Source organism: Furipterus horrens, unplaced genomic scaffold (genome assembly GCF_987537825.1).
Source record: "Furipterus horrens unplaced genomic scaffold, mFurHor1.1.pri manual_scaffold_2, whole genome shotgun sequence".
NCBI lineage: Eukaryota > Metazoa > Chordata > Mammalia > Chiroptera > Furipteridae > Furipterus > Furipterus horrens.
In genome coordinates, this window is record NW_028327172.1 from 187,664,995 (window position 1) to 187,777,692 (window position 112,698).

Here is a 112,698-nt window from a genome sequence, read left to right on the forward strand (position 1 = left end):
CTGAAAAAAACAAACAAAACCCCCCAGCACATTGTAAGAATGGCTTCAACACTGGCTTTCTGGCAGTAGGGTTTAGACAACCGGTATTGGGAGGAAACACACATCTATTAAACACAGAATGTAGTTGTTTTTACTGGTGAGTTCAAATCATCAACTGGCATTCACATCACAGGCAGCATCTTCTGTTTATGACAGTATCTGAAAAAGATTTTTGTTAAAAATGACTGAAACTTTAAAAGGTGTGGGAACTTAGCTAAGTTTTTATTACTTAAAAATTTTATTTGTGGCAGACCCTGTTAGTTGATGATCCAACATCCACTCCCCTTTTCTTCCACTAACAGAATTTATTAGGGAAGGCACTGTACTCAGTTGAGTATGTATGTATCCCCTCTCAGATGCTTTGTTACAGTTTTGGACAATGACATATAAGCAGAAATCTGCTGGGCCTTTAGGAAGCTTTTGCTTTTGTTTTTTAAGATTTTTATTTACTTTTTAGAGAGAGAGGAAGGGAGAAAGAAAGGAAGAGAAACATCAATGTGCAAGATACATCAAATGGTTGCCTCTTGCACGCCCCCAACTGGGGACCTGGCCTGCAAGCCAGGCACGTGCCCTGACTGGGAATCAAACCAGCTACCGTTTGGTTCACAGGCCGGTGCTCAATCCACTGAGCCACACAAGCCAGGGCACTTTTGCTTTCTTGATACAGGGGAGCAGGTGCCCCTGGCAGTGCCCCTTTCCCCTTATTCCTGTCTTGCAGAAAGATGTGATGGCTGTATCTGCAGCAGTCAAATGGAACCATGAGGCAACAAGAATGCAGACAAAATTCAACTCTAAAGATCGTGGGGCATAAAGTTAGAAAGAGCCTGGATCTTTGAAATTATTGTTGAATACTGAAATAACACCACCAATAACCTAATTTGGACTTCCTGAATATTTATATTTGTTACTTGAAGGCCAATATATAGTGACCAATTAATATGACTCCTAAATATTTTTCATATTAATAATTATTAATGTTCCTGAGACCCAGGTACTATTAACATAAGTGAATTTCACATTTTTGTTTAGTGTCTGAGAAAAGAACCCATTTTTAGCCTTTAATCAAAATAAAGTAGGCAGAAAAAAATTACAAAATGTGTGGTTCCATTTCTACAAAGTTCAAGAACAGGCAAAACTAAATTATGACATTAGAAGTCAGGATGGCTGCCTTGGAAGAGGAAGGTAGTAGTGCTTAGCAGGCGGCTTTTTGGAGCTGTGAAGCCTTGCTTACCTATATGGTGGTTACTCACGTAGTCACTTAGTGGTAAGTCAGTGAGCTGAACGTTCATTTTGCACACTTTTCTGTGCATATTTTATGAATCAATAAAAATTTTTTGAAAAATCGCTTCCTCCTGGGGGAAAATGACAATCTTAGCTTATATCGACCTGTGTGTTCAGGGGAATTTATAACAAGGATACTAAGGTGCTTCGTGGAATTCAAGGATGGAAATGATACTGGACCTTATGAACAATTCAGAAACTTCTCTTACTCAAATGTTTCCTCCAGAAAAATACGACCACTGACAAAAAGTAATCGTTTATATGACATGCACTGAGACATCTGCGGCGTGCCCCGTGGTTTTGTTTGCCCACGTACCGGCGATAGTGCCACTGTCATGAAAAATGGTCTTTGCTCCTTCCATCCATAAGGTTTCCAGAGGAGATACATGGGTTTTAACTCTAGTCACTTAGTCCAGTGATGGCACCTGACCTGTGCTGGGGAATCCTATTCTTAGAATGTCAGTTCTTGTGACCATAGCTGTTTTTGAATAGACACTCATGGGGCAGCATGCAGAAATGTCCATGTAACACCCTGTCAGGTGATTCTAAAGTTCGAGAACTCCAGGTTATTTTGATTATTTGTTTGGTTGTATCTTTCTTTAAAGATTTTATTTATTTTTAGAGAGGGGGAGGGAGGGAATAAGAGAGGGAGAGAAATGTCAATGTGCCAGAAACATCAACTGATTGCCTCTCACACACCCCCAGTTGGGGACCTGGCTTGCAACCCAGGCATGTGCCCTGATGGGGAATCAAACCAGCAATCTTCCGGTTCATAGTCCGGTGCTCAAGCCACTGAGCCACACCAGCCCGGGCTGCACCCATTATTTCTCCAAAGGCATTTTGTTTTAAAACTGAAATTCTATTCAAACAATATTGTCAATTCACAGTTTGGTAGACTGTGTGGTGCAGTTCAATAAAATATATAAAGAACTACAATAATACAGGTTTAGTAATGTTTTGGAATTAATATTTGTATATTTTTTCTGGAACTGATTTTTCAGCAGCAGAATCAATCTATAAATGATGACAATTGTGACATCATCAAAGTTAATTGCCCAATTCATTAAAAAAAAAAAAAAGACAATGTCCTCAAATTTAAGTGGTTGATTACCCAGGGAATTAAGTACGTCTCCTTCATTATAATTTACTTATATTTCTCTCATTTTCCATAATAAACTTAATTTTTATAGGAGAAACCAGTTAATGGTATAAAAATACAAACAATATACATGATTTTTTTTTTTGAAATCAAGGAATATCTGCAATCAGGAATTAACGATCTATGTCAAGCTTTCAATAGCAATTAGCACACGCCTCTGTTCAAAAGCAAAACCTGTCGGCACTGTAAGTGGAAAAATATGTTCTCATCTCACACAGAAAACTACCCTTCCACTCAATACTTTATAACCATGCTAGGTCAGCACTTAAATATTTATTTCTAGATTGCAGACTCTCCCCCGATGAAATGCAAGATCATTTTCACCTTTATATTTCTTAATATTTTCAATTTCTTAAAAGCAGTTTATCTCTATTACCTTCAAGATAATAAGAAATAATACTTGACTTTATACTTAAAAAGAAAATATTAAAGCTACCCCAGTGTAGATACAGAATTGCTTTGAAACCGGCATCACTGGGCATTGTTTTAACTGAGTTGTATTATGTAAGGTCCATTAGTGAAATCTGTCCTGTTTTCAGAATAGTAATGAGGGTCATTTCATTTAGTCGCCTCAGACTTGTGTTTAGGATCCCTCAAAATACAAAATACATCAGGGGTTGCTGACTTTGGCTTCATGCTCAGGTGAACACCCTGTTCGCTACCTCACCCCAAGTTAGTTTCTCTAGCATTTATGCCGCTTTTGTACCTCAAAGCTGGACTCTGTAATGGCAAATACTTCACAGGAACCTCCATATGGGTTTTCCTGTTGCACTGGTTCGTTACAGGCTTAAGTAAGCCTCTCATTCATTGATTTACAAGTATTCTGACATCTAATTTTAAATGGTTCTTAAACGGTTTTAGGGCTGACTTGGGAGAAAAATTCAAACATGAAGGGTCATTTCTCTATCCCTCATTATTGAGACTAATTGCAACATGAAAGACAGTAAAAACCTCCAAGAGGAATGTGGGGAACTAATTACACAGTGTACAATTCTTGATTTTTCCCCATTCATCCACGAGAGAAAAGATGCACGTGATCAACTAAATAAACATCCACATTTACCTTGAAAATGTATTCGTTTTCCCTGTTGGAAACTCTTATACAAGTGGCAGGGAGGGTGGGGGGGAATCTCACCATATCCAGAAATTAATAAAACACTTGAAAAACAAATATAAATTTAATAATAAACATTATGGTCAGGCTGTTTATTTAGGAGGCAACCACACATACAAGTTCGGCTATAGAAATGTTTGCCAATCAAACTTCATGTGATCTAAAAGGACCATGCGTAATGTCAAAAACTGATGCCTGTACATTCAATAGAAAGTTAATTTAAACATACACAGTCTAATCATTCTAGAGTAATACAAACATCTGGGGACACATGTATCTAATTTGCTTTCAAAAAAACTTTTTTATAAAAGTGATGTATTGAGATAATAATTTTAAAAAGTATCTGACAATTATGAATGGTCCCAGTTTTACAAAATGTGATTTCCAGGGAATGAAAACTGAAAAAAGTCAACTCTTCAGAGTGTTTTATATTACAAACAAGTTTTGTAGAAAAATGATCCAGCAAATGCTTGAGTTAAGAATATTTATATTTTCCAATTCTTTACACTTTTATTAACACACAAGAAAATAACATTCAAACACTGAGAAAATTAAATAACTTTGGAAGCAGAGCTCATATCTTTCTGCTTACATATAAGTGACAATTCTGGGCTGTTGGCACAAAAAAAATAACATTCATAAAACCCTTACTATTATATATCAAACATAAGTTAAAATCATAGGCACTAGTTTATCAAATCCACATTTCTCCTGTAAGACTAACCACAGTGAATCCTTGGATTTTCCCAAATAGAAAAATTGGCAATACACAAAGGCTTTTCTAGTAGAAAAACAATTTTTCTTTTTAGGAAACTAAAAGCCAATAGTCTGTGGTAGTACAACAGCAGGTAAAATAATACTTTTCCCAACTCATATCCAAATACATTTTTAACGAGTGATGAAATATTTTAATTAAAAAAAATAGACATTTTTTTTTCTGATGCAGCCTTTAAAAAACAAAGTTAAATAACCTGAATACTCCTTTTGAAACTGATAATCTAACTTAAAAGTGTAAATTAGGTTGTTTCATAATAGTTAAAATTCATCTTGTTAGATTGCAGCATATATATATATATATATATATATGTTTGTTTTTTGCATGTTGCACTGAAGACTGAGACTTGTTTTGTGTGTATGTGGTTTTTAAAGAGACAGTGGCTAGTTCTTTTACCAAGATTTTTATGTTGGATACCCCCCCACACACCTGAAGGAGATGTTATCTTCATCTTTTCTGAAAAGCAACATATTTTGGTTCATCATCATGTGGAATTCTGGTGCCATCCTTTCCTGAACTATCTCATTACCCTCAAATTCAAGGATAAAATGTCTTCCTTGCATTATACACCAAAATACACTTGCACCGGCAGTTTAACTGGATGACTCCCTGCTGGTCAGGCTCATAGACTCCCACAGTGTCTGTCACAGCAGAACGGGGGCCGTGGTTTTAGAAGGTCTGCCCTTCTCTCAACATGTTGACCTCAATGCTCTCCTGAATATCAAGCTTCCCATTCTCAATTTCTTTTGCCAACTACAGAATGTCTTTGATTAACAAGAAATAAACTTATGTTCAAATCTCTAAAATCCTCTAGGTGACTTGATTGCCAATATTTTAGAACTGTTTAAATTAAATATTTTTAAAAAAGACCTCCCATTGTGAAAAAATGAGAAGCCTGCTGTAGAGGAGGTTTTAATCTAGTAATAGCCTAAAACAAAACAAAACAAAACAAAAACCACACAATAACAATGAAGTAAGTGATTCCCAGGGTATACATACAGGCCATTACAGAGCAAGTATTTTAGGGTTAGAGTCACATGTACTGGGTTTCATTTGTTACCAAAAATGCAAAAATTGACGTAAGGCAGAATCAAAGTCAAAAGGGACAGTATTTTCAAAGGATGTTTTATACAGTTACTCAGTTTAAAGTGGATCAGCTTAGGTAGGATTCAGCAGGCAGTACTCTCCTACCACATAACAGACTGTTGTGTCATTTAATAGCAACAATACAACTGTCATTACCAGAGAGTTTTTAAGTTAAGTGCATAGAAGTTTTCCCCCTCTCTCTCACTGTATGGTTTTGTTCCAGGTTGTGTAAGCACTGAGGTGGTGTTATTTATATCAAGAATAAGGACACATACTACTCGCTCTTTCCCATCATGGAAACAGGCTAATAAAAACAAGATCTCTTAGTTCTGTAACAGATAACAGCATGTGAAGAAGTTGGCTTCAACAGCAAAGGCTATCTTTCCTGAGCCAGGAGCTATAAAGTTTAGAAAGATTGTACAACTGACATTAAGCCCTTTTGGCAATCAAAACAAACACGCAGAAGTCCGATGTGTCGATGCAACAGGGCGGATGCGCGCTGTGATGCTGTCTGGTGGTGCTGCTAGGTGAGCCACAGCCAAAACTTAAGAGTAAATAAAATGGCATTGTTTTCCCTAATGAATTTGCAAAAATAATGTATAGAATTCTCCCAAATTTAGGTATCATGTTTTAAATCTCTAGCCCCTATCCTCCTTCACCTCAGTCTAGTTTCTTGGAGTACCAGTGAAATACTAGTGAAACATTTTAGATAATTAATCAGAATATTAGTTCTCATTAACACAGATATTTATTGATACCATTTATACAGTAAATTCGGTTAAGCATGAAGATTTGGATAGCCTGAATTCACCGTTTTCTTGTGCACAAAGGTGCTCTCTCATTTACAAATGGGCATTTTCTCTTTGGCATCCATTAGGGTTTTTTTTGCCCAGATATTGGCCTCTGTCAAATATTTAAAAATCAACTTCGTTTCTGTTAAACAAAACTAAAAGTGATTCTACGGAGAGTGATTGTATGATTACCAAACACATCTGATATTAAATGTCATTAAAGTGCTGCTTGATCATCTCCGTCAGTTTGTGCTAATTAAGACAGAGAGGGCTGGGATTTTATAAATCCCAAGAGTCTTCTGTGAACAGTCTGCATATAAAAGTTGTCTGTTAGCCTGGTGAAGGGTACCCATGAAGCTGCGGACCTCTGCACTCTTCTCTGCTGGTCAGTAACAGCCATCTTTCCAACTGTCATCTTTCATGCTACCATAGGTTTTAGGAGCTGGCAAGGATCTGGAATAAAGCAATTTTACAAAGTGATTTGCAGGGCTTAAATCAAACACGACCACACTACTGCCCACACAGGGTAATTACTTTGCAGGGCCCCACAACCCAATGAAGGCTGTTCCAGAGAATACCGAGATCAAAGCTCTAAACATAACCACCCCACATTCAGCATTTCCACAACTTGCATGTTTTCCTGGACATCATGTGACCTCACTAACCTCTTTTCGTTAACACAGCTTGTAGAGTAAAAAAAGGAAAAGACTGTCTCATCTTTTCCAACCACATGGATTACCAACCTTATTAAATTTCAATATTCTTCTCTGAAAATAGAAGTAGCAACAGTACCTACATGTTTAATGTTACTGTAAAAATTAAATAAGATACATATAAGTTATTTATCAGAGTGCATAACAAAAAGCTATTGTACTTTACTACTGAATTCGGAAATGTAATGTTTATAGTAGAATAAAAAAGTATAGGCAGTTTAAATGCTTATGGGATAAATGTATTTTTTTTACATACAAATAAATATTTAACATTTAATTTTGACACCTAAATTTACTGATGGCAGTGATCACATTCTTGAAAGGTAGATAAAGATTACAGCTGCATAGTTACCAACCTGGTTGGGCTCAGAATTACCTGAGGATTAAACAAACAAACAAGAAACAGCATGCCCATATCAACTCTTTGGCAGTAAATTTTAGGCCTCTATGTTTATATAAATTCCACAGAACATTCTGAATCATAGCAAGGTTTGAAAATCACCCTCCTGGATTATACTCAGATTTGGTAGCTAGAAATTTTACCTTAAATCTCACTCTAGGGTCTAATATGCCTTTACTATTGTAGGAGGTCTCAGAGGTGCTTAATAATGTTAGTTACCTGGGTAAATTTAATCTTAACAAAAGTGGTATGATAACCTAAATGTCCCAAGTAAAGTTTTCTTTTAAAATAAACAAAAAATCCTTTATTCATATTGCACTAAGACTCTAGGGAGAACCCAATTAGGACATTCTATGTTCACTATCAAATGCAAAAATGAGTGTATTACTAGTCTACACACTTTCCTATGTTCAAGAATGTTGAAACAGAGCATTTGCTACTTACCTGCGAACAGGCTGTGCAAGTTTGCTGCGAGGCACTGGTATGCCCCCAGCAGAAGGGGCACTGGGTCTGGGCAAGCCACTTCTCATCACGGTTGTCCCTGCAGGTCTGGTTAGAGTAGTGCTGTTGATATTGCTGGGAGGATTTGCTGGGACTGTGTTCTGAGCCATAGGAGGCCCAGGTGAGGAGGTGGTTTGTGTGAGTTGTGTTGTTTCTTGGCTACCAGGAGACCCAGAGCCATGGTTACTAAATGCTTTTACTGGTTGCCGGAGAGCCAGAGGAGACGGTGCTGCAGGGGGGCGGAATTTGCCTGGAGAAGGTACTGCAGAACGGCAAAGAAAAATCAATGTTTTCAGTGGAAGCCAAGTGTAAGTGAAACCACTGCTTTATATAACACTCGATAACTGGGCATCAGTATACCTGTATTCACAAAAATTCACTCTATAGGAATGCAAGGAATAAAGAATATTTCTGGGCTAATAAAAAAAAAAGAAAGATAATCGTTAAGCCGTACATAATCAAGCCCTTACTCAAAAAAGGTTGATTACCAGAATGTTGACTAGACTTTAAAATACACTTTTCCCTTAAAGAAGCATATATAAACATGTATCAAGTAGTATCTAGTGGGTGTATCTCCAAGTCCTTTGTCAGCTACAATGTAACTTAAAAGTTAGAAACTAAACATTATTAAAAAAACAAAAACAAAAATCACTTCTATTGTTGTGCTTCACCAAGTAGGAAAGTTATATATCAATCTACTGGCATATCAGGAGTATATGAAGTCACATGATAAAGATGGCGTATTTTTCTGAAATGTCAATTCTATTAAGTGGTTTAGAACACTTCTATATTAAAACAAATACTGATACATGAAAGAATAAAATGTATATCTTGCATTAATTTTTAAGCCAAAATAAGTTCAAATAAATTTTATTTCTGTGGTGGACCCTTAGCATTGTAAGTTCAGATCTCCTAGAAAACACATTCATCCTGCCCTGTCTATTCTGTTTGGGTAAAAGATCTCTGAAAATATATCAGTTTTAGTTTCTTCAAATGCCCATGGATGGCCACTCATAATGTAAATAAAAAAATATTACCTTAACAGGCTTTACCTAGCAAACAACTCTGCGGTAGGGTCCCAGGCAAGTGGAGGAAGGAGAGAGAAGCGGATCTCAGGCAGGGAGAAGCCAGACTTTCCCTCTCATCCTCCATTACTTTGGGGAGAATATGAGTGAAGGGAAAGCTTGGGCCAGGGACCTGGTCCTAAAACTGTAGAACTGGAATATTCTACAAAACAGTGTCCTTCTCACTGCTGGTAAGCCAAGGGATACAAATAACAGCAAGGCCCGCGACAGCAGCAAGTAGGAGAAGAAAGAATGGATGAGTCTGGCCACTATTTTCATCTTGTGACAGAGAGGAAAAAGAGGGATCAGCCTTAGCCTCTGAACTCCAAAAGAGGGGAGATTCATCTCCTATCATCCTTTCAATAAGGTTATTCGTACACAGCCTCCTTCCTTCCTAGGTAACCTCTCCTGCCTTCTGTCTGATTAGAGCCCCAAATATCAGCACCTCTTTACTTAGGATGTACTAGGCCCCGGTAATTGACGTACTCAGATTACCTCTACCTAGCTTCCAAAACTGTAAAAATGCTTTCTCAATTTCATCTCTATAGTTCCACTCTTGCCTCCCTTGCCAGACCAGTCTCTACCCAAGTTACCTCACCCTCTCGTAGACCCCCACTGGGGGGACATTTAATTCCTCCAGGCAGTACCTAAGGGTGGGGCCTGGCCTTGCTCCTTCCAGCGCCAACTACAGAAAAGCCATCTTCAGTCCTTTTACCATAACCAGGAGTTGTTCCACCAGGATTTTGTTTTGGTGGGACACAGGCTTCAAACAGTAAAGTTCAGAGAAGGATCATGAGTTCCAAAAAGTAATTAGCAATAGTTTGGGGAGCTGGAGATAAGACAGAAATAAGGTTTGGTTAAGGGATGCAATAAGCCATCGAGACTGACAATCTAGTAGACGAAGGATGACCGAGGAGTCCCAGGCTTCCTTCTTATGATGACTGATATAAAGTGTATGGTGGAATTAGGTAGATTATATTGATGAGACTGAGCATTTCATTTCTACATGACAGCCTTATCAATATTAGAATATATATAATATTTTGAATATCTTACTTAAATCCTTCTTTAAAATAAGCGTTTTAAAAAGCATCTATCCCTCTGGAAAAACTTCTGACCACCATTTTAACTATTAATAGTTATGCAGGAGCCCTGACCGGTGTAATTCTGTTGGTTGGGTCACCAGTTTGATTCCCAGTCAGGGCACAAGCCTGGGTTGCTGGCCAACCCCTGGCCAGGGCATGTGTGAGAGGCAACTGATCAATGTTTTTTTCTCATATTGATGTTTCTCTCCTTTTCTCTGTTTCTAAGAATAAATAAAATCTTTAAAAATAAATTATGCTATGGAAATGGTTATCTCCTGGAATTAAAAAAAAAAAGAAAAAGTGAACCTGACTTCTTTCCACTTGGGAAAATGGGAATAGATGTACTTTTCCCTATTTCTCACACTAAGTATAATTTAAAACCTCATGCATTATGTATAAAACAAACATAAGAAGGCTCTGAAAGGCAGAGAGAAAAAAGACCACCTAGGGACCTTTCAACCTGTGGGATGATGTGGTAATGACTCGCCAATGTTTTCTTTTTGCCTCATATATCCCAGATTAGAGCCAAAGAAGCTGGCAACCTGAAAAAACTATTTGGTATGGCAGACCAAAAAAGCCTGCTGTCTCTAACCAAAGGACTAGGAAAGAAAATGTTTAGATTATAACTGTTCTACTCCAGCCAAACACCATAGAAAATAACTGGCCCTAACCCCACCCATACCAGCAAAGGCCAGTGGGAAGCCTAGACTTTTGTCCTGTAAGGCCTAACAAGGCACCACAAAAGCCTCTCCACAGAGAGGTCAGAGAGGGCTAGGGGAGACTTAGGACTTTCATGATTGCTTAGTGGGAACGAAACCACCCCTCCACAGTGTGAGTGGAGACAGGTGGGGAGCCAGAACTCCTTACCTTCGCCCAGCCAGTCCCTCCCACTTAGGTGTCAAGCAGAGCCTGAGTAGAGAATGTGAACGCCCTATCCCCATCCACTAAATGCTGAGTGGTCTCAGAGAAAGACATATAAAAAAGAAGGCTTAAATAAGATCCAGAATATCATAATACAAAAATGTCCAGATTTCAATGAACAAACAACTTATAATACCAAGAACCAGGAATATCTGAAACTAAATAAAAAGGTAATCAATACATGTTAACACCACGATGACAGATGTTAGAGTTGTCTGACAAAGATTTTAAAGTAGTCATCATACAACTGCTTACATGGCTAATTCTAACACTTGAAACAAAAACAGAAAGTCTTAGCAAAAAATAGAAGATATAAAGAAGCATGAAATGAAAAATGTAAAATGGAAAAATATCTTAACCAAAATAAAAGACCTAATAGATGGCCTCAACAGCAAAATGGAGAGGACAGAGGAAAGAATCACAAACTGAAAGACAGAACAAAAGAAATTACCCAATTTGAACAATAGCAAGAAAATGGACTGAAAACAAAACAAAAAGAACTTCAGGGACCTGTGGGACTATAACAAAAGACAACACTTGCATATTGTCAGAGTCCTGGAGGGAAAGGAGAAAGGGAGAGAGAACAAAAAGTATGCCACATGTGGCAAAGGACATAAACCTATAGACTCAAAAGCTTAGAAAACCCAGAAAAGATAAATTCAAGGAAATCCACATCATAGTAAAACTTCTTAAAGCTAAAGACAAGACTCAGAGAGAAATAACATCTAATGCATAGGGGAAAAGAATTTTAACCATAGTGGAGTTCTCATCATAACCCATAAAAGGTGAGAAGAAATTGGCACACTATTTTTCAAGACCTGAAAGAAAAGAAATGTCCACCCAGAATTCTAGACTCAGAGAAAATATCCTATAAGAATTAAGAGCACCCTGGCCAGTGTGGCTCAGTTGGTTGGAGCATCATCCTGTACACCAAAAGGTCATGGGTTTGATTCCCAGTTAGGGCACATGCCTAGGTTGTGAGTTCGATCCCTGGTCAGGATGTGTATGGGAGGCAACCAGTAGATGTTTTTCTCTCTCTCTCCCCTCTTCCTCTCTCTCTCTAAGTCAACAGACATATTCTTGAGCAAGGATTAAAAGAAAAAAAGAATTAAGGGAAAACCAAGACATTGTCAGGCAAAAGAAAATCAAGGGAATTTGTGGCCAGTAGACCCACTCCAGAAGAATGCCTAACAAAGTTCTCTCAACAGAAAGAAAATGGTTAAAAAAAGAAACCTTGGAATATCAGAAAGGAATGAAGAACAGGGTAAGCAAAAATAAAAGCAAACACAATTGGCTCTTCTCCTTGGGTTTTCAAAATTATATGCAAAGGTAGAAGAAAAAATTGTAACACTGATATAGTTGGAAATGTATGTAGGTAGAGAAAATATTTAAGACAATTATAAGTAGGGCAAGGTAAAGGGACATAAAGAAAGGTAAGATTTATACACTTGAACTGCTAAAATGATGACATCAGTAGACTGTTATGTATATATAAATATATAAGTTATGTACACATAGTGTAATGTAATGCAACCACTACAATAACTATGCAAATATACACACTCAAAAAAACTATAGATAAGTCAAAATGAATTCAAAAGAATGTTCAAATAACCCACAGGTAGTCAGGAATTTAAAAAATGGAGAAATAAAAAACAGAAAATACAAACAGAAAAAAACAGATAACATAATGGGCCTAAACATAACAGTAATTACATAAAATGTAAATGGTTTACGTACACCAATTATAGGACAGAGATTTGACAGAGTGCATTAAAAAACATGACCTAGGCTCTGGCTGATGTGGATTGAGCGTCGGCCTGTGAGCCAAGTGTCACTAGTTCGATTCCCAGTCAGGGCACATGACTAGGTTCCACATCAGGTCCCCAGTTGGGGGGTGCGAGTGAGAAGCAACCACACAGTGATGTTTCTCTCCCTCTCTTTCTCCTTTCCCCTCTCTCTAAAAATAAACAAACAAATAAATAATTAAAAAACAATATATCCACTAACTTCAGGGATAGGGTTAATTACAACTACTGAGGTTTTGTTTCTTCTTTGGATAACATTGTTTGTATTGCACTCAAAAGAATCAGTTTACATTTTTAACACATTTGTATTAAATTATTTTTAAGTATAATGTTTTATTAAACGAGCTTATTTTTTAATAATAAATGTCCATAATTTTTAACAATGCTGCTTGTTATCATTGTTTTGCCTATCACCATTTATGCAAACAAACATTACAAAGCTTGATATCTTCTTCCAAACTTTACAATAAATGGCTATCATAATCTAAAAAAAAAAAACAACAACAAAAAAACATAACCTAACTTTATGCTGTCTACAAGAAACTCACTTCAAATATAACAATATAGGGAAGTTGAAAGTAAAAAGATAAAAAAATAAATCATTCAAACAATACTAAAGAAAAACATTAGTGGCTATATTAATATCAGATAATTAAAAAGAAAATTATCTGGGACAAAATGAGATAATATATAATCATACAGGGTCAAACTACCAGCAAGACATTACAATCCTAAATGTGTATGTATGTAAAATACATGAAAGAAAAACTTACAGAACTGAAAGGAGAAATAAACAAATCCACAATTACAGTTGAGACTTCAATATCCCCCTTTCAACAACTGATAGAACTATACAGATAATCAACTAGGATACGGAAGAACTCAATATTACCATCAACCACAGGATCTAAAAATGGCATTTATAGAACAGTCCATTCAACAATAGCAGAATACACATTCTTTTCAAGTGCCTACAGAATATACACCAAGACAGGCTGTATCCTAGGCTATAAAGCCAAACTCAACAATTTAAAAAGAACTGAAAATATAAACAACACCTTCTCTGATCATAATACAATCCAATTACAAATTCATTAACTAAAAGATAAGAAAATCACCTGAAAAATAATTAATACTCTTCTCAGTGGAAATTATAAAATACATCAAACTGAATGAAAATTAAAATACAAAATATCAAAATCTGAGCTTAATTAGGAAGAAAAATAGTCAAGTTAATACATTCTTATTTCAAAAACTCAGAAAAAGTAGAGCAAAAATAAACAAGCAGAAGGAAATAATAAAGAACAGAAATAAATAAAACTGAATATATTGGGTTGGCCAAAAAGTCTGTTTAGTTTTTCCCGTAAAATAGAAGACACACTTTTCATTTTCACTGATAACTATTGATTTGGATATTTTAAGTATGTTGGCTGTCTCCTGCTAATGTCTTGATTTGATCCCTATCAACTTCAACTGGTCTACCTGGCTGTAGAGCATTATGCAGTGAGAATTCTCCACCACAAAACTTCACAAACCACTTTTGACAGGTTCCATCAGTCACAGCACCTTCTCCATGTACTGCACAAATCTTTCTTTGTGTTTCAGTTTTTTACACTTATTGAAATAATAAAGTGTAATATGCTGAAAATGTGTATTTTCTTCAATCTTCAATATTAAAATGGCTTCACAAAAATTCACTGATTTTGATTAAATTTTTTTAAATGCACGCTGATATGACAGCTGTCACAATACAATCTAACAAAATTGTTTCAAATGAAGTTAAAGACAACTAAGCGCTACTAGGGTCATCTTACAGAAAACCAACCAAACAACTTTTTGGCCAACATAATAGAAAAATAAAGAAAAACAAAACAAAATTACGAAACAGAGCTGGTTCTTTCAAAAGGGCAATAAAATTGACAAACCTGACAAAGAAAAAAAGAAAAAACAAATTACTAATATCAGTAATGAAGTAGGATATCACTACAGATGCTGAAGACATGAAAAGGACCATGAAGGAGTACTATGAACATTCCTACAGACATTAATTTGACATTTTAGATGAAATAAACCAATTCATCAAAATGCACAAACTACTATTCATCTGATGTGTAATAGGTAGTTGAATGGCCAAATAATTATTAAGAAAGTTTATTTTGTAATTAAAAGAAACCATCAGGCCTAAGCGGTTTCACTAGAAAACTGTCAAATGTTCAAAGAATTAACACCAATTCTACATACTCTCTAACCAGAAAAAAGAAGAGGAGGGAACATGTTTCATCTCATTTTATAAAGCTAGTATTATCCTGATATCAAAAGCAGAAAAAGACAATATCAAAAAAGAAAACTATAGACCAATAACCCTCATGAATATAGACATAAATATTAGGAAATAGAACTAAGCGATATATAAAAAATTATATACCATGATTATTTATTTAAGGATGCAAAGTTGATTCAATATCTGAAAATAAAGTAATGTAATCCACCACAAAATGGGCTTAAGAAAAATTACTTGATCATATTTATTGATGTAAAAAAAAATCTGACAATATTCAACACATTCATGATAAAAATTCTCAGAAAAATAGGAATGAGGGAAACTTCAATTCAACAGAGCAGCTACAAAACTAATCTACAAGGTAACATATACTCAATGATAAATGACTAAATGATTCCTTTCTAAGATTCAGAACAGGGCAATGATATATGCTCTCACCACTCTTATTCAACATACTGCTGGAAGTTCTAGATAGTAAGCAAGAAAAGGAAATAAAAGGCATATAGATTTTATAGAAAGAAACTGTTCCCATGATCGTAACATAGAAAATCCCAAGGAATCTAAAAATAAACAACTTCTAGAAATATTTAGTTCAATAAAGTCACAGGCTGGAAGATTAGCATGTAAAAATTGACTATATTTCTACGTAATAGCAATATATATGTACAAAAATAAAAATGTAATACTATTTGCATTGCTTTGATATTTGCTATTAGCAAATATCAAAGGTTAGGTGCAAAGATGAAATGAGTAATACGTGTGTTAATTCTTGGTAAATAAAAGGAGAAATATTTATTATAATTTATCACACAAATTGTAAAGCACAGCACCATCCACACCCTCCTCATCTAAGGAGATGGCGCCTTTCAGCCTGCTGTTGTGGAGTTCTCTGGAAAGGCAGTCAACAGTGTCTCTCAGGATGGTCTCCTAGGCCGCCCTTTAAACTGTTATCTGCTCTCAGCAAAACTTAGAACTCCCTGTAAAACTGACATATGATTGAGAATGCTAACCTTGGTGTCTAAGTGAAGTCATCTCTAAAATGCAAGAGTGGGTGAAATGAGTATATTTTTTAATATTCATTTTTCTTTAATAAGCATTTAATAAAAATCATTGTTTGTTTTCTAATTACAGTTTAGATAATTCAGCAGGCACTTAAAACAACTCTGAGATGGAGAGACCGAGTAAATTATATACTGTTTTTAGCTTGATATTCACTAAATGTAAAATGTTTTATAAATATATCCTCCACATATATAAAAATCAGACACACTAAGTGGTTGTTTTCACAGTGATATGTTCACCAAACTATAAATTGTGTAATTTAAAAAATATGTAAATAGCTAATAAATATATGTTTGCAATAAAAATATACACGCCAAACACAGGCCACCATGACTAATGGGGAGAAAAGTATTTTTTAAAATATATATTCCTTTCAATTACTTAACAAATAGAGAATAAGGGCAAAAATACTTTCTTGTCAACTATCCTGTACTATATTACATCATCCCAGTTAGTCAATGTCTATGCATCATCAATGATAACAAGTTGCTGACATAATGACTTAAAAATAAGTTCTGGTTACGAAAGACCACAGAGAGGAAGTAAATACGATTCCCTCATTACAAAGTTAAAAACCTATTAAAAGAGTTACTAGTGACTATTTATTCCAATCTTTATTCTGTACAGAGAAGGAAAATTGCCACAACCAGAGATCAACTGAGCAAGTAACCAGGGAAGTTAGGACTTGAACCCAGGTCTCCCAATTCCCAGATTAGTATTCTTTACTGGAAACCAAGAGAAACACCACTGGAAGTAGACAGAAATTAAAATGTTATTTTTACCATTTTAATTTTCAACTAGACTCACAAAGTTTATTTGTGAGGCTACTATCCTAGGCAGGTTTCATAAGATATGACACCAGGGCATAATAAATTTGTTAAAGCTGACAATCATAAAAAAAAACCCCAAAAAACCAAAAAAAGAAAAACAAAACAACTAACAAGGCATAGAAGCCTTTGATTTCTTCTTCCATTAAGTGTACCTGATTCACCATTATGTTTGTATGTAGTTACCAAGAGAAAATTTATTAAACATAAGAGGAAGAAGAATCCCCTGGGAATGGGCTTCACTAGTTTTTCTTCCATAATACAAAAAGGCTGATAGATATGAATACATAAACTACCAGAAAACTTCTGCAGAATTAGCAGCATTATTCACAATAGGCAAAAAATGAAAACTCAAGTGTCTACCAACTGATGGACAGACAAAATTTGGTATATCACACAATGGAGTATTATTTGTCAATAAAAAGGAACAAAGCTACTAGTCGGAGTCGGCAGCCGTCCGTCTCGAGAGACGATGGTGTAGCTTCTTAAGAGTCTATCTGCACCGCCGAGAATGGTTGTGCAGTCCGACTCGGGAGTGACACGGTATCTGTCTCCTCCCGTGTTGAATCGACATCTTGCGATGACGCTGGAGTGTCCTCTCCAGTGAAGCTGAAGCTACAGAGCCTGGGCAGGGTGATATGGAGGGTCTGCTGTTGCCCATGCAGCAGACCCCCCCTCTCTTCGCAGCTGAAGGATCCAAGGGAAAGACGGAGTCAATACAGCTTGGCTTCAGGTGCGCCGCAGGAGTTGCCGGTGTTGACTACAACGTCAAACCGCCTTAGGGACTCCGGCTCCGGATTTTCTGTCGGGGTTTACTCCCTTAGCCTTTCCCCTGAAGAGGTATGCCGCAAGGCAGCGGAGGTTTTTTGGAGTCAGAGTTTTCCTTCTCTGATGTGCCCTGACTGGAAGATTGAACCAGCGACACTTAGCTCGCAGGCTGACGCTCAATCCACTGAGCCAAACCAGCCAGGGCTGGTTACAATAATGGTAAACTTTGGAAACATTATGCTAAGGTAAAGAAGCCAGTCACAAAGATCATATTTTGTATGATTCCATTTATATGAAATACATAGTGACAGAAAGATTAGTGATTGCCAGGGGCCGAAATAAGTGGGGAATGGGAGAGACTATAAATGGGTACAGTAATTTTTATGGGGATGATGAAAATCTCTAACATCCAACAGTGGTAAATAGTTGCTAAACTCGGTAAATATACTAAAAACCACTGCCTTGTACACTTTAAAAGGATAAGTTTTAAAAGTGGAATAGGGGATGAAAAAGAATGAAAAATATCATTTGTGACAGCATAGATGGATCTAGGGGGTATTATGCTAACTGAAATAAGCCAGTCAGAGAAAGAAATACACCATATGATCTCACTTATAGGTGGAACCTACAGAACAAAATAAACGAACAAATAAAACTGAAAACATACTCATCTATAGGTACAGAGAACAGACTGATGGTTGCCAGAGGAAAGGAGGGCAGCTGGACTGGGTGAAAATGGTGAAGGGACTGAGAACTACATATTGGTAGACACAAAATAGTCATGGAGATAAAAAGGACAGCATAAGAAATATAGTCAACAATATTGTAATTACTATTATGATGCTAGGTGAGTATTGGAAATACTGGGAGGAACACTTTGTAATACGATTGTCTAACCACTATGCTGTACACCTGAAACTAATACAAAATAATATTGAATGTTAACTGTAATTGAAAATAAAAATAATAAAATAAAAGTAGGAGAGGAGAATAAAAGCAAGAAATCTCAAAATAAGCAGCCACATTTTTAAACAGTCCCCCAAAACAACAGAAGAGGGAGCACTAGAACTATAAATTAGAAAATCTTAAATCAAACTTTCTTTAAAGGTCTGGAAACACAAATTTTGAGAAAGATGAGCAACAGAAAAGGATGGAGGCCAAATAGCACATAATGTTATTATAAGAAAAAAGGAGAGAGAGAAACAAAATAACATTTTAGTGAAGGAGATCATCAAGAAGACGTAACTGTCAGTTGACTTGTGAGCTGGACCTGGGCACATGGAAGACCCTCACCCCACCCTGGTCCTTGGAGTGTGAATTCGTCTGGCCTTCCCTGCTCCCAGAACCTGCTCCAAGGATAGAGGCTTGAAACAGAAATGTGGGTATATGACTGAACCTAGTGAAGGCCCCATGTAAACTTTTAAGATCTTACTTTTGTTGCAGCCACTGGAGACCAGCTTCGTATGTAAATTCCCTTGCTTATCAAACCTACACCTACCAATCTGGAGTGGTCTGCCTCTTTCTTCAGTCTCTCCGTGTTCCACATAAGGGGTACAATTTCAGATTATGTCTGGAAAGGTCACAAGGAGGTTGTGAACCAAACATACTTCTATTAATGATGGAACCTTGCCAGAAGTCAAGTCCACCATGCACAAACACTAAAAATGGTGAAACTTCAAATCTAATATTTCAAATTCTAAAAACATTTAAGAAAATTATACAGTAGATAAAAACATTATAAATCAGGATGGAAAACACTAAAAAATGAGGTAAAGGAACACAGAAAAGTGACAGAAAATGAATCATTTCAAAATATAGTCTAAGGCAGAAGGAACATGAGCCACCATCGTAATGGATTTACTTCAACAGAAACAGACAATGAAAAGAAACTTTTACAGAACAGGAATAAAGTAAGAAAGATAAAAAGGATTAAAGAGAAGGCAACAGAAACAAGATACAGAAGCTGGGACTCCTGTGTCCAACAAGAAGGAGTTCCCACAAAAAAGAAAACCATAGCAGAACAACAGTAAAAACAATAATTCAAAAGAACTTGTATGAAATTTAAAAATATGTGTAACTCCATACTAAAGGACATATCACATATCTGGGGAAATCAACTCAGAATGGCCAACACCAAAACATATTCTCATAAATTAGTAAGCATTAAAGGAAAAGAAAACATCCTTGGACATCCAAATAAAAAGGCCAAACGACTGTAACAGAAACAATTCTTTACTCTTGACAAAAATGGAGTAATATTTTAAGACACTCAAGGAAAGAAAATGTGAGCCAAATATTTCATATCTAGATAATGACTTTCAAAAATAAAAACAGCAGACAAGCTGTCATCAACATGCAAAAATGGAGAAAATGGATACTGTTCTCAAAACTCCTTCTTGGGGAATCTACTAGAGAGTAAACTTCAATCATGGAATACGACTAGTGAGACAGTAGCATAAATACTGGTGGTAAGCATCAAATATATATTTAAATATAGAGCTAAACCCTATGTTCACAGAGCGTTATTTACAATAGCCAAGATCTGGAAACAACCTAAGTGTCCATCAGTTGATGAGTGGATTAAAAAGCTGTGGTATATTTACACGATGGAATACTACTCAGCAGTAACAGAGAAGGAACTCTTACCTTATCTGACAACATGGATGGAACTGGAGAATATTATGCTCAGTGAAATAAGCCAGTGAAAAACAAATACCGTATGATCTCATGTATATATGGAATCTAATAAACAAAATAAATTAATGAGCAAAATAGAATCAGAGGCTTAGAAACATGGAACAGACTGACAGCTGTCAGAGGGGAGAGGGGAGTGGAGACTGGATGAAAGGTGAAGGCAGTAGCCACAGAACATATACACATGACCCATGGGCAAGGACAACAGTGTGGAAACTGCCCCAGGGAGTGGGAAGGGCAGTGGCTGGGTGGAGGAGAAAAAGGAGGAAAAATTGGGACAACTATAATAGCATAAACAATAAAATATAATTAAAAAAAGAAACCTGTAAGCTAAAACATTAAAAAAGTACAGCTAAGACTAAATGAGTCATATAAAGATAAGTATGTAATAGCTATTTAATCAGACAATGTAGATAGAGTATAACATGTAAAACAGAAGGAGCTAGCATATGTAAAAATTTTATAAACTGTTTTCAGTAATCATGTTCTCTCTGGTTATTATGCTAATGTTATCCCTAAAAGATTTTGTATGTAATATGGGATAAAACAAACTATTACATGTTATTTGAATATTCTGTTACTAAGAGACAGAATTCCCAGAGCAGGATAAAGGAGATAAAGATGTATGTTAAAAAAGGTTAAGTAATTACCCTCAAGCCCTTGAATATGAACCGGCAGTATCAGCATGAACTCACCAAGACATTCAATCTTAAAAAATAAACAAATACAAATCTGTACACATATTTCCTAGCTCTAGTAACTTAAAAGACCTAGAAACAATGACCAGCTCAGTAGCAAGAAGCATAGCTAAAAACTCAAATTATGGCTTTGAAATACCATTTACTACCAAAAAAGCCAGGACTTTTTTTGAGAAATGACTAAGTCTAGGTCTATGGCAAAAAAAAATGTACAAGACAAGTATATTTTGTCATATCAGTTAGCAAGAATTTATCAAAGACTACTAGGGTTGTGTCAAAAGACTGGAAAGCAACTTGAAGCTTTCATCAAAGTTGAAAAAATATCCAAATGGACTGAAACACATACAAAAAGTTTAAACCTATAGTGATATAGTTCACAATGACAAATATTTAAGAAAAACATCTGTTGGGACTTCCGGTCAAGATGGAGGCCTAGACTGACATGCTCCATCTCCTTCCACAACTAAGAAGGAATACAACTACCGCAAAACCAGAAACAACGAGAAGTTGCAGAAAATAAATGGAAGTCCGTTGTATGAAGTTATAAAGAAGGGGTGCTCATCCAGACAGGTAGGAGAGGCGAAGCTGGGGCAGAGAGGTGCTGGTGGCGGCAGCAGCAGCGACAGCAGTGGGACGGCAGTAAGCACAGACACCAGTATTTAAAGGGAGGTGAAAAGAGCCTAGGAATCACCCCTGGCTGCAGACCAGACCCATGAGCTTGCAATTCCAATGCCAGGGAAGGCAGACCCCCATTGCCTTGGACTGTGAGGCCCAGAGGGGGTGGGGACGGAGGAGGAGGCTCCCAGTCTCTCAGCAGAGAGTGAATGGCAGGAATCCATCTTGGATCCCCACCCCCACAGAAAACACCACAGCATGGTGAGAAGGGTCTCCCGGTTGTGATGAGTGCATGGGGCTCTGCCCCCTATAGCGTAGGAGGTGTGACAACCCTGCCCAGGAAGCAAAGGTAAAAACAAAACTGTCAGGATGGCACAGATCATGATAGAGATCCTGGTGACTTAGCTGACCAGCCAGCAAATATCTAATCTAACGAAGCAGCAGACAGGAAATATTTCTGAGGCACAGTTCAGAGCTTTGGTTATAAGAATGCTTACAGACCTAACAGCAGATCTTAAACAAGATGGGGAAGGAATGAAGGCTAGTCCTGCTGAAATGAACAAAAACACATATGAAACTAGTGGTGAGGGAAAGAAAACCAGGGATCAAATCAACAAATTGGAACATAGGGAAGAAACAGTCAACCAGTGCAGAAAGAGGAAACGAAAAGTGAGGAAAATGAGGAGAGGCTCAGAAACCTATGGGACAGCTATAAGCGGGCCAATGTCTGAACCATAGGGTTGCCAGAAGGTGAAGAAGAAGAAGAACCAGAAATTGAAAAATTATATGAAAAAATAATGAAGCAGAACTTCCCCGACTTGGGGAAGGAAACAGACTTAGAGGTCCAGGAAGCACAGAGAGTTCCAAAAAACTGGACCTGGGGAGAACCACACCAAGACACATTATAATCAAAATGTCAAAAATTAAGGATCAAGAGAGAATCTTAAAAGCAGCAAGAGAGAAGAACAGAATTACATACAAAGGGGTCCCAATAAGACTATCAGCTGATTTCTCAAAAGAAACTCTGCAGGCAAGAAGGGACTGGCAAGAAATATTCAAAGTAATGAAAAGCAAAAATCACAATTACTCTATCCAGCGAAGCTGTCATTCAGAATAGAAGGGCAGAGAAAGTGCTTCCAGGACAAAGTAAAACTGAAGGAGTTCATTAGATCCAAACCACTGTTATATGAAATGTTAAAGGGACTTGTTTAGGAGAAGGAGGATCAAAACTATGAACATTAAAATGAAAACTGCATCATAACAACCAACAACAGAAGCTAGGGAATTGAAACAAAGGCAGACTAAGTAGGCAATGAGAGTGGGAAAAGAATTAGAAGCATGGGGAACATTTGGGGGGGAGGTCAGTGGGGAGGGGTAAGGGAGGGAGATGGTACAGGAATTAAGAAGCATAGTAGGAGGGAGTGGAGTAGACAGAAAGATGTTGAGAAGAACTATATGCACAACCAATGTGCATGGACTAAGTGGGGGGAACAACTGGAGGGAGGGGGATCACTGGGTGGAAGGGAACAAAGGGAAAGATATTGAGACAACTGTAACAGCATAATCACTAAAGCATATTAAAAATAATAATAAGAGAAAAAAATGAAAAACATCTGTCACCTTTGGAGGATGATAGCTTGCCAATGTTTTACTTTATAAATTAGTAAATAAAGGGAAAGAACAAGCATTTGTTCTGAATTTGACCCAATTCTGCAATACCATATCCCTCCCTCTTCTCCTGTTTGGCTTTTCAAGGCTTCAGTTACCCGTGATCCTAAAATTTAGATGGCAAATTCCAGAAATAACATTAAAGGGAAATTCCAGAAATAAACAGTTTTTAAGTTTTAAGATGCATGCTGCCATGGGCAGCATGATGAAATCTCACACTGTCCTGCTCTGTCCCACCCGGGACATGAATCATCCCTTTGTCCAGTGTATCCATGCTGTATACGCTACCCACTTGTTATTTACTTAGTAGTCGTTTCAGTTATCAGATCAGTTATCAGAGAGAGAGAGAGAGAGAGAGAGAGAGAGAGAGACTACATTCACCTAACTTTTATTAAAGTATATTGTTATAATTATTCTATTTTATTAGCTGTTAATCGCTTACTGTGACTAATTTATAAATTAATCTTTATCATTGAGATATATATATAGGAAAAACCACACAGTAGTGTATATATAGGGTTTGGTTATATCCACAGTTATCAAGACCCACTGTGGGTCTTGAACCATATCCTTCAGAGGTAAAAGGGGAATACTGTACCTAATAAAGTATGGCAATAGGTATTAAGCATCAATGACTGCTAACATCACAAAAAAACATGCAATCCTATTTTATGCACCTTTAGCTGAAGCAGTAGCACCTATGAAGTAGTCTTGCCAAAAATAATAAAACTTTATCTAATTAAGGACCTAAATCCAACTATAAATTTATAAGAAACACATATAAAGGAACTTCCTAAATGACACCATGGAAAAGATGTCATCAAAATCCAGGGTTGTGAGAACACCTACAAGACAAATGACGTGTGATTTCTTCGAACAAACAATAAGGGGGAGTTAAGACTTTAAGTCTTGGATTTCTGGTCAAGATGGAGGCATAGGCACTCACGCTATGCCTCCTTGCACAACCATAAGAAGGATCACAACTAACCTCAAAACAAAAAAACACTCAGAACTCCCAGAAAAATCAAACCGTATGGGTGTCTGACAACCAAAGACTTAAAGAAGCCATATTCATTCAGATGGGTAGGAGGGGCAGAGATGGGGAGTAGGGTGGAGGGGACACAGTGTGGCATATTGGAATGAGTGGCCCCATATTCACACATGGTGGATAAAAATTGAGAGGGATACCTTCAAAGTGAGCATCCCAGCCCCAGGCCAGACAGCGCAGCACAGGGTTTCCAGCACTGGGAAAAATAAAGCCTCATAACTTTTAGCTGTAAAAAACAGTAGGATATGGGGTGGCAGAAGGAACTGCCAGTTTCTCAGAAGAGTCCGTTTAAAGGGCCCACATGGTCCTACCCATTCTGGAAATCACCACAGGGCAATAGCTAGAAGGCCACCAGTCGCATACGGGATGTGGGTAAAGAGACTGGAAAGGGGGTGAGTGCCAGGCAAGCCTCCAGAAGCCAGGCAGTGGCACTGTCCCTTCTCTGACTCCTCCTCCACATACAGATCCACAAAGAGGTAAAGCAGGTTGCCCTGCCCTGGCGAATACCTAAGGCTCCACCTCATACAACTTAACAGGTACACTAAGCAGGGAGTCAAAGCAGCTCTACCTAGTACACAGAAACAAACACAGGGAGGCTGCCAAATTGAGGAGACGAAGAAATATGGCCCAAATCAAAGAACAGAACAAAACCCCAGAAAAAGAACTAAATGAAATGGAGATAAGCAACTTATCAGATGCAGAGTTCAAAACACTGATGATAAGGAGGCTCAGAGAACTCACTGAGTATGCCAAAAAGATAAGGGAAGAAATGAAGGCTACACAAAGTGAAACAAAGAAAAATATACAGAGAACCAACAGTGAAGGGAAGGAAGCTGGGGTTCAAATCAACAATCTGGAACATAAGGAAGAAATAAACAAACTTTTGACCAGAACAGAATGAAGAAACAAGAATTCAAAAAAATGGGGAGAGTATAAGACGACTCTGAGACATCTCCAAAAGTGCCAACGTCTGAATCAGAGGGATGCGAGAAGGAGAAGAAGAGCAAAAACTTGGAAACTTATTTGAAAAAATAATGGAAGAAAAGTCCCTAAATTTGGTAAAAGAAATACACATACAAGTCCAGGAAGCACAGAGAGTCCCAACAAGTTGGACCCAAAGAGGACCACACCACATCATAATTAAAATGCCAAAGGTTAAATATAAAGAGAGAATCTTAAAAGCAGCAAGAGAAAAGCAGAGAGTTACCTATAAAGGAGTTCCCATAGACTATCCGCTGATTTCTCAAAAGAAACTTTGCAGGTAAGAAGGGACTGGCAAGAAGTATTTAAAGTAATGAAGAGCAACCTACAACCAAGATTACTCTATCCAGCAAAGCTATCATTTAGAATAGAAGGGCAGATAAAATGTTTCCCAGACAAGGTAAAGCTAAAGGAGTTCATCATCATCACTGAGCCATTATTATATGAAATGTTAAAGGGGTTTATTTAAGAAAAAGAAAAACAAAACTATGAACATTAAAATGACAACAAACTCACAACTATCAGCAAGTGAATCTAATTAAAAAACAAAACAAAACAAAACGAAAAAACTAAGCAAACAACTAGACGAGAAACAGAATCACAAAGGGTTATCAGCTGGCAGGGATGGGGCGACAATGGAGGAAAAGGTACAGGGATTAAGAAGCATAATGGGAAGGTACAAAATGAATGGGAATGTTAAGAATAACATAGGAAAGGAGAAGCCAAAGAACTTATATGCATGACCCATGAACATTAACTAAGGGGGGGGGGGGTGGACTGCTGGAGCGAAGAGGGATACTGAGTGGAGAAGGAAAAAGAGGGAGAAATTGGGACAACTGTAACAGCATAATCAATAAAATATAATAAAAAAAAGACATTTAGATTAAAAAAAAAAACTGTGGTACATTTACACAATGGAATACTATGCAGCGGAAAGAAAAAAGGAACTTCTGCCATTTCCAACAACATGGAGGGAACTAGAGAGAATTATGCTTAGCGAAATAAGCCAGGCAATAAGCCAGGCAATGAAAGACAAACACCATATGATATCACCTAATATAGGAAACTAATGAACAACACAAGCAAACGTGCAAAATTGAACCAGAAGCAAGTAAACAAGGAACAGACTGTTACCAGGGGAGAGGTGAGAGGGAGAGGAGGGGATAAGTAGGGGAAGGGTTTAGTAAAGGAACTAGAATTAAAAAAAAAAAAAAAAAAAAAGACATTTAGCCTTAACTATAAATTAAGAGAACTTAAAAATACATATATCAGAAGCGGTGAAACTTGAGTTTTAGTTTCACTACTTGGATGGTAAAAATCATATAAAGAAGTGAGGAAGTAACTGCTATAAAAATTCAGAAGAATGTCTACTCTTGAGAGAGGAGTTTAAGAGAGGACTCTGGAAGCAGACAGGAGGTTTGAAGTAGTAAGTCCAATCTCTTGATATGGCTGATGGTTACAAGGGGGTTGCCTTATAAGAGTTCATTAAGCTTTCAATGTGTTATATGGTGTTCTGATTTTGTGTTATATTTTAAAATAAAGAAGTTTTAAAAAAGATTTATAAATTATAAATCCCTTTAAATTTATTAATCCTTAAATTCTCAGATAAATGCACTAGAGTGTGTGAAAGACCACATGTCAAAAAGTTCTACAATCTCAAGATGGGGAAAGAAATACTTTAACAAGGTTAATGTATAAGCTGAGGGAACACCAGAGCGGGTATAAAGGGCTGTAGTTTTACTCTTGTAAAAAATGTTCCCTTTAATGATAGTAGTATTTTGCATTAACGATAAACTTGGGGGTTAAGGAGAAATCAAAATATAATGAAGTTAACTGCAATTGGGTGATCTTTAAAGACTTTATAGCTCATAACTAATATTCTAAAAAGCAGTCTAGTATTTAGTAGGAAAATCCAGGCACAAATTTCAGAGAGGAGAAAATTTCGATTTAGGACTTGCCCAGCAAAGAAAATTGATACAGATCATTAAGATTTAAAGAGGGGGAAAAAAAAGATCTTGGAAAACCATAAAAGCCTTATCAAGCCTGCAATATAAATGTAAATCAATTTTATTGAATTATCATTCCAAAAATACCATAAAATGGTTTACCAGGAATCTGTTTGTTTGGAGGGAGCCCGAACAACAGTCTCCACCTTGAATGTCTCAAAATATAATGAATTAAAGCAGTAATAGGTAATTATCATCAATAGCTTCTCCTTCGTTGCCTCTTCCTTCTAAATAAAAGTATGTTTCTACATGTTAATTTGTCCTGATCTCTGCATTCACTTTTTCTAACTAGTCTTTATTTTCCTCCCATGACTTAGTGAGGTCTCTATCCTGTTTACCTCCACTTCAGAGTTCCCAACAACTGGGAATAAATATCTTTTCATCAAAGTAGTTTAAGAAGTCACCTCTATGAAACCTTAAAAACACACAATAGTTTTTTTTCCATCAAAGAGAAGGATGAGATGAAAAAAATAAAAAACCTTGCAAGAAGAAAACACAAGGGGAATGTGCCCAGCCTTTCATGAATCAGTGTCCTAATTTTGTTCATTCAACAAATGTTCGACATGCCAGACAACACAGTTCTGACTTCTCTTCCCATCTTCAAACTCCCGCTACTACTAAATGTGAATAAAATCAAACTGACTATATTTCTAATTGTTAAGGGAACTATTTTCTTCCTCATTCCATAATCCTGTGAGCCCTTAATATAAGTACACCAGCTTTCTAGAATATGTCTTATCTTCAGAATGGGACAATTGATTTTCGGGATAATTTACTATCTAGTTCATGTTTCTTTACACAGGTTTAACATGCCAAAAGTATCTATGAACACATGGCATCTGATTCCTGTCTGTCTCCCATCGTACAAAAACAGAATCCCACAGTCCAATGAAGACCCCTCTCTCTTTCAAAGTCTAGATGTGAGGGGACATTAGAAAACCTATTTTGGTCCTGGATCCAAGGGGTATTATCCAATTCAGCTTTAAGCTAATTCAGTAATTAAGTGAACATTTTAAATCCTATCACATACCTGTGTACATTTTTCAATTGGTTCAGAACTTGCAGTGTAAAATGATTATCCCCAAGACACAATACCAAGCAGAAAATACGAGAGTCTGGATTAAGTTAAATAAGAAATTAAACAAAATGAAACAAAACAGAACAACAAAAACAAACACACACATACAAACTTCTCTCCCTTTACTAAATCAACTAGACAGCTAGAGTACTAGGAATTAGGAAAATCTTCATGTAAAAAATTACAAATATTTAAACCTACCTGATCCCAAAACACACTATGAAGCAGCTTACAGAGGCATACAACAAATAAAAATATATATAAACTTAAAATCCTCTACTTTTTATTGTTGTATAGGAATCTCTTGCTCTGTTTTAGACACCATAATCCTTTCATGTCCATCTGCTTTCACACATCTACCACACTTAGAAGTACTAAAAAAAGAAGAAAGAAACAAACAAACAAAAAGAAAAAAGGCTAAGGTCCTCAAATAATTTCTATAAGGATACTCCCTGTAATAATCCCTAATAAGTCACATTCTTCTCCATCAAAAGAACTAATTTCTGACAGTGGTACCAAAAGACATCTGAACTGGAAGTCTGTGATCAACCTGATATTCAAAACACATTCACATATTTTAATTTACTTGACTATTCTCTTTCCTTCGGAGTCTATTATCTAAAACTATTTTCTTAAATTATACTTAATACACCAAATCATTGCTAAAACTTTTCATCAATGAACTTGATAAAATAATCTACTTCGTACTTTTGTAACCACATTAACAAAATCTTTTTTCCAACAAAGCAAATCTCAAACCTCCTCTTTCCAAATAATGCCCTTTAGTGCTTTAACCTCCTTATATAACTTTGCTATGTATTGAGTTCTAAAGCTATCAGGAGATCTACACGTCCTGGACAGGAGAAATATTTTTCCTCATTGCCTATATTTGTTCTGTCCCATTTTCTCTGAGGCTTCTATTCATTCTTATTATTGCTGGTCTATCCAATTCCATGCTCTTTCTCTCAATCCTCCTTCTTTCTAACCACTCATACATCCAATCTCTTGGAACCAGTATGATAGAGCTTTTGTGTCCAACCTTCATATATTTCTTCAACTCTCAGTTTTTATAAAAGCTACTACTCCATAAATACTCCAAATATTATTAATGAGCCACAACAACTTGTTATTTAACGTCGATGGACTTATAATGTGAAATAATGTGAAAGCATTCCCATTTCATCCTACAGAAAGGTAAATCCAAAAATCAAAGTCAGAAGAAAAAACATTACATACATAATGTCTGTCATTTGGTTCATTTTAAAGCATTTATTAGTTCATTTAACATGATGTTTAAACAATAAACTTCAGTTTTAAGTTAAGAAAAAAGATAAGTTCTCTAATATTAAATGCTATGTATCATTTACTCTGTTCAGAATAGCATCCCAATACATACCTCTGAAGAAAATGAGTTTCTTCTGGATTTATCCATATAACAGAGAATGAATCAACATTATTTTATTATTATTTTAAAAAGACTAAAATGTGCCCTATAGGCAGCAATGACTCAGTATGCCAAAAGGTATAAGAGTTAACTAAACTGACCATTTACTGAAATTTTAAACTTAGTTAAGAGGCTGTAGTTACCTCTTTTTGTAGATGAAGTTTGAAGCAACTGTTTGGCTTTGAGGGAAGTACGAGGCAAATTTTTCAGCCTTTGCGAAGCTGTTGAAAAATAAGGAACTGTAATATTTGCCTGGAAGAACAAGATCAAGGCTATAGCTTCTGTAAACTTGACTATTTTAATACAGACTTATCAAGAAAGAGAAACTATAAGGTGAAAATATATTAGACTCCTAGAAGCACAGTGATGCTTTTAGTGCATTAAGTTGGAAAGGAAAGGGGATGAAAATCTTAGTACAAAGTGTGCATACTTTCAGAAATAGTTTCTTATAGATGAGAAAATCTACAATATGTAAACCAATCAAAATATCAAAGAAAAAACAAACCACCAGCAAACATGCCAGAGATGCAAAGAGAAAGCTAATTAAGTAAAAGTGGTGAACACAAGCACACAGTATAGAATGAAATAAATGTAGTACTTGTTCAATGCAAAAAAGCAGACTTTGGCAAAGCGGTTATTGTTAGATGAACTGTCCTATCGTGAAACAGTAATCCCCATACTCAAAAAGAAGAAAACTCAGAACCAGGCAGATCCTCAAGTGGTCACAATTTAGTGCCTTTTTATGTTCAACATCATCTTGTTGTGGAATACAACTAATCTGTAATTCAGCCTTGGGGTAGTGAAATGCGTATGGGGTGGGAGGGGCGTGTGTGTGAGGGGAGTTGAGGGCTTTGGAGGAGTCAGGGCACCTGCTTTTTAAGGTAATCGATGAGGAGTTCTAAACTTTCTTCAAAACTCCTAATCTATTAATTGCAACAAAACTCTCAAAACTGGCATGTTAGCAGAAGCTTACTATGGTTCCACCCTGGCTGCTGTGGCTCAGTGGATTGAGCGTCGGCCTGAGAACCAAGTGTTGCTGGTTCGATTCCCAGTCAGGGCACATGACTAGGTTGCATGTCAGGTCCCCAGCTGGGGGCATGTGAGACACAACCACACAGTGATGTTTCCCTCCCTCTCTTTTTCCTTTCCCCTCTCTCTCAATCAATCAATCAATCAATAAAGCTTACTATGGTTCCAATGAGCTGATAAGTTCCAGACCTACCAGTGCAAGCACTTATTTAAGTGGTTTTAAAATTTCACTCAATTTGAAAGTCAGACTTTATATACTTCTAGGAGAAAGAGATTCCACAACTATAAATCTGGCCAGAGTATAAACAATTACTGGATTGAGAAAGGGAAACAATATATTATCAAAGAGAATTAAGAATTTCTCTTTTGCTCTATTGCTTAACCCTATCTATACTTTCTGGTAGTAAACATTTTTACAAAGTAACAACTATATTTGATTTCAAATTTCACAGCACTCCACACATTACGGTAGCTAAATAATATTTTATGCCAACTTAAATATTGCCAGGCAGAGTAGCAGAAAATTCTCCAAACCTAAAAAAACAAAACAATTTTGTAATACTTTTCCTCATATCAACCCCACAGAAATACAGGATGCTATCATCATTAAATATTCTTCATTTACATATTTATTCATACAGGCTTTCGACCATTTATACCTTCATTCATTTACTCATTCATTTATTGTTTCTTTCATTCTTTCAAATAGTTATCTACTTTATTCCTGATACTATTTTAGGTACAATGGATTTAGCAGCTAACTAGAGACAAAGTTCCTACTTTCATGGAAAGGAGAAACAGATAATAAACAAAGAATAAAAAATATATATGGCCTGCCAGATGGTGATAGTTGCTATGGAAAAAATTAAGTAGGCAGGAAAGGGGGACTGGGGTAGGAGACTTAAGCTGCAATTATAAATAGAGTGATCAGGAAAGATTTCCCTACATGACATTTGTGCAAGATCTGAAGAAAGAGAGGAAGTGAGTCATGTAGGTATCTGGGGAAAGCATTCTAGACAGAAGGAAAAGCAACGGTAAATGCCTGAGAGGTAGGAGGACACCTAATATGTTGGAAGAAGAGGAATTAGGCCACTGTGACTGCAGTGGAGTAAATGAGGGCAAAAGGTAACCAACTGTATGTTATGCTGGCAATCCACAATATCTATTAACCATTAATTTTTTAAAAATGAGGGCTTAATATCAAGTATCAGCTCTAATCAACAGTCCTGGAAAGGTCCTATTTAAAATAAGTAACTATGATTGCAACAGATGATTTTTATCCCTCAGGTTTCATGGGTGATGTCACAGTGGCTTCTATACACAGTGAAAACTGACCAATGTAATTTGAAGAATCAGACTGCAAATAGAATCAGGCAATATACTCTAAATTTGCCTGATAAAGACAGAATGAAATGAACAGTTTTTCGGAGGATACCACATGGTTACATGTTATCCAAATAAGAACAAAAACTATATTTTTATCTAAATTATCAATCCTAATTTGATCAGTTTTCTAAATACAAAATCATTTTTAAATGTCAAAGTATAGTAGTTAAACTGAAAGTCTCCAGATCTTTCTAATAAAATTCAATGTGTTAGTTGCTTTAAAATATTTATGGTTTCCCTGGTTCCTCTTTTAATATTTATATAATTTCAAAATAGCAAGTCCCACCGTGAGAAGCAAAGATGGTACATTATTCTCTCATGTTACCATTATTTAGGCTAATGTTTTCCCCTACAAACCAACTCCAAAAAAATCTCTGTATTTTTGTTAAACATGTAACACCAATTTCCAAGTCATTCTAGCTCACAGTTTTCTTCAAGTTCCATTTATTCACCCCTGTAGTTCTATAGATCAGTTCCTTCCTTTACGTCCCCATTGTCTCCTAAATACCTCCTTCAGACCATCATCACCCTATTTTTGGCCTAGACCAGTGTCTTTTTTGCATCTTCCTATATCCAATCCTTTCATTTTATTCATGTACATCAAGCAGGAGTGGTTAAAAATGCTGCCCTATACCACACCACCCCTAACTGCAGGCAGTAAGTGTGTACGCTGTTTATAAGAAAATTCAGAAACAAAAATAAAACAAGCTTGTTTTTTCAATCATCATGCTCCAGCAATAATAAAGCCAGTCATAAAATGGTCCTCCCTAAAGAAAATATTGTAATTTATTGATCTAAGTTACAAACAATTGCTGCAGGTGCACTTGAGTTTTAATAATACATATGTAGCTTTAAATTAGCACATTTTACTATTTATTCTTTAATGGACAATGATTTCATATGAAAGGTGGTAATTAGGAGAACCCCCAGTTATATAGTCTCCCCAGACACAGGTGGATTCAGCTACATGTTCCCTTCAAAAGTAAGCCCATAGCAATTTGAAATCAAGCTCACTTCAGTAGAATATGTGTCCAACCCTTGTGGTACAATAATATATTCTTATATTTAAATAGATTTGAAATAAACAATGATGGTACAGTGATTATACAATCAATGAAACAGAATGTAAGCTACTCCAATTCCATCCATGTATGTGATTTTGAGTGTATATTTAAAATTTTTCAACAGTGAAGACATTTAAAAATCATTAGACTTGATTCACAAAGGAATAGACAAACAGTATGTCAATTTCTGGAATTTAGTGTAAAATGGGATTTTATGAATCTCTGCCAAACTTATGTTGAAGATCTTCCCTATTTGTATAGTAGTTGCTCATTAAAAAATACAAACCTTTCAGAATCAAAAACTAAAGCCTGTTCTTCAATCAATATGAGTGAAGATAAACTGATAAAACCTGGGTATAGTGTGTATTACAAAGATCAATTCTGAAGAAATTATGACAAATTTCAAAAGCTAAAGCTGTAATATTCACTACTGTGATAAATCAGTATGTAAAAATATTTTTCCATTAAAAATGATTAACATAATTAAAAATATTATCCCATTATCTTTCTGGAGGTTCTGTATATTGATTTTATTATTTTTTCCTGACACAGTTATAAAACAAAGTTCAATAAAAGAATACTTTCACTGTCTATATTTTTCCTAGCTATTATTATGATAACTCTTCCCATTTAATTATCGTAATTTTGTCATATGGGGAGCTGTTAAAAATAATCTTCTCCAGGTGCCAAATACTAAGTAAGCATAAGCCACTACAAATGAATGTTAATTACTGCTAGGTAAAATGACCCTTGTCCCCACACACCCAATACAGTTTGACTGCTTAGAGTCATCCTTCAATCCCCTCTCCCTCTCCACCTCCAATCTTTTCAGTGTTACCAAGTCACGAATCTGTTTCATTTTAAAAAATTCATCTAGATTGTATCACTGCCTGCATCACTACCTTTGTTCAGATAGATCATTTTTTGCCCAGATTATGCAATTGCCTTCTAAATGGTTTCTAGTCTCTCAACTTTAATCCATTTTCTACATTGTTATCAGATTGAATTTTCTGAAAAATAACCTTGATTAAAAGCCTACCATAGTTCACTTACAGAATAAAATCTAAACTTCTTAATATGAAATTTAAAACTCCCACAATCTGTCCCCTACCTACATCTCTCATCCTTATGACTTTATTATTGATCTCACTGTTGGGAAAACTGAACTTCCTTTCTTCATGTAGCAGTTCATAAAATCCTCCTCAACTGGTTGAGATCATCTTTCAGTATCTTTCCTGAAAACTGCTTGCACTGCTGAATTTAATGCCTCTCTGTTCCCACAGAAGTTCCTGTCTATTACTCCCTGCTACTGAAGGGCTTGGCTGTCTCATTCACATTTATATTTTCAGTGCCTGGAATATAACATACACCCAAAATAAACATCTGCTGGATAATTAAGGAACATGTAAGTGACTGACAACCGTATAAACTAAGCGTTCAAGATCCTCTATAATCGAGGTCTAATTCACTGGTTCTCAAACTTAAATATGCTCCAGAATCAGCGGAGAGACATTTCTAAAAAAATAGATTCTGGTCCCCATCCCAGATGAATTCAATCAAATTTTCCAGAAGCAAGGGCCAGAAAAACTACATTTATAAAATCGCTTCAAGATTAGATAATTGACCCAACGTCCCTGCACTGCTCACGCTTAAACAGAAGTTGTATAAATACTTCATTCATTCTTATATTAATTCATTACACACATTTATCATGGCTTATTTATTTCAATTTATGTTTTATAATTATGTAAAATTCAAGTATAATCTTCTAGTGTTTTGGTTCCAAGTATATCTGGGCAAAAATTTCTTCCCCATAGACCTCTAGCTATTGGTCAAGCTGACAAATGATTCTATCTACCTTTTTTCTCGGGGTTTACTCTATATCCTATAAAAAAGTATTCTTCAATCTGGCTAAATGCTAAGCCATGGATAAATATTACACTGAATTAGTTTGCTCTTTTCTGGCAATTCACGCTCCAACAAAGTCATCCAAGAATGTTTTCCAAGATGCCTACTCATTTGTACTTAGGTCAGCATGATGTAATCCAAACACTGACTGGGAGGAAATCAGGAGACTCAGGGATGAGGGAGTAATTTGGCTTGATTTTGCCACTTTTCTAGTTATATGATGTTGTACATATAATTTATATGGATCTCTGCTTCCTCTCTATAAAAATAAGAAATGGGTTGTTCTTATGTTCAAATGAGACAATACATGTGAAAGGAAACATTTTAAGATACTAACCAAAGTTTAAGGATTATTACTTTTTTTAAACCAGAGGACTGTCTTGGATTTTTCTCCCTTTTCTTTCCTTACTTATGAACAAATAATTCCTATATTTTTCTGAAAACTAAACTTTCTACTAACTCAGACTCTAGTAGTCTTAGAAAGTAATAAGGCACTAGTCTTTTGAAAAACTCTGTTCCCGAAAAATATTCCTTGCTTTAGGTGGAGAACCAAGAAAATGACACGTATCCATGACCTCTGCAATGCTCTGGTTTTCTTAAACTTTTTAAGTTACTCACATTTTCTAAATATATAAGTAAAAAATTAATAACAACTATAGAAATAAAAGTACACAAGAACTCTCATGATATTCATATTTGAATGCCAGCATCCACAATAATGCAGCTGCAGAAAGTATGCATATAAAAATAGTGATTGGCAGAATAACAAGGCAAAAGAAGTGGTCCCTTAGGTGGAAGTAACAGCAACCTTGCAAAGTTAGGTTCATGCAGATCAGCAAGTAAGAGCCAAAGCTTTACCACTTAAGAGCTGGAAAAACAAGTACTTAAAAGAAAACAAAATGTAACATCTATTATACTAACTATACAAAAAATAAAAATATACTAATTCATGTGTAAACTGTATAAAACTTGCTATTATATTTGTACATAATCATATATCAAAATAAAAAGGCTATTATCAAAACTAACAAATACACACTAACAAAAAGAACACATATACACATTTTTATGTATCAAAGATATGTAAAATATTAAGAAATATAGATAGCAATTTTTTAAAAAAGGTGGTACCCTACTTTCTCTTCTGCCAGTAAATTATTCAAATATTGAAATATATCATTATGAAACTGCATACATATTTAAACACTTTAAAGTAAATTAGATTATATCTCATTATGCATCCCTATATTTTTTTCCTTAATTACCAACTGTTGGGGAAAAAAAGGAAAACTAATTCACCCAGAGTAAAAATTCCTAGGGAATTAGCAGGTAGAGACAGAGAGTATTTACCATAAAGTTTAAGATATGGTCAATATATTTTTCTATTATTAAAATTTTTTCTTATCATCCTTTTATTTTTTCTTCTATTTTTGAGAGAATTATTTTTCATTCCATACAGCTTTGAGATGCTAGAATAGTTCAAATAATGAGTATGCATGAGGGCACAGGAGACAACCCTGAGTGAAGAGCTGGTACTGACAATGGGCTGAGGCAGAGGAGATGGATCTTCCTGGTTTTATCACAGAGCTGGGAAGCTGTTTGAAGGTGTATTGTGTCAAGTTTTGAGAAAGTCAAAACTTAACAATTCAAAGAAAGTATAAAAAGCACCTTTGAAAGTCAAGTACACCTGATGTTTTGGATTATTTTTGTATAGGGTATAAAAGTGAGTTTTATTACTTAATCTTCTTAATGATATAAAATTTTCTGTTTTATTAACACTGTGGATTGCTTTTTATTTCCGGCAAATATACCAAGGAGAGAAAAAAAAAAACCAAAAAACCAGAAACAGCGTTTCTGAAGTGTCAAATTAACTTAATTTGCAAGTTGAGGCATAAAACCTATCACCATTGTAGGGATAACTTAAGAGTTAAAATTGTACCTTAACTTTCACTTTTAAACTTTTTGTGAATTCCTGTTCCCTTTACCATTTCATATGAGTGTCATAGTGGCACTTTTAATTACACAGTCCACAGACCTAGAATACTAAGTTTAAAATTTAATTTGGTACAAACACCTGTTTTTGTATACAATCAGCCAAATAAATGAGGTATACAAATCTCTGGGTAACAATTTTCCACGGTGCCTTACATTTTAGTTTATCTTAGAACAAAACAGAAATAGTATTTCTGGATAATTTTTATGTCCTAGTACTAAACCATGGATGTGACAACTCTCAAGGTGGACTTGGGCCCCTGAGCAGAATTAACGTGGGTTTGAATCCTCACTTGCCACTTTTAAAGCTGTAAGATCATAGATAAATTATTTAATCATTCAAAGCTTCAGCTTCTTAATTGGTATGTGTTAATAACTATACCCACTTCAAAAACTAGTCTGAGAATTAAATAAGGTTATGCATGTACAGTACAGTACAATGAAGTTTCTGTAATATAAATACCATATGCAATTGAAAATTAAGCAATATTTTCACAAGTCACTTGGTTTCAAATGTATTTTTTTCTGGCCTGTTGATTTTGAGCCACCAAGTAAAAGCAGCTTAACACAAAGTACACAAAAAGTCAGCTAAACACAACAGAACCAAGGAAGAGTACAAGGGCATTAAAAAGAATTGAATGCTTTCAAAGTCATAAGTGAAGCAAGCTATAAGTGAAAAGACAATCAATAATGTCATGTTTGTATCTTCTTCCTTACAGCTTTGAGGAAATGAAGTATCCACTGACAGTAATATGCTGCAAAGGAACTGAATGAATCAGGCAACAGGACTGACACGAGCTGAAGGATATAAGGCATAAGTATTGGGCATTTCTAAGAATGTAAAAATAACTGACAGTTTGCTTAAAATTGCCTTGACTACTATACGAGCTATACGCAATACTTTTTGCAAAGTGTTTCGTTCTTTTTTAAATCACCTTGTACGTTAAGTACACAGTGCCCCTCTACTCCCACATCACTTCTTGGCTAGTTTGGCCACTCTTTCTTACAAGTTCTTTCTGCACGATTCTCTTTGATCTTTGTTTATGTTGCATGTATCTCCTTAATTCAACAGTCTCAACCCTTCCTATCCATCAAGTCACCTTCAACTATTTTTAAAAATGAAGTTTATATTTGTTGGAGTATTTACTTTATTAAGAATTTAAATGCTTTTAACTGTGTTAGTATTTTTATAGGATCATTATTGTCTTTATTAATTATCTATTAAGAAAGCTGCTTGGGTTTTAAGTGGTCTTTTATAGAACTACCCCTCCAAATCCTGTCATTTATAATGTGCAGTAGTGCAGAATGTGAGGTTTTTAAGGAATGTATATTAATATATTAAATAGCTAGACTGCTTATTTTAAAATATGGAGACAGTTTCATACAGATATAAGTACTGATATAACTGGATATCTTATAGGGACAACTTTTAAATTATAATATAGCTATGATTACATTATAGCAAGTAATAATAACTATATTTTACTAAATAGTTTAATATAGCTATTCAGCACAAAATTAGTATCTATAACATGAAAGATACTTACTGGCTGAAGCCTGAGGTTGCATACGAGGTATTCCTCCATTTGGCACTTGAAAATTTGAGTCACTTCTGCTGCTTTTCACTGAGTCAACTTGTATAGTAGATGTTCGGGACAGGTTTGGAAGACTGCGTCTTAGTTTTTCTATGACAATAGAATTTTAATTAAAACATTTTTTTTTTCAGAGAGAGAAAATATTAATAGGCATTCAAAAATCAGATTATTTAACCATTCTGTATATTTTAGAAGAGGTAATAGGAAGTATATCTCTTATAATAATACACAACTCAAACCAGATTCTATAAGTGAGTAGAATAAAAGAAACTTTAAAACAAACTAGAAATTATTTAAATAAAAATCTATATACAGATCACTTCATGATTAGAACGAAGCAAAGCTAACATAATCAAGTAAAATTAAATTTCTCCTTTAGTTTTGTATTGATTCACTATTAATAAAATTGTAAACTAAATTCTTGATCTACTTATCTGAAATATAAAACCTTGGTAAAAATCGTTACTTTCATACTGAAATATGGAGCAAAAATTTTTTCCAGAATCATTCTGATTACCTTCATTTTTCACACTGCTTGTCTGTAAATCCGTGGGATGGCCTTGCAGTGAAAGGCGAGGTTGCTGTAAGCGGCTAATCATAGGCTGTGGGGACACCCTACTATATTCTATTCCCCGAGCAGGAGATCGTGAACGAGGTGAGTTTCTGGGTGACTGCTTAGGTGACGGTCGAGGTGAATTGCGTGGTGATGGTGAAAACCTGTTAACAGCAGGGTATACTGCATGATGCATATTGTCATCTTCATCATCTAAACTCTGTGCATCAAGTTCCTGATCACTAAAAGTACCCCGTCTCGTAGAATTGCAAGATGAACCAGAACTGCGCCGAGATGTGGTGGCTGCATATTCTTGCCGAAGACCTGATAATGAATGTGTAATTTTATTTCTTTATATTTTGAAACATACAAATATTTTTAAGGTTTAAAAACAAAAGATTATCATTAAGAAACTCAAATATGGTATAAAGTAAAGAAAAATTCTCCACTTGAATCATCTTAGACATCCTCCCATAAGGATGCATAAACCACATCTAAAAGGTTATTTTTAAAATGAATGAAATTTTATAAATCTTAGCCCAATTTCAACATATCTTCTTGAATCTGAAATCTATATTACAAGTAGAACTATAAATTTAAAAATATTTCTACTCCTAAGAACAGTAACCCAAATTTGAGGTTAACATTAAAGGAAGCAATTATTGGCCAGCCAATAAAGAATACACAGTGAATAAATAAACTCCCTAGGTACCATATCCTTGGGTTAATCTTACTCAAGAAGTTGATGAAGGAAACTTCCATCCCACCCTTAGGAATTCAGTATTTGGGCATAAATGAAATTTCAATTGCTTCATAACCCAAGAGACTTCAGTAAAATAAGCTGAAATTCTAAGCCATCAAGTAAAAATTTTCCCTTATGTATCCTGACACTTCCAGAAACACCCAAGCAACTTTAGAAGCCCTTTAAATAATATAAAAACTTCTAGAATAAAAACAATTGCTGATACATATTAAATGAGAAAAAAATTACAATTCAGAAAAGGTTTTTAGATATTTTAGATAGAATTTAGATATTTTGAACAGGTCTTAACTATTAGCAGTCTAGTCTAAAATATTTATTAGGATGGTATTCAAATTTTTAAGTTACATATTCATACAGCAGTTCCTCCTTATCCACAGTTCCACATTTTGTGGTTTCAGTTAATCATGGCCAACCATGGTCTGAAAATATTAAATGAAAAATCCCAGAAATAAACAATTCATAAGCTTTAAATTGTATGCAGTATGAAGTAGCATAATGAAATCTCACACCATCCCTCCCCAGTCCTGCCTGGGATGTGACTCACCCCTTTGTCCACTGTATATGCTGTATATACAGTACAAGAAGCTATTCTGAGAAAGATCACATTCACATGACTTTTATTATAGTATATTGCTATAACTGCTCTATTGTATTGTTAATTTCTTACTGTGCCTAATTTATAAATTAAATTTTATCATAGGTAGGTATATATAGGAAAAAACATAGCATGTATACAGTATCGGGCATCCACTGGGGGTCTTGGGAAATATTCACCGCTAAAAGCAGGACTGGGGGGCTACTGTACAAAGAAAGTGCTATCAGTATGATTCTCCAAAGTAGCGCATGAGAAGCACACCAGGGTTATCTATAAAACTGAACATTTCCAGGGCCCACCTAGCCCTTCAGTCAGGTCTGGGGACCACTAGAGTAACCAACAAGTTACTTAGTATCTTATAATAGCAAACATGGCACTGAAGTTACCCAGCAAAAGACAACAAAGTAGTGAAAAGAGTTGTTTCAGAAAAGAAAAATCCCAATCCCAATGCAGGCTCTCCACTAACAAGGGGAGCCTAAAGAAGTCACAATTACTACGAGATTGTGTGCTTCTCATCCTAAAAATGAAGAAGCTTAACCAGGCAACAGTTCAAATCTGAAATTCTACATTTCTATTACCAAAAATACTGGAGAAACAATGTTGTAAAAAAGAAAATCATTTTCTTAAAAAATATGGTGTTTTCAAGGAGAAATCACACAAATTTTTGGTATCTTTTTAAAATTCACCAGGAAAATCAATATTTGTGTATGTAGATGACTTAGAAAGGATTATTAAAGTAAGGCTAAAATTTATTTCACTTGTTACTACAGCACAATATGAAGCTATAGCAAATGCTTGCATTTCTAAGAAAATACTAGGGTCCAAAAAGTCAGGGTTCAAAAAGGAATTGGTGAGTTTACCCTAAGTTTGAGTTAGGCACCATTCTTTATTCTTTTCACATCCATGACAATAACTAGCCCCTCACCAGCTGACAATAACACAAACTGAGTGAGGCATTATACAAAATTACAGAAGAAGAGAGTACCAAGTTATTAGTTTCTAGGGCTGAAGATAAATAAAACAAGCATCAAGTCTTCCTATCTTTCTAAGGGAAGTTGCGTGAAAATGGGAAATGAGCCAGCAGAATAAGAAATAGTCTGCAGTTTCCTATTGTTATAACTTGATAAAGCTTACAACATATTTACATAAAAGAAAGGGTGTAAAACAAAGTTTTTGAACTCAATTATAGCAATGCTCTATTACCCTTAGCCTGCTATCACTGTGAAATGTGTGCTTCAGTGAGGATTTTTTTATTATAAAGGTTAAAGGTATAACCTTTATAATAATGATATTATAAAGGTTAAAGGTATAACCTTTATAATAATGATATTATAACAGAGATATTGCTTATTTCACACTTAAGCCCATGGTATCCACAATAAAATGTATAGGAAAGAATAATACTATAGCCACCATCTTACATTCAGATGAGAGCAAGGCATCCATGAATCCTTGAAATAGTATGAAAAACTTTGTGCTTATATACACATTTTGGGAATGATGGGGGACATAATTTTTATTGGATTTCTAAGGATGTCCATGACCTAAAAAAAATTGCAAAAACCACTTTGCAAAGAAACACCACATTTCATTCAATTTAAAGTCACAAAGCCAATGTTCGCATAAAGGTCCTTTTTATGTTCTACACCATTTGTCCTAAGGGACTAAAAAGTGGTGTGGGGGCTGCGAAAAAATCTTATTGTGTTCCTCATAGTATATAAAGAGACAATAGAGCATATTTGCGGTATTAAAATTTCATGAGGAGGGAGGTGGGAAAAAAAAGGGAAAATTATCTAAAAGGGCACCTTAGGAGGGCAATAATGAAAAACAAGTTGAGAAACACTGGTCTACACTAATAAAACCCAGAGTCATAGGGTAATAACTACACCAGTGAATTCCAGTGCAGAGAAACATGCAGGGTATGATCACCTGTCGTGGAAGCAGAGCAAAACTTGCCTGTCTTAGCCCCACATAGCAAACTGTTCTACATAAAATGGACCCTTGAAACAAGTTAATGAACAAACAAGTCCATATGTTGAATAAGCCTCTAAAATTTCAACATTTCTACTCTTACTACACTATTACTTTTCAATACTTTAAGATATATTTAATACCCACAACAAAATTACACTGAATGAAAGTTCTCAACTTGAACAATTAAAATACTTACTTTCTTCCTGCATCCGAGCTAAAATCTGCACATCAGTTACATCATTTAGCTTATAATTGGATCCAATAGAATCTTCATCTAATTCTGAAGCACTTAGCTCACTGTCTATAGAGGACTGAGGACTGAGTGGAGGATTTCTGTCTGATGAACTTTTCAAATTACCTTAAAAAAGAAAAAAATTCAAACTTTGGTAAAACAAAAATTGAATAAACATCTGTTGCAGTTAACTTGGTATTATATATTTTGATTCAGTTCATTATTATTTTGCTTTGTCTGCTTATAAAATCCCCAAATGTTGAATAAAAATTGACATTATTAAGAATAAAGAGGACTATGAAGATTCCTATATTATTGAATAAACACAAAACATTTTCATTTAACTCTAACTTATCTATCTTCTTACAAAACAGTTAAGCTTTCAACACAGTTCCCAGTAAGTAGTTTTCAATAATACACGTTAGACTTTAACTTTTACAAGATAGCCAATGATACTGCTTTATAAACAGATGAAGTTATGATGTGGTGTTTTCTCCTCCCAAATTCATAGTCATTAGCAAAAACCATCATCTTTTTCCCCGAATAAAAGCAACTACTTTTCCTAAACTAGAATACTATAATTTGGGGAAAATCAGGATTCCTTAGAAAGTTAGAAACAAACCAAAAAAAGAACACTAGTTTGTTTCTCCTCCATATTGCCATGTTTACAAAATTCCTTTGCTAAACCAGTAATGGTGATCCAAGGAATTCTCGGAAATTTAGGAGTGAAACACAAAAACGAGGTGAAGTAAATGACTAGATAAAATAAAAGTATTTTTCATTCTAAACCAAAAGGGGGATGGAAGACCGGCCAGAGGAATAAGGGATATGCATATCCAAAAGAGTCTAACTTGTTTCTAAGGAAATGCTTTCATGAGATCAACTTCTAGTGGAGAATAAAATCACAACAGGTCACTACTATTCCTAATACAAATTTATTTGAAACACTTGTTTTCCAGAATTCTCCACTGTAAGTTCCAACATGAAGGCACATAAGAGCAAGAATATGAAATAGTTAATGTTCACATTATCAAGAAGATAATAGGAATAGGAAAGTCAGGCTCAAATAGTGCCTGAATAAAAATCTTTTATATTAAACAAATACAGCAGATTAAACTTTTTAGGATGACAGTAATGGGTGAAGTTTGTAGCAAGTTAACAACCTATGTACAAAGCCAAAGACAGGGTCAATAAAGTCAACAGTCTAGGGAGCACTCACGTCAAAAATGTGAGATAGTTAACAACAGTTCTATTTTTAAGGAAGTTATAATAATTAGCCATAACAATAGTAGCATTAGGAGTAACTGAATGAGTGAATTCTAACAAACAGTAAGCCAGAGAGTAACATCTCAGTCACAGAACCAAAATGAAACATTCTTTCCCTAATTTACAGCAATATCTCTCTCCCATTTCATTTAGGACTTCAAAAACTCTCAGCACATTCACATAAAGCCTTATACTGTTATTTAAGTGCAGTATCAATATTAAAATCCTATTAAAAAGTTTTTATCTCTGTAGCTTTTACAACAAAGCAAGCTACTGAAAGTATCTACTGGTTAAAATAATCAAGCTTGAGATCCTATTTAATGAAGCCAGCTTTAAAAACTTTTAAGCACATGCTAAAGAAAACTTCATGGACGTAAACTGGCTTATCTGTATCCCTATGGTATAGTATCTGGTGCCAAGTAGCTCCTCAATGATATTTTCTCTAATCAGTTGAAAGTTTCACAAACAAAATAACTTGAACTACTAATGGATAAGGTATTTTCTGAGGTAGGGCAGTAAGTTAAAAACCATTCTTTAATTACTCCATTTCATTTTCTCCTTACCCGAATTTCCAGGAAGTATTAGCTGTTTGACTATCGGAGGTCGCACTGGGGTTGAGGACGGAGAATTGAAACCACTGCTATATGGGCTACTTGTATTTGGACTGTAAGGACTTGTGCAACTCATGGAGTTGAAAGGGTTATTATATAAGTTTTGCCTCTTGAGAGCTGCATTAATGAGAAGGGGAAATCAAATTTAATATATTTTATTACAAAATTTTTCCTATTAGGAAATTCGTTAAGTCATTATTTCAATACAGAAATATTCTAATAGTAGTGGGGGAACATATACCACATTAATAATTCCAACAAAATATTTTCATTAACTTAAATTGTTATGCAAGTAAAAGAGTAGTCACACCAAAAAACAAAATAATATCATAGAAAGACTGTCTCCTCAACAAATTATTAACCATTAAGTGAATTTACTTGTATCTTACTGGAAAGTTTATTCCACCTGAATCAACCCCGAATGACCTTTTAAAATAAAATGAATGTAAAAGCATATTTGTATTTTCTCATTTTTCTATCACAAACTGTATTGCATTTTAAAAAACTATGAAATAATGAGTTTTTAAAAATAACATTTTCAAAGTCTGAATTTTTGAAAAAGAAAGCAATATTAACTAATGGGTGAGGTTAATGTCAAAACATGAGAGAATTCTCTTTTTTTTCAAAGACCCTCCCCACACCGTTTCCTGGCCTAAAAAGACTATTTCTGCCAACAAAAAGAGTAAAAACTTTGTGCTATGCATATAAAATAGAAACAGTATAAAAACATGGCTAAGATATCAAGTAAAATTATATACAAAATAAAATACTTAAAATAGTATTTCTTTCTTCTACTTTAGTCTAAAATCCAGTTTATTCAATATTTCTGACCATCAGCAAAGCACTGTGTAGAAACAGAGATAAATGTGACATGCTGCTTTTTCTCAAGAGGCTTATAGCCAAGGAGTGCAGGCAGAAAGAAACAATAATTTCAAGACAAAATGAAATTAGTATTATAAAAGTGCAAAGGTTTGTGAAAATTAATAAGAGTAAGTTATCACCAACAGAGAAAGTAGATAAAGCTTTTTGGAAGGAGAGGAACTGCAGCAGTCTTGAGAATAAATAATAATTTGATATGAGACTGAACGTGGGGAAAGTATGTGCTTTCATCTGTCTGTGTTTATAAGCTGAACAGAAGCTGTGTCTTGAAAATGCACAGTATGTTCAGGGCATAAGAGTGAGTAAGCCAGAGAGGTAAAGCACGTGCTGAGGGACAAAACAGGAAACCAGCAGGGACCAGGTTATGGAAGGTCTGGAACACTACGCTCAGGAGTCTGAACTTGAACCAATAGCAATGATAATGCCATGCTCCCTCCCACATACCCACACAGGCCTCCCATGGAGCCTCTGAACATGCTGTTCTCTACCTGGAGCACCCTAATACTCTTTCAGTTCTCCTTAGCCCATTACATTTTTCTGAGTCTTTAGGACTCAGGGCAACACCACTTTCTGAGGTAAAATTCCTATTTCTCAAAGCACTGCATACTGTTCCTTTATTACAGCTCATCAGTTACAGATCATCAGTTAAAGTAATTACTTGTATTTACATTTCCCCTCCTAGATGATACACTCCATGAAAGTAGATACAGTGTTTTTCTCATGATGTATCCTCCACGCTTTTCCCAAAGCCAGCTACTATCAGGTTCCCAATAAATATTAACTGAATGTACACATGAATGAATAAGATTAATGTGAATACAGATGATACTGAATACTAACTATATGGATGAACAAAATCATTGAAACACAGAAGTGGGGCTAAAGAGAGACCTGGAGAATCCTAAACTTAAAAGATGGCCAGATGGGTAGGAGCAGGAGGAACACAAAGTTGAATGGGTACAGTGTTTTAGTACAGGACAACGAAAAGCTCTGGAGATGGGCAGAGGTGATGGCTGCCCAGCAATGTGAGTGCACTTCACACCACTGAACAGTATATTTAAAAATGGCTGAAGTGGACTATTCTATGTTACGTAAATTTTACTACACGCACACACACACACACACACACACACACACACACGCAGAAGAAAGAATACTCCAAGACTGAAAAGAAAACAGCAGGGAGGGTAGGAGAAGGGAAAAAGGATAATGCACCAGCATAAAAAGTGAAAGAACATCATAGGAACAAGTGGTAGTGCGCTGAGAGAAGCCGAGTGTGATGGAACAGAAACCATTCTGTCAAGCTTTCTTTGTCTCATTAAAAAAATACATTTAAAAAACAATCTTTCCTCCAACTTGGGAAGAGGGGTTCAGGACTATAGGTTCAAACCTGAAATAGTCAAGTTATTTTTCCTTTAAATATACATTATATTCATAGCCACAGGTATAAATAATATACAGCTGTAGCTATAAATATAATGTGCATATATGGCTATAAAATCTAGACATTGTTTAACAGATCTAGTACTTCATTACATCTACTTTTGGTTCAAGAGTAACAGCTTCTCTTACACATTCTCACTATCTTTAATACCCTTTATAATAAAGCAAAAAGCCACTCACTCAAACTGCTATTTCTGAAATACAACAACTTTGGTTTTCTCTTCTAAGTCCAAGTTGCTAATTGCCAATTGCTAATATTTCCCATTTCTTAGGATATTTTAAACCAGGAATTGGTGAACTATACCCCTGTGAGCCAAATCCAGCCCATAACCTGTTTTTGTAAATTAAGTTTTATTGGAACACTGCCATGCTTGTTCATTTATGTATTATCAATGGCTGCTTCTGTGCAATAAGGCAAAGTTGAGTGTTGAGTAACTGCAACAGACACCTCGTAACCCACAAAGCCTCACTATTTACTATCTGGCCCTTCACAAAAAAAGTCTGCCAACCCGTTTTATATGTTTATTTATCTATTTATTGTCTGCTTCCTCTATTAGAATATAAGATCTAGGAAGTAAGGGACTTTTTGATCTATTCTATCCATTGCCATGGCCTCAGAGTTAAGAACAATGCCCACCCAGCACACAGCAAGTTATGAACATATACTTTTGAATTACGAAAAATTTTAATTAAATTGTACTTAAAATGTACTTACATTATTTCTAAGGTAAGATAGAGTACTGGAAAACTTTTTCTAAAAATGTTTTAAATAAAAGTCTAAATAATATCTTTTAACTGAAATGCCAAAAACTTTCCAGTTGTTTCCAATTGTGAAATACTAGCTTGTCTACTAGTCTGTCTATATATTTCTAAAAACCTCTTATGAATGTAATTTAAATCAAGCTCCAGGATATAATTCTAAAAACATTTGCTATCCAGACAAAAAACATTTAAAAAAGTACATAAAGGCTATTGCTTTTTACAAAGGGATTCTCTAAACAGGGGAAAAGACTTTAGTGTCAAAATAGGCTCAGAAGCTCTGTAATCATATCCTAGATGTTATTTTCATATACTAACCATTACTCCTTTACAACCAACCAACAGCAATTCACTTTACGCCCATTTACCTGTTTACTTTCCCTTTGCCTCCCATTACCATTTTCAGCTTACAGTCTAACAAGAGCACATTATTTTGATAGTAACACCAAAAATAAGTGATACAAAGCAAGGAATTAAAAAATCTATTTAGGATTAGTAATCATATATCAATCCTTTATTACAAGAGTATTCCAAAGAAGAGTGACATTCTTGAGAGACTTCCTACATTTCTACCCACACAGGCATGCTACATTAAATGCCATAGGCACATTCTTCCAGCTTTCTCAATACTATAAACAAAAGAGCATAAAGGCAATTTAAACTTGAAATGCCAAGTTAAAAGGGGGAAAAAAACAAAGCATGACAAGGAAGGGAAATGAATACAATTACTAAGCACCTACAATGAGTCAGAAAAACATGTTAGGCTCTTTCATAAACATCACTATTTAACCCTTAAAACAAAATTATAAGGTTTTTTATTCATTCTTATGAGAAAACTTAAGTAATGCACAGAGTCACACAGTACCTAAGTGCTAGAGAGAGAACAAGGTCTTTTGGGTTCTCAACCTGTATCTTTCTACCACATCAGAATTTCCTCAAGGGCAGGGAGATAATTTTAGATAACACCAGACAATTATTTTTTAAATAGTTATTGGTCTTAACTTGTATTAGGAAAAACAAAAAACAAAACTATCACATAAAACCCAATATTTCTTGAATATTATTCTTCAGAATAAAAGAATAAAAATGAGGAGATTAAAAAAAGTGAAGTAAATAAAAGAACAAGGTTATGTGCACATGGCAAAAACTCATGAGGCATGTACAACAAGATTTGAAAAACATTACCAAGCAAAGAACTGCCTTCCTAAAAAAATGCTTCAACATATATTTGTGGTATTTTTTTTAAAGAAAGCAAAGAGATGAATTTACAGGTAAAAGTACAGACATACCTGACATAGTTTGATCAAGTTTGTGGATAAGAGATTTTTTAGCACACTCAACATCAGGACTTGGGTAGTCCAACACTTGTCTGCACCAAACTAACGGGCTAACTGATTTTTGCATTGGTGTAAGTTTTTTCTTTGGTGATGAATACAACCTAGAAGAAAAACAAAAACGAAAGGGTAATAATCATTATTAAGCACAAGGTTAAAAGTCAGGGATCCGTTTGAATAGATTTAAATGGAGGAGGGGAGTAAAAATAACGGACTATGTTTTAAATCACCCACATTTACTTTGTGTACAGGAAGAAAATGACATTATAACCATCAATATAAACCCATAGTAAATGAACCTAAATGAGGTCAACTGCCCAATCCAAAAATGTGTCATATTTTTCTCTTTTACTCTCTTCACAAAAAACTATGGGAAACAACTATCTTTAAACTAGTTTATTCTGTTTTCAATAGCACTTAACTTCCTAATACAACCATGTCATTTAGACCTGTGTAGGAGGCAGAATGGAAAAGGTAAATATTTTGCTTGCTATTTCCCAGTTCTCTTCCTACCACAAACCACACAAAAACCTACCATTAGTAATTCATTTCTTCTAGTTAAGCAGTACCCATACTGTAGACTTCTTTCAAACAATAATACTTCAGAAAAAAAGCAACACTTTAAGTCCTTAGTAACTGAATATGAATGGATTTATGAAATTACATCAATCTAAGGAAAGAGGGGGCAATATTTTACAAATAAGTGCCTCGGTAAGGTATACGAAAAGAAAAAGGAGAGCAGAAGAGAGGGGCAGGGTGTACTTAAATTTCCTATTTTGTAATTGTTTCTCAAATTAGTCCCTATTTTTTCAATTGGTATTGATTTATTTCAAAAGTGACTCCATATGAAAAATGTGAAGTTACTTGAATTCTAACCAGAGTGGCTTTAACTCAACACATTTTTGAAGTGGAATTAACAAAATTATGCTTTAATATATCTATATACTTAAATGTCTCAATAAAGCAAGGAATTAGTAATTGTACATTTTACATTAATTGAGTCAGAGCAATAAAATGAAGTGTATTCTGGAATAATACAGTACTGGAACTGAAAAAACACTTTACAAAGGCAGCATATACATTTTCTATCCCTTTGCTCTTCTCCCCTATCTATAACTTAAGTCCGTCATTCACTTCTATTATTTAACTCTGATCAAGATCATCAACACTAATAGAGGAAAACGATCATTTGTCTAGTCCATAATCCATATTCATCTGGACAAAAATAATAAGATAGAATTCTGATTTATGAAATAACTAACAATTTTAAATGAAAATGAAATCAATGGGTTTCATTCTATTACTTCCAACTTAAATACTGCAAATGTCTCTTAACAAATCTCTGCCTCAGCATCCTGGTTTTCACTGTGATAATATCATACACTGATATGATAATTGGCACAAAATTATTTTTCAATCAGGGAACCTTTTGATCATGATTTCAAAGTACTTCTGAACCTGCCAGAGGACACATGAGCTGGGCTGTAGCATGCAAGACCAACGTGTTTCAGTCCCTGAATTTTAAACAGAAAATCTCAAATAAAAATATTTGCAGTAACAATACATGTCACCCCTCTGCTCATTTCTTACAAACACAAAACTTCTTCAAAATAACCATTTGGCCCTGGCCAGTGGCTCGGCTGGTTGGAGCATCATTCTGTACACCAAAAGGACATAGCTTGGATCCCTGGTCAGGGTGCATATGTGAGGCAACCATTGATGTTTCTCTCTCTCTCCCTACCCTGCCCCTCTCTAACATCAATCAACATATTGTTGGGTGAGGATTAAAAAAAAAAAAAAAAAAAAACCATTTTGCCTACTATAAACCTTTTTTTTCCATCTGACACTTTTGAATTTCTTTAATAATATATGGTTTAATCAAGAGGGATGTATTTCTGATTGACACAGCCAGTTTATTGATGGTTAATGCAACTTGCAACAGGTTGAGATTTGTCAAGTTTTTACTTGCCAAAAAAATTTGAAACCTATTACTTCATTACCCTATTTTTGCTACAATTAAGTCATAGAGGTCCAGCAGGGAGTTGAGCCTCCACCCCTACCCAGCATCAAGGAGGTCAAAGGAGGCGATGCAAAGTGGGCCACCTTGTCTCCCTTTTTCCCACCCCTAATGTATCAGCAGGATACAGTAGGGATCTGAACACCCACCCCCATCCAGGCCCACGCACTACACATAAATAAGGTGACTGACTGACTACTGAAAAAGAAAAAATATAATTATGAGTCTCGCAATGTAACGCCCAGAATGTTCAGAATGTGAATTGAAAATCACTCATTATAGCAAGAACACAAGGAGGGACAAAGAACAGAAACAATTGAGTCAAGTTGAAAATGAAAAGCAAAAATAAATGAATTAATGAATGAATGGATATGGCAGACATAAATCAAATAACAGCAAGACAACTAGAGAGATGGAGTTTAAAATAAATATTACTAGAGACAAAAAGAAACATCAATAAATCAGAAAGATCTAACAATTAAATACAAACATACCTAATAACAGTGTTACAGCCGCTCGGTGATTTACAAGCTAGGAAACCCCAGCCCAGCTCCTTCCCATAGCCCCTACCTCCCCTTCTAAATTCTTGTGACTTATAAATTTATAACTCTTGTAAAGTTATGTCTTACAGCATATCTAGCCTTTTGCCAAGATAATGGGTTTACAGAGAATTCGACCGTGATTAAAAGCTGCAGCTACAGCCAGAGATAACCTTATGGCCCCTGTGAACTGCCAGACGCTCCTGCAGCACTGCCCAGCCCCCTGCTTCCCAAGGCTGCTACCCGCCAAAGAAGAAACAGAGTCCCTATAAAACCCTATCCCCGCTCTATTCGGGGTCAGCGCCATTTTGGAGACTTGGTCTCGGCCGGGCCGCCGGCAATAAACCTCTTGCTTACTCTATACACGGCCTCAGTGTTCAGTCTCACCTGTGTAGCCGCAACAGTAAAATTGAAAGGAAAATGAGACAATTCAGAAAATTTGTTTGGGTTATCAATAGTCCCCCCTCAACTGAAAAAAGAACTGGAGAATTAATAATGATATAGAAGACTTGAACAACATTATCAATCAATGTTACTTAACCAATACTTATGGTGTACTTTAACCAACAATAACAGAATACGCATTCTTTTTGAGTGTAAGTGGAACAGTTTCCAGGATAGAACATCTAGACCATAAAAGTTTTACTGAATTTGAAAGAACTGAAATTCATTAATGTTGGTTCTCTGACCACAATGGAATTAGATTAGAAACCGAAATTTCATAAATCCCAAATATCTGGAAATTAAAAAACATCCTCATAAATACCCACGGGTCAAAGAACACATCACAAGGGAAGTTAGAAAATATCTTGACCTGAACACAAAACTAACATTCTGATAAATAAGTGATGAAACTAATGAAGTGCTTAGAGGAAAATGTATCATTTAAAACACTTATCAGGAAAGAAAAGAGGTCTCAAATCAACAATCTAAGCATTAAAAAAATAAAATAAGAGCAAATTAAGCCCAAGACAGTAAGAAGGAAGGGAATTATAATTATTGGTAGAAAACTTAAATAGAAAAATAGAAGAAAAAAACCCAAAGTTTGCTTTTTAAAATAATCAAATATTAACAAATCTTTTTATTTACCTAAAAAATGAGAGAAACCATAAATTACCAAAATCAGAAATAATAATCAGTGTGAACATTGCTACAAACATTACCAATACCTAAAGAATTTTATTATAAGGGAGTAATACTATAAGGAAGCATTATGGACAACTTTATGCCAACAAACCACATATTTAGGTTAGACAAATTCCCAGAAAGATACAAGTTACAAATGCAACTCAAGAATAAACAGAGAATCTGAAGATATTTATAAAAAGAAATTAATTAGTAAATAAAATCTTCCTGGAAAAAAAAAGCCCAGGCCCAGACGCCTTCAGTTATTAATTTTATCAATACCAAGGAAAAACTAATGCTAATTCTACACAAACTCTGTTAGAAAAATAAATCTAATGGTGAAAGACTGAATGCTTTTCCTAAGACTGGGAATAAAGTTAAGAATATCTACTCTCATTCCTATTCAGTGCTGTACTGGATATACAGTCTCATTCCTATTCAATGCTGTACTGGAGTGTCTAGCCAGAGCAATAAGGCAAGAAAAAGAAATTAAAGGCATCTTTATTGGAAAGAAGGAAGTAAAATTGTCTTTATTCACAGACAACATAATCCTGTATACAGAAAATCCTCTGTAGGAACCTACTCCAAAACCCCCAAATAAAAAATCCAACTCAAATAAATGTGTTTAGCAAGGTCACAGGATATAAGATCAATAGGCAAAACAAATCAACTGTATTTCTATATATTATCAATTAACAATTGATAATGTAACAATTTCATTCAGAACAGCATCAAAAAGAATAAAATACTTAGGAATAAATTTAACAAAGTGCGAGAGCTTTATTCTGAAAATGATGAAACGTTGCTGAGAGAAATTACAGACAACAAATAAATGGAGATGTACCATGTTCATAGATCTGAAGACTCACTATTGTCAAGTTGTAAATCCTTCCAAATTGATCTATCTACAAAATCAACGTGATTCCTAAAAATAAATCTCAGCAGGCATTTTCATAGAAGTTGACAAGGTAATCTTAAATCTCATAGGAAAATATAAAGAGCAAAGCATGGTTAAAACAATTCTTAAAAAGAAAAAAAAATTTTTAATTAAAAAAATTTTTGGTCTTGTTCTCTTCCAATCCATTCTATACATTGCAGCCAAATTGTTTTCTAAAATAGAAATCTGACTTTATAATACTCCCTGGCTAAAAATTCTGTGCCAGTTTCCTTTTTCCCTTAGGATAGTCTCCAAAAAAAGGGGGCTCCCACAGTCCTTACACACAAGCAATGAAAAAAACTGTTTCAGTACTTTTTTTTTTTTTTAAATAAAAAGCTTTACTTCACACCCTTTTCCAACACCCATATCTAAATAACATCCATATGGTACTAATTCTATTCCAGGAAAGAGCTTTCACTTCTAGGTCATTTGTACATACTGTTCTCCTTGCCTGAAACAAATTTCATTCCACCTCTTGCTTACCTCACTCTACCCTGTCCAACTTCAGCCAGTCCATTTCTACTTTCAACTGAGTCTCAGCTTACATGTCACTTATTCAGGGGAACCTCCCTTGAACATCTTTGCAGCCACTTAGATATATCCTATCAAAAAGGAAATTCCACCTCCCTCATTCCAATTTAAAAGACTTAATTTATATTTTCTTTTTTTTTGTTCTGTTTGAATTTTTGCACTGTTATTTATAAGCTGGAAGAGACATTTAAAAAATGTGCTAGAGGTAATAAAAATGCTACAATATGGATGAACCTCAAAAACATTATGTTAAGTAAAAGCCAGCCACAAAAGACCACACACACTATATAATTTCACTTATATGCAATGTCTAGAACAGGCAAATCTATGAGACAGAAAGTACAATAGATTGGTGGTTGCCTAAGGATGGGAGAGCGGGTGGAAAAGAGGAATAGGAATTGACTGCTAATGGGTACAAATTTTCTTTTGGAGATGTTGAAAATATTCCAAAATAGGATTATGGCGATGGTTGTACTATTATATTCTACTAATATAATAAAAAATCACTGAATACTGAAAATCATAGTACACTTTAAACAGGTGAATTTTTTGATATGTACTGTATTTATATTTCAATAAAGTGATTTAAAATAGCTTTTCAGGATACTGCTTTTCCCCTCAGAAGAGCAATTTTCAACTCTTTTAATCTCATAGCACATATGAACTAATTAATAAAATCCTGTGGCACTCCAAAAAAGATATTTTTTGCCGACCTGAGAAACAAATAGGTATAATTTTATTCATTCACACCAGACAGCTATTGTGGTATTGGCTGTTGTCATTTTTTATTTGACAATCTAAGGGAAAAAAGGTGAGTGCCTCTGACTAAATAGTCAGGTACTGCAGGTTTTAAAAATTCCTGTGGCACACTGGTTGAAAATCACTGCTATGGAACAATCATTACAAAGGAATTCAACACCACTAAATATAATTTATGCATTGTTAAATACTTAAATAACTAGTAAAAATGCAATTAAGAATATGAATATAATAAAACCGACAATTAAAAAATCATATGTTGCCCATATGTCACACACCTGTATTGTATGACTGGTGATAAATACAACTAAGAATATAACTTTATTACTTTTTAAAAGTATAACAACTTTAAGTAATACAGAAAGGTATAAACATATGGTGTGATAATAACAGCTTTTCTCCTACCACCTCTATCCCCCTGAAGTTATTTACTGTTTGGAGTATGTCTCTCCTGACTTTTCTAGGCATATACACATAGTAGATATAAATCAATAATGGATTTAGGAAGGGAGACTGGAGATACTTTGGTGAATTTACGGTAACTATAGTAATCACTTTTCATATTGTAGTCATCTAAAGCTAAGAACAACAAAAATTTAACTTTTCTTAAGGATAAAATAAGTTATATTAAAATTTTTATTGAAATAGATTTCTTTAGATTGGTGTACAACTGTTATGGATAGAAGAAAATCAAATTGTAACACCTCAAAATCATCCTTCTCTATATACTGAGTAGGCATATTCAAGGCAAAAGAACAGAGCCTCTGTCTTCATAAAGTTGGATATGTAACCTTGGCATTTAGAGATAATCAAATGTACCTGGATGAACGCTGAATAAAACAACCATAATCGCAATGTTTAAAAATATGTACAAAAAAGATAAAACAAACCAAAGTAAGATCAAAGTAGCCATTTTGAGATTGTAATTTTGTTTCTATTTTTATAACTGTATTTTTTTTAACACTTTCATTAATAAGAGTATCTTTGGCTTTACCCACAACTAATTATAATTGAATAATTCTGAACTATTACGATACATTGCTTAATAATGATTTAACAAGCTTTCTTAGTCAATGTGGCAATAATAATAAATATTATTATTTATATTTTATCAAGTGCTTATTACATGCCAGGCATGGTTTCAGTATTTTAATTATACTAACTCTTCCAACCTTCACAATGAATCAACCTATGAGATGGGTACTATTATAATGTACTATTTACAGATGAGTTCAGAGACACAGCAAGATAAATGTCTTGTCCAAGGTAGCACAGCTATGAAGAGACAAAACAAGAATTGCTCCAGAACCTGTGCTCTTAACTATTATTGCATAATACCATTAAAAAAAAAAATGCCAAAGATCCTTAGGTTAAAGAGTTCAATATAGTACCATTCTAACAGCCTATTGCTATTCCCTGCTCTCCTTTGCTAAGCCCTACCAACCGTTAAATGTAAGTTGTAATCAATCCTATTATTCCAACACAAAAATCATATTTCAACTGAAGAAAAATATCTTCAGTCCATATATATATATATATAAAGTCTTCTTGAAAATTTAGATTGATCATAATGCCATTTATTATTACACAGGGGAACAATTTTTAACATAATTCCCGTTGAGTTAGATTTTCCAGCGGTTTTAGACTTAAATAGGCATGCTGATTTCAAAACTGCAGTTAGTTTTCTTCTATCACATCAAGTTTTTTCTGTACAGCGTATCTTAATGCAATCAGGCTAGATAGAGCCTGGATCAAGGGAAGCACTAGTGCTCTCCTATTGGCTGAGAGCAAACCACCCTCAAGTGGGGAGGGGTGGGGGACGACCTTGGAGACCATAAGACAGGTTCATATTTGTCTAGGCTGTTCAGTTACACATGAGACAGTGTGGTGAGAGGTTGTGTGCCACTCTATATAGTGAATCGTATTCCAAAGTGTAGTCCGAGTTCTTGTCTGAATACAAGGAGTTAGCAGAATTTTTTTATTTACATATGTACTTATTTCCTTTCCTTCAGATCATGTCTGCCTCTGCTATTTCTCATCATAAGTGCCTAAACAACCCTAACTCGTTTCGTTATATCTGTGGCAGTTTCACCATTCCCAAAGGACTAACATCAGTGCATTTGTCAGGCAAGCCCTATTTTGCATATTTTAAAGTAAAACTTCATAATTAAGATAAGTCTTAGACCCCTCACAAGGTGTGCAAGCAGTGTGTTGAGTTTACAGATGTGGGCGAAGGGAACATGTGATGAATTGCCATTTGGTATACCGATGGTTTGGTGAGAGCCCAGAGATCATTCAAGTGACTGTTACTTTTGTATAGTGAAAACATCAGGATATAACAAGAAAAGTAAATGTAAAATAGAGTATCCTAGTCTACCATCAGCTATATGCCCAGTGCCTCATTCAGCTGAACTCCCAGGGCCAGTTTTCATTGAACTGCCCTCTTTCAAAAAACAGGAGTATGGTGAAAAACTAAGTGACAGCAACGATGAAGATTTTGAAATTGAAGATGACTATGCATGAGTTGAATGATTTGGCATGAGATTTGGGACTATCCAAAAAGGCTTCAGAACTCCTAGCATCAAGACTGCACGAGAAAATCTTGCTTGAAAAAGGAGTGAAGGCATCCTACTTTCGATCAAGAGAAAGTGCAGTTCTGCAGTACTTTCAAAGTGACAGTGGCTCTGTGTCGTCGTCGTCGGCAGCCGTCCGTCTCGAGAGACGATGGTGTAGCTTCTTAAGAGTCTATCTGCACCGCCGAGAATGGCTGTGCAGTCCGACTCGGGAGTGACACGGTATCTGTCTCCTCCCATGTTGAATCGACATCTTGCGATGACGCTGGAGTGTCCTCTCCAGTGAAGCTGAAGCTACAGAGCCTGGGCAGGGTGATATGGAGGGTCTGCTGTTGCCCATGCAGCAGACCCCCCTTCTCTTCACAGCTGAAGATCCAAGGGAAAGACGGAGTCAATACAGCTTGGCTTCAGGTGCGCCGCAGGAGTTGCCGGTGTTGACTACAACATCAAACCACCTTAGGGACTCCGGCTCCGGATTTTCTGTCGGGGTTTACTCCCTTAGCCTTTCCCCTGAAGAGGTATGCCGCAAGGCAGCGGAGGTTTTTTGGAGTCAGAGTTTTCCTTCTCTGATGTGCCCTGACTGGAAGATCGAACCAGCGACACTTAGCTCGCAGGCCGACGCTCAATCCACTGAGCCAAACCAGCCAGGGTCAGTGTATTGCCATAATATACATGGTTTAATGGAGGAATTGGAAATTCCAATCTATAATGCAACTGAATGGCTAGTGTTCATCGATAGCTCAAAGCAGAGCTTGAAGTGTGTCCTCCTCCACAATGGCAATTTATTTGGTGCAGTATCAACTGGCCATTCAGTTTGATTTCGTGAAGAATATGAAGACATAAAGAGAGTCATTGATCTGTTGCAATATCACAAGCACATTTGGATCATCTGTGTTGACCTTAAAATGGTCTGCTTCCTTCTTGGTCAGCAACATGGATTCACCAAATATCCCTGTTTTCTGTGTATGTGGGACAGCAGAGCTCGTGACAAGCATTGAGTGGAGTCAAACTGGCCTCCAAAATCTGACCACAAACCTGGTGATCAAACATTCTACATGAGCCACTTGTTGACAGAAAGAACATTATATTCCCACCTCTGCACATAGAACTGGGTCTCATGAAGCCATTCGTTAAAGCTTTGCCAACTGAAGGAAACTGTTTCAAGTATCTCATTTTGGCATTTCCTAGCCTGTTGTTTGAAAAGATAAAATACCTTAATATGTCTGGTAGCAGAACTTTACTACTTGTACACAATTTGACTTACAGTAATAATATATAGCCTTTATATGAATAAAATTATTCTAAATAAACAGAATATTCAGGTAATTTTTTCTTTATTTTCCTTTGTATGTACATTTTGTATGATTTTGGGGACAAAGGGAGGGTATCCTGTACCTTAAAAAGTTGTCGTGCTTGAGAAAAACTGGGGTCGTTTTTGGATTCAGATGCCAAAAGTTAGTCAAAAACAAGTGTCAGATCTAATTCAAAGGAAATTCTGTTCCCCAGTGTTGTATTTGACCCACTAGCTGACCTAAAGCTAGTTACAGCATGTTATACTGTATTTATATGAAGAAACATAAAATACCCTTCTGGTTTTTAGAGGACTAACATCCGTGTTACCAATAATAACGGTAATTATTAGTAAGGCAAATTCATCCGTAAAGTCTTAGAGCAGAACTGAAGGGACATTAGCTGCAGGGCAGGATATATACCTAAACAGCAGGTATGACGGCAGAACACAGCATGGTGAACCCAAAAGTAGGGCAGAGCAAGGAGAGCAGACAGAAGAAAAGCTTTAAAGTACATAATAAAACCAAAACTTTTAGATAGTGACACTATGCTTCCATTTTCATTTCATGATTCTTTTGACTCTCATTCCAGTATGGCATTGGCTTTTTAATTTTAAGAAAATCAAAACAATTTTGATATTCCCTAAGATGTCACAGAACTGAGGCTGGAAACTACTTCTTTAAAGACAAACTTCTAGCATTGAGGACTAGCCATATACTGCTGGGAAATAATAGTTATGGCGAGACCAACTGAGAGGGCAGTAATCAGAAATTAAGTTCCTTTTTTGAGAAAAGACCCCAGGAAAACTGCAGTTTCAAACTATAGCAGACTCTGCAAATTGTCACAATATTTGCAATGCAAGAGACATATCGTTTGAGCCACAATCTCATACAAAGATAGCAACTACTACTGATTCAATTTTTTAGTCCACAGAAAACATACATGGGTATATGTATATATACACAGATACGTTACATACATAAAGATGTGTGTGTAATCTACACTGATTCTTTTAGAGCTTGTTAATAACTAACTCCTTTATCTTAGAAATACATTAAACAGGATCTTATCCTGTAGTGTAGAAGCTGTGGTATGGCGAAAAGTTCTAACTTTCAGTAAATAGTATATTCTTCAAATCCCAGATAATAATAATGCATACTTTAATGACTTCTAATTGTCAAGTAAAGTTAGGTTTTAAAAATTAATATTTATTTTGAATTTTTGAGAAGGTTTCTGCAAAAGTGTTATCTGAGAAGATATGAGCATAAAGTTAAAATCCACAAAACATTGGTAACAAAGGTTTAGTAATACAATCTTTTATCCACTATGTGAAAATATGACCCAAATAAGAATAAAAGAAAATCTAAATACATGTATTTAGATACAAATATATTTAAACATATATATTTAAATGTATGTATTTAACCTCAACAATAGGTTAGCCTAGAATATTAGGTAACTTAAGTGCTAAAGATAATTTGTCAATATTTTTTTGTTAAATGCCAGAGTAGGAAGACAGAATGGTATTCTATACCCTGCTTATGGAGTTAATGTTAATATTAAGACCCATCCAGACATTCTCTTCTCTTTCAAGTTATAGAGAAAGAAAGATAAGAGTGGGTACGTGTGAGGATTCCTGAAGCATACTGTATGCTGAGATGATCAGAAAGCATAAAACACATTTGAGGAGGGATAGTATTGTTAGAAGGCATTGTCCTGGAGAGAAAACCCAATATACAGTAGTCCCCCTCTATATCGCGGTTCATTTATCACGGCCTCATTATATTGCGGGATTTTTAAAAATACTATACTTAATTATTTATCGTGGATTTTTCACTATATCGTGGCATTTTGTGGTACTGTATATGTATGTTGTTAAAGTTATATAGGTTTAAGAGTGTAGAATATATTTAAGAACATAAATAGTGTTTATAAAAGTGTGCAAAAGGTTAATAAGGGAGTGGGAAAGGATAATAAGGGACTGGGAACGGTATATAAGTGTGTGGGAAGGGTTTATAAAGCCTTAAAATATATATAAATACTAAAATAAATAAAAGGTTCCCACTTCGCAGATTTTCATCTATCGCGGGGGGTCTAGAATGTAATACCTGCGATAAGTGAGGGAATACTGTAGTCCTAACCCCTGGCTGGTTTGGCTCAGTGGATTGAGCGTTGGCCTGCGAGCTAAGTGTCGCTGGTTCGATCTTCCAGTCAGGGCACATCAGAGAAGGAAAACTCTGACTCCAAAATACCTCCGCTGCCTTGCGGCATACCTCTTCAGGGGAAAGGCTAAGGGAGTAAACCCCGACAGAAAATCCGGAGCCGGAGTCCCTAAGGCGGTTTGATGTTGTAGTCAACACCGGCAACTCCTGCGGCGCACCTGAAGCCAAGCTGTATTGACTCCGTCTTTCCCTTGGACCCTTCAGCTGCGAAGAGAGGGGGGGTCTGCTGCATGGGCAACAGCAGACCCTCCATATCACCCTGCCCAGGCTCTGTAGCTTCAGCTTCACTGGAGAGGACACTCCAGCGTCATCGCAAGATGTCGATTCAACACGGGAGGAGACAGATACCGTGTCACTCCCGAGTCGGACTGCACAGCCATTCTCGGCGGTGCAGATAGACTCTTAAGAAGCTACACCATCGTCTCTCGAGACGGACGGCTGCCGACGACGACGACTGTAGTCCTAAAGAGTTTGTAGTTATGTGTATAGTTACAAATAATATAACTATTTTTTATGTGGGACTCTTGGGTATCTCAACAGCAGAAATAAGAATATTTTATTTTATTATCATTATTTTATTTTTGGTTTTTCAATTACAGTTGTCCCATTTTTATCCCATTGCTCTCCTGCACCCAGCCCACCCAGGAATAAGAATATTTTATATCGTCCTGACCGGCATGGCTTAGTTGGTTAGGTGTTGTCCTATTAAGCAAAATGCCCCAGGTTTGACTCTTGGTCAGGGAACATGCCTGGGTTGGGGGTTCGGGAAACGGTCAGAGTGCATATGAGAGGCAACTGAGCGATTTTTCTCTCTCACATAGATGTTTCTCATCTTCTCACTCCCTTTTCCCTCTAAATATAAGTAAATAAAATCTTTTAAAAAAACAGAATATCTTGATGGACTTCCGGCCAAGATGGAGACATAGACAGACACGCTGCATCTCCCTCCACAACTAAGAAGGAATACAATTACCTGAAAACTAGAAACAACCGAAGTTCCAGAAAATCAAGCTGCATGGAAGTTCAGCGAACAAAGATATAAAGAAGAAATACGCATCCAGACAGGAACAACAGCTCTACCTAAGACACAGAAGCAAACACACACAGGAGACTTCTGGCCAAGATGGAGACCTAGACTGACACGCTCCATCTCCCTCCACAACTAAGAAGGAATACAACTATTACAAAACCAGAAATAACCAGAAGTTCCAGAAAATAAATAGAAGTCCAGCGTATGAAGTTATAAAGAAATGGTGCTCATCCAGATGGGTATGAGGGGTGAAGCCAGGGCGGAGAGGTCAAGCTGTGCTGGCAGCGGCGGGACAATGGTAAGCACAGACACCTGTATTTAAGGGGAGGTAAGAAGCGCCTGGGGAGCACCCCCAGGTGCAGACCAGACCCGTCAGCTTGTGATTTCAACGATGGGGAAGGCAGACCCCCATTGCCTCGGTCAGAGGGCGTGGGGACAGAGGAGGAGGCTCCCAGTTGCTCAGCAGAGAGTGAACAGCAGGAATCCATCTTGGATCCCCACCCCCACAGAAAACACCACAGCATGGTGAGAAGGGTCGCCTGGTTGTGAGGAGTGCACAGAGCTCCGCCCCCTATAGTGTAGGTTTGACAGTCCTGCCCAGGAAGCAAAGGTAAACACAAAACTGTCAGGATGGCAAAGATCATGATAGAGGTCCCGGTGACGCAGCTGACCAGACAGCAAATATCTAATCTAACGAAGCAGTAGACAGGAAATCTTTCTGAGACAGGGTTCAGAGCTTTGGTTATAAGAATGCTTACAGACCTAACAGCAGATCTTAAACAAGATGGGGAAGGAATAAAGGCTAGTCCTGCTGAAATGAACAAAAACACATATGAAACTAGTGGTGAGGGAAAGAAAACCAGGGATCAAATCAACAAATCGAAACATAGGGAAGGAACAAAGTCAACCAGTGCAGAAAGAGGAAACGAAAAGTGAGGAAAATGAGGAGAGGTTCAGAAACCTATGGGACAGCTATAAGCAGGCCAACATCTGAATCATAGGGTTGCCCAAAGGTGAAGAAGAACTAGAAATTGAAAAATTATGTGAGAATATAATGAAGCAGAACTTCCCTAACTTGGGGAAGGAAACAGTCTTACAAGTCAAGGAAGCACAGAGAGTGCCAAATAAACTGGACCCAGGGAGAACCACACCAAGACACATTATAATCAAAATGTCAAAAATTAAGCATGAAGAATCTTAAAAGCAGCAAGAGAGAAGAGAATTATGCACAAAGGGGACCCAATAAGACTATCAGCTGATTTCTCAAAAGAAACTCTGCAGGCAAGAAGGGACTGGCAAGAAATATTCAAAGTAATGAAAAGCAAAAACCTACAACCATGATTACTCTATCCAGCGAAGCTGTCATTCAGAATAGAAGGGCAGAGAAAGTGCTTCCAGGACAAAGTAAAGCTGAAGGGGTTCATCAGATCCAAACCACTGTTATATGAACTATTAAAGGGACTTGTTTAGTAGAAGGAGGATCAAAACTATGAACATTAAAATGAGAATTGTATCACAACAACCAACAACAGAAGCCAGGGAATCAAAACAAAGGCAAACTAAATAGGCAATGAGAGTGGGAAAAGAATTATAGGCACCGGGAACATTTTGGGGGGAGGTCAGCAGGGAGAGGGTAGGGGGGAAAGGGAGGGAGATGGTACAGGAATTAAGAAGCGTAGTAGGAGGGAGTGGGGTAGACAGGAAGGTATTGAGAAGAACTATATGCACAACCAATGGGCATGGATTAAGGGGGGGTGGACCACTGGCGGGAGTGGGGTCAATGGGTGGAGGGCAACAAAGGGAAAAGAAATTAGGACAATTGTAACAGTATAATCAATAAAGCATAATAAAAAAAAAAGGAATATCTTGCATATATTTTATGCCCCACCTCTCCCCCAAAGAAAACTACCTGGCACGTAGTAGAAAAGGAATCTGATATTGCAGCATGAAGGATTCACAAAAGAGCTGTGCATTTCTACCTGAAAAATTATAACCATGGAAATTCTAGTTATTCTCTATTGTACCACTTGGTTAACCCAGTTTTAAGATCAGAACTAAATTTTCCTGTTTTAATTTATATCTATTCTATCTTATTTGTTCCTTTCAAAATACCCTTAAGAACTAACCAGGATGTCACTTAAGTGACAGTAATGAAACTATTCCTGTATAAGAGGCAAAATTTAACCTATTCTCCAGTTCCTCAAACTTTCTTCTCTTTCCCACCAGTTTTTTTATATCACTTATTAAAGTTTAATTACACTTCAATGCAAATACACATTGTAAGTGTAAAAACTGAGCTTTCACTTCAAACATTTTCTATACCATATGATACAAGTAGATATTTGTTCCTACTATTTTATTCTATGTTTATAATTTTAAATCTGAAGTCTTTGTTTAATCATCAACTGTCATTTTTTTGGACACACGTGGTTTTCTAATAGTTCCAGACATAATCTTTCTCCTGGGTATTGGTCATAGAGCTCTAATTGCTTACTACATATAATTCCCCAAAATTGAATATCCTCAAAATAACTTAAAATAGTGTCATTATTTTTCTAGTCAACAAATGAAAATTCTTATGCTAGCCTGGACTGTTTTCTGTCCACATATTCAATCAAAACATCCTACCAATTCATGAGTGTCCTTCAAATCATCCCTTCCTTTTCATTTCCACTCCACTCCAGTCTGGACTCTCATTTCATCCAATAAACTCAACTGTTTTCCCCCTACCAGACTTTTCATCTTTCTATTTTATTTTCTACCCCCTACCACTTTGCTCTCTAAATAAAACACAGGTCAGCATAACATGTCTCACAGCTCAAAAACTCTGCCACTGGATATAGTCCCAGTTTAACTTCCAAGATCTCATGCTATTCGATCCAAAAAGACATCCTCTGATCTCTCCCAAGTACTCCAGCACAAAACCCTTTTGTCCAGCCAAAATGATCAAATAAATATCCACTTTATGCGTCACGGACAGTTTAACTACAGATGTCTTTGTTCATAGTTGTTTTTACGCGAGGGGCGGGGGCGGGGGAGAAATTCATTTACATTTTACTTGTCTAATCCAAGTCTTACTTCAAGACCAATTCAAGACCTACCTTTTGCATAAGGCTTTCCAAATGCCAGTTATGACTACTCCTCACCATCATAACATAGTGCTCCACTTATTGTATTGTGTTGGCCAAAAAGTTCATTTAGCTTTTTCCATATGGTAGTGCTTATGTCTTTAACTTTTTCAAAACAATTTTTAGATTGTATTGTGACAGCTGTCATATCAGCATGCATTTTTTAAAAAAACTTATCAAAGTTGGTGAATTTTTGTGCAGTCATCTTAATATTGAAGATAGAAGAAAATAACACATTTTCAACGTATTATGCATTATTATTTCAAGAAAGGTAAAAATGCGCGCCCTGGCTGCTGTGGCTCAGTGGATTGAGCATCGGCCTGCGAGCCAAGTGTTGCTGGTTCGATTCCCAGTCAGGTCACATGACTAGGTTGCATGTCAGGTCTCCAGTTGGGGCGCGAGTGAGAGGCAACCACACAGTGATGTTTCTCTCCCTCTCTCCTTTCCCCTCTAAAAAATAAAATAAAATAAACAAATAAATAAATTAAAAAAAAAAAAAAAGAAAGGTAAAAACGCAACTGAAAGGCAAAAAAAAGATTTGTGCGGTGTATGGAGAAGGTGCTGTGACTGGTCGAATGTGTCAAAAGTAGTTTGCCAAGTTTCTTGGTACTACTGATATTCTGGTCAAATAAGTTGTTCTGTGGGGCTGTCTTATTCTTTGGAAGATGTTTAGCAGCACTCCCAGCCTCTACTCACTAGAAGCCAATAGCGGGAGAAATCCAACATACTCAAAATATCCAAATCAATGATATTATTGGTGAGAATGAAAAATGTGTCTTTTATCTTACACAAAAAACTAAATGGATTTTTTGGCCAACCCGTTAGGTATTTACTAAGTGTTTGATTACTCCGAGGGTGACCATTCATCCCAGTTTGCCCAGGAAGTCCTAACTTAATAAGCCTGTTGTTTTGGCATCCCAGCACTCCTTTGAATCATAACCACTTTATTTTTTCCTAATTTTCAGAACATTACAATTTTATGATTTAGAAATGTATATGGAGCAAAGTTACATGAATATGATACTTATTCCTGCAATACAGCACTAAGTAGTTCTGGTTAAGTTTGACACCTTACTGTAAGTATGCTTTAAGGCAATACTTGGGGTGATTTAGCCCCAGGGAACATCTAGCAATGTATAGACATTTTTGTTTGGCCAGGGATAAGGCTAGACATCCTTTGTTGTAGGATAGCCCCTACAATAAAGAATTATCTGGCCCAAAATGTCAATATCCTCTTATAAGAAAGTTAATAAGATAAAAACAATATTTTTAAAAATGTGAATGTTTTATAAGAACTAAACAAACCTGATCTTTAATCATTTAGCTTGATATGATGGTTTTCATGCAATCAATTATAAGCAGCTGGGATGAAATGGAAAGAAGATTGCTATGGACTCAATACTTTGGTCTGAATTCCAGTTTTGCCACATGCTTCAGAGTACAAAAGGTTTGTAAAGCTCAGGAATTCGGTTTTCTAACCCATAAAGGTAACTGAGCCTTCTGTTCCCCCCTACATACTATTGCCACACTAACCTTTCCAAAACACTGTTTTGTTAAGAATATTGGAACACTCAAAAAATCTCCTAGATTTCACAGGTCATCCACAGTATGGTTTCCAATGCAATGATTCATCTTTATTTCTCGCTTGTTCCCCAGCAAACTTCACTTAAGTATCTTCATAGACTTTCTCTTTACCTTACTCAAATTCAGTTTTTCCTAAGCTTTCTGATTCTGATAGTAGAGCAAGAAATACCCTTCCATATGTACCTAAATCTTAAGTATCAACTGTCACATTCAAGTCCACATAAACTCTTCTTTTATGAACTCTCATAGTTGGTTTTAGAGGACCAAATTCTGTGCTTATTCTGTCTCCAATCTAAACTCAAAGAACCTTCAAAGCTTACAGGCTTAGTATAAAGCTCTACTTAGTCATTTAAAGAAATATATACATAGCAGCTACCGCTGGCCAGGCATGGAGCTAGACAGGAATTCAAAGATGAATTACAGCAAAACTAGATTATTTATACCTCACATAGATAGGGCTGGTTGTTAGCTTCTCTCATTCATAGGCTACCATGGAGTCCTACCATTGAGATTGATAGTACCTGTTCATCAAATGCCAAACCTCTAAATTCAGGTTTCTAGGAATCATAGTTTTGGGGTTTTTTTTTTTTTTTTTTAAATCATCACCTTAGGACATGCTTATTGATTTTAGCGACAGTGGAAGGGAGGGAGAGAAAGAAGGAGAGAAACATCAATATGAAAGAGAAACATCAATCAGATGCCTCTTGTACATGTCTCGACCAGGGACCAAATATGCAACCTAAGCATGTGCCCTGACTGGGAATTGAACTTGCAATCCTTTGGCCTATGAGATGACACTCCAAGTGAGCCACACTGGCCAGAGCAGATTCATAAGGTCTTTAAAATTTTGTTTCTTAACACTCTCCAGATCCGCCCTAGCTAAGAACAACCAAAATAGCAAATAAAAATTTCACTATGACAAGTCATTGCAAGACTCATTATCTCCTCTCTTAGAGGGTAAATTAGTGGCTCCATTCAAAAGATATTCATATCTTAAAATTACTAAATTAAAGTACTCTTTCTATATCTACTAAATAGTTATTAAGACATACAATGTGATCTCATTATAATGATACAATACAGTACTAATTAGGCATGAAATGCTTACTTAAAAACCACCTCACTGCCCTGGCTGGTGTGGTGGCTCAGCGGACTGAGTGCTGGCCTGTGAACGAAAAGGCTGCCAGTTTGATTCACTCAGGGCATATGCCTCGGTTGCAGGCCAGGTCCCCAGCTTCGGGAGTGCAAGAGATAACCAATCAATGTATCTCTCGCACATCAATGTTTCTCTCCCTCTTTCCCTCTCTCTAAAATAAATAAGTAAAATCTTAAAAAAAAAAAAAAAAAAAAAAAAACCGCCTCATTAACTTGATAGCATCTATTAAATTGCATTCTCCAAGCTTATCAGACTCACAGGTCACTTACAGACTTGGCCTGGCCAACCCCTGCTCCTTATTCAAACCTTTCAAACAAAATCACCATAATAGCCACACATGGTTGGGTAACTTTTTTACTATCTCGAGGGAGATAATCAGAAGCTCTTGAAAGAAATAATGGGAAGGCAGTGTGTGGGAGGGGCTTCCTTCTAGTAAACTATAGAAGTGGGGGATAGTTTAAGCCATCTCATGACTTCCAAACCTCTAATTTTTAACTAGACATTACCTTATCTTTACAAACATTTTCACAAATTTCATGTCAGATATTATGGCACTGCATTATCTTGCTTCTATTATTTCTTTCATTCAAGCAGATACAATCACATTTTCTTCTCTTTTCTATAGTTTTTTAACACTCTTAGGAAATTTCAATTTTATTCCAGAATTTGAGCTTTTTCCCAGATCAAAGCAACTCTACAGTTTATATTTTTTGAACCACACCTAGTTTAAAGACCTAATTTAAAAGACTGACTTTTAAATAAGCTAGTTTGTTCCAAAGATGTCAATTTCCTCCATAATTTAGATTCCCAAAGATCCCAGAGAATGTGATTTTGAGTAAATGAAACTGACAAAATAAAAACTTATATTATTGAAAGCCTTAAAACATACATACTTTTACAAGTTCATTACTACAAGAAAACAGTCCATTACTGTAACTCAATTCATTTAATATACCACTTACTTAATTCTGCTATTATCTCCTTTTTAAAAATTAACCTAATTTAGAGTATAGGTATATTCCTAGCAGAGGGGTAAGGAGGCAAGGGTCTGGGTACGTGGCAGGAGAAGGGAAAAAGCCCTTTTGGAGTACCAGGGCGTCAGCACCAGCTTCTCTGGGTAGCCTGAAATAGGGATTTGCATACAGTGTAGCCTCCAAAGATGGGACTGAGTTTTTGAGCTGCCACATCAGTAACCCAAAAGGCTCATGGGATGTAAGCTATAGGGCTTTCAGGTTGTTTATCTGATGTTCTTGGAAAATAAAGAAGTTTCAGGGTTCTCCCCACAAAAGTAGGCTACATACTTTATTTAGGTAAATCTGATAAACTCAATAATATTTATACTTGTGGAAGTTCATTTTTAAAATACAAAGTTAAAAATGCACAATAGATCATAAGATCATACACATCAGCTGACTTGGGCACCAGTTCTATCAAAAACACATGTCTAAATTTCTTCACCTGTGATATATATATAACCTTACTACCACTAAGTAACAAGAAAAACATCAACAGCTTTTTAATGTATCATGTTTTATTAAGATCTCCATCTATGTGAACACATGGTAACAAAACTGATTTAAATCTCATCAACAGAATGTTTTAAGTCATAAAAGTAATTTGTATTCACAACAGAAAATTTAGAAATCACAAGATATAAATAAGTTTAAAACAAGGTACATCTATTATCTTACCACAGAAAGAGACATCACTATTTTGATGAATTTAGAAGTGATTTTTAACATCAGACACTGTATTTTCTTTTTTAATTCATCATGGGAGAGTAGATTCCATACTGCCATTATATAGAATATGTGCAAGGTTCCTTAACTGTAATTGGCATAAGGGTTGTACAAGTCATGCAAGAAATTTGGTCTCGTTATTTTACAGTTTCACCTCATTTCAACCTAATAGCATTGATAATCAGATTGATTAAATTTAATGCAATGTAACTAAACCTTACTACAAACAAGATACCATGAGCCTATTTAGAAACATAAAAATGAATATGATACTATTCCTCTGCTTAAATTGCTCACAACCTAGACTGACCAAAGTATAAGGTTGTTGTGTTACATAACTAAAAAAGGATAAATAGTGACAGGTAACACTGAAGAAGAAATAAACCAAGTGGGAAATTTAGAATTTCACAAAGGAGAGAAAAAAGGTGCTCTATGCAGAATGAACCTCAAAAACTAACATACATGAATATTCCTGAAGTTCTCTGGCAACAGCAAACAAATCTAGGAAAAAAGTGAATTGGGAGTGGACTGCTCAGTACTTTAAATATCTTGCTAACTCATTTTTATTCTCTAGACAAAAAAAATGACTTTTTCAAACACATCCTCAAGAGAAAAAGAACCTACCATTACTGAGGATACTCAGAGAAACATGCCAGAAATTTAGAAGAAAAACATCCATGATGCTTTCATTATTCAAGATTTCTGCCACATTTGTCTCCCAAATAGATGACAATATTTTAATCACAGTAAGAGTTTAAAAAAGAACAATTAGAAGTAACCTAATTCAACTTTTTATCTCTTTGTAACATCCCTTGCCAAAGAACCATTCAGCAGTCTTTACTACTAAAAGTTACTTATAACACATTTTAAAGGCAGTTCATACTATCTTGGAACAATTCTATTACAAAATTCTTTCTTACATTAAATAAAAATTTGCCTGCTTCTAATTTATATCTATTGTTCTAGTAATAATTTCCAGGGTTATATAGAATTAGTTTTAATATTATTTTACCAACTATGTGGCCCTTCTTGGCCAAATTCCATTTTTTAACAACTCAAAAAACCTTAATTATGATGTTTCTCAGTGTTTCCAACACTGCGCTACTCAGACACAGGGGCTCCAAATATTTGTTCCATTAGCGAAAAAAATTAAAACCATGTTAGAATCACCGGAAAACTACTGCCAAGAAAGGCATAAAACTCTCCTCTAGATGTAACTTCTGATTTACTTAAAACACATACACACACACACACACACCATGTTACTTTAGAGTAACACCTCCTTGGTACAGAACAGTCTAGAATAAAAACCTCAAGATATTAATCAGTGAATGACTGCTGTTCATAAGTGATAATAATTATATAAATTAACCTGCTTTATTAACCTAGGTTTATCATATTAAACTGCAGGCAAATTTTACCAATGGCCCCCTACAAAAAGCATACATAAAACAAAGAGGTCATGTAATAAAGTCCATTCTCAGTGAAGTGAAAGGCTATTGAGTGATAAAACACAGTGAATAAAAATCACATACCTATATATTTTTAGGTTGGGGACATTTATCAATAAAATTTACTGATGATAAATCAGTCTGAGTTTAAGTATCTTCATAAACTTAAGAGAAAATTGACTTAAAGGAAAATGGACTTAACATAATATGAGGAAATTCTGAAATCTCTAATCTCAAAAACGGTTAAGAAATAATTACCTGCCTTGGCCATCTTGGATATCAAACAGCTTAAAGACAAAAGGCATGACCACCTGATCTCAGTCTATTTCTAACTTCCTTTTCTGTAATTCTGTGTTCTGCAAGTTTTTAGGGGCCCTACAAAGAGCCTGGCAACTCATATCAATTTTCCCTAACATCTCTATTCTCAATCTGTTGTCTCCACTACAGATATAGGGGTTGTAAGGAATAATGGATCTCTTAAAGATAAGAAAAAGGAAAAAAACAATAAAGCCACAAACTTCTGGATAACAAGACTAATTTTAACTAACAAACACTGCTTAGGTAATACAATTTGTACAAATACGTAAGCAATATTAAAACTCTCATCTACAACAGTGTAACAGAATAAATAATCTAAAACTCATTTAGAAAAGTATTTCACACATATACCTCCTTTAGGCCTACATGTAAATTCCTTTCCAACTAGCACAATTCACAATAGGATAGAAAAAACAAGTCTTGAAGAGATGGAGAAATCAGTTCCTAACCCTACCTCTCAACAATGGATGTTTTAAATAGCAATGTAGAGATTTTAATGTATTACATCATTTGTTCGTTCTTTTATATGAGGTTTTTGAAAAATTCTAATAAAAACTATAAAAAGGATCCTTTCTTTGAGATCCAGGACTCTTTCCTTCCCCAGTAAAGGTATATTTGTTTTAGATAAATTCAATGAAGAAAATGTGGATTTCTGAAAAATTAGATTGATATTACCTTGTTTTACAAAAATGTGGCAGTTTAAGACTATAAGTACATGGATCAAAGTACAGAGAATGTTAAATTATTTTAAGTGTACAAACAAGTGTGGACCCTGAGAAGATGCAAATGATTAGAACCCTGAGAAGGAATTTATCTACTAAGGTTATCTCCCTATGGTTAACCGAGACCCCGAACTTTATGAATAAGAGTCAAGCAGCCATTTGCTGACAGTGACTCCTCACACACTCTGTGTAATGGGAAGAACTACCAGTTAGCTGGTGACAGCGTTTCGGGAGGCAATGCTATGTGAAAAAGCGAAGATTGCTGCATGCTGACGTCCTGCAAGATACGTCTGGAACAAGTGCTGAAAGTGATTTGTTTACGGCTAGTAGGGAGTGGTGTGATAAGTTTAAGAAAAGAAGTGGCATTCCTAGTGTAGTGAGGCACGGAGAGGCTGCCAGTGCTAACAAAGCAGGTGCTGATAACTTATGACAGAATTTCAAGAATACGTAGAGGCTGAGGGATTTGTTCTGCAGGAAGTGTTTAATTGTGATGACAGAGGCCTCTTCTGCAAGAAAATGCCAAAGAGAACATACATCACACAGGAGGAGAAGCCATTTCTAGGACACAAGCTGATGTTACTACTGTGTGGAAATGCAAGTGGGAACTTTAAACTGAACCCTCTATTGGTTTACCATTCTGAAAACCTGGGAGTTTTCAAGCAAAATAATGTCATGACAAGTTGATTGCGATGTGGGGGGCTACCGGCAAAGCTTGGGTAACCAGGCAATCTTTTATTGAGTGGATTCATGAAGTGTTTGCCCCAAGTGTGAAGAAATTCCTCTGGGAAAAACAACTGCCAGTCAGGGCACTTCTCCTAACGGACAAGGCTCCTGCCCTCCCTCCAGGTGTGGAGGCCGAGCTGGTGGAGGAGCACTGATTCATTGTGGTCAGGTTCTTGCCACCTACAGCCCATCCCATGGACCAGCAGGTCATTTCTAATTTTAAAAAACTCTACACAAGGGCACTGTTTCAGAGGTGTTTTGAAGTGACCTCTGAAACTAACTGAACATCCAGGGAGTTCTGGAAGGAACATTTTACTACCCTCACTTGCTTCAGGCACACAGACAAACAAAGCATGGGGGAAGTGTCTTCCAGGACCACGCAGCCAGCCTGGAAGAAGTTGTGGCCTGAGTCTGGGGCTGAGACTTCGAGGGCTTTGAGGATGAGCCTGTGCCTGCTGCGGAGGATTGTGTGTCTCTGGGCAAGTCCTTGGGCTTGGAAGTGGATGGCGGTGATGTGGAGGAGTAGGTGGAGGACCACCACACCGAGCTGACCCCACGAGGAACTTGAAGTCCTTCAGAGGGGGCAGCCACAGACAGCAGCTGAGGGGCTCTCTTCAGAGGAGGCGGAGGGGAAGGAGGATATTCCTACTTCACTAATCAAGGAAATGCTTGGGGAAGGGGGAGAAATGCAAAGTTCTATTGAGAAATATAACCCTGACAAAGAAGTAGCAAACCTTGCATTAAACTGGTTCAATGACAATGCAGTGTTTTACTTCAGGCGAGTGTTAAAACACAGGCAAAACCAACATCACTGGATATGTTTTTAGTGAAACAGAGGCCCAGAGAGCCTGAAGCAAGTTCTACTGGAGCTAAGAGGCAAAAGAGAGAAAGAATCCCCAAAGAACTGCTACCTGACTTTTACGGAAGGGGACTTCCCTTCCAAATAGTAACATCCTTCCATCCCTCCTCTCCATATTCCGTCATCAATATCTCTCAACATTAAAGGTAAGTTCCAGTGTGTGCGTAAACTTTATTTTTATTGTACATGTCATTTCTTTTTTGTTAAATTTTCATTTACATTTCATGTCCTTTTTGTTTTTAAAGCATTTATTTATAGATTAAACAGTACATTAGATGCATATTGTATATAAGAAGGGTTAAAAAAAGGAATCATTTGGGGATCTAGAATGGATTAATTCAATTTATATTATTTCTAATGGGGAAAAAATGATTCGGTTTGAACAAATCATTTCTTCAACAGCCTTCTGGAGCAAATTAAGTTTGAGAACCAAGGTGCATTTGATCCAGCAATTTCACTTCTGGGCATATACCCAAAAGTGAAAGCAAGGACTTGTGTACAGATATTTGTATGCCCATGTTCACAGTGGCATTATTCACAAGGGACAGAAGCAATCCAAGTGTCCATCAACGAATGAATGGATAAAGAAAATGTGACAGATACAGACACACAGACACACACACACACACAATGGAATATATTATTCAGTCTTTAAAAAGGAAACCTTGTCATATGCTACAACATGGATGAAACTTGAGGACATTATGCTAAGTGAGTCACAGAAATACAAATACTACATGATTCCACTTATGAGGTACCTAGAGTAGTCAAACTCAGAAACAAAGCAGAATTGTGGTTGCCAGGAGCTGGGGGTGGGGCCAGTAGGGGAGGTAAGGAGTTGGTGTTCTGTGAGGATAACATTTCAGTTTGCAGGATGGAAGGGTTCTGGGGATCTGTTGTACTACAATATGAATGCGGCTGACAACATGAACTACACACTTGGGAGGCTGAATTTTATGAAGTTTTTTTGTCATAAAAAACAAATTCCATATTTTAATATAAACATATACATCATATAAGCTTAGGTGTGGGAACAGAAAGATTTAAGAATAAAATTGAACTCTTACCTCACATTATATTAAAAAATCAAAATGGATCAAAGCAAATTTTGGCAAGCATTTGAAAAATAAAAGTGCTGTTTTCTCTTGCCCATTGAGGAGTATGGAAAAAAAAAAATGAAAAGAAGGAAGGAAAGGAATTCTGAGGCATGCTGCAACATAATGAATCTTGAAGACATTGTAGTAAAAAAACCAGTCACAAAGCACAAATATTGTTTGATTCCACATATCTGAGTTACCTGAAGTAGTCAAATAAGACACAAAAAGTAGAATGGCAGTTGTCACAGAGTGGGGAGGGCGGGGTAGGTATTGTTCAACGGTGTGCAGTTTTAATTTTGGAATCGAAGTTCTGGAGGTGTACGGCTGCACAGCAATATGAATGGGCTTAATGTCACTGAACTGTATGTACACTTAAAAATGGTTAACATGGTAAATTTGATATTATGTATATGATACTTTGCCTTGATAAAATAGATCAAAGACCTAAATGTAAGAGCTAAAGCTATAAACCTCTTAGAAAAAAACACAGGAGTGAATCTCATGAACTAGGATTAGGAGTGAATCTCATGAACTAGGATTAGGCAGAGGTTTCTTAGATATGACACTGAAAGCACAAGCAACAAAAGAAAAAATAGGTAAACTGGACTTCATAATATCAAAAACTTTATGCTTCCAAGCACCTCTTCAAGAAATTGGAAAAAAAAAAAAAAGGCACAACATACACAATAGGACAAAATATTTGTAAATCATCACTCTCACAAGGGCTTAGTATTCAGAATACACAATGAACTCTTACAACCTAAAATAAAGAAACTTAGTTAGAAAATGGGCAAATGGCTTATGCTAACATTTCTCTAAAGAAGACATACAAATGGTCAGTAAGTACATTAAAAGATGCTAGACATCATTAGTCATTAGGCAAATGGAATCACAGTGAGATACCAGCAGATGGGTATACAACAAAAAAGATATACAATAACAAGTGCTGGTGAGGATATGCAGGAATTGGAACACCTGTACAATGTGTTGCTGGTGAGAGGTAAAATGGCATAGCCATTGTGGAAAATAGTTTGGCAGTTTCTCAAAAAGTTAAACATAGAGTGACCATTTTATCTAGTATTTCCACTTACAGGTATGTACACAAGAAAAATGAAAACATATCCATATAAAATCTTATAAATATTCATAGCAGCATTTTTTATAATAGTCCAAAGGTGGAAACAACCCAAATGCCCAACAACTGATGAATGGATAAACAAAATGGGTTAATATTATTCAGACATAAATGGCAATAAAAAAAGAATGTTATGATACACACTATAATATGGATGATCGTTGAAAACATTATACTAAATCAGCAATTTTCAACTGATGTGCTCCAAGAACATTTTTTAATTAAAAAAATTTATTTATTTTTTTAGAGAGAGGAGAAGGGAGGAAGAAGAGAGGGAAACATTGATGTGAGAGAGAAACATCAACTGGTGGCCTCTCACACTGGTGGCCTCTCACACTCACCCCAACTGGGGACCAAAACCACAACTGAGGCATGTACCCTGCCCAGGAATCGAACAGGCGACTTTCCACATTGAGGAAGGACGCCCAATCAACTGAGCCACACCAGTCAGGGCACTGCAAGAATTTTTAAAACATGCAATACCTCTCTGACCAGTTAGCTCAGTTGGTTATTGTCGTCCCTACACATCAAGGTTGTGGGTTTGATTCTCCGTCAGGGCACATACAAGAGTCAACCAATGAATGCATATATAAGTGGAGTAACAAATCCCTGTTCCTCTCTGCGTCTCTCGGTCTCTGTCTCTAATCTGTCTCTCTCCCCCTCCCTTCCTCTCTCTCTCTCTCTCTCTAAAATCAACACATTAAAAAAAATTGGAATAAAACAAGCAATAGCCGACTAGTCAGGGGCACTGACCTCTTTTCCCTTACACTGTCAAATAAAAAAATGACAACAGTCAGGACAGCAACAGCCATCCGGTGTGAATGAGTCAAAATTATGCCTATTTTTTGCTCATATTGGCAAAAAATATTATTTGTGTGTGCCACAGAATTTTAGTAATTAGTTTATGTGTGTCATGAAGTGAAAAAGGTTGAAAATCACTGCACTAAATGAAACAAGCCAGATAGAAAAGCCACATATATGATTTTATTTATCTGAGATGAGCAGAAGAGGCAATTCCATTGACACAGAAAGTAGATAAGTAGAGCTGGGGTCTGGGGGAAAGTGACTGATAACGAGATGGAGTTTTTGTGAGAATGATGAAAATGTTTTGAATCAGAGTGGTATAACAGTTGCACAACTTTATGAATATACTAAAAACCTGTAAATTACACTTTAAATATGTAAATGTTATTGTGTGTGAATTTTATCTCAACAAATAAAAACTTGAGAAAAAAATTACATTAAGAGTATTAGTACAAAAAGACTGGAGCAAAATATGCAATGATACTAACTGACAAAGAGTTGGCAGAAATATTCTTTAGCTTCTGCTTTTCTGCCAATAGTTTGTTCAAATAGACAGACCAAATAAACATTCTTCAAAGGCAACTGAAGTTAAATTGAGGCAAGGTGATAGATAGTAAGACTGGAAAAGGTTTAGGCCTACCCTTTTAAATAATGGAACTAAAATACTATCAATCTGGAATATCACTACAGGATACAGAGGTTACTGACACTACAAGCTCATATTAAGAGTAAGTAACAGAATTTAAAACTGTTAATGAAATACGTGGTTTCAAAATAACAGCATTTAGCTCAAGCAATTATATCCACCACACACTGTCTGGCCAAGTATCACCTAACATGCTGAGTGCAGTTCTGGGGAGAAGGCATTAAGAGGATCATCACAATAGTCCTCAAATGTTTTAAGGAGTCAATCATGTGGAAGAGGGATTATACTTGGAAAAAGCAAAAAATAGTGGGAACAGCACAGGCTTTAATGTCATAAAGACCTGGTTTCAAATCCCGAGTCTTAATCATTCACTGTGTTTCACTTGATGATGCTTAAAAGAGAGATTAAATTTCCTTACCTAGATAATGATACCTACCTCATAAATGGATAAAAATTAAATGCAATTAAGTGCAAAAATGTTTATAAGCTACCTGGCATAGCCTGACACACTGTGATACACAATGACGTTAGCTCCTTTCTCTAAATTTTTCATAGTTGTTCTAGAATAGTGTTTTTCAAACTTAAGAATTACAATCCATTAATGGGTCACAAAATAAGCTTAGTTGCTTGTAACCAGCATTTTTTCCCAAAGAAACAGAACAGAAAATATTAGAGGGTACCACCTGTACTCAAAGTAACTGTAGCTGTATTAAACTTTTGTTCATATTCATATACATGTGTGTACTAGCCTATGATGTAAAATGTATTTCTTGTCACGAAGCTGGAGCAAAGAAAAAAAAAAAGGTTGTAAAAGCACTACTCTAGAGCGCTGTTTTCTAAGTATGTTCTATAGATACCAGCTCTTTAGGAGCTCAGGTAAGTTTAGGAAACCATAACATTTACAGATTTACTATATTCAACTCACATTAGCATATCAAAAAGTCCAGCCTGAAAAAAACCTGTTTATTTTTGTTGAACTTTGATTATTTCATATATATTTGACCTCAGACCCACCACCATTTTTTCACACAGTATCTACTGATACATTCAGAACTGGCATTACATGGCATACACTTGGAGGAAAAACATTCACTTACATGAAAAAGAAGGTACAATGGGTGTGTTACAGAAAGTAGATTTCTAGCTTACTAAGAAAAAACACTTGACTCTTTGAATCTTCCTCCCCGTGCCACTAATACCCCCGCCTTCAACTTATACTCCAAACACATAACCCAAAGCTCTTTAAATATATTTATCAAGCATTCAATTCACACAATTTTTTTCAGAAAGTATAGGATACCCACACTATCAAGAAATGTAGCCAGGATCAAAGCAGTAGCAGGAACCACCCAGTTGAAAGAAACTTTTAGCATAGTATTTAAGGTTTGCTTTACCTCAATAGACCCTATACTCAGAAACCAAAGCTGCAAGACTTAATCAGCTTCTGCAAGTGGAGTCAATGTGTTCTAATAATACATAATCTAAAATGGGCTGATGAGTGCAGCTAATCTTCATTATTAGAGCATCACTATCATCACTTGGAAGAGGCATGTGATGATATTTAGATGATTCTGGGTTTTCTTAAAGTACATACATACCCAAGATTCCTTTGGGAGGATGTGATTTCACACTAATATGAAAAAACTGTCAACATCATAGTCAATTCTAATAATATTTCTTATCACTTGACAATAAAATAAAGGCTTGACATCATCTATTCAAGAGTACCTCTGTGATTCAACCCTTCCAAATTAGGCGTTCCAAGTATCTCTGACTCTGCTCAAGCAGTTGTCAGAGCATAAAATTCCCTTCCCACTCTCCCTCCCTCTAATGCCCTCTCTCATCCTTAAAGTTTGCCTCGGCTACTTAGGACTATTATTTTCTTCTCAACTTCTGAGCACTCTCTGAGCTTTTTGTTTCTATCACTCTTTTTGGCAATTCACTGCATATGCCGAGGTTATTTAACTGCATAAAACTTGGATCCCAAACAGCCTGTAACTGCCTGAATGAAAAGGTATCTATCAACTTTTAAGAATCTTTAGTTTCCCACAACATCTAAGATCTTGAAACTTTTCCTTGATTTAAATAACTAGGCTTAAGAGTAAGAGCAGCTAGTCTTGGAGAGTTGACTATATGTCAGACCTAGAGCTAAAGGGAAACACGGATTATTTCAATCTTCACAATTCCTTAGAGTTAAGAACTATTATTTTCTCCATCAAACAGAGGAAGAACATGAGGCTCACCGTAACTTGCCCAAGGTCATACAACCAGTAAGCGGCAGAGCCAGGGCCTGAATCCAGGCAAAGCTCTTAACCACCTCAGCACCCTGTCAAGTTCCAGTCCTGCGATACCAGAGTCCATGAAGGACTTCCATTTCACTAACTTATGTTTCCATTAAAACAAAGAGTAGAAACGTTTTAGCCCAAAAGTAAAACTCTGTAACAGGGTACATGAAGAGAAAGAATTTCCCAGAGACAGCTTTATGCGGCTACAATAAAATATGAGGGAAACTCCCTCCCATGTCCTTTCTATTTATGGAAGTGATATTACGGTGTGGGTCACAATTTTATCAAGAAGTTGGCTTACGAAAACACAGCGCTGGCTTTCCAAGAGCCCTATTTAAAAATGGAAAGACGGATGGGATAACTGTCCAGCTCCAGACCCAGTTCTTGTTTAAGAAATAAGAGCCAGGGCTCGTGTTCCACGCTGGCCTCGTACACAAAGCAGCACCGCGCTCTGCCCTCTTCACACAAAGCGAGCTTTACCCCGCTACCCAAGGGGAATGCGGGTTCACACGGCCCCCCCGTCGCCGCCAGAAACGTGCCCACCTCCCACGCGTCCAGAATACCGACGACTGCACGGACCGAGTCCACTAGGGTCCGCTCCCTGCTCCCGGTGACACCGCATCAAGCAGACCCCTCCCCGACCCACAAAATGCCCAGGACACCACCCCAAACCCAGTAGGTATTTCATGTCACACAAAGCAGGGTCCCTTCCTACAAGCAGATTCCCACCTCCGACTCCTCCCACGACGAGCAGCCCTTCCCAGGCTGTGCCAGTCCCGAGCCCCCGACGGGATCCCAACGCCGGAGGGTCCACCACCCAGAGGAGAACTAGCTGCTGAACCCTTTCCTCTCGCACGCCTCGAACCCCGCGTCCAGCTGACCTTTCCCCAGCCAAAGCGAGAAAGCCACGAGTGCCCGTCGGGGCGCGGAGCCAGCTCCACAAAGCGAGGTGTCCCGCCAAGTGCCCTACCCGGGGGACCCTCGGAGGACGCTCTCCGCCCCCGGGTTCGTCCCCGCCCAGCCCCGGCCCGGCGCCCCGCGCTCACCAGCTCTCCTCCTCCTCCTCCCAGCCTGACAGGCGCTCCAGCTCCTCGGGCCGCAGCGGCTCCACCTCGTCCAGCAAGCCGCCCTCGCCTGCAGCCAGCAGGGAGGTGGCGTCCCGCAGCTCCTCGCTACTCGTCCGCCTGGGGCCCGACCCGGCCCCTCCGCTCGCCTTGACGCTGAGGCCCAAGGGGAAGCCCCGAGGGGACACCGAGCCGGAGGAGGGAGTGGACGCGCCTCCTCGAACCGGGCTGCCGGGCCCGAGGGAGCCGGCGCTCTGCACGGCCCCCGAGCGACTCCTCAGCTGTTCGTTCTGCTTCTCCAGCTTCTTGACTAGCTCCTGCAGCTTCCGCACCTCCTGGTCCGCGTTCACGTTGGAGTTAACGTCCTCCATCCCGGCCCCGCCGCCTCTGCCGCCCGCCACCCGCTCGGACACACAGCCACCGGGAAAGCGCCGGAGCAAAGGCGTCGCCGCCGTTGCCGCTCACTCTAGCCGAGGCGCCGGCATAGAGCAGGGCCAGGCCCCACCGCCAGCGTCCCCCCCAGCTCGGGTTCCTAAGTGCCGCTGGCCCCAGCCGACCCGCCTCATCTGCGCCGGCTCCAGGATTGGGGGAGGCGGCGCCAATATCCGGCCGCGGCCGCCATCTTCCCTCCGTCCCTCCGCCCCCCGCAGGCCGGCCCCGTCGGTGACCTCAGAGCGTCGAGGATGGACTCGGCCCGGGCGGGCGCTGTAAGAACCCGGTGGCGAGCTCGCGGTGGGGCGGTGACAGGGCGGGGATAGTGGGAGGGGCTTGTACCGGAAGGGGCGTGTCCGTGCCTTCGGCGGAGGTGGGTCGCTGCTGGGCTGGCTTGGAAGGGGCGTTCCCACCGCAGACAGGCAAGAGGGTAGGTAATCGACTCGCTCACTTCCGCCTATTGGTCCCGGCTTGGGGGTGTGTAGTGTATTCTCTACCCCCAAACGCCAGCGTGTGGGACCCGCTAGCGGATCCTGTCTTCCCTTCTTGCTGGTTCTCGGGTGGGCACTCAGCCGGGCCCCAAAGAAACAGTTTACTTTGTCTGTTTGTTCAGCAAATATTTATTCGATGCCTACTTGAAATAGGAGATTGTCTAACAGGAGCCTCGCAGACCATCTGTAACCCATCTCTGAAAACGAGAACACAGAATCCCAAAAGATTAAGAGAGATCTGAGGTCCAAATAATAACCGTAAATTGTTGAGTGCTTACTACGGGCCGGATTGTGCTAAGCAATTTAAAGGCATTATCTCGCCGAATAAAAAATAGTTTTCTCGACTTAAAAGAGGGGTATAGAAAACCGCTCCCCTCTGCTTGCCTTTGTCCGTGTGTAGATGCATCATCTGCTCTTTCGATCACTTTTGTTCCGAAAAACTTTGACATTGTCTTGACTTTTTAAAAAGTTGTGTATTAAAAGTACTTAATAATCATGTTAACGTATACCGATGAATGATGAGAGATATATGAATGTAAAAATTTGCCTTCAATGGCACCCGTTTGTAATGTGCACTACAGGCAGCAAAACAAAACGAAAAACCATTCCTTGTTTTGATCACTTTTATTCCTCTTCATATGTCAATTGTGTACTGCTTGGCTTGTGTTTGCAGATTTCCTCTAATTGCCTCCTCCACCCTTAGCTAATAATAATCCAGTCCCATTACACCTGGGTGTGGCCATGGTTTACTTGCGTCCCTTTAGCCTTTTTGTGCTGTATTTTCCTTGCCTGGAATATTTTACCTGCCAAATCTGATTTCTTAAAACCCATGTTCACCCATCCAGGAAACCTTTTCCTGACAATTCCACAAACATCTAGTTGTTCTGTTTACTCTAGCATTAGCTGATCAGTAGTTTTCAACAGCTATCTGCAGTTTTTAAAAATTTGCTTTTTTTTAAAAGAAATCTTTTTTTGTTTATTTTTGTCTGTATATTTGATGAAAAGGGACCATTCATTTTTGTTTTCCATGTCTAGTGTATTGTCTGAAACAGTGGATATTCAATACCAAGTTTATTGGAAGTTAGGTGGAATGTGAATTCTGACAGGTAAAGGACCAGATTAATGTTTATTCGTAGCAAAAAAAAAATGGCATTGAGTATTTTGAAAGTTTCCTGACTATAGAGTATTTCCCAGCTATGCACACCCAAAGGATGTCTTTGCTAGTACACAATCATTGTGAATTAATATACATCGTCTGTATAATGCACATCTAAATATCATTGCTGTCTCAGACTCATCTGAACTAGTTGCGGTGTTGAACATTGTGACTATTTCACATATAGCACTTTTTGCTTGCACTTAATTGTTTGTGAAATAGATTCCAAGTGGGCTGTTCCTGTACTGAGAACACTTCAGACATATTCCTTGAAAGGAATAGTTCTCATGACATTATGAGGTTAAACACTGATATTCCACGAGATAAGGAGAGTTTGGTGTGATGTGGAGAGATGCATTGAAAACCAGAAAGCCTGGTGGCAGATTCTAGCTGTACCACAAATAAGATGCTTGATCTAATCTCTGGTCCTTAAGCAGATCATGCTGGCTCTATATTCAAATATGTCTGAATACTTTCCAGCACCTCCACTACTACAACTCTAGTTCAATTTGCCTTTTCTTGTCTAGATTACTATGGCACTGTCTTAATGGGCTTTTCCACTCTGCTGCTTACAATCTGTGATGTACAGAGCAACCAGATGATCCTTTGTGGAAGTTAGAGCAGGTCACTTTCCTGCTAGGAATCTTCCATTTCCTTCCCAACAGACTTAAAATCCAGTCCTTTCCTTAGCCTGTAAGACTGGGTACTTAGCAACTTCTGCAAGTATCACATTGACTACCACTCTTTGCCTCCATCATTCTATTCCAGCCACACTAGCCTTCTTGATGTTCTTCAAACATGCCAAACATGTTTCTACTTTAGGAACTTTGAACTCTTGGTGTTCCCTCTGTCTAGCACCTATTCTTCCTTTACATTGTCCCATTACTGACTCTTCATTCTGGTCTCAGCTCAAATATCACCTGAATTCATTATCCTTGTTATTCCTATCCTCATAAAATAGTATCTCTGTCATTCCCCATTCATTTTTCTTCAGACACATTGTATATTTCTTCCTTCGTTTATCTCCTATCTGTTTAGTAGAATGTTACCTGTGTGAGAACAGGGCTCACTGCTGTATCCCTGGTGCCTAGAACAGTGCCTACTATGTGGTACGTGCTTAATAAATGTTGAATATATGGGTGAAGCCTCCTAAAAGAGAATTTCAGATATATGTGTTTGTTGTGCCTCAAATCCTTACGGTGGGAATTCCTAATAATGTTGAATTTTTTAAAAGTATATCTCCCTTTTCCAGAAGAGCAACATGTCACACTATAAATGTCATCCTGAAAACTAGGTCACTCTCCACTTCTGAATGCCAACAGCCCTTAAGAATTGCTGAGAAGAGAAACCCTCAGGTTCTCACTAAAGTATGAGGAAAAGAATATTTCCATTCTGTCCTAAACTGTGAGAATCGTTCTCTTTCAGGTTAATACAATACTGTCTTTTCTAGTGGCTCAAATGTTAGAGCATTTTTTTTTTTTTAAGTCACTCTAAAAGCTACTCTAAAGCTGGTATGTTAGGTGTCTTTATGATGCACATAGCCCAACTCACTTTTCAGATGTTGTCTTTTATGATAAGCTTGCCTTGTTGCTGAATGAGGGACTTGCTTCTCTTCTAGGCAGGTGTGGCCCTTTCCATAACTTGCTCCTACCTGTAAGTTAGCTCTTGGTGAAACTCATGAGCAAATGGAAAATATTACAAACCACTAAAGTATTTAGAGTGAAAAAACTATTACTCAATGGCTTAAAGGTATTTAGTAATCCTAAAATCTTAAGTCAAGATGTGTGTGCGCATGTGTATGTGTTTAGAAATTAATAGGCACTTACAGAAATATTTGCCTTTATTTTTAAAAATTGTCAAATTCTTTGAGAAAAACTCTACTATCCAATACAACCATTTTATCTTCACAGGCACACATGTGGCTAGTCATTTCCTCTGTGTCCTCTCTTTTCCTCATCAGCATCACTCCCTGATGTACCTCCCTCTGGTTTTCAAGGGGCCTCTTCTTCACTGCCATGACTCATGCAATTTTTAAAAGGTATTCCAGGAACTTTACAGGCTAGGTACATAAGAGATTCGGAATTGAAATCTTGGGGGCAAAAAGAAGGGCCAAGTATTTGGACTTAGAATTTTTCCAGTCAGCATTGATTAGATCTTGAAGTTATGGGATGCCTCAAAAGTGCCCACAATAGCAGGTATCACTTCCTTAGGGAGGCTTCTGACCAGAGGGCAGCTCCCTATGACATTGTTGGGGGCATGTAATATATTGATGCAGGGTTGGGGTGGTCCATGATTGGGGCAGAGGTGAACTGGTTCTTGAACTCTTCGGAGGCTGCTGTCTCAGCCCCAGATGAAGCAATACCTTACCTCCCACACTTTCTGTGGTTGCAAGTGGAAAGATAAGATTGTTAACTAACATTTGTTATTTCCTCCTTTCTTTAAGTACTTTATCAGTAGGACAGTGAAGTTGAAAGACTCCCTTAAGACTCACTTCTGAATATCCATGATGTTCTAGAGAACCTACCATTTTACTAGAGGAGAAAACTTTTAAAGAATCATCCAGTTCTCCATGTTGATAAGTCAAGTCCAGTAATCTGATCTAGGATTTAAAATTTATTATTCCAAGTATTGACTTAGAGATGCTATAGAGATAGTAGACTATAAATACAGGTTTGTATTAAGCTAATGTAAGCTGTCATTGAGATATTTGTATAATTATTCTACCCAGGAAGTTTGTAAGAAATTCCATTCCTGAGTCTTTGGGATACTCCTAGAATATTATGCAGACTGAAAGGCTCATCAGCTGTTCAATTTGCCCAAGCACGTTTAGCAAGTTGCTTTCTTATTCATCATCATTATATAAACATAGTTATATGTAGTCTGAGAGTTTAATACTGTAAATATCCAGGTCTCTCTGAATTGGCCCAATACTAGTAGTAGCTAATAATTAGTGACTACTTTAATGACATGTAATAATTCATTTTAAACTCAAAATAGTCATTTGAGTTAGCTTCTTTTAGTATCATCATCTCCATTCTACAAATGAGGAAGCTGAGACAGAGAGGTTAAATAATTGCCAAGATCCCATAGCCAGGAAGCAGTAGAGCTAAATTTGAATCCGGGTGGTCTGACTTCAGAATCTGCACTCATTCCCAACAGTGGATGACCAAGAGGAGCTCTCCCTTGTTTTTCTTAAAAAGACTGGATACCTCAGTCCACTACCATCTGGGATGGGGGGTGAGGGAGCAAGGGTTATCGCTGTTGTAATATCCAATAACACAAACCTCTGGCTCTAAGAGCAACTTGGCCAGTTCTGAAGTTTCAGAACATCTGGGTCCCAACATATTGAAAAAATTTGTTCCTTAGAGAGGGAGACAATTCTATCTCTTTCTCAAAAGACTTCCTACTAGCCATTTGCTTGACAGTACTTTAGGTACTTGAGATGTAGGTGGGTGAGACCTGAAGACCCCCAGCCAGCAGTTATCTAAGAAACTTCAGTGTCTGAGCTTCTCATGGGAAAGGCTGGCAGACAAGTCTGGCATGTAGGGGTTTTATGGGCAGAAGTCAGTGGAGTGAGGCTCAGCCAGGGCAGTAGTACCACAGAAATCAACAAAGCCTGAAGATTTTAAAATAAGAGTCAGAATATAGTGGCAAGAGTCCCAAGTCTCTCTACGTCAGAGAAAAAAAATTGAATGATTCTTCAATTAGGGAAAACGAGAAGCAGATATCTAAAGACAAAGCATAGAGCCAGGTGGACAGATGAGAGCAAGGAGCAGTGGGTTCAATAGTAGAGGAGGAAATGATTTTTGGCAAATACTAAAACTAAGTGGTTGCAGACAGTTGCCTTTTTTTACCCTTTGTAGCAGGTTTTGTAGGAGGAACAATTGCATTTAAAGGGCCAGTGATGCTGTTGCCTGGCGGGGTTGTGAGTTTCTAGCCTTGTAACAAGTTGGTAACCAGATATGCTGGACTGGGCCCAATCTGCAAAGTTCCCTGATGCCCAGGAGTTCACCATTGTGTCTGTCTGTAAACAGATTCCATCTCCCCAAAGGTCCTGGAAACCAGATAGCTCTCATCTCACATCTGCAGTCTAGTCTAGAGAAATGAGGGTAGGGTGTTGGGCAGTGCAGGGACGAGATGAATAGCAGGGCATGGCACAGGTGTTCCCCATTATCAGTGGGTGTGCTTTACTTCAGATAGGGCACCTGCACATGAAGTGGTGGCTCACAGTTCAAACAGAATGCTCTGTCTCTTGGCATGGTTGTTTACTGGCACTATTGGAGAACTTGTTCCCTCTTTTCTACTATCACCTTTCTCCCAGATTGTCTGAGCTTTCCCTCTTGCCTGTTTTGCAGCCTGGGGCAGTGGATTGGGAGGTGTGGCTGGGTATTTAGGCAATTTTCAATCATAAACAGGTATCAGCAGTTCTGTTGAAGCATCGTCGGAGTCCTTGAATATTGGATCCAAATTATGGTGTGATATCATTTATAAACAGTGTTTGAGTAAACCACCAAAATTTTGTCAGGCATTGGCAGCAGGTCAGATCATGCTGTTGACTGTGATCATCCTTGGCAGGAAGAGGGTGTGTGTACTATGGGGGAGCAGGGGAATGTCCTGCTTTCAGAGATGGGATTGCAGGCTGCGTGGAAGGCAATGAATTTCTCCAACCTCTCCAACAGGCAGGATAAAAAAGATGCTTTTCTATTTCTCCATGTCGGATGGCTTCAGAGCTACATCATAATGTTGCACAAGGTCATCTCCAAGAGTAGACAAACTCCTCCTATATTTAGTCAGAAGGCTAGCAAAGGCCACCACCTACACACAGAAGCTGATGTCCTCCCTGATCACAAACATTGCATAGTTGTCAGACCTTCCACATGGCTGTGGCCATGGGCTCGATGAGATCTTAGACTTGGGCACGAACATTCTGTCATCCCTTGAAGGGCCGCCCAGCAGTGACGTCAGCAAGGATTAGTACCTTGGGGAGAGAATATGGGCAGGAGCTATGAGAGAGGAGCCAAAATGGTATGCTGAAGGGCCCCAGGCTCATTTTTATTGGCTCAGTCTAGTTTAAAGGCATGAAGTGTAGACATTCCTTTCACTGGCCTCTGAACAAATGATAAACATCACTTCTTTTTGAAATACTGTCTTATAATTTTTTACATTCCACCTTTTAGTTCACCTACAATTTATTCTAGTATGTGAGGTGAAACTCTAAATGGATACTTTTATATGGGACACTGTCATGTGCTGGATTAACCTACCTTATTTATTCATTCGGTCATTGTTATTAGTTCAAGGTACACTGTTAGGAGCCAGAGATGATAAAGGTCATAAGGAATGTGCTTCTTGTTCTGCGGTAGCTTATTGACCATTTGAGAAGAGATGTACACAAATAACTATATATCCAAAGATGCCATGTGAGTAATATGGAGAAAAGAGAATGTAAGGTTTTTTTCTCCTCTGTTTTTTTTTTTTTTTCCTTATTGTTTTGTTTTTGTTTTTAGCACAAGAGAATCCATGAACTAGAAATAAATTTCTTCTGCCTGGGATAAGATTTTCCTAGAAGTGTGTTTTAAGATGGGCCTTCTTAATCTTGAGTTGTTGGTTAAAATAAACAGAAAAGTATTTGAATCATCTCAATTAAAAGAGGCCATCATCCACTCATCCCACTTCTAAGAATCAATTCCAAAAGTAAACTGGCAAAAAATATGAACACTTCTATACATGAGGCTATTTATTATTTATCATGCCATTATTTGTAATAGCAAAAGACTGAAAGCAACTGAAATGTTATCAATATGGGACTAACTGAGAAAACTATGCTACATCCACACAGTGGAGGACTATGCCTCTATAAAAAGCACAGAGGAATATCTCCTTATGTCTCTGGGATAACTGAGTCAGAATGGTACTTAGTATAAGAAACAGGGGGCGGTATATAAAATATATACAGATATGCTTATATTTTCAAAAGCAATGGAAGAATAAGCTAAAAATCAATAAAAATGAAGGACACAGGAGTAGAATTTATCATGAGTTTATCTTTTGACATGGTTTTCATTTTGGAATCCTATAAATATTTACATGATTAAAAAGACAAAAAAAAGAAGTGGAGGGGGAATCCATTAAAAGGTAGTATTATAACATGTGACAATAAGTAAGAGTATGGCCAGGCCACTTGAGGACTAGAACACTAAGTACGAAACCAAGGCAATGTCCTCCACTTCCTTTAGTGATTCATTCATTTTTTTTTTCAATATATTTATGGAGCACTTACTATGTAAAGGAGCCATTCTAGGCATTGGGCATATAGCAAAGAACCACACAGAGATAAAAGACTTGACCTCACAGAGCTTACTATTTAGTGGTGGCTGACAGACAAGGTAAACACATAAGTAAAATGTGTAGTATGCCATATGATGATAATGCTATGGAGAAAAAATAAATCAGGGAAGATAAGGAGTGTGGGTGTGGGTGTGGGCGGGATTTCATTTACACATGGAATAATCAGGGAAGGCCTTGCAAAGAAGGTGACATTTGAGCAAAAGTCTGAAGGAGGTGAGAGAGCAAGATGTGCAGGTAAATTAGGGAGGAGCATGCCAAACAGAATAGCAAGTGGAAAGGCCCTGAGGCCATAATGTACCTGGCTTCAAGGAAAAACAGTCTGTGTGGCTAAACTGGAGTGAGTGAGGGGGAGAGTTGAGGGAGTTAAAGTCCTCTAGAAGGAGGAAAGATTCTACAGGGCCTAGTAGGCACTTGTAAAGACTTTGACTTCTACTGAAAAGAAAAGGGAGAATTATGAGCAAAAGAGTAATGCTCTTGATTTACTTTTAAACAAGATCCTTCTCTTCTCCACTGCTTGCATGTTTGCCATTTGCTCCATTCCTGTTATTCTCTCTCAAAACTTCTGTTTACTTGTGGCTTCTGTGTTCTCTTCATCACATCAGCTTACATGTGGCTTTTGTTTGGTGTTGTAACAACTGTTGACATTTCAGTTTGTATGCCCGCTGTGACCTAATCACTCAGTCTCTCAGTGTCCCAATCCAGATTCTTGGGTGACATAATATTAGATTCGCATATTATTAGGCTAACTAATATTAGTCACCTGTGGCCAGGGAGCACAGGGGACCAGCTGAGGCCAGGGAGCATAGGGGAACAGGATTCAATAATATGTCCAAGAAGGGACTATTGGGACATCAGATTCATCAGGAACCTCAGATATTTGGGTTCTCAATACATACATGATAGTAAATCTAGCACATTTAATAAACAAGCTATCATTCTACCAAGCCACTATAATGCTCAGCAGCCACTTAAGAGTAATAGTAATAATAGATGACTTTATAATACTTTATACTAAAATGGAACTTTTAAAACTATCTCTGGTAAGGACAAGTTTTGTTATTTCCAATCTGTTGGAGAATTATACTTTTGTAAAATACAAACAAAATAATTTCTGGAAAAGTTGAATTTAAACATATATAAAATTGAAGCCTAAAATGTTAATTAGATTCAACAGGGGGAAAATTACTCTGTCAAATTGCTGTAAATGTTTCTAAATGCTCAGTCTTAATTTCTGTACTTATTATGTACCAGTAACGAACTATTCCATACTTAAGATAGCAATGTATGAAAACTCACTATCTAAATAGTAGTAACTAAAATTTATAATGATGATAGAGTAATGGTTTTTATCTTTTGAGTGAACATATTAAAGAATATGAAGCTATGTTGTTTTATTGTTTTTCTTTCTCGCTCTTCTCAATAAATAAGTATAATTCTTGGATGTAGTTTCTAATAAATCTTTGTTGATTGAAATATTTCTCTAGCTTAAGAACTATTTCATCACATTAAAAAAAGTAAGTAATATGTTTCATTTAGATTTACGATTAAAGATTAGCTCTATAGCTAAGGACATTTGAAATAGCTTCAATTTTCTTTTGGGTTAGAAACAGGAGAAACAAGAGAAAAAAAGAAATTTTCTTTCTTAAATTTCAGAGACAGAAGACAATGAAAAGCATTAATACTGAATTAGAGAGAAGAGTGCGTCTAAATATTCACCCTTCATTATGATCTAAAATCCTGATTCTGCAATTGACTTAAGGACTATTTTCTTAACTTAGTATTTAAGTGCTTAATTGCTATGTTAAATTCTCTATAAAGTAAAGTAAACTGCTTTAAGCTCCACATTTTATGGGTTCATTATCTAAGGCAAACAACATATCAACGGGTATAGCTAAAGAAATGATAAACAAATAAGTCATCGACTTGTTTACAAGCTGCCATTTTACAATCATTGATCAGAGAGAAATCAAAGGATAAGATTACTCTGATCAACTTTGACCACCAGTTTATCTCCTAATACAACATGACTATATTCATTCACAGAATTCTGGGCAACCAGAATTTCAAATATATATATATAAATATATAAAAAATATGAAATGATAATGATCTCATATATTTCCCTTAGTACACTCTTGGATTTCTTTGAAAGACAGGTATAAATGTTCCAAGCTTTGTTTTTATTCACATAGATTCAGAATAGTTCAGATTCCCTTAAGAAAACAAAACAAAACAAAACATAAAACGATACCCAACTTGACCTTTTGCCATAATAGAGTTTTCTTTAAAAAAAAAGAAACAAAATTTAAAAAGATAAACTATTTTTAAAGAATTGTTCTAAATGTATCATCGCCAGGAATTTAAACTGTTTTCCATACTGATTGTTGTGAAGACATATTACTGTTGTTTTCAAAATCTCTATACCTCTTTGAAAGAGGTATCAGTGTTACACACACACACACACACACACCACACACACACACACACACACACACACACCCTGATTATTGGAAGTCATTTTTTCCTGGATCTCTTGCTTTTCTGCATATATTGAGTGAGGCACTGACTGCCCTTCTCTGGATTATCTTTTCAAAAATGTTTATATAGCCAATAGCATTAGAATCTAGAGATAATGTCTCTCTCTGCAGAGCCAAGAGTAGGTTTGTTAACTACCCAATATGATAAACATAATGTCTTCCTCTCAGGGCCAAGGTCAGATATGCACATGGCCCATTACAAAAGATTTGGGGTCCCTGAGTTCGGGTTTCTCACTTGTAACACAACCTGGCTCTCCACATGGCCCTGTGAGAATTGGAGCTTGGAACCAATACAAATGCTGATATTCTGGCTACTAACTATTGGTGTGAAGGATATACTGCTCTTTTTCTCTAATGCAGAAATATTGTGTCTTCTGCCAAAATCCACAAAACTGAGGCAAGCTAACTTGTTAGCCTGCAAATTGGGTAAAATATCTGAGTTCACGACCCTAGTTCCTGCTTTGAGTTCTTCCCTGAGATACACCTGCATCTTTGCCCTTCAGTTTCCTGAGAGAACCCTGTGTCTACATAATAAATCTCCCTGTGTCTACATAATAAATCTCCCTTTTATTTAGGTTTAAACGGGCTTCTGTTACTTATAATCTAAATCGTCCTGATACAGTCAAGAAAGTCTTTTTTCTTTCTGAAAATTGAACAATAGGAGGAAATAGCCAAGTGGTTTTCTAAATGCTTTCATTCAACAAACCTTTGTTGAGCCGCTGTAGCATTCCAGGTATTATGCTGAACACTGGGGCTACAGTAGTAAACAGCATATGGTTCCTAGAATTTCAGTTCTCATAAGAAAAGCAGCATAAAATATCAGTAAATCAACACATAATAGTTGCAAATTGTGAGAAATGCTGTGAAGAAAACAAAAAAGGGATGGAGGTAGAGAATAAAAGGAGAGGTGACCTTACAAAGAGGGATTGGAGAAGGTGACATTTGAGAGAGGTATATTTAAGTGGAAATGTGAAGGATGAGAAGGCAAAGGAGTGGAACAAATGGAAGGGACCATAAGTGCCAAAACCTTGAGATGGAAAGGTCTTAGGACATGTAAACACTGAGAGAAAAACAAATGTGGAAAAATGTAGTGAGTAGGGGGAAGAATGCCACATGGTGCAGTGGGGACCTAGGCAGAAAAGCCAGATTGCTCAGGGCCTAGTAGTCCAAGGTTAAGGAGTTGGGTTTATTCTATGTACAGTGGGAAGCTATTTGAGATTTTAAGCACTTGGGTGACAGGACCTCAATTACATTTAAGAAGACGAGCTTGTGCAGAGGTTGAGTTGGAGGAAAGCAAAAGTGAAAGCAGAGAGGTTGTTGCTTTGTCCGGGAGAGAAATGACGATGGCCAAGACCACGTGGTGGCAGTGAAGATAATGTGGGTTCTGTGTACTGAGGAGACTGGGACTGTGGATGTGGGTGAGGGTAGGAACCTGGGAGAGCGGTGGGGTGGGGGAGACTGAGGGCTGTAGAAATCAAGATGGCCATTTGGGGCCATGTTTACTATGATATTTCTGTGTAATTCTTAATAGTAGATATCACGTTGCTCATCGGAGATGGGACCCTAGAGTCAGACATGAGGTCTAAGTTAGAGATATAAATTTGGGGGTCATGAGTATATATCTGATATTTGGTCCTAGGCTTCTTTTGGTTTATTTTCTTTCTCGACCTTGGTGCCCGTCGCCCCCCCCCACCCCACCCCCACACACACCAAATCAGAACACACAGAAACTTCTGGATCTCCTGCAGACCACCCACAGAACATGAAGACCCAGACACCATCTCTAGCATTCTCTTTCCCTAATGGAGCTGCCATTACTATTTTTTCTACTATGGCTGCTCCATGTTGGTGAGGGTCTTCCTACAAGGTGCCCCCCCTCCTGCAGAGACCCTGATAGAAAGGAGCCTTTGCTTTCAGCCCTCACCTCAACCTGCCTTGAGGAGTTCTACTGACATAGTTTAATGGGGTAAGATCTTGGGTCCTTTTACAGATTTATATCCTTCCATGTTCATGTCTGTAAGCTGATATAACATTCCCTTCCCATTCCTCCAAGCATAAATGTTTTTTGGATAAGGACCATTTTTTTAAACTATAACATTCACCCATTTTAGATGTATGATTCAATGAGTTTTAGTCAGTGTTCAAAGTTGTGCAACTGTCACCACCGTCTAATTTTAGATTATTTTTATCACCTCCTAAAAATCTCTCGTGCTCAGCCACAGTCATTCCTTGCTCCTTCTCCTGCAGCCCTGGGCACACACTAATCTATTTCTGGCACTTTTTTTTCTTTTGCCTTTTCTAGACACTTCATGTAAATGGAATCATGCAATATGTGTCTTTGTGTCTGGCTTCTTTTACTAAGCATCATGCTTTTGAATTTCATCCAAGTTGTAGCATGCACTAGCATTTTATTCTTTTTTAATTGCTGAATTTCCTTCTATTGTATGGATAAACCACATTGTGTTTATCCCTTCACTTATTGATGTCTGTTTGGGTTGATTTTGGCTGTTATGAATAATGCTGCAGAAATAAAATTCTTTTAAAAAAATATTTTATTTATTTATTTTTTAGAGAGGGGAAGGGAGGGAGAAAGAGAGGGAAAGAAACATTGATGTGTGAGAGAAACATTGATCAGTTGCCTCTCACGCGCCCCCAGCTGGGAACCTGGCCTGCTACCAAGGCATGTGCCCTGCCTGACTGGGAATCAAGACTGTCACTCAATCCACAGAGCCACACCAGCCAGGATGGAAATAAAATTCTTATTCACCTACGTCACTCAGGTGTTGAAAGAATTGCTTACTTTTTAAAAATTGTGGGTTAAGATGGTATAATTTGGGGTGATTGGTCCTCAATTTTCCAATTTTCTAGAAATTTGTTTTACACTGAGTGTCTAGTTTAAAAAACAAATTTCATTAATTTGATTTAAAATTTATCATGAAATAGTTCAGCCATATACAAAGGCATAAGAAACATAATAACAATCATGTACCAGCCACAGCTTAAGAAATAGCCTCTGTCCAGGAGATAACTTCTGTCATCAATTTGTATTTCGTTCCCATTCATGTATACATACTTTTACTACCATATATACATTCTGATACAATATACAGCATTGTTGCATAATTTTAGACTGAATATACACTGTATGAAAAATAATGGTACCATGTATTCTTCTCGGTATTCTAGTACTAACTCACTTTCATCTTCACAATAACCATAGGAAGTAGAAACAATTATTATCCCTACTATACAGATAAGGAAGCTGAGGCTAACAGAGGTTAAGTGACTGGCCAAGGTCACACAGTCAGTAAATAATAGAGGTGGGTTTGAATTCAGCAGTCTGCCTCCAGAGCACCTATGTGACTATGCCACACTGTTTCAAGTGCTATTATTCTGTGTTCTTTTGCAATCTGCTTTCCCCCTCCTCATTATATTTGTGAGATCCCCCCATCATGGCACATGTAGCCTCAGTTCATTCCTTTTCATTACTGTATGGTATTCTGTTCAGTAAATAAGCCACAATACATTTATCCATTATACTGCTAAGAGATTATAACCAACAATACTGCAAGCACATTCTTGTCCAGTCTCCCTGTGCACATGTGCAAGAGTATCTCTTGCATATATACCTACAGGAGGAATTTCGAGGTCACATGATTTAAATATATCTTCATATTAACTAGATATTTCCAATTATTCTCCAAAAATGGTTATTACATCATTGTACTTCTAAGAAATCTGTTCGTAAAAAATCATGCTGTCCATGGTTACAATATATGAAATAACCAAATACTCCCAAAAAGGACAAGAAAGTGACAAGAAATAGAAGCTAAAACAGAACAGTAAAGTGACCCCAATCTGCCACTTATAAATTCTTTCCCCTAAGTGTCTGCAACAGAGATGAAACACAGTATGTCTCCACTCTCAACTTTCCTCTCCTTCTAAGCTATATTCAACTCTCAGATCTTTCTTGAAAAGCATGAATGTGATATATTACTATAAATATTAAAATCCTTGAATTCCTTCCTTAAGTATTGTTATAGGTTTTTTTTTTCTTTTTAATGACATTATTTATTTAATTTTAGAGAGAGGGAAAGGGAGGGAGAAAGAGAAGAGAACCATCCATGTGCCAGAGAAACATCAGTCAATTGCCTCTTGTGCGCCCCCAATCAGGGATCTGGCCCTGATCAGGAATGGAACCAGTGACCATTCAGTTTGTGGGATGATGCCCAACCCACTGAGCCACACCGGTCAAGGCTATTATAGGTTTCTTCTCTGCCAACCTAAAATTTGCTATTTTATTTTCATTCATTAAAAAGTGGAAACTCTCTGTTTCATATACAGATACAGATATAACATGGAGGTATAAAGATCAAGGAAGTTTTCTGAGTGAAGAACAATGATAAAACTGTAAGAAAATAAATTTGATAATTAAAATGCTTCAAACTTTAAAACAAATTTTAACAGTGCATATGTAAATTTGAATTAAAAATATAAGCAAACTTTGAAATATTCTTAGAATTTATTTTACTTATTGATTTTTTTTTTTTATTTACAGAGAGAGAGAGAGAGAGGGAGAGATCTGTTGTTCCACTTATTTGTGCATTCATTGTTTGATTCTTGTATGCACCCTGACCCAGGATGGAACCCACAACCTTGGCATATCTAGACGATTCTCTAACCAACTGAGCCACATTGCCAGGGCCTGAAATAGTGTTTTTGAACTATTTTACCTTATGATTCATTTCCAAAGCTTTTTCCCTCATATATTAAATGTGGAATCAAATGCAGCTTGCTTTATGAGTGCTACACCTCTTCCTCTGTAGCCCAGAGGACATCAAGGATAATGCCTTTCAGGTATAGAGAAGAGGGAGGGGTTGATAGGAGCAGAGAGTGGGAGGAGAGAGAAATCCTTCAAAATACAAGCTCTTGAAAGGTTGTAAACATTACATTTTTATTTTTCTTGCCAGCTGGCTGCCTTAATTCCTTTGTCTTGGCACCCCCTTCTCCACCCCACCCCCATGCTGTCTGAAGCCCCCTTACTTTCTCCTGTACTTCTTTCATCAGTCTCTCCTCCTTTTGTCCTATGGTGGGTGGCAGGAGAGGATTTGCAATGTGACTGCTCCTTTCTTGTATATTTTCTTTCACTCTATGCCCCCATCCCTAAAGAAAATATGCTCTTTCAACTCACAAGATGCTTCCTATTTTTCCTGGTGTACCTTATAGGACAGGAATTGCAAAATCAAATGTTTGTAGGAGTAAGAAAAATGATTGAGCGAGGAAGACTGGGCAGGGATCATGGGGAACTGGAATGATGCCCTACAAGAGGGGGTGGCTGCTACCAAGCTCCAGTTGATACTTTCCATGGGAAATGGGATCTTACTGTTGCCAGATCTTTTGATTTTTCAGAACAGCTGGAAATTCATGTTTTTTGGTAAATTTTCTCGCTAATGTTGGCAATAATTCAATAAAGACAAGAGCAACATTCTACAACTCAAACAGCATTCTACTACTTAAGCAGGACTAAATTAGAGGGTTGGATGTGACTTGAGGGAGGCCATTTTGGTTGTCCTACTTAAAGTAGAGTTCTGTCTAGGCCAGCTTGAGTCCCAGATCATTTGCAGAAATTGAAGCTGCAGAATTGCAAAATGAGTAGAGAGAAACAACATCTGGAAGGTGAACTAAAATACATAAGGCTCTAACCAGATAGGGTCAGATGATCTAGCTAACGAAGAGCTTGCAGAGAGCAAGCAAGAGGAGAAGAGGTCCTGGAGCTGGGCAGTCCAGGTGTGGACAGGGGTCAGGTTGTGGGTGTGAGTCTCTAGAGAAGTTCTGAGAAACTATCTTAAGGTGGAGGAGGAAGAGCAGGAATAAACATGAATGAGTACAGATCATAAACGGGATCCCTCTTAATATTCTTTAGAAAAATTAAAGAGTGGACCTATTTTTTTTTTTTTTAATGCAGGATTGGGCTTTTAAAATGTGACTTCTGGAGACCAGGTCCCTTTCAACCCTGGAAATTAGTAGGAATAAGATTCTTGACTGTAGACAATATCATTGGTAGTTTATCTTGGGTAACAACTCTGGGTAATTTAAGAAGAAAACAATTTGACTGGAAGAATATTGTCAGGAAAACTGGAGAAGCAGGCTCAGAAAATGACCAGGAACTGAGGGGACTCAACAGTGTGGCACACAGATCATACCACTGGAACAGTCCGCTTATCCTGTCACTGCTGAACAACTCACTGCCACACCCTTTGATTCTGTTCTCACTGCTGTCACTCCGTTGGACACTGGATGCTGCCACCAGTAACAAAATTGATGCTATAATATACTCTCCTTGCTTCTCTATATCAAGACTCAGAGTTCTCAGTAGGGATCTTCCAAATGGCTGACCTTAGGTCATGTGTCTGTTCCTTAGCAGAAACTGCTTTCTGCTAAAACAGGGAGTTTTTTTTATCATCAAGTCTTGGGAAGCCATGCATCTACTATAGAACTTCACTAGAGGTAGTACATTGTGTGAAAAGATGATGAGGAGAAGGCCAGTATATCAGTCAGGATAGGATCTGTTTTGCTGCAGTAACAAATGACTACAAAAATACAAAATCTCGGTGGCCTACAGCAACAAAGATTTATTTCTCACTCGTGTCCATTGTAGATGGTCTACACTGTCTTTATCTTAGGAACCAGGCTGATGAAGCAGCCTCTACCTCAAAAATTATGAGCTCCTAGAAGGGGAGGAAAAAAGAGCATAGTACTAAGCATACTCTGACTCTTAAAGTTTGTGCTTGGAAGTGACAAACATAACTTCTGCTCATATATTGCTGGCCAAAACAAATGTAGCCAAAATGTTATCTATGGGGCAGGGAGATACGATATTGTCCCCACCCCCACCCCCTGAGGATGGGTAATTAATATTTTTGACAAAGAATAAAGTGTATCCAGTCATTATTAGGGTGAGGTGTGCTAGGTAATGGAAATAAGCAAATTAGAGGCAAGAAATAGAATGGTGTTTCGGCAGTAACCATAAATAGCTTGCTATTAATAAAGTATAAGGCTTAAGGCCGGAGGAAGTAAGAGATGAAGTAGTAGTGACAGGTGGGGAATAGGTCAGCAGATCCTTGTCTTCAAGATAAGGAGTTTGATCCTTATTCTGTAGGCCATTAGGAATCCTTGAGGATATTTAAACAGGAAGATGAGATGGCTAGATTTGTGATTTTGACTGATTAATCTTGATGTAGGATTATTTGAGAGATATCTCTTAGGAGGCTCTTGCATTTATTCAAGTGAAGAATGACAACCTGAACGAGGGAAGCTAATAGAGGTGAAGAGGTGGTGACAGACAGGAGGAAGAGTGGCTGTGTTTGTTGATTGATCGGATGTGAAGGGTGAGACAAAAGGAGGGAGGGAGGATGTTGCAAAGTGTCCAGCCTGGGCAATTCAATTCCTTTTGCCTTCCTTCCAAATGATAAAGCTGAATGTCCACCATCACTAAAGCATCTTAGAATTTAGGATCTCCTGTTTCCTTAAATGTATACATAGAACAAGGCTAAAAGTTTCTAAGAAAATTAGAATGGCTAAATAGCCATTATCATATCCTAGAAATGAATGTTCTTCCCCAAGTGACTGCCTGATCTCTCTTTTTCATTTATTCCCATTTTTATCATCTTGTTCTTACTGTTTCTGCTATTCTTCAGTGCAGTGTGGTTGGAGTAAGGAAGGCACTCACTCTCATACATGGCTGAGGAGAGTGTAAATTAGAGTAAGTGTTTTAGAAAACAATTTGGCAGCATGCTGCAAGAGCTTAACTATTCATAGACTTTGGCAGATAGTCTACATTTGGTAATCCAACATAAGAAAATAATTATCAATGAGAACAAGGTTTATGTATACAAATGCTTATTCTAGCAATATTTATAATTGCAAAAAACAGGAAACAACCTCCGTGTAAAAATTAGACCATTGTTAGGAGACATTTATGTTTTCATGAATGATGTTTTCAAAGAAAATTTTAAATGAATTAGAAGAATGATTATATAATAATGTTAAGGAAAAACAGGATATAGAAGTAAATATCTATTATAATAAGTTTGTTTTATGAGAACAAAAAAACTGGAAGAAATTACATGAGAGAGTTTTGTTATTATGGGTTAATTTTGTTTTCTGTATTTTACTTCTCATTTTCCCTAAATTTCTAGAATGTAACGATTTTTTTAACAGTCAGAAGAAAAGGCATTTTCCCAACACTGCTCCACCTCTACCTCTTAGATCAGCTCCGAGGTGATAAGGAAAGGTTGCTGACAATGCAAAGCAGTTAAAAGACATGTACAGTTAACCGGACTCCTGGAGCAAATTCCTAGAAAAGTGAGTGCAGTATCAAACTGAGCTGCATTCACTTACCCACAGAGGCTCAGTAATTAGTTAGTAGCTGATAAATGCTAAATGTAATACCTGTTAGAATAGCAGAGAAGAGCTGAACTTTTGGCTTTGCCCTCTACAGGTAAAGATTGGAAGCCGCCTGTGAGGCTGAACTGACAGAGGTGGCCTTTCACCTTCTGCGACTTGCTCCATCTGTCAATCAGAGCAGGGCTGACCTCTGAACATCGCTCCACCTTGTGTGTCAGGACCAAGGCTTAACTCTTCACATCCAATTTGGGGCCTTCTGAATAATTATTAGGAAGAGAGCAAGCATGGCCTGGGGAACATGTGGCTCTTTAACCATAGTTATTAACTCCTTAATAATTGGTCACCAGCAGAAAAATATTAGAACGAGAGGGTATACCACAGGAGCTCAGCTCCAGGCAGGTTTACTTTGGATTCAGTGAGACTGAAAAACGACAGTGGGGCATTGGAGAGGGAATTCATACCAAGTTTATTCTCGCGGCAGAGGGCGAGGATGGGGACACAGAATCTGCCCTTGAATTCGTGGCGGTGGGCAAGAATGGGAATCAAATCTGCCTTCAGTCTCAAAGTAGCTGGCGAGGACAGGACCAACAGCATCTGCCTTCAGTCCATTCTCGAGGTAATGGGCAAGGACTGGGACCCAAGCATCTGCGCCACCTGAACAACTGGGGCTTGTGTATATGAAATTTAAAAGTGGCATGCAGCCAACCGAGACTGTGAGATATTGTAACACTTATGCACTGAGGCACTTTTTTAGATAAGGGTGACCTGGGAAATTACATGCACGTCGAGGTGGGGATCCGGCTATGGTCACCCTGACATGACAGAGGAAGAAAGAATACACTAGATACCTCAACTACATCAATGATTTGCTAGGCAGTTAGTACGGTTTTCCCAGTTATACAAGCACATAGGAAGAACATAGAGAAGGAGATAGATTCAAGAAATATTTAGGAGGTGGGGTAGTCAGAGCTTGATGGTTGATCATATGTGCACAGTGAGGGAGAGGAGGAATAACAAATGGCTGGGGACCATTTGCAGTCAAGGGGACTAAAATGGTGTACCAGGTAGGTATGGTAGAGCCCCAGCTGAGGACGGAACATGTGGATTTGGTTTGGTGGTGTCAGCCAAGGAGGTGGAGGAGATGGCTCACTTAATCTGGATATTGGTTACATAAAGGGAAAATAAGTCTATTAATGATGATGGGAAACAATGCATTTGTCAGAGAAGGGAGTGCAATTATAAAAAGGGTCAGACTTAGAATAAACTGTGTGGTATTGGGTTGGAAATATAGGTATTATGAATTCATGGTTGTTTCAATATGTAGGTAAATAAATATAGATGTTGGACTAGATACAGGGATAGATATAGATATATTTCCTGGCTCTTTTTTGGCAAGAGGCCTGCAAGCGATGACACCCTGCAGCAAAAAGCAAACTTAGCTCCCAGATCTTGGTTCCTAAATACCTTATTAAAAGGAACCAGAGTTCACTGGATACATTGCCTATTCTAGAACTGTGCTAAGCAAAGTACAAGATGAATCTGAAACATCTTCTTGCTCTAGAACAAAGAAACTCAAAGTATTTTGGGAACATGTTAACACAGGATTCAACCAAAGGACCTCCCACTGGCCAAATATGAAACAATTTGAGCATCAAAATAAATCATATTAGTGATGTATTATAAACCACTGAATAAAACAGGAATCCATGAGTCTATACTGATTTGTCTTTATGGTAGAATGCCAGCTAGTTAATGAAAAAGGAATAATGGAATTTGAAAATTACCATTTGGTAACAACCATAATAATAATAAACCCAGGCAAAATAGTAGTTGAAAGTTTGATGAGAGAAAGAATATGTACGTAGTCTCAAAGTATTACCCACAAAGTACTTATAAATTATATGTTAATAACTACAAAATATTTATTAATTAGCTCTGCAGTGGATAAACAAAACGAGAAAGATTAATTTCACCAATAAGAAGACAAATTGACACTGTGAGGACACAGCATCCCCTTTGGAATATTGCTGTCTCTATCTGTGACTTGAATCTAATCCTGAGGAAACACCAAACAAACCCAAATTGAAATTCATACAAAGTACCTGGCCTTCAACAAAACAAAAAACCAATATTATAAAAGACAAGGAAAGTATGAGAAACTGTCCCGATTTTGATAAGTTTATCATCATTTTGTAGTGTCCTTATTTATAAGGCCAATAGGCATCATGTCTAAATTACTCTTAAGTGGGTTAAAAATTATACATGATTTATATCTCATATATTTTATACATGTGAGGTAATGAGAAAATCCGGAGCCGGAGTCCCTAAGGCGGTTTGACGTTGTAGTCAAAACCGGCAACTTCTGCGGCGCACCTGAAGCCAAGCTGTATTGACTCCGTCTTTCCCTTGGACCCTTCAGCTGCGAAGAGAGGGGGGGTCTGCTGCATGGGCAACAGCAGACCCTCCATATCACCCTGCCCAGGCTCTGTAGCTTCAGCTTCACTGGAGAGGACACTCCAGCGTCATCGCAAGATGTTGATTCAACACGGGAGGAGACAGATACTGTGTCACTCCCGAGTCGGACTGCACAGCCATTCTCGGCGGTGCAGATAGACTTTTAAGAAGCTACACCATCGTCTCTCGAGACGGACGGCTGCCGACGACGAATGAGAAAGGGAAGGAAAGAGAGAGAGAAGTAAAATATTAGTACGTAGGAATCCTGGTCTTGGGTGAAGGGTATACAGAATTTCTTCGCACCATTTTCTATCATTTTGATCTCAAACAAAAAACAGAGGATGCAGCATTGAATATTGACACACACATTCTTCAGGAAAAGATACCCTTGACACATTATTAACGATAGCTATTACTAACTGAACTGAATAAAATAAGTGGCCTGGAGTCAGAGATGTGTATGCAGTGCCAACAACAGAGCTACAGCCAGAAAGCAGATATGGCTGCCTGGGTCCGCTTCACAACTTCTTGGTGAAACTCTTCCAGTGCTAGAGTCCAGTCCCCTTATCCAATGATGCAGGAGGAATAAGAAGAGAAATGTAGCAGTGTAACAGAATACTCAATGGCCAATAAGCACCATCTAGTGGCAAGAAGGTGATTTTCCCCATTGTTTAAGGATTGTCAAATTCAAATGATTTGGGCCACTGTGCACACCTACCAGTAGGTGTGAGAGTTTCCAAAGTTCTACATCTTAACCGTGTTTACCAAGCCCAGTAAGGGCAGACTTACTAAGTTTTATCTTTTTAATAAGTGTGGAATGGTATTTCCTAAAAATTATGGTTGGATTTAGAGGCTTGGTTAAGATATAGGTTTATTTTTTTAGGCAAAGATACATCATGCACAAGGCTGTATACGTCCTATGGTATCACATCAAGAAGGATCCAACGCTGGTTGTCAATCCATAGGTTCAGATGTGGTTGACACAATTCATGAATACATATAATAAGGTCCCTCATCAACCTTTCACCTAACTGTTTTAACAAATGATCATATGGCCCTAAAAAACCCCCATGCTCCATTTATTCATCGCTTCCTGACTTCTCTCCCAGAACTTCTGGCAACCACTGATCTTTTTACTGTCTCCATAGTTTTGCCTTCTCTATGATGTCATATAGTTTGAATAATATAGTATGTAGCCTTTTCATATTTTTTCCTGTCACTTAGCAATATGCATTTAAGTTTTCTTCATGTCTTTTTGTGGCTAGATAGCTCAATTCTTCTTATTGCTAAAAAATATTCCATTGTCTGAATGGACAGTACTATAGTTTGTTTATCTAGTCACCCATAGAAGGATATCTTGTTTGCTTCTGAGTGTTGGGAATTATGAGTGAAGTTGCTCTTTAAAAAAAAAAAATAATTAATTTATCTATTTATTTGTTCGTTTGTTTATTTATTTTATTTTTAGAGAGAGGGAAAAGGAGAAAGAAAAGGAGAGAAACATCACTGTGTGGTTGCCTCTCACTTGCGCCCCCAACTGGGTACCTGAGGTGCAACCTAGTCATGTGCCCTGACTGGGAATTGAACCAGCGACACTTGGCTCATAGGCTGACGCTCAATCCACTGAGCCACAGCAGCCAGGTGAAGTTGCTCTTTTTTGTGTGGACATGAGTTTTCAACTCATTTGAGTAAATACCAAGGGGTGTGATTGCTGGGTCATATGGTAAGAGTAGGCATACTTTGTGAGAAACTGTGAAATTGTCTTCCAAAGTGGCTGTACCATTTCGTATTCCCACCAGAAATGATTGAGATCTTGTTGCACCACACCCTCCCCAGCATTTGTTGTCAGTGTTTTGGATTTTAGCCATTGTAATATGTGTGTATGGACATGTCATTGTTTTAATTTGCCATTTCCTAATGACATATAATACTGAGAATCTTTTCAAATTCTTATTTGCCATCCTATGCTACTGTTTTTTTTTTCCACCACAGGTAACCAATTTTTGACCTTGGATTTTCCTTCTATTGTTACTAAAACACACACACATATTTATCATCCCCTTTCTTGCACCAAAAGTTTAATACGGTGCACATTCCATAGCATTATACAGAGCATTCCCTCTCTTTTATTAAATCTTCACCTGAGGACATTTTTCATTGCTTTTCAGAGAGAGAGGAGTGTAGAGAGGAATAGAGGGAAAGGAACATCGATGAGAGAGAGAAGCATCCATTGGTTGCCTCCCATACCCAGACTGGGGACTGAACCCACAATGTAGACATGTGCCCTGACCTGGAATTGAACCTGCAACCTCTCAGTTATGGGACGACCCTCCAACCAACCGAGACTTACTAGCAGAGCATTCTTTACAGCAGCATAGGACTTCATATGGATGGATCACTGTTTCTTAAACCAACCCCTTATTGATGGACATTTGGATCGTTTCCAATCTTTTGCAAATAATATTACAATGGATGACCTTGTGCGTACATCATTTCATATTTCTGCCTGTATATCTTTGAAATGCATATATAGAAAGGTGATTATGGTGTTCAAGGTTAAATGTGTATGTAATTTTGCTAGATATTGTGAAATTCCCCTTATTCCATTTCTGCCATTCCCACCTGCAATGTATAAAAATGCCTGTTTTCCTGTAGATTTTTGAGTAAAATGTTCTGTCAAACTTAAAATTGTTTGTCAACATGATAGATGAAAGACTGTAATGTTCTACATTTTAGCTGCATTGTGGGTACATGGAAGTTTATTCTATTCTTAATCATACATTTTTATCATCTAAAGTATTTAATAAAACAAGTTAACATAAGTATTTCTTTTAAAGAAAATAGGTTTTCTATTTTTGTCTTAGAAGAAATATACCACTTTTATCGATAATCAAACTATTGATTAAGGAACTAGAATGATCCACAACTAGAATGGGAAAGAATCTCAAAGACAAAAGAATCAGATTCTATCACTTAGACTCTTAGGCTCAGAAAAGCCAGATAATTAACTTCAAGACACATGAATAATGAAAGACAAGCTCACTGTTAACTAAAGCTAAAAACATTGCAGTCACTATGTAAAAATTATGGAGAATGTTATCCAAAAACAAAAACAAAAACAAAACAACTGGGAGGCATAACACTCACCATTGTTAACACTTCCACTATGTTTAAAGGATACAGGAAGTAGAATGTATTGCATCAAAGTCAAGACGCTGGAATGACTGCTGCTGTGCTTCTGAGCAACTCTGGAAGCTGATGTAAGCTGTGAAACTCAATGTCACTTGGTTCTGACAGCTTTATTAATTAATTACCTTTCTGCTTTTTCAGCTTTACAGTAGGATAGATCAGTTAATGGGCTTCCAGCAATAGCTCCCAAATTTATGATAGGGAATCTGTAGGCCTATATATTAGAAATTCTCTGTCAATCTTATTAAGACAAAGTTGTTTGTAATTCTTGAGAGCAGAGTATGGAGAGTTATCTTCTTGAATTGGATTCTTCTTATAAAGTAGCAAGATGAGATGCAAATGTTTTAACAGTTTTATTCTCATTACATGGTGCAGATACTTAAAGTATTTTCTATTAAATTTGCATCCTGAGGCTTTATAAGAAAAGCGATAAGTTGAAAAAAATTACTCAAAATCACCAATTTTCCAGTGATGTCATTCATAGCAAGAAAAATAATTTTTTGTTCCAGGATCAAATTTAATGCAGGATCACAAAATGCATTTAGTTGTTCTGTTGCTTCAGTCTTCTTTCTTCTGGAATAATTCCTCATGCTTTCTTTGTCTTTTATACTTTATTTATGAAGTATCAGGCCAGTTAGTTTGTGAACATCCCTCAATTTGGGTTTGTCTGATGTCCCCTTATGCTTAGACTCAGACGCTGAATTTGGAGCAGGACTAACACAGATGTGAAGATGTGTTCTCAGTGCATTGGGTCATATATACATCAGTTCATATGACATCGAGGTGTCCCAGTAGTCATGATGTTAACTTTGGTTAGTTGTGTTAAATTGATGTCTCTTTGGTTTCTCCACTGTGAAATTACTATTTTTCCCTTGGTTATTAAAAAAAATTGTGGGAAAATATTTTGACATTATATCCTGTTTCTCATCACCTACCAGTTTTAACATTCATTGATGATTCTTGAATCAATAATTATTGTGATGGTTATCAAATGGTGGCATTAGAATAACTTTTAGTTTGGATTACCATTAAAATATGTTTGTTTGCATGTTCATAAAGTGTATGCAATGCCAGAGAAAATTAAACAGTTCAAGCGAGCAACCCAAGGAAGTTGTGAAATGGCCAAGGCAAATAAACAATTTACATAAGTAATAAAAACTGATTAGAAGTACGAAGGAGAAGGTCTCTTACTGCTAAACCTGTCTCTTTTCTTTCAGTTTTATTGAGATATAATTGACATACTGCACTGTATAATTTTAAGGTGTACAGCACAATGACTTGACTTACAATATTACAAAATCATTACCACAATAAATTAGTTTAGTTAACATCCATCATCTCATATAGACACAAAAAAAGTGAAAACTTTATTTTTCCTTGTGATGAGAGCTTTTAGGATGTATTCTCTTAGCAACTTTCAAATATACCATATAGCAGTGTTAACTATAATCATTATGTTTTTGACCTATAAATGTAAGGAGACTTTGGGAAACCCTTTAAATGTTAATTACTACACATATCTCTGGGGATAAATTAAAAGGATTCCTCTCATCCAATATAAGCTTGAAAAAGGATGTTCTTGGTTTAGCTGGAGCTCACTGTCACATCAAGAACTTACAGAGATGAAATTAATTCTATTAATGACCTCAACCTTATATAATCTATATGTCTTGCTTTTGCATTTCTCCAAAAAAATTTGAGTGCTTTGCTTACTAACAACAAACAAAATTTATTTTTATTATTAAACATTTCAAACATACAGAAAATATTACAGACAGGCATCTACCCACTTCCTGAATTTAAATGATGTTTACATTTTGTCATCTTTGCCTCAGAATATCTTTTCTCTACAAAAATAAAATAGTATGGATACACCTAAAGCCAGACATCCTTCTCTTTTCTTTCCCTCTTCAGGGTTAACCATTTCCTATCATGAATGTGTCATTGCCATGAATGAATTTATGCTTTGACTTCATACATATATATATATATCTTTGACTCTCTCTCTCTATATATAACAAGTATACAAATATATAATATTGTTTTGTCCATATAAGATACACAAATTATATTGAATGTATCCTATTGTTTTACTTTCTTTTTTAATCTCTTTTTTATTGTTGTTCTTATTTACTTTCATTTTTACTTAAGAGTTTTTGAAATTTATCCACCTTGATACATGTACATATGATTTATTCATTTTAACTGCTACATGGAATTCTATTGTATGAACAATAACAGTTTATTCATTTCCCAACTGATGGAGACTTAGATTGTTTTTATTTTATTTTTATTTACTTAGTGTTGCCTCAAAAGATGATGTAATAAATATCCTTGTACATTCTTCCTTGTGTATATATGGGTTAGTTTCTGTGGAGTAAAAACATAAAAATCTGAGTTGTGGTATAACCATGTCTTGGTTTTGCTAGGTATTGCCTAGTTGCCTTCCTAATGGTTGTACCAATTTATACTGCTGTTGGAAACTCACAACCTCTCCTATACTGGCCTCTTCAGACTTTCTACTTTGTTTCCAATTGGGAGCATGTGAACTACTATCTCCTTATTGCTTAAATTTGCATTTCTTAATTAGTAGTAGCAGAACTTTTTTTCATGTATTTTTGCTATTGGATGTTTTTCTCTGTAATATAACTGTTTTATCTCATTTGCCCATTTTTATTTGGTTGATTGTTATTTTTCTTGTTAATTTGAAATAATTCTTTATTATGGATTTTAATCCTTTGTTCTATGTTTTGCACTTTTTCCCACCTGTAACTTGGTCAACTTTTTGTAGTGCTTTAGATATATATTTTTAATTTAATGCATTTAAAGTTAGTAATCAGTAACCATATAGTTTCATTTGTTTTGTGTCTTGAAAACCAGACAATCAGCATTACTTAGCATTAATGTATGTCAGCATTACTGTAACTGGATACGACCTAGTTGTGCTAATATTCCCTCGTCCCATATCCCTACCAATGCCTTATGGAAGCAGAAGAAATTGAGACAAATTCTTAGAGTCTGAACATAGTTGGGAATCTTAAGACTGGCCATAAGAAGCTACACTTGAGGCAAATGGTTTCCCTGGGCTAAATGGAGGAGAGTCTCACCAACACATAGTTTTAATATTAGTTTTTATTTTGTTTTGTTTTATTTGGGGGAGAGCAGGGGTTAAACTGGGTAGATGCGCTTCTGTTTCTGAACAATTATTCCTAAAAGAATGTTTTTGATGCAAGTAGGGAGTATTAAATCGGGGATATGCTATTCTTTAAAAACGAGAATAAAACGTAACAAAAAATATTACATCTGACCTTACTGGATAGGAGTTGCCAGGATATTTCTCATAACATCCTGCCAGTTGCGTGGTGGAGAGCTGGGGTTTTGTAACACCTGATGCCTAAGGCTCTGCCATTTGTTTAGAAATTTCTTTCCTCAAAGGATTAGATGGGTGGCTACTTTTCATATCCACATGAAACCGCTCACACTCGACTCCGCCTTGCTGAATGCTTGAATAGCAGAATGTACACAAAATTGATATAATATCTGCCATGCCTCCGCCAGGAATGACTGTGAGAACTACAAGTTAACTTTCTTCCAAAGACTACCTAGCTGAATTGACCCAAGCTTTAAAATCCTTGCTGAATTTTCTTCATTATGCAAACTGTTTTAAAGCAAAATTAAAGAATAACATTATTACGCATACTAAAAATTATACGCTTACTTCACTGATCCTTCATAGATAGAGGACTTAACTTCCAGAGATGTGGGGAAGAGGAAAACCTGTTTCAAGCGGAAGAATTACTTCCTTTTAATGTTTTCTTTCATGTTTACATTGAAGCTTTCTTCATTTTTTTGTGATAATTTCTTTAGCCTATATTAAGGGCTGTTTTTATTCTTAAACTATTGAATTTTTATTTCTTACATAAAATTATTCCTTTAAATTCAGTAAAACTGTTAACAAGGAGATTTTTACAAATAATAACCTTGAAAACTTGATCATGGAAAGAATATATACAGACTGTAGAAAATATGAAAAAGATACAAAAAATGTAAAAATCTATAAGCATACCCCCAGAAGTAAAAACTATTAATATTTTAGTGTCATTTCTGTCTTTTTTCTATGTACATACCCATATATTTTAAACAAGACGAGATCATATAGTCCATCTGTTTTACAAATTTATTTTTCACTGTATCTTTTTTGGTATAATGTTGCTCTATATCACTAAATAGTTTTCTAAAACATCATTATATCTAAACTTCCTTATTTTTCTATATGCTATCTCAGGGTTGGGTCATAATACATATATAATTACACCTGATTATTTCTAATTTTTTATGTTACAAATTTTAACAGTGATAAAAATCATTCTTTGTAACTTTTTACACATCATCATGAATATTTCTTTGGTATATTGTCCCTGAGTGAGGCTGCTGGATCAAACAATACACAAATATTTAGGGCATTTTATACTTACTCCAAAATTTCCCTTGATAAAGCTTATATAATTTATGCACGTAGGAGCATTTTAACTCATAGTTTTTACTTTCTTACAAATAAGATTTTAAATTTGTTTGTCCTACTCTATAGATAATGCATATCAAGCTTGATAATGCTTTCCAATATCCAATGAACTACTGATCCATTAGCATCCATTTAATACAGTGCTATCCAGTAGAAGTCTCCACTATATACTAGTAACCATTAATCTGAAAGCCATTACTAGCATTAAATAAAGGTGAAAAGTAAATTTAAAAACTTATTCACAAATTGCTTCAAAATATATTCAGGAAAATGTTTCTACAAACTACTATATCATTAGAGGATGAGTAAAACGTATAAAAAAGGAATTTTTGAACAGTAGTATATTTTTACATCATAATAAAAACATCTTGAAATTGTCACTAAAATTGTAAGGCTAAAACTATAATAAAATAACAAAAATTTAGATAAATTTATAAATAATTGAACAATGATTGACTCTTAAAATTGAAATTAGGTATATACAATTATTTCACAGAGCAACACTTACCTACAAACTAGATTCATCATAAAGAGTAAATAATCTAAAATTCTGATCCCAAATGGAATTATATTCTATTGTCCTATATTCATTCATTCAACAAATACTGAGTCCTTATATGTCACATTTAAATATTTCAGTTTTTTTTCTTAAACAATCTTCTATGAGCAATTTCATATTCTACATAGCAAGAGTTTAGGTTTCCATGGTATCTAAATTACAAAATAATATGGTGAGTATTAAATCTTTTTAAAGTATATTTTATTGATAATGCTGTTACAGTTGTCCCATTTTTTTCCTTTTGCTCTCCTCTGCCCAGTATCTCGTTTCCTTTCAGCAATCCCATCCATGGGTCATGCATGTAAGTTCTTTGGCTTCATCCTTTCCTATTCTATTCTTAACATTCCCCTATGTACTTTGTTCCCATAATTATGCTTCTTAATCCCTGCACCATTTCCCTCTTTATCTCCCTTTCCCTTCCCAGATGATAACCCTTCAAATGATCCCCATACCTATGATTCTGTTTCTATTCTGGTTGGTTGCTTAGTTTGTTATTATTTTTTTAGATTCTGTTGTTGATAGTTGTGTGTTTATTGTCCATAGTTTTGATCTTCTTCTTTTTCTTAAATAAGCCTAACAGTTCAAGTAATAATGGCTTGGTGACGATGAACTCCTTTAGCTTAACCTTGTATGGGAAGGACTTTATCTGCCCTTCCATTCTAAATGATAGCTTTGCTGGATAGAGTGGTCTTGGTTGTAGGTCCTTGCTTTTCATCACTTTGAATACTTCTTGCCAGTCCCTTTTAGCCTGCAAAATTTCTTTTGAGAAATCAGCTGATATTCTTACAGGAAAATCCTTTGTTGGTACATCTCTGCTTTCCTCTTGCTGCTTTTAAGATTCTCTCTTTATCTTGAACTTTTGGCATTTTATTTATGATGTGTCTTGGTGTGGCCCTCTTTAGGTGTGGCTTCTTTGGTACTCTCTGTGCTTCCTGGACTTGTATGTCTATTTCCTTCACCAAATTAGGAAATTTTTCCTTCATTATGTTTTCAAATGTGTTTTCAATTTCTTGCTCTTCCTCTTCTCTTTCTGAGATCTCTATGATTCAGATGTTGGCACATTTAAAGCTGTCCTAGAGGTTCCTAAGCCTCTCCTCAATTTTTTGAAATCTTGTTTCTTCATTCTGTACTGTTTGACTGTTTATTTCTTCCTTATGTTCCAAATCATTAATTTGAACACAGCTTCCTTCCCTTCACTATTGGTTTCATGTGGATTTTTCTTCATTTTACTTAGCATAGGCTTCACTTCTTCCCTTATGTGCCATACTCAAGCATGTCTGTCAAATCTGTAAGCATTGTTATCACCAGTGTTTTGAACACTGCAGGTATTAGGTTGGCTCTCTCCTCATCACTTAGTTCTCCCACTGGAACCTTGATCTACTCCCTCTTTTGGGCCATAATTCTCTGTCTCCTCAACTTGAAAGCCTCCTATGTTTGCCTCTGTGTGTTAGGTAGAGCTGTCACACCTGTTATGTTGTATGGGGTGGAGCCTTGGGTATTCGTCAGTGAGGGGCGACCCATTTCACCACGTTGTGGTGCTGTATGTGGGGGAAGGGTCAGAGAGGGAACAATGTCGCTTGCTC

The 112,698-nt window shown here is 36.8% G+C and overlaps 1 protein-coding gene across 2 annotated transcripts; it reads right to left on the reverse strand.

Annotated features, from left to right (window-relative positions):
* Nucleotides 1-4,769: 4,769 nt before the first annotated feature.
* SLAIN2 (SLAIN family member 2) lies at nt 4,770-81,739 on the reverse strand. 2 transcript variants are annotated; one of them, XM_090266906.1, is made up of 9 exons: nt 81,007-81,738; nt 49,246-49,394; nt 44,828-44,992; nt 42,963-43,124; nt 39,399-39,758; nt 38,834-38,971; nt 30,051-30,128; nt 7,803-8,121; nt 4,770-6,698 (listed from the first exon to the last, which is right to left on the reverse strand). In XM_090266906.1, exons 1-9 carry the CDS (start codon nt 81,393-81,395, stop codon nt 6,632-6,634), a joined length of 1,827 nt encoding a protein of 608 aa, XP_090123032.1. In that variant the 5' UTR covers nt 81,396-81,738; the 3' UTR covers nt 4,770-6,631. The 2 variants fall into 2 exon arrangements, with proteins under 2 accessions (XP_090123032.1, XP_090123033.1); XM_090266907.1 differs by lacking the exon at nt 30,051-30,128 and having other exon boundaries at nt 81,007-81,739.
* Nucleotides 81,740-112,698: the final 30,959 nt, after the last annotated feature.

Coding starts and splice junctions, on each gene's coding strand:
- SLAIN2 (XM_090266906.1), bottom strand. CDS start 81,395: ATGGAGGACGTTAACTCCAACGTGAACGCGGACCAGGAGGTGCGGAAG. Junction 49,395..81,006: donor GAGGAGGAGGAGGAGAGCTG/GTGAGCGCGGGG, acceptor TTTTTCTTCTAG/GTTGTATTCATCACCAAAGA. Junction 6,699..7,802: donor CTTGCACAGCCTGTTCGCAG/GTAAGTAGCAAA, acceptor GCTTTATTCCAG/ATCCTTGCCAGCTCCTAAAA.